General features: G+C 47.7%; 3 protein-coding genes and 2 long non-coding RNA genes across 5 annotated transcripts; 3 read left to right on the forward strand and 2 right to left on the reverse strand.

Moving 5' to 3' along the window:
* The first annotated feature begins 6,518 nt into the window (after positions 1-6,518).
* Positions 6,519-48,716, forward strand: RAP1B (RAP1B, member of RAS oncogene family). Its single transcript, XM_068160964.1, has 8 exons — positions 6,519-6,684; positions 30,386-30,470; positions 32,341-32,409; positions 37,506-37,562; positions 38,891-39,031; positions 42,403-42,546; positions 45,098-45,213; positions 47,256-48,716. The coding sequence occupies exons 2-7, from the start codon at positions 30,414-30,416 to the stop codon at positions 45,182-45,184; spliced, it is 555 nt and encodes a 184-aa protein (XP_068017065.1). The 5' UTR covers positions 6,519-6,684; positions 30,386-30,413; the 3' UTR covers positions 45,185-45,213; positions 47,256-48,716.
* A 945-nt stretch (positions 48,717-49,661) lies between these two features.
* On the reverse strand, positions 49,662-57,827 carry LOC137452502 (uncharacterized). Its single transcript, XR_010990098.1, has 3 exons — positions 57,428-57,827; positions 56,203-56,306; positions 49,662-49,879 (listed from the first exon to the last, which is right to left on the reverse strand). It is a non-coding gene; the product is annotated as an uncharacterized lncRNA (long non-coding RNA).
* Positions 57,828-58,087: 260 nt separating this feature from the next.
* NUP107 (nucleoporin 107) lies at positions 58,088-99,966 on the forward strand. Its single transcript, XM_068160962.1, has 28 exons — positions 58,088-58,152; positions 59,049-59,134; positions 60,566-60,655; positions 61,585-61,697; positions 65,145-65,280; positions 66,068-66,171; positions 71,004-71,131; positions 72,162-72,210; positions 73,922-73,993; positions 75,983-76,071; positions 78,251-78,329; positions 79,287-79,400; positions 81,059-81,149; positions 82,799-82,875; positions 84,044-84,103; positions 86,634-86,779; positions 86,884-86,932; positions 88,179-88,248; positions 89,233-89,351; positions 91,110-91,148; positions 92,051-92,201; positions 93,779-93,885; positions 93,972-94,074; positions 95,121-95,281; positions 95,648-95,773; positions 97,387-97,500; positions 98,289-98,456; positions 99,618-99,966. Exons 1-28 carry the CDS (start codon positions 58,145-58,147, stop codon positions 99,717-99,719), a joined length of 2,751 nt encoding a protein of 916 aa, XP_068017063.1. The 5' UTR covers positions 58,088-58,144; the 3' UTR covers positions 99,720-99,966.
* Positions 99,967-101,243: 1,277 nt separating this feature from the next.
* Positions 101,244-108,909, forward strand: SLC35E3 (solute carrier family 35 member E3). Its single transcript, XM_068160963.1, has 5 exons — positions 101,244-101,726; positions 101,884-101,994; positions 103,907-104,065; positions 105,353-105,435; positions 106,044-108,909. The coding sequence occupies exons 1-5, from the start codon at positions 101,337-101,339 to the stop codon at positions 106,228-106,230; spliced, it is 930 nt and encodes a 309-aa protein (XP_068017064.1). The 5' UTR covers positions 101,244-101,336; the 3' UTR covers positions 106,231-108,909.
* A 10-nt stretch (positions 108,910-108,919) lies between these two features.
* Positions 108,920-111,492, reverse strand: LOC137452501 (uncharacterized). The gene is made up of 3 exons (XR_010990097.1): positions 111,290-111,492; positions 109,140-109,229; positions 108,920-109,001 (listed from the first exon to the last, which is right to left on the reverse strand). It is a non-coding gene; the product is annotated as an uncharacterized lncRNA (long non-coding RNA).
* Positions 111,493-136,272: the final 24,780 nt, after the last annotated feature.

The following is a 136,272-nucleotide window of genomic DNA, read 5'->3' on the forward strand; positions in this document are numbered from 1 at the left end:
TCTTCCCAAGCTTAGAAAAAACAATGGCAAATTTTACCCAGCAAAGCAGTTACAGAATCTTAGGATCACAGGATTGTCAGGGTTGGAAGGGAACTCAAAGATCAGCCAGTTCCAACCCCCCTGCCATGGGCAGGGACACCTCACACTACAGCAGGTTGCCACATCCAGACTGGCCTTACAAAACCTCCGGGGATGAGGCTTCCACTACCTGCCTGGGCAACCTGTGCCAGTCTCTCACCACCCTCATGGGGAACAACTTCTTCCTTACATCCAATCTGAATCTACCCATTTCTAGTTTTGCTCCATTCCCCCAGTCCTATCACTCCCTGACACCCTAAAAAGTCCCTCCCCAGCTTTCTTGTAGTCCCCTTCAGATACTGGAAGGCCACAATTAGGTCTCCATGGAGCCTTCTCTTCTCCAGACTGAACAACCCCAACTCCTTCAGTCTGTCCTCACAGCAGAGCAGCTCCATCCCTCTGCTCATCCTTGTGGCCCTTCTCTGGACACATTCCAGGAGAAGTGACTGAGGATTTTCCTCAACAATGAGGTAAATATATGGAAAGTGGAAAAGACTTGGGGAAAGACTCTTGAAGAGTTAAGTTCTAGTCAAGGTTGTCATTAAACTCCTGTTTAAAGAACTTTGATTAGTAAGTGGCAATATAGCAAGAAGATGCAATGAGCAGAGGTGAAGATGCAGAGCTGCATAATGGCAGAAGTGAAAACAATGAACTAGTAGAATTGATAATTATCAGTGTAAAAGATGAGAGGCTCAAGCTGCAGCAGCAGAAACAAAGAGAAATTGAGTTTTCAGGGGAAGATACATCGCTGAAAGATCCCAATGAGCTACTCAGGCAGGCAGGTATTCCTGCTCTATGTGACTCAGTCCAAGTATGGAGAAATCATAGGATCACAGGATGTTAGGGGTTGGAAGAGACCTTCGAAGTTCATCAAGTCCAACCCCCTGTCAGAGCAGGAGCATAGAATCCAGCACAGGTCACACAGGAACACATCCAGACAGGGCTGGAAAAGTCTCCAGGGAAGAAGACTCCACAATCTCCCTGGGCAGCCTGTTCCAGTGCTCTGTGAATACCAAACAAAAATCATGCTGAGGGATACAGATTGATAAAGGTATCTCATGCATCCATGTCTCAAAAATCACAGACCTTTTTAAGTACTGGAGATGTTGCCTCCTTATTGCTCTCAGGATCCAAAGCACATTCTGATCTGCTAGAAGAACTGAGTCTCTGAGCTAAGAATTGACTCCTTTCAGTCCATTCAGCAGAAGAGACACGAACTTTGCTTCCCCTCTGACAGCAGAGTCTCCTGCTAGATTAACCAAATGACGTTCCTCCTCCCTTCAGGACAAATTTCTAGCAAAGTTCACAGCTAGCTGGCATGCAGCCAGCACAACATTCCCTGGCACCACTTGCCCATTACATTTCAGAGTGTGCTGGCAGAAGCCAGCTCGGCATTCTGTCCCGGAGATGCCTGCATTTCAGGAGTAATGAAACTGCAACACACACAGAGCCACATTCTTCGCTCCAACACCCATGCAGCGAAAACAATGCAGGCCAAGTGGGGAAAAAATCCTAAGGAGGTGACCAAAAGCTACCCTGTCAAGCTGGTATTAAAGTATCCTTTGGAAAAAAACTTCTTTTGTTTTCACCAAATGTTCTGTCAACTCCTCCCTGCCCCCTACTATTCCACAGGACTTTTTAATGAGATACTGGTTAGGCCACACCTTGAGTCCTGTGTCCAGTTCTGGGCTACTCAGTTTAGGAAAGATGTTGAGATGCTGGAAGGTGTCCAGAGAAGGGCAACAAAGCTGGGGAGGGGTTTGGAGCACAGCCCTGTGAGGAAAGGCTGGGGGTGTTTAGCCTGGAGAAGCGGAGGCTCAGGGGAGACCTTATTGCTCTCTACAACTCCCTGAAGGGAGGTTGTAGCCAGGTGGGGGTTGGTCTCTTCTCCCAGGCAACCATCACCAGAACAAGAGGACACAGTCTCAAGTTGTGGAGGGGGAGGATTAAGCTGGATGTGAGGAAGAAGTTCTTCCCAGAAAGAGAGATTGGCCTTTGGAATGTGCTGCCCAGGGAGGTGGTGGGGTCACCATCATTGGAGGTGTTTAGGAAGAGACTTGATGGGGTGCTTGGTGCCATGGTTTAGCTGATGAGATGGTGTTGGGTGATAGGTTGGACTGGATGATCTTGAAGGTCTTTTCCAACCTGGTTAATCCTATTCTTCTATTCTATTCTATTCTATTCTATTCTATTCTATTCTATTCTATTCTATTCTATTCTATTCTATTCTATTCTATTCTATTCTATTCTATTCTGTTCTGTTCTGTTCTGTTCTGCTCTGTTCTATTCTACCAGTATTTCTCTCCTCTTCTTCCATCAGAGAGGGTTCTTCTCTCTTCCCTTGTAGCTGTTCCTCACAACAGCCATGACATCATACAGCTCACTGTGTCAGCAATGAGCAGGCTGAATCAGCTCCAGCTAGACACTGGGCATTGAAAAAAAACCCAGACGTTTTTGAAGCACAGGCAGGCAACTGGTAAACTGAGAGACAGAAGTTACAGCCCAAAGGACAAGCTTTGGAAAAGTTTATTTGTCATTAAGGTTTATTTGTCGTTAATTTGTCATTACGGTTTATGGGCAGAAGCAGGTCTCTTCTGTTTGGGTTTTTTTCCCTTCAAGGAGCAGGCAGCTGGGTATTTCACCTCCTTCCTTTAAAAACTCCAGATGGGCACAGGCAGGCCCCCTAAGGAAAGCTGTGTTGGTCCTACAAAACACAACAGCGCTTTGGTCCTATCTGTACTCCTGGGTCTCTGGGGAGTTGCTCTGTCACAGGGGCACCTCCAAAGAATCGCAGAACATTAGATGTTGGAAGTTACCTCCAGAGATTTTCCAGTCCAACCCCCGTACCAAAGCAGGATCACCCAGGGTTGTCCACACAGGAATGCATCCAGGTGGGGTTGGAAAGTCTCCAGAGGAGACTCCACAACCTCTCTGGGCAGCCTGCTCCAGGGCTCCAGAACCCTCACTCTAAAGAAATTTCTCCTCATACTGAGCTGAACCCTTCTCTGTTCATGTTTGTCTCCATTGTTCCTTGGCTTATTGCCGTACACCACCCAAAAGAGCTTGGCCCCTCTACTTGACCCCCACCCCTCAGCTATTGATAGACATTGATCAGCTCCCCTCTCAGCCTTCTCTTCTCCAGACTAAACAGCCCTAACAGGCACATGTGGAATGCTTAGCAAGCTGAGCAGCATGAGCCCTGTGGACTACTGGGCAAGTATGCTTAGCAAGCACACCAATTTCTATTTGCCAGTCACACCAACATGAGTAAAGCTGGCTTAAGAATTGTGCTGAGGATTAGCTAGATGATTCATAGGAAAATCCAAACTTAAGGGCCCGATTTACATTCAAAGTGCGTGGCTGAGAGTGTTGGGGGAAAAGGGAACACTCCGTCTTCTGCTGAGAATGGATCCTAATTGCCTATTTCTTCCAGTCACAGTGATCAGTCTCCAAGTGAGTCTATATTAAGTAAACCATATGTCTCTATATGTGTGTACACACCCCTTTTAAAACACTTTTGAGTTGCAGAGTCCCTTGTACGAAACTCCAAACACCAAGATCTGCTCGTGGGAGTTCTACTCAGGCTCCCAAAGGCCCCTTCCTGTTTGTCTTGTATTGCAAAGAGCAGCATTTGCCCCACTGCCTACGAAACACAGGGCAATTACAGGCACACTGGAAAATAGTCTTACAGTAATGACACACATCTGCTCTCAGAACACTGCTTGTTAGCTGTTATTCATTTCGTTCACTCAAGCAAGTTGTGAGGTCACAGATGTGGCTATCTATTTGTTCTTCTCCTCTGCACAGTGAGGATTTCTGGCTGCTGGCAATATCTACTGATACAAAAGACTAAAGAAACAGATTTTTTTTTTCTATTCAGTGACTAAAATGGGTAGAAAACTGCTATAGAGCTAATGACTGCATGAGATGCCCTCATAACAAGTGCGAGGTTCTGCATCTGGGTTGGGGTAATCCCAGGCACCAATACAGGCTGGGCAGGGACTGGCTTGAGAGCAGCCCTGAAGAAAAGGACCTGGGGGTGCTGGAGGATGAGAAGCTCAACAGGAGCAAGCAGTGAGCACTTGCAGCCCAGAGAGCCAACCAGAGCCTGGGCTGCATCACAGGAAGCAGAGCCAGCAGGGTGAGGGAGGTGATTCTCCCCCTCTACTCAGCTCTGGTGAGACCACAGCTGGGAGCACTGTGTCCAGTTCTGGAGCCCCTAATACAGGAAGGATCTGGAGGTGCTGGAAGGTGTCCAGAGAAGGGCCATGAGGATGATCAGAGGGCTGGAGCTGCTCTGCTATGAGGACAGAGTGAGGGAGTTGGGGTTGTTCAGTCTGGAGAGGGGAAGCTCTGAGGAGACTTTATTGTGGTCTTCCAGTATCTGAAGGGGCCTGCAAGAAAGCTGGGGAGGGACTTTCTAGGCTGTCAGATAGTGATAGGACTGGGGGCAAATGGAGCAAAACTAGAAATGGGTAGACTCAAGAGTGGATGTTAGGAAGAAGTTGTTCCCCATGAGGGTGGTGAGAGACTGGCACAGGTTGCCCAGGGAGGTGGTGGAAGCCTCATCCCTGGAGGTTTCTAAGGCCAGGCTGGATGTGGCTGTGAGCAACCTGCTGTAGTGTGAGGTGTCCCTGGTCGTGGCAGGGGGGTTGGAACTGGCTGATCCTTGAGGTCCCTTCCAACCCTGATAATTCTATGATTCTATGATTTTTACTTGAGAGACTGCATTTTATCTATTTTGACATCTATCATTTATTTTTGCCCCATGTAGGACAGCCCACTGAGAAGGGACTGGTTTCTGTGTACTTGGATCTCTCCCGCCTGAACTCTCCTGCATTATCCGTCATTTACAGCATTCATTATCAAAGTACTGCACAAGGGTTTAAGCTGCAAAACACCAAGAGATTTGTCTGGACTTTGGAAGAGATTTTATGACATTTGGGATTACAGGCAGCACTCTGAAAGGAAAATATTTTTATTTCAAATGTGTCACTTTCTGGGTGCCTTGAATCTAGACGAAGCTTCTCGCACCCAGAGCAGTTCGTCTCACCGCTCATTCTTTCAACTCCATTTGCTCTGAGCTCCAGCATCTTCTGCACATCCATCCGAAGCTGTGTCCAAACATTTAGAGCAAGGAATTCTCCATCATGTAACTTAGGGAAATGTAGCTGCTGTTGCCTTCCCCCCCCCCCCCCCCCCCCCCCTTTTAATTCCCTTTTCTATCTGTGCTACAAACAGAAAGCCTGTGCTTCCTCCACACCCACTCTCCTTGCCAGAAGCCTCACTGCAACTTCCTGTCAGTTTTACACACTCTGCTGTGAACTTCCTCTGAACAGAAGTTTTATCTGAGCGCCCCACGTTAACTATTTGCTTACTAAGTGTTTCCTAGGGACGTAAGCACCCATTTATTTTTGACTTTTATCAGTTAAACCCTTTGCAACTGGAAAATATTAGCAACACTCCAGAGAAGGGAGGGGGAAGATACTACTTGCATTACTTAGGCCTGAAACTACAGAAGGTTAAGGAAAACTGTAATTATTTGCAGGCAATGGGCACCCTGCTTTGGATCAGCAGGGCTAATGATAGGCTGTTGACTCTGGAAGGTGTAATAACCCACATAAAAACAGTAGCACGTTGCACTCCTAAAACACCCTTCATCAATGGGTCTCAAAGCTCCTCTAGAAGAGAAAGGAATGCTGCCAAGGGATTTACGTTTCCAGTTCTTGATGGTCTAAGTTAACTTAAAGCAGCTACAATGTCTTGGACCCACCCATCATAAGCGATAACAAACTCGTGGCTCCTACTCGGGGCTTACAAAGAGAACTTGAGGGGAGAGGGGGCTGTGCTATCCCGACGCAGACGTTGCTACGGTGCATGAGGCATCTTCAAAGGCATCTGACAGGGCTGGAGACAGGGGGACAGATCGCTGGCCTGGTAACGCCAAGCAGCCTTGCGCTCGGGGCTCCAGCTGTAACACACTTTACCAGCCACTCAAACACCACACTCTCTGCTGCTCCATCCCTCAGCTAAAAATCTCCAAAAGCCAGAGGGGTCCTACACGGCCGCCCGGCCACCCTCGCTGCTACCGCGGGCGCTGGCGGCAGGCCGGAGGCAGCCCAGGGGAGGCCGCAGAACCGCACTCGCTGCAAGCCGGACCGGCCCAGCAGGGGTTCCCAGCCAGGGCAAGGCCGCCCAAGCAGCGACCATCCCTTCCTAGCCGCCCTCCCCCCGGCCTGGGTGTGCATGCCCGCGGCTGGCGAGGCAGTACCCCTACCCCGCCGGAGCCACCGCGCCCCGGCGGCTCCACCACGACCATCACCGCCAGCCCGGTTCGCGGGGCGGGGGCCGGGGGGGGTGGGGAAGCGTGGGGGGAGGGGCGGCCGCGCGGCGCCTCGCGCCTGCGCACGGGGAGAGGGGCGGCGAGGTCACCCCTCCCCTCCGCGCCGCCCCCGCCGCGCCAGAGCGAGGCTGGGCGTGCGGCGTCACGGCGACGGCCCCAAGCCGCGCCCCGGTACAGGCAGCGAGAGGGAACGGAGCGGGCGACGGGCGGAGCGCAGCGGGCTCGGCCGGCGAGGCGGCGGCGGGGAGCGGAGGCGCTGTCCGGTAGGTCGCGGTGAGGAACGTGGGCCGGGCCGCTGGGCTGGTGGCGGGGTGGGGGAGCGGCGTGTCTGGTACAGGTGGCGCGGCGGGGCGGGGACGGGGCCGGTGGGGGGCGGTGGAGGGGAAGGGGGGGGTGAGTGGCGGTGGGGAGCGGCGCGCCGTGCCGTGAGGGAAGGGGCGCGAGCCTGAAACATGGCGGAGGAGGAACTGGGAGCCGCCGCCTCGTCCGGCCTCGGGCACAGGGGGACACGGCGGGGGGGGGACGCGGCGGGGGTTGGGGGCGGGGGGGGGGGGGGGGGAGAAGGAAGAGCGGGGCGGTGAGGGCCAGCCGCTGCCAGCCGGGCCGAGCGCTCGGCCCTGCCCTGTGCCGCCAGCCCCCTCCCGCCGGTCCCCGGAGCAGAAGTTGGAGCGGAAGCGGAAAGTTGTAACCCCGCGGCTCGGGGCCGCGACGTGGGGCCCGGCTGGGTGTGGGGAGGGGCGGGTGACGCCCGGCTCGGCCCCGCCGCGGGCGGGGAAGGGGACGGTCCCCGGCTGCCGTCGTCGTTGTCAGCGGGAAGTCCGAGCTGGAGCCCCACCTAGTCCGGTCGTCGGGAAGAAGCTGCGCGCTCTTTCCGGCCGGTGTGTGGGGGCGAGGCGGGGGGGGAACAGGCCGGGTGCGGCCAGCCGGGCAGCCCGCCCAGCCCGCCGCCGGTCCTTGTGCCTGGGGTAGCCACGGCGCGGGATAAACAGGCAGCGGCGTGGCCGGCGAGCTCCCCTCTTGCTTATCGCAAAATGAAAAGGAAAAGAGGATGTCAGGGATGTTCGTCTCGTCTGAACACCCCACCGCCCGTGTCAAAGCAAATGGAAAAATTTGACTGACACTTCCTGCGCCAAACGCGGCCAGTAAGCCTGAGATGCATCCTACCCTCCCGAGCGTGTTCGTGAAGAAGCAGGGGAAGGAAAGAGAAGTTTACAGAGGGGAAAATAAAGCCAAATAGAAGTGTTTTCACTCTGGCCTTGGATTAATAAAAAAAAAAAAAGAAAAAAGATAATAAGCCAAGGTTTCCTGCAAAAAAACATGAGTGTGCTTTTACTCCCCTTTCTGCCTTAAAGGCATGGGTTGTGCTATTCAGGGTGACAGCAACAACAAAACCCCCAACAAAATTAAAGTGCTTTTCAGTTGCAGGGCACGATAATAAGGTGGTAGAGTTCCAAGAGAGAGTATTTCAGAGATGTCCAACTTAAAAATTACCCGGGTCTTGTGCGTGTGTGCTCTTGCATTTAAATGTTTTGATTAATGTAATTTGTCATTTTCCTCCTGTAATAGCTAGATCTTAACCCAGCGTGAAGTATGTGGACAGTGTATGACAAAGACTTCTCAGTGCTCCTTCACAGTGAAATAGACATTGAAATTGCTGGTACCAAAACAAAAAACCAGAAGACACAAAGTACTCTCCATAAATTACAATTAAAAGGCTAAGAAGCGATCAGATTGTCTTAGGTAACAATGTAACCATTCAAACCCCGAATTTATTTCCCTTTGGAAAAGAATATCTTTTCTCATGTATGGAAAACTTGAAAAACTCATCAGATAATCATCTCTTGGATGACTTGCCTCTGTGTTAAAATCACAGGCTTTTGAAGAAAGGAACAGCCACCAAATTTGCTGTAGTCAAGTGTTTTCCCTTTATTCGTCGCATCGTTTTTGTCTTGTCAAAGTCAGTCCTGTAGACTTCACTCTAGCTAAAAATACTCGAGTTCAGTGGAGGTTACCTTGGCTCTTCACATCAAAGGCTTTGCAAATAAACTTTGGAACTGATTAGATGCAATGTTTTATTCCTCGGTACCTGCATGTTCTCAGGGATGGTTCTTGCATGAACTACTTCAAGTTCAATTTGAATCTGTAGCATGAAGCTTTATGATTAGCTAAATGACTTTGAGTTTTGAGTTGCACTAGGTGATAGAAATGTCATGCATCTCTTTTTTTCAGCAAAGCTGATCTTACTTGGAGCACCTGTCTTGTCTGCCTGGGGGGGAAATAATCTGCAAAACAGAGTTAAAAGACTATAAGCACAAAACCAGAACTTGGATATGAGCAAAAAAAACACCCCATCCCAATAGTCTTTTTACTGTCTTTACCTATGTTTCTGGCATCTAGTACTGCACACAGACAGCAGATAAGTTTTCTGAGTGGAATTAAAATTGTGCATTTTTGTTCCAGAGCTCTGCTGTAGGACAGTTTGTCAAAAATAAATCTGAAGTGAGCCGTGACAGTTCCCTTTGTGCTGTGCCAGTTTTGCAGAGTAAAACCGACTGGCTTTTTAATTGAGAGCCTTTCTGGAACAGAGGCAAACAGATGGGAATCTAGGTGAGGGCCTGCAAAAGGAGAGAGAGAAATTACTTGTATGGCTGAGGAAGGAAGTCTGCTGAAGACTGCAGTGTGGCTTGTGATCTAACAGTTAGTAAATGTGACTGGGAACTAAAATAAACAGTTGTCCACCTATCATCTGGGATGTGGGAGGTGAAAGTGTCACAGAAGTGCTTGAGTGCTTGCTGCTGTAGTGCCAATCCTGTCATCTGCAGAGCTCCAGTAGCTGCTTGGATTTGGGTCTGGAGTGGTGCTCTTAAGAGTATCTTATAGATAAAACCAGGCACTTTGTCCTTGGGTGTGTGCTAATAGAGTAGGCAGGTCCTTAGTGAATTGGCCCATCTGAGTAACACTTAGGTGACTCTCAGGTATCTAACTGACATCTGCAAGTTGCTGTGAGTTTAATTAAATTGCTGTCTTGATAACCAGATCACCAAACATATCCTGTGCAGCAGAAGTTTGTGTTTAGTTTGTGGCTGGGACTCTTGCCACTCTTCTCTCTCAGAACAAATAGGCTGAAGTGCACCAGGTAATGTCAGTGTACTGAATCCCTTCTGAGTTGGGGCAGGCTTCTGCTGTGTTCTGTTGCATCTAGGTCAGGTAGAGGGATATTTTAGACAGCCTCTGTGTTCAGAGAGATTAAAGGAGTATCTACAGTGATTGCACCTTCATATTCCAAGACAGACTTTGTTTCCCTGCTTAGACATGGTTAAGATGGTCACTTTCTGTTCTTCTTGCATAAAGCAGGGGAGAAGGAAGGGGTTTTGTCTTTTCCTTATTCGAGTGCTGTTAGCAGGGAGCCTGTCTTCTAAGTTGTTCAGCAGTTGACTGCAGGTATCTTTAGTATCTCCCTTAAAGCATCTCATGTATCACTTTCTCCTTAGGTCCTGTCAACTATGGGAAAACTGAGTGAGACAGGCATAGTGTAGAGGCAAGTTGCCCACAGCTTGCCTGTAGTAGGCAAGCATTATTTGGAGAAAGTCAAAGACCTCCTTTGCTGGTACAAACTGTTTCTTCATGGAGCAGTTGAATGAGACTGCTTTCCAATGCCATGGTAGAGTCTGACCTGACCCTCTCATCTCTCAAGCTTTAGAATGCCCAAAGAAACACTGGACACCTAGAAGTGAAAAGATTTTTTTAGCTATTGTGTGTTCCTCTTTTTATGTGTGCTGTTGAGAGCTACTGACGTGCTGCATGTTTCTCTCCTCTAGCAGGAAGAAAAGGAAGGGAGGCTGTCAATACTGTAGTGGCTGAAATCTGCCTGTTAGGCAACTTTTGAAATATAGAATGATTTAGGGGCCCTCTAGCTATTCAGAACCAAAAGCAATATTCTACTACTGAAGCCATAGAGTGAAAGTGACTATACTACTCTATAGGAAGGTCTGTAGAAGCTGAGGGAACGTCTAAGATCTGAACCAGGAAGAAGAGGAGGCGTTTGACAGTATCTTGTACACTGTTGCACTCAGCCTCCTGGTTAGTCATCTGAGGACTTGATGTTACTTGAAGTAAATTCCTGCTATGCAACCATGAAAAGAGACTGCCAATTACAGTACATATGGTTAGTTCATTTCTGACCAAGGGAGGAAGGCCAGACCATAGTGCAGGAGTGGGACAGTCTGGCCCTTCTAATGGGCATCCTGTGTCAGAGAAGCAGCATCTCGGGTTTCTTTCCAGCCTGAGATTCTCTTCATGCAGCCCCTGGTTTCTCAGATCACTTCATATCATTCCTGCAGCTGTTGTAACACAGGAAGGTGTCCTAAATCTGAACGACTTGACCAGGTCTTCTGCAAAAGGGATATTATGTGTGTGCCACTGTTACTCACTCATGAAATAATTTTCAGTATAACTCTAATCATAGAGCTGTGAGAAGTTTTGTATTGTTGAATTTCTGGACAGTACTGAAGCCCTGTAACAGGAGAACAGTTAATCTTCATAACCGGAGACAAAGCAAGCATCTGTAGTTGTAATTCTTGTCTTTGCAAAAAGAAACCGTGGTGAATGTGCTCCTTCCTTGCAACAAAATGTGTGGATACTCAGGTGAATGTTACTCCTAACTTGCTTTCATTGTGCCAGTTATCATTATAAGTATTGATTTCAGTAGGTAATCTGGATTAAAGGAAAGTAATTGGTTCAACAATGCTTCCTTTATTGTGGCTTGCTTCCTAACTTTGTGAAACCAGATGGTGGAAGATTTTTACTTAAATGAATTTTGTGTTCATGGCCCAAATAATGTACATTGGCTATCCAGCTCTTCAGTTGATCTAAAATAACTTGTGGGTACAGATAGTCCCTGCAACCCTCTCTTCTTTTTATTTGTCTCTGTATTGGTTGTTGTGGGTTGACATTGCCCCCCCCCCCCCCCCCCCCGCCATGTAAATTTCAGAACCATTTTTAAAGACATAGCCTAAAACCACCACAGTTGTCTTAGTTTTTGAAGTCTTGTCCTGTTTTTCCCCCTGCTCAGAATCTCTGGTTCTGTGACCTAATCAGTTGTGCCTTCACTCTTCATGTTTGCAGAGAAGCACTCTTCATATGCTAGGGAGAAACAAAAAGCTAACTCCACATCTGTGTTAAAGATGACCTGCAGATATACACAAGTTACTTGTGTGGAGATCAAGAGGGGAGGTACAAGAATTGGAAGGTGTTCTGAGGTGCAGCACTTGAGCACTGCTGAAATCAGTGTTTTCAGTGGCTGGAGGGCCAGACCTGCCTCTGAAGGGTTTTTTCTAAAGGTTTCATGTGTGGTCAGTATTTTTTTGTTTGAGATGAAGCTGGTAGGCTGAACGGTGCTTGGCCCCCATCAGAACCCTGACAATACGATAGTTAAACTGTGCAATTCTCCAGGCCTCACTATCATAGTATCAGTCAGGGTTGGAAGGGACCACAAGGATCAGCTAGTTCCAACCCCCCTGCCATGGGCAGGGACACCCCACACTACATCAGCCTGGCCAGAGCCTCAGCCAGCCTGGGCTTAAACACCTCCAGGGACAGGGCCTCAACCACCTCCCTGGACAACCCATTCCAGGGCTTCACCACTCTCATGGGGAAGAATGTCCTCTTCACATCTAGCCTTGCTTGCAGTTAATCTTAGAATCAGCAAGGTTGGAAAAGACCTCAAATATCATCAAGTCCAACCTGTTCTGGAACATCTCATTTGATACTTCCCCCAAAAGCAATTCCTTAGAAGGTTAGTGGAGAGCTGCAGTGTGTTTTGGTTTTCCTGCATATGGAGAAAGGGAAACTGGAACGAGGAATGGAAGCAATCTCTTAAGTGGAAGTTACCCAAGAACCTTACTCTCTGCAATACAGTATTTAAGACTAATTTGTTTGTTTATAATGTGACATTTATGGTTGAGACTGAGCCATGCATGGCTGTGTGTCCAGACTTCTGTGGTTAGTTAAGTGTGGGAGCAAGCCAACAACCTAACTGTGCCGGAACCTCTTTTATTAGTCTTGCAGATACGCAGCGCTTAAAGTGAATTGTTAGACAGCCTAAGATGCAGTCAGCAACCCTCCTCAGCTATTTCATTGCAGAGCTCTTTCATTTTGTACATCTGAAAGCTTGATGGACAAAATGACCCATAAGCACAGCCTGCTTTGCTTCATGTGATTGCTTTCTGCATGCAGTATTGCTGGAGGATTTTCTTGGTTTTGGGAAAACATGTAAACTAATACAGCATGCACAGTCTTATCTTTCACACTTCTGGAGTTGTATTTATGCAGTTAGTAGGTGTAAGAATCTCTTGTGTCTTTCTGTGACCTTTCTGACTTGTTTAAATGGAGAATTGATGGGCAGTAGGCATTCTGTGAGCGTGGTGGTATTGTTTCCATTCAGTCAGGGGATGATCCTTTTGTTACTTAACGTCCGTTGGTGCGAGTGCACAGAAAATGCTGTTTGCTTTCGTAGGCTTTCTGATGAGTGGCATCAGAAAGGAGTTCCTGGCAAATGTGAATTTACCTTCAGAACTCTTGCACATACTATACCACAACACAGATAGTTTTATCTCAGCAGTATTAAATGTATACAAGTATACAATTCGAGATGCCTTGGTCTTGTGTTCTCTGTGGGCTGGGAAATGCTGTGTTAAAAATCCAACTTTCTCTTGACATCAGGTACTTGAGAATACTTCTAGAAGCTGATGGCAAATTGTCAGCTCAGCACCTGGTGGAAAGAAAGAGACTGTAGTAGTCCTGTAGCACCAAGTAGCACTGGAAGAGGCAAGAAGAGTTAACTGTCTTGCTGGAGAATTGCCCATTTCTCTGTCTTTCTCTTTTTGCTTACTGACACAGTAGATAAGGTGAGATGTCATCAAAGAGAGGCACTGTTACTTGATACAGATCATCCTGGGCGTGGAGGCCAATAGGTCTGTGATACTATGAGATAAACAGGCATTTGTAACTTCCACTTAACTGGGTGCTTGGTCTTCAAATATTCTTACTTTTGGTATGCCATTTCTTGCCTTTGTTTTATATATACCAGAGAGAAACAAGCATTTCCCACTGATACAGAATCACAGAATGTTAGAGGTTGGAAGGGACCTCCAGAGATCACTGAGTCCAAACCCCCTGCCAAAAGCACGATTGTCCAGGGTAGTCCACACAGGAATGCATCCAGGTGGGGTTGGAAAGGCTCCAGAGAAGGAGACTCCACAGCCTCTCTGGGCAGCCTGCTCCAGGGCTCTGCCACCCTCGTTGGGAAGGAGTTCCTCCTCATGTTGAGCTGAAACCTTCTCTGTTCAAGTTTCTCTCCCTTCTTCCCTGGCTTATTGCTGTGCACTGCCCAAAGGTGCTTGGCCCCCTCCACTTGACCCCCACCCCTCAGTTATTGATAGACATTGATCAGATCCCCTCTCAGCCTTCTCTTCTCCGGACTCAACAGCCCCAGTGGTCTCAGTCTCTCTTCACAGGGGAGATGCTCAAGTCCCCTAAGCATCTTTGTGGCTCTCCCTTGGACTCTCTCCAGCAGGTCTCTGTCTCTTGAACTGGAAGCCCAACAGCGGACACAGTATTGCAGGTGTGGTCTCTGCTGGGGCAGAGTACCTCTTGCTGCTTATTATATGTTTTGAGTTTGTTATTACCTTTTCACCTCTCTTTATATTTGAGCAAATGTGTTTAAATTATCCTCTGGGGTTTTTTTTTCTGATCTCCCTCAACCTTTCATTTCAGGAAATACCCCAAGCTAAACTGATGTTTAGCCAGAGATCTCACATAGAGAACTAAAGTGTGGTAACTGAGGGGGAAAAAAGTATTGTACAGTGAAGTGCTTTAGGCCACTGTATGTGCTGCTGTTTGGCATCTTTTTGATCTGAGTGTTGCTTTTCATCAAACTCATAAGAGTAATCTAAGGAGGAAAGTGCTGCATCTGTGTGAGTAGGAATGAGACTGAGAAAATAATCTTTCTTGTGAAGCCTGGAGTGAAAAAGATCAATAGGTTGTACGGTTTTATTCTTCAAGAACAAAGAAACGAAGAAGTCCTCATGCTGCCTCTTCCTTTTCTTCTAGAAATCTGGGTCCTGTCTAGCCAGGAAGCTGTTGATGAGGCAACATTAAGGGCATGCTAGTTTGGACTTAATTTAACTACAGTGGCCAGTATCTTGAGCAAGGTGCAGTCTTGCTCACTGAATGTACATCCTGCTTATAGCCAGAGGCAAGATCTTAAGACACAGTTTGCAAGTACTTCCTCTTTCCAAAGACAGCTACATCCACTTGAAAACACTTGTATTTTCAGGTAATGGAGTTCTCCCATTATGTAATTTTATTGTGGACTACTTTTTGAATTAAATTCAGTGATGTACATTCCATGGAGAAAAGCTGAATGCTCTGAATCTGCTGCAATAGTGGAAGTGAGAGTAAGGAACCATTCACAGCCTCACCTGCAGAGAGTGGAAGCAATAGATAGCAACTTTAAAAGAGCCATGTGCAGAGTAAAGTGGGAGCACTCTAAGCCATGTGGAAATACAGGACTGTGGTTTCATAAAGGATAAACTTGTTTCTCTGCAACAGTCAGGGGGGACTGAGAAGTCATGCTCTCCCTCTGGCTTTTCTCAAAAGTAGAGATTTGATTTTTTTTTTTTCCCCCCATATATTTAACTTGTTGGAAGTGAAACTCTTCTTCATTAAAAGGCTTAGGATGTAGTAGTAACACTTCCTCAGGTACTTTGATGATTGTCATAGTCTCAATAATGTGCCATTTCCTATTTGGAAAGGTCTTCTCATCCAGATCTTCTGAGCCAGTTCTAAATTTCAGTGTGTTGTCTGCTACCTTCTCAAAGTGATTGTTTGATTTGACATATGGCAAAGTAAGTCTTAATGTGCAAGTTTCTCCAGGAAATGGCAAGCTTTGGAGATGCAGAGGAACTGCTAAGTATGGTCTAACCAAGAACTAGGGTGATCATAAGAAGATTCAAATGGACTCTCGTGGAGGAGACTAGCTTAACTGTCATTCATTTGATAACTGAAGATCTAGTCCCTGTAAGAAAAAAAATGGTGTGGGGATGAGTGTAATTCAAATCCATTGGGTTAAAAGTACTCAGCTTTTTGTGTAGGTGTCATTGTGAGCTCAGGTTTGCAAGTGTGAGTTGCTGACCTTTGGGTTCCTGCTCAAAACTGTCACATTTCTCCCTTGCTTCGAACTTCCTGACCTATTAATCAAGACCTGGGGCTGTCTGAAGATGCCTTAGTTGCTCACAATGCAGGTGCAGAGTTACTGTAGGTCACCACTTAGCATGTTAAGATAAGCCAGCATTCACAGTATCACCAAGGTTGGAAGAGACCTCAAAGACGAGTCCAACCTGTCACCACAGACCTCGTGACTAGACCATGGCACCAAGTGCCACATCCAATCCCCTCTTGAACACCCACAGGGATGGTGACTCCACCACCTCCCTGGGCAGCACATTCCAATGGCTAACAACTCTCTCAGTGAAGAACTTTCTCCTCACCTCGAGCCTAAACTTCCCCTGGCACAGCTTGAGATTGTGTCCCCTTGTTCTGGTGCTGGTTGCTAGAGAGAAGAGACCAACCCCTTCCTGGCTACAAGTACCTTTCAGGTAGTTGTAGAGAGCAATGAGGTCACCCCTGAGCCTCTTCTTCTCCAGGCTAAGCAACCCCAGCTCCCTCAGCCTCTCCTCACAGGGCTGTGCTCCAGACCGCTCCCCAGCCTCGTTGCCCTTCTCTGGACACATTCAAGTGTCTCAATGTCCTTCCTATACTGAGGGGCCCATTTTAGTTGGGGTTTGGGGTTTTTTTGTGTTCTTGGTTGGGTTTTGGTGGTTGTTGGGGTTTGTTTGGGGTTTTTTATTCATTTTTTTCCTGTTTGGTTGGGTTTGGGTTTTTTGTTGTTTTGGGCTTTTTTTGGTAGTGGTTGGGGTTTAGGTTTATTTTGGGGTTCTTTTTGGTGGAGAAGGTTGGTTGTTGATTGGGGGGGGTATTATCCTTGTCTGAAGTGACAGTTTAGCAGTTGCCTCGTAAATAACCAAGTTGTGTGTGCATCTGCATAAAGGCAGGAGTGTGGAGGTCAGCTTCTACAGCTGTCATCTTCTAGTCAAGGTATGTTGGTGAGTTGGCTGTTCTTCAGTTGCTACCATCCCTATGCTCAAGATGCTGCTGCCTTTCAGCCAGGAGCAGAACAGGACGCTCTGCTGAAGTTTCAGCAACTTCAGTTAAGCATTTCAGACGTTTTACAGCCCTGCCTTTTTCAGTGGATTCAGCTAATAAACTGTGAAAGGGAGCAGTTAAGGTTGCACCTCCGTTATTGCAGCGGTAGCAAAACCGGGTGGCAGAAGATGGTTGTTACTGCTGGGTGTTTGTCTGTGCTTTATTTCAGCTTACCCTTAGAACAGATGTCTCAGGCCTTAACAAAAGGACTGTTTGTGAAATTAGGCATAATTTGGGTGACTCCCAGAGATGTTTGCTGCTCACGTTTGAGCACCATGTTTCTATTAGGGAAGTATTGATTGCAAGGTCAAAACAGGCGTGAGTTACAATTACTGGGGACTTTGCTGGTGTGGTTCATCTATCATGGAAGAACTAATTTTATTCCTCTTAATGAATGGTAGTAGCTAGTGTTTCCAGTTTGCATAGAATCAGTGTCCTTTCAACAGACAGAACTTCTGATCTTAATTAAAATGACATATGGGACTCGGTAACAATGCTTTCATCCTACCAGCCTGGTTTGTAAGAGAATTGCTGTAAATCACACTGTGGAAGGATAATTTGTATACAAAGGGCTTACACTAGCCTGTCTTAAATGACTAGTAACAAAAAAGATCATATAATGATGAAGGAAATCTCTCTCTCTGTGACTTGAAGATACAGAATACAGAATTAAGCTGGTTGGAAAAGACCTTTGAGATCATTGAGTCCAACCTATCACCCAACACCATCTAATCAACTAACCCATGGCACTAAGTGCCTCATCCAGTCTCATTTTAAGCAATTCCAGGTGATGGTGACTCCACCACCTCCCTGGGCAGCACATTCCAATGGCAAATCACTCCTTCTGTGAAGAATTTCTTCCTCACATCCAGCCTAAACCTGAAACCAAACTTTTAATAACGAAGGCAGTGCAAGTAATGATGCTGTGTGTGCAGGCTCTGGCATTGCCAGGGGTGTATATGGGGTGTGGGGAAAAATAGACAGGGGGGGCAAAAATTCAGATAGTATTGGGGTTGCAGTTGAACTGAGCCCTGCCTTCTGTCTGTGGAAGGAAACCTGATACAAGGCTTCACTGGTTCAGCAGCCAGCGTCACAATCAGAGCAGAGCTAAGATTGCCAGTTGAGCAGATATCACGTGGAATTTGAAGCTAGGTCTTGTTTCTGCAACAGAAATTAAGCTGCCTTTCTCCAGCCAGCTGGCACCCTTATTCTTGAAGTAACTTTCAAACTGTACATGAGTGCATTTTGCCTCTGAAAATTCCTGTGCTGTAACTGCAGTCCTGCTGATTCTAACCTTTTTTGTAGCTTGAATGATATTTACTCCAACAATTATGGGGGCAAACAAATGCTGCTATCTGCTTTTTATCAGAAGGAATGCATATCAGGTAAATTATGTTGGGTATACCATGATGTGGCTGTCTGTTGACTGGTTGAAATTTAGAGGTAAATAACTCTCTGTGATGACTGTAGAGCCAAATTCACAGCAGTAAATTGCTGCCTCAGTTCTACAAACTTGCTGAACATTCAGCACATGTGTAGCAAGATGTCTTAATGTGGTAGTTAGGCATTTTCCCCCTCTATTCCACTCTGGTGAGACCTCATCTTGAGTCCAGGTGTGGAGCCCCTACTACAGGAAGAATCTGGAGGTGCTGGAAAGTGTCCAGAGAAGGGCCACGATGATGATCAATGGGCTGGAGCTGCTCTCCTGTGAGGATAGGCTGAGAGAGTTGGAGTGGTTCAGTCTGGAGAGAAGGCCCCGAGGAGACCTGATTGTGGCCTTCCAGTATCTGAAGGGGGCTACAAGAAAGCTGGAGAGGGACTTCTTAGGGTGTCAGATAGTGATAAGACTGGGGGGAATGGATCCAAGCTGGAGGAAGGTAGATTCAGATTGGATGTTAGGAAGAAGTTCTTACCCATGAGGGTGCTGAGACACAGGTTGCCCAGGGAGGTGGTGGAAGCCTCATCCCTGGAGGTTTTTGCAGCCAGGCTGGATGTGGCTGTGGGCAACCTTGATCTAGTGTGAGGTGTCCCTGGCCATGGCAGGGGGGTTGGAACTGGCTGATCCTTGAGGTCCCTTCCAGCCTTGACTATTCTCTGATTCTCTGAGTTTAATATACTTGTAATATTTCTAAAAATCAGAGTGGCTTGCTTTTGTATTAATTATCTGCCTGGATTTTTTTTTTACAAGCATAAAAAAACCAAATCATTTGTAGTTCAGTTTGTTCAGGAATTCTGAGGTGATAGTTTTTGCTGGAAGTCTGCTGCACAAGCAAATTTCACGGGAGACAGTGGCTAACTTACAGAAACAGGCAGAAAAGACAAACCTATGGCAAACAGTCATCAGAAGAACAACTGATACATGCTGCAAGCCCAATTTAGGCTTGAATATAAGCTTAGGTTTTGTAAAGGACTCCAAATCTGAATTGACACATTGGAGTTTTTGCACATAGTTGAAACTTGAACTCAGTAAGTGTTAAAAGCACAGCAGTTTTTAGGAGCTTATGAAAGTTCATTACATCACTGCTTTGAAACGACTTCTTACACTTCCTATGGAACAACTGCAAGTTGCACATGCTTGTTAGCTTCTCACATTGGAAGGCTTTCATCTTGAGGTATCAGTGGCTTTAATCAGGCCAGTTTTCATCCTTAGAACATGCATTAAGTTTGTTCAGGAAAACAAACCCGGGGTTTATTCAGTTACATTAATTATAGAAAGCAGCCATAGAACCACAGAGCATTAGAGGTTGGAAGGGACCTCCAGAGATCACTGAGTCCAACCTTCCTGCCAAAAGCAGGATCACCCAGAGTAGTCCACAAAGGAATGTATCCAGGCAGGTTTTGAAAGTCTCCAGACAAGGAGAATTCCACAACCTCTCTGGGCAGCCTGTTCCAATGCTCTGTCACCCTCACTGTAAAGAAGTTTCTCCTCACATTGAGGTGAAACCTTCCATGTTCAAGTTTGTCTCCCTTGTTCCCTGGCTTATTGCTGTGCACCACCCAAAAGAGCTTGGCCCCCTCCACTTGACCCTCAGCTATTGATAGACATTGATCAGCTGCCCTCTCAGCCTTCTTTTCTCCAGACTCAACAGCTTCACAGTTCTCAGTCTCTCTTCATAGGGGAAATGCTCAAGTTCCCTAATCTTACAAGTAAGCTCATGTTAGCTGCTCTGTGGAAGTCATGCCTGCATGCAATGTTAATTGAGGTAGTTCCCTTCAGTGAAAGGAAGGAAACTTGCTGAAGCTGTCTCTGTGGGTAAGTGTCCCCGTGGGCAGTTGAAGGAGCACCTTAAACCTTGGTGCCGTGTTAGTGCTGCAGTAACTTGTTTTCAGGCCTCTGCCTTTTTCTGAAGTGGCTAGTATAATTCCATGTCGCTGGATAAGCTCAATCACCCAAACAGCTTTTTGAAAATCCTCTGAAGATTCTCTGGCATCAGTTAAAGTATTTGAACAAAAATGAAGAGGTATTTATATCTAAGCCCAGAAGAAATACCTGTCCAGTTGACAGAATCCTTGTTTGGCAGGACAAGCTATCACAACCAGGTGAAAACTAGAAACACAAACTGCTCCTAGCCTTGTTTGCCAAACAGTTGACTTGCTTCCAAAGAGCCTACATTAGTAATGAAATAGGCTCTGCTTCCAGGAGTCTTGAGTAGAAAAGCTTTTAATTAGATCCAATCAGTCTTCTCCTGTGTCTTCAGAATCAATTTCTGAATCATGTTCTCTACATGTAAGTGTGGAAGTCAGCTCTAGAGTGTTTTAGGGTGGGTGGGTGGGTTGGCTGGGTTTTTAATAAGATATGCCACTTACCCTTTTTGAGTAACCCTGGAGTTGCTTAATTCCTAAAAGCATCTAAAAGTTGGTGAAAATTAACAGCTCTCCTCTTTGGCTTAGGTTGTCAAGGTGCTGCTCATGCATTGAAATTATTCTGAAAGCAAAACAGAAGAAAAGCCCCAAACACACCCAAAAACCCCCCACCCCAAACCCACAAACAAAAACCTCACCCCCCAAAAACCTAAAGCTTGGATTTGAAGGGTAGGAATTTAGGAGTTCCCCCTTACATGCAAGCAGTTGGGAAATACTAGGAGCAGGACACATCCTCTCTTCTCTAACTGCTTCCCTGAAGAAGGGGTTCTAAACCAAGAGACTCAGTGGAGTGTGGCTGGAACAGAACCTTAGAAAGGTTCAGGTTTGGCCATCTGAGACTTCTTTTCTACCCTGAGTGGGAAACATCTTACCTGGAAAGACTTAATCCTTTGGCCTTGCTTGGTTCTGTGACTGCAGTGCAGCTATTTTTCTGAATGCCTGACCACTGTCATCTTGTTCATCTGAGTGCCACTGTCCCCTCTCTGGGCAGCAGTTATTTTTTTGCTTCACTTGTGTTTTTCCCCCCTCTACTGCTAATTGTAAGCAGGAGAAGCAGTCAGGTAGTTTGCTTTATCTGTTATTCTAATGTCTGAAGCTGTATTTGATGATTATTTTTCCCCCCATGCAAACAGTTGAGATGAACTTGGAGTGCTACTCCCAAGGTGGTTTTAACAAAGCATCTCTTTCAGAGAGATAAATGTGCTGGGGCAGAAGGATTATGAACATTTTAGTGCATACACTGCAGCATCACAATACAACCAGAATGCCAGGGCCTGAGCAAGAATCATGGTGTCTGTAAAGTGCTGAATAATCACAATCCCTTCTGAAAGTGATAGTCCCTCCCAGAAGTGTGATCTGTTTAATTCCATACCTGAACAACTAGTTCACATAGCAAGTCTCAGGGGTATCTTCAAGTAATGACTGCATTTAGCTCATGTCTTTGGCCTGGGGCTGAGCTCTACTTACAGCTTCATTTGGTTTAATATCACTGGGAACATTTGGATGATTTGGTTTCTCATTCCTCAGACAATGTAACAAAGTTTAATCAGAAACCAAAATTTGAAGCTGAAAGAGCTGAAACAGAACTAAGTTCTACCCAACAACACCTCCACCAAACCACTTTCCTGTCAAGCTCAGTTACCAATGGCATTTGAACCAGAACAAGAGGACACAGTCTCAAGCTGCGCCAGGGGAAGTTTCAGCTGGAGGTGAGGAAGAAATTAGTCCCAGAAAGATTGGCCATTGGAATGTGCTGCCCAGGGAGGTGGCGGAGTCCCCATCACTGGAGGTGTTTAAAAGGAGCCTGGATGAGGCACTTGGTGCCATGGTTTAGTTGATGAGATGGTGTTGGGTGATAGGTTGGACTGGATGATCTCTGAGGTCTTTTCCAACCTGGTTAATTCTGTATTCTGAAACTTTCCTGACTTTTTCATTGTTTCATTCATTCATTCCAGCTTTTTAGGAAAGCTTTACAAGCAGAGAGTGTGGTTTCTTCATTCAACACTGAAGTTGCGTTTCTTATTCCTCAGCTTTCTTGGCGTTATCACTTTGGTTGTCTTTCTCTGGAGATGTGCTTCAAGACATAGATGAAGGCTGGGTGTCAGGAAGGAAGGGACAGGCTCTGCTTACTTGTGCCCTGGGATAGCACAAGGGGCAATGGATAGAAACTGCAGCACAGGAGATTCCACCTCAACATGAGGAAGAACTTCTTTACTGTAAGGGTCACAGAGCACTGGAACTGGCTGCCCAGAGAGGTTGTGGAGTCTCCTGTGCAACCTGTACTAGATTCTGTGTCCCTGCTCTGGCAGGGGGGTTGGACTGGAAGACCTCCAGAGGTCCCTTCCAACCCCTCTCAGCCTTTGAGCCTGTGAAATTGTTCAAGAAAATGTCTAGGAAGCATTTTCCTTGGTTTATCCTGTAAGGGCAGAAGTGGAAGGCAAGTTCCATATTCACAGCCCTTGACAGATGTGCAGTATTTAAAACACTTCAATTGCAGTGACTCGTCCTGGTTACACAATTTTTTTTTTTCTTCTGCTCAAGCAGGTTTATTCAAAGATCTGCTCATCCTTCAGAGAGAATCCTCATTGGGAAAAGTGTCCAGGTGCATGTGAAGCTCTTGCTTCTCTAGTTTATCAAGTGCTTTAAGAAGTGTGTCACGAATCATAGAATTGTTAGGGTTGGAAGGGACCTCAGGGATCATCTAGTTCCAACCCCCCTGCCATGGTGAAGAAGTGGAATCAAACAGTCACATTAATGCACTAATGCATTGATGTGTGTGTGTGTGTGTGTGTGTTAGGAACAGTAATATAAACAGAACAGCAAGAGAGGCTGGGCAGCTGTGGTGGGTTTAGGACTCTTACATTTCAGGAAGTATGTTGCTGAAACTTCAGTTACTGAAGTGCTCCTGGCAGCTCATGGAAGCAGCCTGAAAGCGAGTTCTCTGCTTCTGAGAGATTGTGTACTTAGGGAGAGCATTAGCATCTAACATATATGAAAGTGTTTCTTGAAGAAGCATAGCTTCCCTTGATTTTTCTATTTCTAGCTAAATCTTGCATTAAAGATCTTCAGAGTTCAGTTATGTCAAATATCTCTGCATATAAATACTTGGCTCAGCTGTTCAAAGCCAGTCCCTGCTCCAATTAAGAGGAATTCTGCAGGCTTCCTATCTTATTCTTTCCCACCTGTATAAAAGACCACAGCTGACAGTATTTTCCTGCCTGAAGAGGGAGGAGCAGAACAATGAAAAAGCAAAGGAAGTTGTCACTGCCCTTGTTCCTTGTAGGTCTGCCACTTTAAATGTAGCCAGCCTTCAAAGCAACATTTCTCTTAAAATAGCCTCCACTAAATAAGGAAACCCAGCTGCTTACATGGTTTGTTTTGTAAGAATAAGTTTAAACTTAGTTGTATTTAGATGTTGGGTGATTCAGTAGGTACTTCTTAACAACTGCCCAGTAAATCTGGGAGGGGTGGGGGGAGGATTTTCCTTATCTGTTGCTCAGTTACCATAGGCTCTTCATTTCTGCTGTGCCCCTTTTGAGTGTTGTACAGCCCTGAGGTTGGATGACTTGGGGAGTACAGACAGGAGGAGTTGGTGCACTTCATTCTAGAAATGCTGGCCCTGTTGGGGTGTAGCTGTGGAATGCTGAGTTGTAGACAAGGAAGCACACAAACCTGTCTCTTTATTTGGATGACTGAGGTGGTGTGATCTAATGATCCTTTTTAACTCCCTCCCAGTTGATGCAAGTGCTTTCTCGTAGTGCTAGTTAGCACAGCCTGCGAGAAATGTTGTGTTTTGGGGGGTTTTGGGGTGCTGTATCAAGGTCTGTCTTGACTGTACAAATGGTTTCATAATTATATATTCTTCCAGCAGTCTTCCAGCAACAGCTTCTCAGGGGCAGAAGGGGATGAAAATGTGAAGTGCAAGGCCAGACTTTCACAGGATCACAGAATTATTGAGGCTGGCATAGACCTCTGAGATAATCAAGTCCGGCCTGTGGCCTACCACCACCACACTGACTGGACCATGTCACTAGTAGAGATGCTGTGTGCACTAAGTCTAGTACCTGGTTTTGAGTGGCTAGATGAGTGCTTTTATTCTTTTTCAGGCAGAAAAGGAAATCCATTAGGAGTTTGAGCTTCCACCTCGGGTTTTATGGCTTGCATCTCTTTCAGCAGTTGAACTCCTTACTTTAATGTCTTGCTTGAGGCTGAATGGCTTCTGCTGTTTCGGCACTGGATGGAGCTGAATACAATATTAGTTCCAGGGAGGAATGTTGTGTCAGTCTGAAAAGTAATGTAAGAGCATGACTGAAGTTTAAGACTCAACCCGTCTGTACAACATGCAATATGAGCAAATGAGCCTGAGCTGGAGGAGAGTCAGGTCAAGCTAGTTGGGAATCACTGGAAAGTCAAGTTCAGTCAGATCAGAGCCCTACCTCAGTCTGTGCTGCCAACATGCATTCTGGTCAGGGAAGAGATGTGTTAGGCTTTTATTACACCAAATAGCATGGCAGACTGCAGTGTCCTGAAGCAGCTCCTAGCTTCGTGGAGGTCATGGGTTGACTTCAATCTGCTGCTGATACTCAGTACAGTGCTGCTGTCATGCCAGCTTCAAAATGGAAGTGCTGGCTGGAGCTAAGTATTATGGGGATTGGAGTTTAGAGTGTAAGATGAGAGGGTTTCCTGTTCCAGTTGCTGCTTTTGGGTTTGGGGTGTTTGTGACTTTTCTGCTGGGTGGGCTGTGGGTTGGGGGGTGGGGGAAGGTCGCTGGCTTCTGCTGCTGCTTCTGCGTTTTTGCTGTGCTTTCTGCAAACAGGATAAGCTGATTGTGCATCTTACCATCTCTTTGAGCTGTCTTTATCTCAACCCAGAACATTTTTGTTTTCTTTTGGGGTTTTGTTTTAGGTTTCATTTGTTTTATGTGTTCCTTTCTCTCCCATCTGTGTGGAGGGGATGTTTCTGAGAGCAGGCTGTGTTAACCCAGGGCCAGGGACTGGTGGCTTCTCTGCTGAGAAGGAGGTAAAGACATGTAACCAGGAAAGTTTTCTTGGGAAAGGTCTTAGGAATTTTTTTCTTTCCTGTTAGAAAACAGTAAGAGGAAGGTGAAGTGACATCATCAGGACTGCTGCTCAAAGCCAGTGAGGTGGTACATCTTAAGTGGAAGCAGAGGATAGATGGTGTTTCTGCTGCATGCTCTTGAGAGATGCCCAAGTTAGCTTTTTTAAAGTATTTTGGAGACATAGAATTGTCAGGGTTGGAAGGGACCTCAAGGATCCTCCAGTTCCAACCCCCCTGCTGTGAGCAGGGACACTTCACACTAGAAAAAGGCTGCTCAGAGCCACATCCAGCCTGGCCTTCAAAACCTCCAGGGATGAGGCTTCCACCACCTCCATGGGCATCCTGTACCAGTGTCTCACCACTGTCAGGGGGAACAACTTCTTTGTAATGTCTAATCCAAATATCTCCTCCTCTAGCTTGGATCCATTCCCCCCAGTCCTGTCACTCCCTGACACCCTCAAAAGTCCCTCCCCAGCTTTCTGTAGCCCCCTTCAGATACTCAAAGGCCACAATAAGGTCTCCTCAGAGCCTTCTCCTCTTCAGACCGAGTAACTCCAACTCTCTCAGCCTGTCCTCACAGGAGAGGAGCTCCAGCCCTCTGCTCATCCTCGTGGCCCTTCTCTTGGTCTGTGTTTCCAAGATGCCATGATCACACTACCTGATGACTGACCAACACAGAGATTCCCAAGCTACCTCTATGCTGTATAGGCATGGGTATATAAAAAAGGTTACTGGGTGGTTTTGGTGAGTTAAGAAGTAACTGTGGTAATGACAAGTTGTTGTGGAGAAAGAGGAAGTCTCCCTGTGTCATTAGTATTCACATGGCTTGTTTCCCAAGCTTGGAGGGGAGGACAGAGAAACATTTGAGTGTGTTGCAGTCTGGCTCTGTCACATCTTCAAATGCCTTCAAAAAGCTTTTTACTTAGGTGCTTTAGAGATTAAGTATCGTGGCTAACCAAGCTGTAATTGTGTGTTTACATACATGCTTTACTTATGTACCACCACTTAAAGCAGTGAAATTGGCTGCAGAGTGTTGTACAGTAGTGGGTTATATAGAACTGAACTTCCAGTGCTGGATCTGAAAGAAGCTTTGGCTTGCATTAAATACCTGAATCCCTCTTTGACAGCCAAAATGGAATTCACAGTCTCTTAGTAAAACCAAGTTGTTAGCTTGGTTCCAAATCCTGCAGGATTTGGGGTTTTCTTCAAGGAAGTACAGAACATTCAGTAAGAGCGAGCCCCAAATCACTCAAAGCACGGAGCAAACCAGATATTGGGTACATGCTGCTGAAGTTCTGTTGCTTCTGAATTTCTGTCAGCCTTCATTATTGACATTTCCTTACTTACTTGCTAACTTCAGACTGAAGCATTCAGCTTAAACTGTTCTTACAAATTGCTGCAGTTCACCCAGATTACTGCACTCGAATTTCCCCTACACCCACTGCCTTTCTGTCATTTTAGTGACACCTTGCCAAAAATAAAGGCATAACTGAATGTTTGTTTTAAAGAAGTGACAGGTAATGTAGTTGCAGGCTTAACTTGTCGTGGGTTTGAAAGGTGTGTTTCAGTGCAGCTAAGACACAATCCTCTCTTCCTGTTCTTTGTGGAAAGGGTGGACAGCACAGAGGATTGTGGAGCTAGCCAAACATTTACGGTGGTGCCAAACAGATGCAGCTTGAGGTGTGAGTGGTGGTGGTGGTCCATGCTGCAAAACAAATCTGTGTAGGGAAGGAAACCTAATTCCTTAATTCAGGAGTGAAAACATCTTCTATTAAGTATGAAAATCACTGAAGCTTCTCAGGATGTACCGGTCACAGAAGTCTGCAGAGAGCTCCTTTGCTGGACATAAGGTTGTTTCATGATGGCTTGGCTCTTGCCATCCTTATGCTCATGGAAGGTGCAAGGAGCAGTTTAGATAAGCTGAAAGATTGTTAGGTGTTTGCAAGAAGAAAATCAAACAGGAACTAGCCTCTTGCTTGCTCAGTCTTTTGACCGTGGTGAATTATACAGAATACAGAATTAACCAAATTGAAAAAGACCTTTGAGATCATCAAGTCCAACCTATCCCCTAACACCATCTCATCAACTAAACCATGGCACTGAGTGCCTCATCCAGGCTCTTTTTAAACCAGCTCCAGGGATGGTGACTCCACCACCTCCCTGGGCAGTACATTCCAATGGCCAATCTCTCTTCCTGGGAAGAATTTCTTCCTAACATCCAGCCTAAACCTCCCCTGGTGCAGCTTGAGACTGTGTCCTCTTGTTCTGGTGCTGGTTGCCTGGCAGAAGAGACCAACCCCCACCTGGCTACAACCTCCCTTCAGGGAGTTGTAGAGAGCAATAAGGTAATAAGGTCTCTCCTGAGCCTCTGCTACTCCTGGCTAAACACCCCCAGCCCCCTCAGCTGCTCCTCATAGGCAATCTCTGATGGCAAAGTTGGACACTGCCACAGAGGTGTTCTGATATTTGTGTAAATCACCTGAGCATTTTGTGCTAAACACCAAACAGATGGTGTGATTCCAGATGTGCTGTGAGATTGCTGCTGTTGAGAAGGGTCTGTCTTTCTTTACTCTGACTGTCTTACCTTCTACAAGCACCTGTGTTGGTTTCCCTGCACATCCCCTCTCCTGCAGGCTCCAAGTTATTTGCCAGTTGGGGAGGGTTTTGTCTTTCTGCAGTAGCAGAGAAAGGGAGTGAATGGGTGACTTGATAAGAGCTGGAGCTCCTACAGAAAACTTACTGAGACCTTCCTCCCAGGGCAGAAGTAGTAGTCCTGTTAGCTCTGTTGATAGAAGGACTACAAGATACTGGGGGGGGGGGGGAGCAGCATGACCCAAAGACATGTCCAAAAATCTGTGGCCCTTGTTTTTGTGGGCCACTTGTCAACACAGACAAGCAAGCAGGTCTGCAGGCTGTAGGCAGCCCCACTAGCTAGTGTTGAACAGGGAGTCTCAAAAGAGTATTTTCAGTTGCCTCCAGTTATTTATGAAACTACAGCTGTGGTTAGGTAGCTAAACATAATCAACTTTTAGACTTCAGAAGGGATGGGTTTGAACACAGGCTTCTGGGATCCTGCTGGCCTCTTTGGAAGATGGCTTGGTGGGAAGAGGTTGGTTTAGTCTTCTTACACAAGTTTGTCTCTTTTGTTTAGCATTGAAGTGTTTCAGAATGAGCAAATGCATGCTATCTCCTCTTGGATAAGGAGTTTCCTATCAGCAGTAACTGTTAGCTTTACTGCAGCAGGTTTTATTCAGTATTTCTTCCTGTGAGAACAGTAATGAGGGAGAGGAAATGCTGCATCTGGTGGTTTGCAGCCCTTTATTGTAGCTGGATTAAGAGCTGATAGCTTAAAAATGGCCACTGTATTAAAAATTAACCAAGGCCTTTTATCAAGCACTGCTTGGTGAACTGAATTACAGTGCCATGGTTGTACTTATTGTGTACAGATCAAACTCTGGGGCTGTAGCTGCAAACTTTGGATGTTATTTCAAGTAAATGACACTAAAGAGATGCTGTTGCCTGAAGGTTCACATTTGTGTTGGGTTGGTTGGGGTTTTTTTGTGTGTTGGCATGCTGATGCTTTTAGCTCTTCAGATGTCTCCAGTCTCCTCTGATGTATGTCAGCCCATATAAACAAAGTCATTTACATGTTTGTGTGTCTGTACAGATAGGAATTTGCAAAAACTTGTGTGATGTGAAAGGAGGTTGGGTATGGATGAGGAGAGGATGGAGGAGCTGTGAAATTCAAGAGACGTGGCTTATCATTATTACATCAGTGCCATAAGTAACAACCATTAGCAGCTGTTCAGCCAATAATCTGTTGAGTACTGTGAAAGCAGTGAGTGTAAAACTGCAAGCTCTTCAGGCATCTCTGTGGCTTTGGGGAATACTTCTTGTGGTCTGATTTTGCAAAATGTGTTGTGCAAGCAACTTCTGAGTGAAGGAAAGATGGTAAGAAACCTGGGAACTACCTTAATGTTATGAACTTGTTTGCACAATTAAGAGGTTTTTGTGTGTTTCTGGAAAACATTGTGAGATGGAACTGTACTCAGCACTGGTTAGGCCACACCTTGAGTACTGTGTCCAGTACTGGGCTCCTCAGTTTAAGAAGGACATTGAGACACTTGAAGGTGTCCAGAGAAGGGCAGCAAGGCTGAGGAGGGGTCTGGAGCACAGCCTTGTGAGGAGAGACTGAGGGAGCTGGGGTTGCTTAGCCTGGAGAGGAGGAGGCTCAGGGGAAACCTCATTGCTGTCTACAACTACCAGAAGGGAGGTTGTAGCCAGGTGGGGATTGTTCTCTTCTCCCAGGCCACCAGCACCAGAACAAGAGGGACACAGTCTCAAGCTGTGCCAGGGGAAGTTTAGGCTGGAAGTGAGGAGAAAATTCTTCCCAGGAAGAAAGATTGGCCATTGGAATGTGCTGCCCAGGGAGGTGGTGGAGTCCCTGTCCCTGGAGGTGTTCAGAAAAGGCTTGGATGTGGCACTTGGTGCCATGGTTTAGTGGTCAGGAGGTGTTAGGTATTAGGTAATAGGTTGGACTTGGGGATCTCTCAGGACTTTTCCAACCTTACTGATTCTATGAAACGCACCTGACTGGATGGTATGCTGCAATCCAAGTAATTGGCCTATCAACTGGAGTCAATTTCTTGAAGGTCTCTTCTGACCTGGTTTATTCTATTCCATGCCTGACTCTTCCTTGAAGTAAATGAGAGATTAGTCCATCCAGAGGCCTCTGAGGAAGTGCTATGTACACATGGGTGTGAGCAGTTTTTCCAGATACTGGTGCATGTTGTTTGAAACACCTCTGATGTTTTGGCAGAGAATCTTACCCTATCCTTGCCTTTTCTCTGGCTTCCTGCTTCCCAGGATGTAAAAATCCATTTAAAACCACTTTCCAAGTCAATGCTGTCCAGTTCTGTAGTTGAGATTAGAGAACACATGAGTAATGGGTCTTCATTATGTGTTAAAATCCTGGTAAGAAGACAACCTGGGTGCACTTCATTTGTGCTAGATGAAAATTGTTGCATTGTTCAGCAGTTACTGTGTCTTGAATAAACATCCAGCTTTCCCCTAGCCTGTAATAATTGAAGTGACATCCTGCTTCTGTTATGCCTGGTTATAGGGGTGTACCTCCTGCATTTATCAGTTCAAATCAATATTTAAGTGCTCATGGCTTGGTTTATATATCTGTATATGTACAATCTTAGGGTGGCTGTAGAAATGCTGAAATAGTTGTCCTGTTGATCAATAATGTGGTCAATAATTTATTGTGTGTTTCAGGTATTGAGGGTGATTTATCTCTTGCATCATGCGTGAATACAAGCTAGTGGTCCTTGGTTCTGGAGGTGTTGGAAAGTCTGCTCTGGTAAGTAATTAGTGAGGCAGTTGAGTGCATTTTCTTTGGCTTCTCACATGTTGTTTCTCTAGTACACTGCTTACTAACCCATGTTTCTTTCATGTGCACAAATAAACAGAGGTAATGACTGCTGAGGGTTCCTGCCTCGAGCAGGTCTGTGCTGTGCTTTGGGTGAACCCACCTCGTTCATCGGCGCACTCTCACTTGCTGCTGGTTCTGTAGGGGATTGGCTGATGGTGGTTGGTCAAGTCTTTGCCTGTCTTACACAGTGAAGTGCATAGCCACAGCATTGTGCAAGGCCTCTGTCTTCACAGAATGTTAAGGGCCAGAAGGGACCTCAAAAAAGCATGTAGTCCAACCCCCCTGCCAGAGCAGGATCACCTAGAGCAGATCACACAGGAACACATCCAGGTGGGTCTTGGATATCTCTAGAGAAGAAGGCTCCACAGCCCCCTGGGCAGTCTGGTCCAATGTTTTCACCCTCACAGTGCAAAAAATTTTTCCTCATGTTTACGTGGAACTTCCTTCACCCCTAGGTCTGTGAGTAATGAAAGCTGCTTCACAATAACTTGGTCTGCCTGTGTCTGGCCTTGGTAACTTCTATCTCTAGAAATGTCTTCAGAGTGCAGTTTGCTGAATGTTTGACAGCAGTCTCTAAAGCACTCTTTCTTTTAATGCAAGTAGAGATTTGCATGTTCTCTAGGAAATACAACATGTTTTCTCCATCCCTTCTCCAAGCAGCTGTACAGGTAGAGAATTAGAAGCCATTGTTTGCAAATGTTCATGCATGTCAGTGAAATGGTTACAGAAGAGTTTAGCCTGGCCTAGACTGGCACTGGAAAAGTTCACAGAGTATGATGTTCTCAGCCCACCTAAGAACTTTACAACTTTTGGTTTATATTGTGCAGTTTATAATAAAGTAAGGTTTGGAGGTCCACTCTGGCAGCTAAGAAATAGTCTCCTACAAAGTGGTTCCTAAAGCCAAACTTAAATGACAGACAGTGTTAGATTGTGAAAGAACTTTATTCCGTCACTTCTGAATTCTTTATCTTAGTGCAGCATTTCTGGACTTGAACCTGTCTGCTCTGACTTGGCCTCTAAGTCTTGAAGTTCCATCTGACTTGTGCTAAAAACATCCCCCATGTGCTAGGTAGACAGGAATATCTTACTGAGTCTAGCTAAACCTAGTGAATGCTGCTGGTTAGGGTTTTTTAAACTTCAATTCCTGTGCTGGCAGATCACAGGATGTTAGGGGTTGGAAGGGACCTCTGGAGAGCTTCCAGTCCAACCCCACTGCCAGAGCAGGACCATAGAATCCAGCACAGGTCACACAGGAACACATCCAGACAGGGCTGGAAAGGCTCCAGAGGAGACTCCACAACCTCTCTGTGCAGCCTGTTCCAGTGCTCTGTCACCCTTACAGTGAAGAAGTTTCTCAGTTCCTCCTCATGTTGAGGTGGAGCCTCCTGTGCTGGAGTTTCCATCCGTTGCCCCTTGTCCTAAGTAGCAGAAGACACAGTAGTTCTAAATGCAAGCATAAAACCCACATAGCTGTATAGTGTCCTCTTCAGCTAAAAGGCTAATGATGCTTCCAAGAGTTAGACAAACCTTAAGTCAATGCATGCTTTAATTCTTGTGGTCTAAGCAAGAGTGGGTAAAGGAAGATGTGGAGCATTGCTTCATCTAACAGCACTTGCTCACATACACCTAACTGCTTGTTCTCTCTTCTAATTTATTATGTCAGTCACTTAATTTGCCTTCCACAATGTAATGGATAACTGAGTCTACACCTAGAAGAGCCACTTCTCTGCAGTGGCTACCAGGTGTGGCTATGCAAGAAGAGTCTTACAAGAGCTTGGTTTTTTTTGTTGTGTTGCAGACTGTGCAATTTGTTCAAGGAATCTTTGTTGAGAAATACGACCCTACGATAGAAGACTCCTACAGAAAGGTAAATGCAAAAGACCTCTCTGGTGTCATAGAGACTTAATGATAATAAAAACCAGCTTGGAAGAGACCTTCAAGATCATCGTGTCCAGCCCATCAACCAATCCAACCCACCCAAACAGCTAACCCATGGCACCAAGCACCCCATCAAGTCTCCTCCTGAACACCTCCAGTGATGGTGACTCCACCACCTCCCCAGGCAGCCCATTCCAATGGGCAATCACTCTCTCTGTATAGAACTTCTTACTAACATCCAACCTAAACCTCCCCTGGCGCAGCCTGAGACTGTGTCCTCTTGTTCTGGTGCTGGCTGCCTGGGAGAAGAGACCTACCTCTGCTTGTCTACAACCTCCCTTCAGGTAGTTGTAGAGAGCAATAAGGTCACCCCTGAGTCTCCTCCTCTCCAGGCTAAGCAACCCCAGCTCCCTCAGCCTCTCCTCACAGGGCTGTGCTCCAAACCCCTCACCAACTTCCTTGCCCTTCTCTGGACTCCTTCCAGCAATTCAACCTCCTTCCTAAACTGAGGGGCCCAGAACTGGACACAGGACTCAAGCTGTGGCCTAACCAGTGCAGTGTACAGGGGCAGAATGACCTCCCTGCTCCTGCTGGCCACACTGTTCCTGATGCAGGCCAGGATGCCATTGCCTGCCTGGGCACAGTGCAGGCTCATGTTCAGCCTACCATCAACCAGTACCCCCAGGTCCCTCTCTACCTGGCTGCTCTCAGCCACTCTGACCCCAGCCTGTAGCACTGCCTGGGGTTGTTGTGGCCAATGTGCAGAACCTGGCACTTGGATGTGTTCAATCTCCTGCCCTTGGCCTCTGCCCATCTGTCCAGCCTGTCGAGGTCCCTCTGCAGAGCCTCTCTACCCTCCAGCAGATCAACTCCTGCCCCCAGCTTGGTGTCATCAGCAAATTTACTGATGATGGACTCAATGCCCTCATCCAGATCATCAGTAAAGATGTTAAAGAGCACAGGGCCCAGCACTGATCCTTGGGGCACACCACTGGTGCCTGGCTGCCAGCTGGCTGTGGCACCATTCACCACCACTCTCTGGGCTCAGCCCTCCAGCCAGTTCCTAACCCAATGCAGTGTGCTCCCATCCAAGCCATGAGCTGACAGTGCAGGTTGTCAGTTGTTTGAGTCATTGCTTGAAAAAGGAGATGCCTGGGGAGGCTACAAAATGCCAGGTGACTTCAGTTAGTCTAACTTAATTTTCAATCTGAAAGGACTAATTCAAGCCCAGCTGTTTGATGTTTAAGCATAATACCTTAGTAGCTAGTCAGTCAAGAGTGGTAATTTCATTGTCAGGATTGGGAATTTAGTTTCTTAATTATGATAATAATGTTTCTTACTGGTTTGTGTGTGGTTGCACCAGCAGGTGGATTTGCAGATGTATGTTGGAGGTTCTAGGATAATCTGCTAAGAACAACTTCCTGCTCTCCTTTAGAGCGCTGGAGGCATCATACTGTATTCCTCGCAGCTTAACTGATAGCTCGATTCCACTTCCATTAGATGGGCTATTGTTTTATTAATAAGTTAACACAAACCCATCATCAGTGAACAAACACAGTGGCCTGTTAGTTTCTCTCTTCCCATCACCAGCATGACAAGCTGAAAGGTCTGATTCTGTTTGCATCATCTTGAATCTCCATATTGCTCACTCTTCAGTTTCAGCTGAGACTGATTAATATTCCAGGCTAAGATCGTGTACATCTGGACTGCTCTGAAAAGAGTTAACCATTTGGTGAAGCAGATCAGTTTTCAGCTGTGTCAGTTTCTTCTCTGAATTACTTTTCAGATGCATTGATCCTCTGACGTGTTTCACCTTGTAGCCACAAGTGCCAGGGTCTGTACAGGGGAAGCAAGATGCAAAAACCCTAGCTGTGAATGGGCAAAAAGTGCAGGCCCTCCTCTCTCAGCACTGGACTAGATATATAATGGAATAAAGAGGCTGTATCAACAGCTGGTGCAGCTTCCAGCCACCAGAATCTCTTCTGAACAGAGGAAGAATTAGTGAGAGCAAAATGATAATTTCACACTTGTTTTCCTCGACCTCATGGAAATCTGTCTGCTGGAAAAAGCCCACTCTGTGTTAAGCAGGGGCTTCCAGCCAAAGCTACAACTCTTACTAAACAGACAACAACAACAAACCCTGTATGGCTGCTTACTCTCTTCTGCATTAGAGAAGCAGGAATTTCAGACCCTATCCCAGTATTTGGTGCAGGCCTTTGCTGGGTCAGGCCAAATATGTGATGAAAACGATATTCATGAGCTGTGTTAAAGTGAAATGTTTCCTTTCTTACGGATTTACATTCTTCAGGTCACACTAGGCTCAGGATGTTTGCTGGCTGAGTTTTTCCAAAGGCTGTTTCCATGGAGCCTGAAAAAGTATAGCCATCTTAAGAGAGTCTGGCCTATGCTAATTGTCTTTGTATTTTTATCTAGCATAGATCTTAAAATGTTCCTTTGGGGTTTGGTCCTGAAAGGACAAGGTATGAATACATCTCTGTGTTATTTATCTCTGTACTACAGTGTGGCCAACAGGAGGCCCTGTACTCAGCACTGGTTAGGCCACACCTTGAGTCCTGTGTCCAGTTCTGGGCTCCTCAGTTCAGGAAAGATGTTGAGATGCTGGAACGTGTCCAGAGAAGGGCAATGAGGCTGGGGAGGAGTCTGGAGCACAGCCCTGTGAGGAGAGGCTGAGGGAGCTGGGGTTGCTTAGCCTGAAGAAGAGGAGGCTCAGGGGAGACCTTCTTGCTCTCTACAACTATCTGAAAGGAGGTTGTAGCCAGGTGGGGGTTGGTCTCTTCTCCCAGGCAACCAGCACCAGAACAAGAGGACACAGTCTCAAGCTGTGCCAGGGGAAGTTTAGGCTGGAGGTGAGGAGGAAGTTCTTGCCAGCAAGAGAGATTGGCCATTGGAATGTGCTACCCAGGGAGGTGATGGAGTCACCATCACTGGGGGTGTTCAGAAAAGGCTTGGATGTGGCACTTGGAGCCATGGTTTAGTTGTCAGGAGGTGTTAGGTATTAGGGAATAGGTTGGACTTGATGATCTCTGAGGTCTTTTCCAAGCTGGTTGATTCTATGATTCTATATTTGTATGAATGCATCTCTGTATTACTCTCTTTCAAATCAGACAGCTTGTTGAAGTCTGGCTTAAGTCTGGACAACACTTGATGCAGTTGTTTCCTTCCCCTTGCTGGTAGTTGCAGTTCCAACTTGTCTCTTGGTTTGTGTGAGTTCAAAAATGTATAGTTTTGGTAGCTGCAATTCTACACCATGAATGTTAAATCTAGTTTTACAGTGATTGAAGTTGAGAGGATGTGGAACTAAATAATAGAGCATGAAGTCTTGCAACTTGATGCCTTATTTTCCTCCCCAAATATTTCTTCATAAAGAGAATAGAAGTTGCTTCATTAGATGAATAACAGCATATTAAAGTAGTGGTTATTGAAGGAATCTCCATCCCTAGGGGACATGGGAAATACTCCTCTCCCCCACCCTGCAAGCTCACATCTAGTTACAAATGAAAAGCTCAAAAGTTAAAACTACTGGTAGTGTTGTGTCAGGACTAGTTCTGAGTGCCCATCTGCCAACTAGGAACTTTAAATGCAGGTGCAATCAAGGGAAGTGTACCAATAGCTTGAAAGAAAGGGGAAAAAAACCCCAAATCAGTAATAAAAATACCAAAAAACCCAAAACAGGATCACAAGATGTCAGAGGTTGGAAGGGACACAAAGAGATCATCAAGTCCAACCCACCTGCCAGAGCAGGACCGTACAATCTAGCTCAGGTCACAGAGGAACACATCCAGACAGGGCTGGAAAGGCTCCGGAGAAAGAGACTCCACAACCTCTCTGGGCAGCCTGCTCCAGTGCTCTGGGACCCTCACAGTGAAGAAGTTCCCCCTTGTGCTGAGGTGGAGCCTCCTGTGCTGCAGCTTACATCCATTGCTCCTTGTCCTATCACAGGGCACAAGTGAGCAGAGCCTGTCCCCTCCCTCCTGACTCCCAGCCCTCAGATATTGATAAGCATTTATTAAATCCCCTCTAAGTCTTCTCTTCTCCACACTAAACAGCCCCAGGTCTCTCAGCCTCTCCTCACCAGGCAGTGCTCCAGTCCCCTAATCATCCTCACAGCCCTCTGCTGGACCCTCTCCAGCAGATCCCTGTCCCTCTTGAACTGGGGAGCCCAGAACTGAGTGCGGTACTCAAGATGAGGTCTCAGCAGGTCAGAGTAGAGGGGGAGAAGAACCTCCCTGCATCTGTTGGACACAGTCTTCTCAATGCCCCCCAGGATCCCATTGGCCTTCTTGGCCACCAGGGCACATTGCTGTCCCATGGATAATTTGTTATCCACCAGCACTCCCAGGTCCTTCTCCACAGGGCTGCTCTGCAGCAGATCACCTCCCAGCCTCTGCTGCTGCAGTTTATTCCTCCTCAGATGGTAGGCCTCTGCATTTGTCCTCTCCAGTCTGTCCAAGTCTTGCTGGAAAACAAATAAGAAATCCCCCACAGGAGAAGAACTCTGAAATAGGAAGCCTGATCAGTTTCTGCATCAAAACCTATTTTGCTTTTGCATGTTTTTCTAAGGTCAGTTTCCTAACTGGTGTCACTGAAGCCTTGCTTTGGAGACACTATTCATAGGGCTTTCCTTGGTTTATTGTTTGCTGTGTACTATTTATTCCCTTGTTTGCTCTTGAATCAGCATTAGTATGCCAGCCCAGCTGTCTAGCTTTCACCTATACTTCCACTCTCTGACTGATCCCTAGTTGGGTGAGTTGCTGATCACCATTATTACAAATTTAGCAGCCTCTTTTTTCTTTCAGTAATCAAAAATCCCTAATCACTTTGCAGAGTGGTACTTGGCTGCTGCTGCTGCTGCAAATGGCACCAGGGCTCTTTGAAAGGCTTCCTCCTGCTGTTTTCAAAGTGGATATCCACATAAACTTCTTAAGCCATTATGTTGCTTGATGCATTATGAATTTGCTTATTAAAATCACATCATTCCTGGTGCCTTTTGGGGGGGGGGGGGGGAGGGGAGAGTTGCAAGAGAGGAAAAATTCTAACCACATCTCTTTTGTGTTTTCTTGACAGCAAGTTGAAGTAGATGCTCAACAGTGTATGCTTGAAATCTTAGATACTGCAGGAACGGTATGTAAACCCCTACAAGACTGCTGTACCTTGTTAAAACCATCACAGGCTGCAGGGAGGTAAAACACTGACATGTTTCCTGCCTCATCCTCTCAAAGGGTTATTTGGGTCAGTTCACTGGGATTTAGAGGATGTTCTTTAACCTGCTAGCATTTAAACAAAACTTGGGAGTGTTGCAGCAGAAAATGCAGTGGGAATTCCCTGTGAGCTCTCGTTCTGTCATAGGGGAAACACAAGCAGGGCACACTTTGAAGAGCTTCTGCTACTGGCTTAAGTTTGTGTTGCCCAGAGGGAAAATTAAGCCTAATAGCTCCTCAGGTTTGGTTTCTGTTACTGTAGAGAATACATGCTTTCTTCTCCTCTGCTTTTCCTTTTGTGTGGGAGATGTACTCTGACATTGGGATAAAAATAGCATTGCTTTAGTCAGCTTATGGGAACTTGAAGCCCAGGGTTATGCTGACCCTTTGCATACTGATCACGTTTTTCCTCTGACTGAAACCAGTCATTTCCCTCAATGAATGTAAGCTCCAGACCCTTTGGGTGTAACGTGTTCCCTGAAGGCTAACAGTGATCTGCTCCAATAATAACTTACTTCAACTCCCTATTAAAGCAGTGTAAAACTATAGGACAAATGGAGTGGCCATTCTCTCAACAGCAATTGCACTTTCCTCGTCTGACATGCAGCATGAGACTTGGTGAGTGATTGGTCAGGCACGAGACAGGCAAGGCACCAATGTGAGAGAGGCAGATGCTGTTCCACAGTTTTCAAACAGAGAGCATAACGTAGTGCACCAGCCAGTCTTCACATGCAACACCATAGTTGTCACCTAAGTCTAGGAGATGTGACAAGTCTGCTGAGTGTCTCCATTCTCTAGTCAATCTCCTTGAAAGTTAGAGTAGAGTTTAACATGGGAGGGTGCCAAGAGGCTGGAAAGGGATGTATTTACTTCACGGTGCATTTTGAAGACCAAACAGGAGATGGAAAAAAGCTGGTAAGGAGAGATGTGGGAGGAATGTGACTGCTGTAATCTGCAGATTACCTTCTACTCTACCTCTTCTCTCTAGTTTTTGTGACTTTTTTCCCAGGGTACAGCCCTTGGCAATACCTAGATGTTGCTTACCAAGGCCAGATAATGTTGCAAACTTCAGATTTCCTCACAAGCTTTCCACTTGACTAAAATGCACGTAGTGAAACAGCAAAACAACTGGTCAGCTTGAGGGAGGAGGCACCAATAAGTATGTGTGATCTGGAGACTGAGATCTGGCTGTTTGGGCAAGGAAAGCACAGATTGTGACATCTGTATCTGTGTTTCTTTTTTCATTTACAGGAACAGTTTACAGCAATGAGAGACCTATACATGAAGAATGGACAAGGTTTTGCATTAGTATACTCCATCACAGCACAGTCCACATTTAATGATTTACAGGACCTAAGAGAACAGATTCTTCGAGTCAAAGACACTGATGATGTAAGAATCTCCATAAATGCTTCATACTGTAGTTGTCATTACAGGTACTGTCCTGTGTACACTGTCATCAGGTAGCTTCCAGCCTTGTAAGTGACAACCAGCAGATGCATAGTGCAGAAGTGTAACTCTTAAGGCAAGCTAGAGAAACGGGGACTTGTTGTGTAGCATGGAGATAACTGTCTTTTTAATCTCTTCCTTTCATACACTCTGTTTGAAACTGGACATAACCTGATTCAGTAGTGCTGCAGAAAACATCTCTAAAGCAACTCTATCCTGACCTCAATTACCATCGGTGACAGTTTCAAACCCCTTGTGGGCTTTTTCTTTTCCTCTTTGATATGCCTCTGTTCTTAGTACTTTTAATAGCACAAAGTTCTGGTGGAAGGCAGTCCTGCAAGTTTTGAACTTGCATGTTGTGTAGCTTTTATATCTTGTGTGTATTCCTACAAGTGAATTTGGTCATTCTGTTTCCACACAATTTTCCATGGGTGCCTCTTAGCCTCACTTTTTAGCTTCCATAATGCTCAAACATCCCAGTTTGTAATTGAGTAAAACCCCTGAACTTAGTACATTTGTAGGAAGTGACTGTCCCACACCACATCCTGGTCTCCAAACTGGTGACACATGGCTTTGATGGGTGACCACTAGATGGATAAGGAACTGGCTTGATGGCTGCACCCAAAGAGTGGCTGTCCATGGCTCCATGTCCCAGTGGAGGCCAGGGACAAGCAGAGTCCCTCAGGGATCAGTCCTGGGACCTGTCTTGTTCAACATCTTTGTGGGTGCCATGGACAGTGGCATTGAGTGCACCCTCAGCAAGTTTGCTGATGACACCAAGCTGTGTGGTGCAGCAGACAGCTGGAGGAAGGGAGGCCATCCAGAGGGACCTGGACAGGCTGGAGAGGTGGGCACAAGCCAACCTCATGAAGTTCAATAAGAGCAAGGGCAGGGTCCTGCAGCTGGGTGGAGGCAATCCCAGGCACAAATGCAGGCTGGGCAGTAACTGGCTGGAAAGCAGCCCTGAGGAGAGAGACTTGGAGGTGCTGGTGGACAAGAAGCTCGACATGAGCTCTCAGTGTGCACTTGCAGCCCGCAAAGCCAATCAGATCCTGGGCTGCATCAGGAGAAGTGTGGCCAGCAGGGCAAGGGAGGTGATTCTCCCCCTCTGCTCAGCTCTGCTGAGACCCCACCTGGAGTACTGCGTCCAGTTCTGGAGCCCCTATTACAAGAGGGATGTGGAGGTGCTGGAAGGTGTCCAGACAAGGGCCACAGGGATGATCAGAGGGCTGGAGCACCTCTCCTATGAGGACAGACTGAGGGAGTTGGGGCTGTTCAGTCTGCAGAAGAGAAGGCTCTGAGGTGACCTCATTGTGGCCTTCCAGTATCTGAAGGGGGCTACAAGAAGGCTGGGGAGGGACTGCTCAGGATCTCAGGGAGTGATAGGACTAGGGGGGATGGAATGAAGCTGGAGGTGGGGAGATTCAGGCTGGAGGGGAGGAGGAAGTTCTTCCCCATGAGAGTGGTGAAGCCCTGGAATGGGTTGTCCAGGGAGGTGGTCGAGGCCCCATCCCTGGAGGTGTTTAAGCCCAGGCTGGCTGAGGCTCTGGCCAGGCTGATCTAGTGTGGGGTGTCCCTGCCCATGGCAGGGGGGTTGGAACTAGATGATCCTTGTGGTCCCTTCCAACCCTGACTGATACTGTGATACTACTATGACTAGATGATCTTCAGAGGTCCCCTCTTCAAAGCCCTACCATTCAGTGATCAAATTAATTTTGTACACAAAAATCAAAGCATGTGGTATTTAAAACATTAGTCTACATAGTATATTTATGCTGACTAGCAGTTCCTTGGGATTGTATTGTTGTGGGTTTTGGAATCCTGGAATGGTCTGGTTTGGAAGGAACCTCTCAAGGTCATCCAGTCCAACCCTCTCTGCAGTCAGCAGGGACATCCCCAACTAGATCTGGTTGCCCAGAGCCCTGTCCAGCCTCACCTTGAATATCTCCAGGGATGGGGCCCCAACCACCTCCTTGGGCAACCTGTTCCAGTGTTCCACCACCCTCATGGTAAAGTTGTTCCTAACACCCAACTCTCCCCTCAGTCTTGAAAGCCATTCTGTAGTATCAGGAGAAAGATAATGAGCTTCAAGTTGCAACTTCAGTTCTCACCAAGATTTAAATAAAGCTTTTCCTATGCTGAAGCTTAGGTCTGACTTGCTTTCTCACTAGGGTGAAATGAAATGGTCAAAATACTGGAATAGCTTTTTCAACACTTTCAACACTCTTCTCCAAGCTACAGAGCCCTCAGCTCCCTCAGGCTCTCCTCATAAGGAAGATGTTCCAGTCCCTTCATCGGTTTTTGTGGCTCTGTGCTGGCCTCTTTCAAGCACTTCCCTGAGGTCCTTCTTGAACTGAGTGGCCCAGAACTGGACACAGTATTCCAGATGCAGCCTCACCAGGGCAGAGTAGGGAGGGAGGAGAACCTCTCTTGACCTACTAACCACAGCCCTTCTAATCCACCCCAGAATGGCCTTGCCTTCATGGCCACAAGAGCACATTGCTGGCTCGTGGGCAACCTTCCATGCAGAAGGACCCCCAGGTCCTTTTCCCCTTCTCTGCTCTCCAGCAGGTCAGTCCCCAACCTATACTGCTCCATGGGGTTGTTCTTTCCCAGGTGCAAGATTCTACCCCTGTCCATCTCAGCCTAAGTCTGGCTGAATGGCAGCACAACCCTCCTGTGTCAGCCACTCCACCCAGCCTGGTGTCATCACATCCAGGTCATTGCTGAATGTATTGAACAGTGCTGGTGGCAGTACTGACCCCTGAGGGACTCCACTAGACACAGGCCTCTGACTAGACTGTCCCACTGACCACAACTCTCTGACTTCTTTCCTTCAACCAGTTCTCAATCCACCTCACTACCTGATCACCCAGACCACACTGCCTCAGTTTAGCTGCAAGGATGCTGTGGGAGACAGTGTCAGATGCTTTACTGAAATCAAGATAATGCTACCCAGCACAGGATTTCTGAATGTGTAAGAATCTTGTAGTGTGTTCTTCAGAAGACTTCTTGATGCCTTAAATATCTAAAAATGAAATCTCATCAGGTCATGGAGAGGTGAAATGTGCTCAACTGGCAGCATACTGAATCCTCAACCCATTCCCCACACTGCCCTGCCAAGCAGCAGGGAGAAAATGCATTCACACAGACTTGAAGGTGGAAGTATCACACGACTGTCAAGTTTCAGTTTGTCAGAGCTTGATTGCTCTAGAAGTGAGGACCCTGTAAGGATTTAGGTAGAGCTTTAGGTGTGCATGACATTCTTCCTTCTCAGAATGTTCATGATGTCTTTGCTGGTCTTTGGTTTTTAGGTGCCTATGATTCTGGTTGGCAATAAGTGTGACTTGGAAGATGAAAGAGTTGTGGGAAAGGAACAAGGTCAGAACCTAGCAAGGCAATGGAATAACTGTGCATTCTTAGAGTCTTCTGCAAAATCAAAGATAAATGTTAATGAGGTAAGGCTCTTTCTCCTCTGGGAGGGGAGGGGCAGCAGAGGGAGAAGGATGGGACACTGCTCTGGAACCCAAACACCTACAGTTCGTACTGTAAAAGTCATCGTCTGATGGGGAAACTGCATTTGAAACTGCTGCACAGATGGCTTAAGGGCACAGCCAAGGAGGGAAGTGAGCACAGATTTCCAAGTGCTTTGCCCCCTGCTTTTGGGATAAAGACTCTTTCCCCTCTTGAAGTAAAAATCAATTATTTCTACACAAAAAAAAAAGAAAGGGGGGGGTGGGGTTGGGCTTGATGAGCTCTTGAGGTCCCTTTCAGCCTCTAATGTACTGTGATACTGTGACTAAAATTCACTATAATGGACTAAACTGCACCCTGCTAGTGAGAACTTGAGATGTTTATATCAAGGGATGCATTCAGCTTTGGCTTGGGACTTTGCTCACACTACATTGAGTATCATCAGTTCTCAAGTCCTATTCATCTGAATTTGGGATAAACATTTAGAGCGTGTCAAGGAAGAACCAACAATTATGAATAAAATTCACTATAATGGACTAAACTGTACCCTGCTGTTGGGAAAATTGGAGGTGTTTAAGGGCTGCATTTAGCTTTGGCTTAGGTCTTCCCTCACACAATATTGAGTATAGTCAGTTGTCAAGTCCTTTTCATCTGAATTTGGGATAAATGTTACATTTCCTCGTTGCTGTGATCCCTGCCAACTTGAGAATGTATTGCTGCACTGCTTTAAAAAAAATAGCTTTGAGAGTGAGGTCCTTAAAATTCTTTGATCTAAGTTGGTATTAAATAATTTGGGATAGTAAGAACAGAATCTTGTAAGGGTTTTGTCAGAATGAGCACCTTTGGGACAAAAGGTGAGGGGGTGCAAAAGCTTTAGCAGCTGTGCTGGAGTTTACATGTCTGGAGCAGCTTGGGGTTTATGATCAACCCTACTGTTCATTGTGTCTTCTGGAAAACATTGGTGACAGCATCCAGGCAAGTTGGAAGGCCCTCCTAGCAAGACTTGCGTGTTACCCCAAGAGTGTGGTGGTTTTAAATAGAGCTGACACCAAAAATAAGGAATATGTGTTTAATCACTTGGGAATTTATGGAAACCAATCAGTTTGTCTTAGATACAAATGAAGCAGCTTAACTATCTAAAAGGCATATGTTTCATAAGCTAGGACTTGCTTCCATCAAATGCCCCAAGCCCTTGTTGGAGCGTTTGCTGCTTTGCAGACAATGCTTAGGTGACACAGAGATGACTGGAACAATGTCAGTTAGGAACTAAGCAGATGCTGTTTAATTGTATGTAGACTTGTCTTAAATTAGCCTTTCAACACATTCATGTTCTAATTGGGATTCAGGGAGGCTCCATGTGAGAGGCACTCTCAGACAGGAGTTATTTTCTAGGAAATGTTACACTTACCTCCTAGAGAGGCTTCTGAATTAATTCTCTAGACTCCAGTGTCTTTCATGTATCTGAAAAGGCCTGATCTCCTTCAAGTGCAGGAGACCACTGGTGACTGAGCAGTGTGCTTCAGTCACCATGAAAATGTGGACTTAAAACTTCCTGGAACTGTTCTTGAAAATAATAACCTTGGAGTGATTTGAGCTCAGAAGGCAGCTGTGGCCTCTTTCTTGACCTCAGTGCTAAATTGCAAAGTAATAGCATCTAGCAGTTGATCACTCTGGCATATAAGTGTTCAGATCAATTTGACCTTTGATGTCTATCAATATCTGAGGGGTGGGTGTCAAGTGGAGGGGGCCAAGTTCTCTTGGGTGGTGCACAGGAATAAGACAAGGGGCAATGGAGACAAACAATGAGGCCTCCTCATTGATAAACCAAGCCAAAAGGTGTGCTAAAAGGAACCAAGCAAGCTGCAGAGGGTACAGCAAAAATGAGAGAGAGGAGTAATGTGGGGCTGTTGAGTCTGGAGAAGAGAAGGCTGAGAGGGGAGCTGATCAATGTCTATCAATAGCTGAGGGGTGGCTATCAAGTGGAGGGGGCCAAACTCTTCTGGGTGGTGCACAGCAATAAGCCAAGGACCAATGGAGACAACCTTGAACAGAGAAGGGTTCATTTCAACATGAGGAGAAACTTCTTTACAGTGAGGGTACCAGAGCCCTGGAGCAGGCTGCCCAGAGAGGTTGTGGAGTCTCCTTCTCTGGAGCCTTTCCAACCCCACCTGGATGCATTCCTGACTTCCCTGGGTGATCCTGCTCTGGCAGGGGGGTTGAACTGGATGATCTCTGAAGGTCCCTTCCAACTTCTAATGTTCTGTGATTCTGTGACCCAGAGACCACGTAGCTGCAATGTATAGATGCCTTTCCAGTCTGCTTCCTTCAAGGTGGAAAACCCTTGGCAGGCAGTTACCTGAACCAGGAAAACCCCCGGCATTAAGCACACAGTCTGTCTGGCTTTGCGATCACTCAGTGTTTGCAGGGGCTCTTGAGCCACCTGAGTAGCTGACGTGGGCAGATGCAAGGCTTGAGGCTGTGCAGGAAGCTTGGTGTTCCCAGTAACCAATGGACTCATTTTTCTTCTGCCCTCAGATCTTTTACGACCTTGTGCGACAAATTAACAGAAAAACCCCGGTGCCTGGGAAAGCACGCAAAAAGTCTTCGTGTCAGCTACTTTAATACACAGCTGTACTGTAGCTCTGAGCCAGGTGAGCCTTTGCACATTTTCTCTCTCTTGTGGCTGGGGAGTGGGTTGAAATTTCCCCCCCAGCCCAGCAAATGAAAGCTATATTTGCAACCAAAACTACAATCTGCAGTGGAATGCAATGAATACTTACAAAGCACAAGCCCTGTGAGGAGAGGCTGAGGGAGCTGGGGTTGCTTAGCCTGGAGAAGAGGAGGCTCAGGGGAGACCTTCTTGCTGTCTACAACTACCTGAAGGGAGGTTGTAGACAGGTGGGGGTTGGTCTCTTCTGCCAGGCAACCAGCACCAGAACAAGAGGACACAGTCTCAAGCTGTGCCAGGGGAAACTGAGGCTCAAAGTGAGGAGAAAACTATTCCCAGAAAGAAGAATTGGCCATTGGAATGTGCTGCCTGGGGAGGTGGTAGAGTCACCATCCCTGAAGGTGTGCAAAAAAGGCTTGGATGTGGCACTTGGAGCCATGGTTTAGTTGTCAGGAGGTGTTAGGTATTAGGGAATAGGCTGGACTTGATGATCTCTGAGGTCTTTCCCAACCTGGTTGATTCTATGAAAATCTACAGGATTTACAATATTTATAGCTATATACAATTAACAAACAACATGAGAACCCCTCAGGTCAAGAAGACCAGGGAAACTATCTCTCTGCCTCCCCATCCCCTCCCCAAAAGGGAGAAAGGAGCAGAGAGAAAGTATCTGTTAGACTGCACCAAAACAATGCAGCCAAGGTCAAGCAGAGGCAGGGTCAGTATCCTCTCCAGAGCAACAAAGCGACGAGAAGAGAATAGAAGCCCCCAGCATGTTTGGGTACATCCGGCCTTATGGCAGATACCTCTCCAATGAAATTGCTTAGAATTATCTTTGCTTTTCCTTTTCTACACCCAGTAGTGATTTGTTTACATTCTTCTACTGTTCTGCTCGAAATCTATAACAAAATCTTTAAAAGGCACAGCCTAAACCTCCCACAGGCTGTTAAAAGCAAACAAAGCAATGATGACCAAAAGGTCTGAACCACTGTGGTGCAGGACAGCATGGAGAGTCTTTGATGATGTTATCATAGAGATGTGGAGGGTCTCTTTTGCCATTCCAGCCAGGACAACAAATCTGTGTGAGATTCCCTGCTCACGCTGCTATCAAATTGTTTTTCAGGCTTTAAGGGGTTGGTAGAGCTCAAACTGAAAATGTTCCTTCTGATGCTTCAAAACTTTACCTTCTGGAAACAGTTTCCTTTTTAAAAGGCTGACAGAATATACTGCAAGAGCTCTGGTATCTGCCTGAGGAGGAAAGGCTGAGAGACATGGGCTGGTTAGTCTGGAGAGGAGAAGACTGAGAGGGGATCTGATCGATGTCTATCAATAGCTGAGGGCTGGGGGTCAGGAAGGAAGGGACAGGGACAGCCTCTGCTCACTGTGCCCTGGGATAGCACAAGGGGCAACGGATGGAAACTCCAGCACAGGAGGTTCCACCTCAACATGAGGAGGAACTTCTTGACTGTGAGGGTCCCAGAGCACTGGAAGAGGCTGCCCAGAGAGGTTGTGGAGTCTCCTTCTCTGGAGCCTTTCCAGCCCTGTCTGGATGTGTTCCTGTGTGACCTGTGCTGGATTCTATGCTCCTGCTCTGGCAGGGACGTTGGACTGGGGGCTGGTCTCTTCTCCCAGGCAAGCAGCACCAGAACTAGAGGACACAGTCTCAGGCTGCACCAGGGAAGGTTTAGACTGGATGTTAGGAAGAAATTCTTCACAGAGAGAGTGATTGCCCATTGGAATGGGCTGCCTGGGGCGGTGGTGGAATCACCATCATTGGAGGTGTTAAGGAGACTTGATAGGTTGCTTGGTGCTTGATTAGGTGGTGTTGGATGATAGGTTGGATGCGATGATCTTGAAGGTCTCTTCCAACCTGGTCTGGTCTATCCTGTTCTATCTCCAGAGGTCCCTTCCAACCCCTAACGTCCTGTGAGCCTGTCAACTTCACTAGTTTCTGGTTGAGTTGTTGTAACTGAAGAGCAATGGCAAGCAGTTGTTGCTAATCTTAACCTCCTTCTGTTGTTCCAGGTCTGAAGAACTGTTGCCCAATTCAACAGTGCCAGCATTCCAACTTTATTAAACCTACCAACATCTTAAATGGACTTTCCTGTGGTGGTACCCTTTAAGAAATGGATGAAAGCTACTACATCAGTTTGCACATTCTAATCACTTTCCAGTGTCATGAGAGATTTTTACTTATAAATATTCTAAGTGTATGCAACTGGTAAAACCAGAGCCTACATCCAGTATTACTGATTAAGAGACATTGCTCATCCACCAATGTTGTACCTGTATGAAAACTGTGTACTGTATTACTTCACCAATCCCCACTTTCTATTGGAGAGTACAATAATGTAGAAATCCCTAGCAAAACAACAAAAAAAGAGAGGCAAAAAAACCCCAACCAACCAAGCACCACTATTTTAGCATAATAAAAAGAAAGTCCAAAGAGCTCCTATATAGACTACTCCAGATAACTTTGCTTCATGGGTATTTGTAGCTTATTGTAACTTTTTTAAAGAGATACAGGATCCTCCTCCTCCTCCTCCTCCTCCTGGTCTTGTACAAAAGCGCTTTGATTAACACAACAGCTCTTTAGGTTTTGTTAATGTGTAGGAGACAAAACACCCAAAACCCCAACCAACCAACCAACCTGTGGAGACAGTTGATCTTAAGTCTTGAAAGAGTCCTTTCAGCCTGAAAAAAAACAAAACCAACACCAAACCAACACCACCCAAACCCACCTCTGCCTAAAAGACAGACATGGCCTTGAAATATCTCTTGGGAAGGAAATGTCCAGACTTTTCAAACCTCTTTCTCCTCCGTTTCCTTTGCCTTGTTTACACAGGGAACAATGTTTATAGTCGTGTGTACAGTGGGGGTCTACAACAAGAAGTGTATATTTTAAAAAGAAACAAAAAACCAATTTTTTTAATGATTTGACAATTTTTTTGTAAATCATTTTCCTCCCCCCATCCCCACCCCACCCCCCCGCCCCGGGGCTTCTGCAGCTGTAGATTCTCACTGTGAATTCCACTCCCTTGCTTGCTCCTGCATTAAGTGTATTTGCAATACCAAATATACCGGTTTAGTACTTCTTTGCCTGTTTAGTGGTTGTTTTACATGTGTAACGTTTTTGGTTGAGGTGTTTAAAATGGTGGAAGAGTACTGTGGATGTGAATGTGGGAAGTACCTTTTTAACTCATGTGTAATTGGTCACGGGGCCTGAGTTGCAGTAATTAACTCCTTTGCTGGTTTTATTTAACAATGCCTTGTTGCTTTGTATGCATTAACGTTTGGGTGTAAAGATTGTGTGTAATATCCAACAGGGGAGCCACAGTATTTAAAATTGACCAACCTAATGTTACAACTGCTTTTGAGGTGGCCAAATGTAAACTAAAAAGCCTTAATTAAAAGTGGTGCAATTTTGTATGACTTAGCATCAGTAGTTCAATAAATTTGGATTGCCATGCAAGGGCTTGCATTACAGTTACATACTACTTGGATGTTTTGTGTTTTGGTAGTGCTAGTAAATACTGGGTTTTTAAACCTTGCACAGTGCAGATTCATGCATTTTTAGGATGAAAAGGACCCATCCTGACTTTGTTTTCTGGCAAATCCATGCCAGAGGTATTTCTTCTGCTCGAGGGTGATCGGAGGGCTGAAGCACCTCTCCTATGAGGACAGATTGAGGATGATTAGAGGACTGGAGCTCCTCTCCTATGAGGACAGACTGAGGGAGTTGGGGCTGTTCAGTCTGGAGAAGAGGTCTCCTGGGAGCCTTCTAACTGTGGCCTTCCAGTATCTGAAGGGGGCTACAAGAAAGCTGGGGAGGGACTTTTGAGGGTGTCAGGGAGTGATAGGACTGGAGAGAATCAGACCACGGTAGAGGAGGGGAGATTGAGATTGGATGTAAGGAAGAAGTTGTTCCCCATGAGGGTGGTGAGAGACTGGCACAGGTTGCCCAGGGAGGTGGGGGAAGCCTCATCCCTGGAGGTTTTTGCAGCCAGGCTGGATGTGGCTGTGAGCAACCTGCTGTAGTGTGAGGTGTCCCTGCCCATGGCAGGGGGGTTGGAACTGGATGCTCCTTGAGATCCCTTCCAACCCTGACAATTCTATGACTCTATCCCGTGTGCTGGGGTGGATGAATCTCTGACTGATTGAAATTCCACCTTAGAGTTTTGGAGTTGGTATTTTCCAAGTTGTACCTTAAGGGAGAAACTAACAGGAAAAAAACCAAGCAAACCAACAAAAGCTGTCTCCTCAAAAGTTAGACTGTCAGTGGCTGTTTGGGGAATTTGCAAATACATTGCCTGCTAATTTCCTTCTTTCCAGGAAGAATTCCTTGCTAAAATTGACTTAGTGTAGCTTAAAAAAAAAAAAAAATCCCTTGGGAGAAAATCAGTTTTTTCTGCATGATTAAAGCCTATTTGAAGGAAATTTGCAGGAGAGCATTCTTGCAGTACTGAGTGGAGAGATTTATTTGGAGGCTCTAAATATCTGTTAACAGCGTTGGACTGCAGAGTGGAATGCGTGGACTGTGGATGATTTCCCCATCTTGGCTGTGCTGCTGAAAATTGATGTCACACCCAAATTCTTGGTGCCTCCTGTTTCTCTGGCACAAAATTATCAGGGCTGCTTCTAATCCCTTCCTGCAAATTCAATCAGATTAGGTTAGATAACACCAGTAAACGTTGAGATTAGGTTATGTTGCCCAAAGTGAATTAAGGAGCCCAGCTGATCTCTCCTGCTGGTCATGTCATCAGTCATCACCATTGCTTGATAGAGGTAATACATTCTCTCATTCTGCAGTCAGATACAGACTGAAACTCCTTTTCATTTATCACTGGAAACCAAAATGTGTGGTGGTTGATCCCCATAAATACTTTTTTTGGCATCCTGATTGGTCCCCAGAGAGGCTGAGTCTAAGCTCTAGGATTTTTTTCACTAGCTACCTTCCTCCTGGATGAGCTAGTCAGTGTTTTTCTTCCCTTCATTTTCAACCTCCACTTATTCAGGCCTTCTAATACTTTTATGTCCCAGTTGTCCTTTTGTTGGCCATCTGTTTAACGTGTTTCTTTTGCAGGCAGCTGTACAGATGCCATTTTGTGGGAGGGAGAGGAAATTCTTTGATAGCATCAGAGAGGGGACCCTGGTCTCGGTGTCCAGCTGAAGCGTACTGCTTACAGGGAAGATCAGGCTTTGTCCTGAAAGCTCTCTGCTGCAGCATTCTTGGCTGCTCTGTGGAACAGTAAATGCACAGCTACTCGCCATTAGAGGCAGTCAGTTTGATCAGGCCCCAGGGAAGTGAAATCTTCAGGAACTCTAGGCTTTAGCACCTAAAGATTGTGCTAAAAAAAGTGAAATGCACTCTCCCCCCAGCCACCTACAGTTAGAATTTCAGGCAGGTTTGTAAAGCCAAGGCATCAAAACCCAGGAAACACCTAAAGCCCAGCGTTTTTCTCCTTGAAAACTTAGGCAAGCTTCAAGGCAGCAGTGCCCTGGTTGTTAAAGGGAAGATGCTGAAGAAGTGGTGGGCGTGATGCTAAAGGAAAAGCACGGGGAAGAGTTTTCTTCACGTCTTAAGTAACTGCAGCGTAAGAAGCTGTGCCTGCTGAGGAAGTGAACCCCCAGTTCCCCACAGGAACTGGAACTATGTAAGCAGTTACCAGTTCTAGAAAAGAATCCTCTCTGCTGAAATGCTTGGAAGGAACTTTTCCCTTGTCTTCAGGAGTAACTTAACTGCTCTGTGTGTACCAACGCTTTCAGACGTTCCCGTTGAGCCACTTGCACAGCAGCTGTAGGACACGTCTCCTAAAGCTTTGGATGAAAACGTGCACCATGCCTACCTTTGAGCAACTAATGCAGTAATCTTCCCAGTGCTTAGTGTTACTGCACAGCTATTGCTGCTTGTGAAGTTAGCTTACTCTTCCCAGTGCACACACAAAGGTGGTGACTGCTTGATTTCTACCCTGACCTGAAGTTGGTATGTGCCAGTATTGAAATGTCTGAGCCCTGAGGAGTGTTTATGTCCTGAAGTATAGAAGTATTTAATGGAATTGCACTCTGCCTAGGAGGGCTCTTTCCTCCCAGTAAGACTTTCAGTTAATAACCTTGTTCCTAATGCCCTTTTTCATTCTCAAATGATCCTGTAAAACAAATGTCTACTTGCCTGACTTTAAAAGAGTATTCTGAGGTATCGCAGGATGCTTTCAGATGTCCAAATGACAACAAACTGTGAGCTCAAACTACTTCTGCTCTTCTGCAGGAGGGAACATAACTTCTGGGAGGGGAGAACCCAACTATTGTACAGTGAGTTTGTTTCATATAATCCATACTGATAACTGCAATGCTGGACGTGGGAGGAGTTTGGAATTTGGATTAAACTGCATTCTTCTCCTGGTGTAAATAGATTTCCTGTTTCCTCACGCCAAAGATGAGGATTTGCTTCTTTCACAGTGCTGCAAACAAATTATGGACGAATCAAACTTGATGCTTGTCTTCTTTCCCCAAGGTTTTCTATTAGCCAGTTAGGGGAATAACTTGGAATGGCTAAACCTCACCACAGTAATGTGCTAGTTCCAGATAGACTTCAGCTTAGACATCAATAATAGAAAGCTGTTTCTAGGTGTGAATGCTGAAAAATAGTCTTTATACAGCAGGCTGTAGCCTGTAATTGTACTATGAAGTGCATCCACTTGAGGCTGTTTGTCCAGTTTTAAACTGCTGCCCCAACAGCATTAGGCTGTCCTTTGATTTACAGCTTTTTATGTTGCCTGCATGTGGGGGAGGAGAATAAAAGCAAAGGAAAAGGTTGCTCACATAGGTGACAGAGTGCAGTTGTTGGTAGTTCTGTAGCATCAGAGCAGCAGAGCTCTTCCTCAGATGTGCTGCTGCTTTCTGTGTCTCGAGCACCTTATGCTTTGCTTGTGAAGGTTTACCAACAACACAAAGATTCTTAAAACCTAATTCGGCTTCTCTGGAGTGATCCTTACTTGTGTCACAAACTTCACATTCCTGGGCTGCAACTATGAGGAAAGTTGGTTCAGAGTCTTGATTTTGCTCGTGGGGGGTGCAGTGTCTGGGCTTCAAATAACAGATGAAGGTGGACTTTCCCTTGGGATTTTTCCTTTAGTTTTTTCTTCCTTTTATTCCCTCCTTTTATTCATCCTTTTTTATGTTTGGGTTTTTTTTTTTCTCCTTTTTTCCAATTTTTTCCCTCCTTCTTTCAATTTTTCCCTCCTTTGTTGTTGTTTTTCCTTTTTTCCTACTTTTTTCCCTCTTCTCCCCCCCCCCCCCTTTTTTTTTCCTCCTTTTCTTGTTTTTCCTTTTTTCCCCCTCCTTTTTTGGGTTTTTTTCCCATTTTCTCCTCCTTTTTTATTTTGTTTTTTCCTTTTTTCCACCTTTTTGGGTTTTTTTCCTCTTTTTTCCTCCTTTTTTGGTGGTTTTCCCTTTTTTCCTCCTTTTTTGGGGTGGTTTTCCCTTTTTTCCTCCTTTTTTTGTTACTTTTTTTTTCTCCTTTTTTTCCTCCTTTTTTGGTGTTTTTTTCCCTTTTTTAACCTCCTTTTTTGTTTTGTTTTACCTCTTTTTTAACCTCCTTTTTGTTCTTTTCCCCCTTTTTGGGGTTCCCACCCTTTTTTTAAATCTCTTTGGTTTTTTTTTTTCCCCTTTTTTAACCTCCTTTTTGTTGTGTTTTTTTTTCCTTTTTTTAACCTCCTTTTGGTGTGTCTCCCCCCCCCCCTTTTAACCTCCTTTTTTTGTTTTTTTCCCCCCTTTTTTAACCACCTCCTTGGTTTTTTTCCCTTTTTTTAATCTCCTTTTGTTTTTTTTCCTTTTTTAATCTCCTTTTTTTGGTTTTTTTCCCTTTTTTTCCTCCTGTTTGGGTTTTTTTTCCTTTTTTTCCCTCCTGTTTGGGTTTCCCCCCCCTTTCTTTCCCTCCTTTTTTGGGTTTTCCCTTTTTCTCCTCCTTTTTGGTTTTTTTTCCCTCTTTTTTCCCTCCTTTTTTGGTTATTTCCCCCCCTTTTTTCCCTCCTTTTTTGGGTTTTTTCCCCCTTTTTTCCCTCCTTTTTTGTTCCCCCCCCCCCCCCCTTTTTTCCCCTCCTTTTTTGGGCTTTTCCCCCTTTTTTCCCCTCCTTTTTGTTTTTTCCCCCTTATGTTTTTTCCCTGCATTGTTTTTTTGTTTGGGGTTTATTCCTGTTGTGTTGCTTTGGTTTTTCCTCCCCTCTTTTTTTTTCCCCTTGGTGTGTCAGGGTGTTGTGGTTTTAGGTTTGGGATGGTTGGGGGTTTTTTACTATTCTCCAAACCAGTTTAATTTTGGAATATTTGAATCAGCAAGCAGCAGCTGACTTCCTTTTCTTCAATGAGCTGTTCTCTACTGAACATCCAGGAATGTCTTTGTAATTTCCACTGTACTTAACTTCAGCCTCAAGCAATATTAGCTCTGCTGAACAGCAAGCTTCAACAGCTTCACCATTTTAAGAAGCTTCACTGCCACCAAGGTTTAATTCTTTCCTTTTTTTTCCTTCTCTGAGGTTTTTGCTGGGGTGAACTACTCCATTCAAAAGGCATTGTCATCTCTAAGGAATACCTGTAATGTCTTTTGGCTACCAAAAGGAGGGAGGGAGCCTCTCTGCAATCTTGAATAGTGAGTGAACAAGTTCCTCCTTCTATTGGTATGCTTTACCTTTTCATGCTGTGTGGCATTTTTACCTTATAATTCAAACTCTAGCAGGGAAGAGTCAATAACTTCATTCCCCTACTCCAAAAATCTCTGTGAAATCCCAGCTCTCCTAACCTGGGTGTACTGCTTGTAACATGCCCAGGAACAACAATAGACCCTTGGCACTGCTGTCCAGATTTTCAGACAAATAAAATGAGTTACAAATTTGTCTCTTTCTCTTCTCTTTTTAACAAAAAAAGAAAAAGGGGGGGGGGGGGGGGGGGGGGAGGGAGGGTTAGCTGAGCATCCTCACCAGGAGCAGGCATGGGAATCTCCTGGTTTAGGGTAACGCTGCAGCAAGCACTCCACAGGCAGCAGCAAGCATTCCCTTGAGTGTCAGCACGGGGGTTTTAATACTAAGCAGCTGCAGAAGCACTTCAGGGCAATTCTTGAGATTGGCTTAAAAAAAGAAGTTTCTTGATCACGGACTTGGAAGGGACCTCAATGATCATCTGGTTCCAACCCCACCCCAACATGGGCAGGGACACCTCACACTACAGCAGGTTGCTCACAGCCACAGCCAGCCTGGCCTTCAAAACCTCCAGGGATGAGGCTGCCACCACCTCCCTGGGCAACCTGTGCCAGTCTCTCACCACCCTCATGGGGAACAACTTCTTCCTCACAGCCAATCTCAATCTACCCACTTCTAGTTTTGCTCCATTTTCCCCAGTGCTCCCCAGCTTTCTTGTGGCCCCTTCAGATATTGGAAGGCCAGTCCTTGGAGCATTCTCCAAACTGGATGACACCAACTCTCTCAGCCTGTCCTCACAGGAGAGATGCTGCAGCCCTCTCAGTCATCCTTGTGGCCCTTCTCTGCACATGAACCAAGTGAAAAATTCCACACTTGCAGGAATGTGTTTCACCTAAGAAAAGATGAGCTAAAGCATGAGCTTTCCTCCTTGCTGTACAAAAAGGCCAGGTCTAAGTAGAGCTTCCACGACTTTCTTTGTAGTGAATGTGGTGGTGCTGCTGTCACACATAGCCCAAGAACTTTGCTGTGCTCTTCCTTTTGATAGTTCTGAACTTAAGACACTAATTTTGTATGTGCAGGTGCCAGGAGGATTAAGGGACTGGAGCATGTGCCCTATCAGGAGAGACTGAGAGCCCAGGGACTTGAGAGTCTGGAGAAGAGAAAACTGAGAGAGGATTTAATCAATGTTTATAGATATCTGAGGGCTGGGAGTCAGGAGGGAGGGGACAGGCTCTGCTCACTTGCACTCTGTGATAGGACAAGGGGCAATGGATGTAAACTCCAGCACAGGAGGTTCCACCTCAACATGAGGAGGAACTTCTTTACTTTGAGGGTTGCAGAGCCCTGGAACAGGCTCTGGAGTCTCCTTCTCTGGAGACTTTCCAGACCCATCTGGATGTGTTCCTGTGTGACCTGTGCTGGATTCTATGCTCCTGCTCCGGCAGGGGGGTTGGACTTGATGATCTTCGGAGGTCCCTTCCAACCCCTAACCTGTGATCATGTATGCAGCTTAGCAATCCAGTAGAGCAATGGATTTGAATTGATTTGTGGTTTGTCTATATTGAAACATTTAGTAAAGCAGCATTGGGGTTTGGAGTTAGTTGACTTGTTTGATCTGCTATATCCTGACCTTAGTACACCCTGTAAACCCTGCCAACTTCACAGCCAGCTAGCAGGGAGCAGAGGAATCCCAGGCATTGGTGACAGCCAGGGCATGTTTCTGTGACAGTCGTGCTGGCTGCTGAGTTGTTATCACTTGTCCTGCCTGTAAGCAGGGAGTGTTACTATCCCTTGTGACACTCTGACATCCTGGCTGCAGTGAGGATCAATGCTGATGCCAATAGGTGGAATTTTTCATTTTTACTTACAAATTGAATTTCTGAGTCCTTCATATCACTGAAAAATACCTGCACTCCCTCCTTCTTTTTGGAAGTGGAAGATGCTTTCAGAGGTGGGTTTTCTTTTCCCCATGTCGTCCCCCCCCCACACACACACACAATTCCCCTCTCCTTAGCATCCCACTTCATACTTACCCAGTCAAAAATTACGGCCCTGAAAACACATCTCCAGGTTTTTGCCTTGTTCCCCCACCTTGCCCCCTTACTGCTGACAATATGAAACTTCTAAAGTGCATCCCCAGCCTGCACCTCAAGAGCTGTACATACTAAGACAAGCCCTTTCAAGGGCCCCAGCTCTTTTATATTCTCTTACAGGCTTCTTGTTCTGGGTTTTATTCATGCATGCATGTGCCCTCTTGATAACATCTTCTTTTGCTGTGTTCTTACCTGTCATTGCTTTGCATGATCTTGAGGCAGCAGGCAAAGGAAGCATTTCCTCTGTTGTAGTTCCATCATTTGCTTACACTCCTCTGCTCTGAGAAACATCCCACCTGAGAGTGCAAGAGTGAAACAAAACACTCATGTGAGCATCACTCTGCATTTCCCCGCTGCCCCAGAGGGGCAATAATGCTACTACACCTTTGGGAGGATGTGTTGACAGGTAAATGCTGCTAAATAAATAGATGTGAACTAGGATATAGCAGTTCCTTTAACACTCTTTTAGTTGAGGGCTGTTACTTTCACTTGTGCTTTTATGATAGTCTACAAGAGATGATAACTTCTGGGTTTGTTTTGGTTTGTTTAGATCCATAGTTACATTTCCTGAGTTGATTACTCTCAAAAGGTCTTTTGCTTGTTTATATTCTTGCACACCCAGTCTGCATCAGGCTTCTCAGTGGCCTTCATGTGAAGGCTTCTGAGGTTATGCTCTCTGGCAGTTTCAATGAGACGCCAAGCTTGGGTGCCAATGTATTTTATCTACATAGAATCATAAGGGTTGGAAGGGACCTCAAGGATCAGCCAGTTCCAACCCCCCTGCCATGGGCAGGGACACCTCACACTACAGCAGGTTGCTCACAGCCACATCCAGCCTGGCTGCAAACACCTCCAGGGATGAGGCTTCCACCACCTCCCTGGGCAACCTGTGCCAGTCTCTCACCACCCTCATGGTGGAGAACTTCTTAACTTCCTAAGCAAGCTATGGGTCTTCAGATGATACCTTGCAGTTACATTGCCTCCTGTGGCTATTTTCAGACATGTTCCTCTACATGAGGAATTTAAATGCCTGATTTGATCTAAATATCCCTTTGTAGCTGTAGCCTCAAATACATACTTGCAGGGGATTTAGGACTAGGGGTAATGGAGCAAAATTAGAAGTGGGTAGATTCAGACTGGATGCTAGGAAGTTCTTCCCCACGAGGATGGTGAGACACTGGCACTGGTTTGTAAAGCGGTGAAAATAAACTCCAGCTCAGTGTCTATTTAGTCCTCTGTGCAATGTCACAATCTAGATGGCAGTGGGTGTTGAGTTGCTTTAATGTGTCCAGAGAAGAGCAATGAGGCTGGGGAGGGGTCTGGAGCACAGCCCTGTGAGGAGAGGCTGAGGGAGCTGGGGTTGCTTAGCCTGGAGAAGAGGAGGCTCAGGGGAGACCTTAGTGCCGTTTAGGACTACCTGAAGGGAGGTTGTAGCCAGGTGGGGGTTGGTCTCTTCCAGACACCCAGCACCAGAACAAGAGGACACAGTCTCAAGCTGTGCCAGGGGAAGTTTAGGCTGGAGGCGAGGAGAAAGTTCATCTCAGAGAGCTTGGCCATTGGGATGTGCTGCCCAGGGAGGTGGTGGAGTCACCATCCCTGGAGGCGTTTTCTCTTGAGACTGGATGAGGCACTTGGTGCCATGGTTTAGTTGCTCAGATGGTGTTGGGTGATAGGTTGGACTCGATGATCCCGAAGGTCTTTTCCAACCTGGTTAATTCCGTATTCTGTAACTAGGAAGCTTCTAAACTACGAAGCTATTCTAAGCCTTATCCCGTAACGCGGGATCCCGCTGCCCAGGGGACTGACAGAGGCCATCAGCCAGCGGCAGCTGCGGCCCGAGCACAGCGGGGCAGGGCCGGCCCTGTGTGCCCGGCGGCCTCATAGAGAGGCCTCGGCTGCCCTCAGCCCTGCGCGGCCCCTCCCGCCCCGGCCTGCCCCGGGGCCCGCCTGCAGGCAGCACCCGGCGCGCGGGCCGTCCCCACACAGCCCAGGGCGGTGCCCACCCCTGCGCATGCGCGGCGCGGGCGCCCCGCCTGCCGCGGCCGGAAGTTGGCTTTCTCCTTCCGGGTGGCTCAGCCGGCTCCAGCGGAGGCGGGAACGCTTGAGCCCCGGCCGTGCTGGGCCGGAGGCCGCCATGGACAGGTGGGAGGCGCGGCGAGGGGGAGCGGGGGGCGGGCGGGTGGTTCGGGGAGGGTGTGAGGCTCCCGTGGGTGCGATCTGATGTGTGGCACATCCCCGAGAAGCGGCCGCGGGGGAGCGGCGTGCTGACAGTGTGGGAAACAGCAGGGCTGGAGCAATGTCTGAGGGCTACGGAAGGCTTTTCTGTTGTCCGAGAGGACTACATCTGTTGGATTTCTTCTGGGATGTGTTTATAGAGTTGTTGGTTGCCCAGGAATAGTTGAGCCAGGCCTTTGCGGGGTGCTCTGCAGACAAGCCTGCTTAGGCGGTCCCAGCTGCGGCCTTCGCAGTCCACCTGTGCCTTCTCCTTTGCACGTTTAGTAATTGTTAGCCATTTTTTCCCTAGTAATTTGTAGTGATTTTGTGTATCTGAAGGAAAAAAGCCCGCTGTGAAATGATGTCATTTTTTCAATTTAATTTTTTAGTTAAAAACTTCTTTTTATGCTGCTGTGTCTTTAAATAAGAAAGTGTCTGTTGTGATGTTGGAGTAACAGAGCGTGGGCTTTCAGGCAAATGCATTCTCTTGAGCTGTTGAGAACAGAGTCATGGAATAATTTGGGTTGGAAGGGACCTCCAAAGGCCAGCTAGTCCAGTCCCCCTGATCCATTGGATCAGGTTGCCCAGAGCCCCATCAGCCCTGACCTTGCATATCTCCGGGGATGGGACCTCAACTATCTCCCTGGGCAGCCTGCCAGACTAGGGCTCTGTTGAGGAACTGGCCAGCAGTACTAGAACTGGAGATGACTCATCCCTTGTTTAAGGTATTAGTTGTGCATTTACTTGGAGCAGGAAAAACAAAGTCTCTGTTCATCTGCTTGGGTTTGCTTTGCTTACTTGGTGCCTGTGTTGCTGTTCCCTAGAAATGGTTTCACAGACTTGTCATCCCCCTGTGATGCAGACGTGGCCAGACCTGCACGGAAGCCAAGCTCTCAGAAAAAAGTTTCCAGTATCCTTTTTTCTTTCAAGACTTTATCATCTTTAATGATGTTATCATAGAGATGTTGAGGGTCTCTTTTGCCATTCCAGCCAGGACAACAAATCTGTGTGAGATTCCCTGCTCACGCTGCTATCAAATTGTTTTTCAGGCTTTAAGGGGTTGGTAGAGCTCAAACTGAAAATGTTCCTTCTGATGCTTCAAAACTTTACCTTCTGGAAACAGTTTCCTTTTTAAAAGGCTGACAGAATATACTGCAAGAGCTCTGGTATCTGCCTGAGGAGGAAAGGCTGAGAGACATGGGCTGGTTAGTCTGGAGAGGAGATGACTGAGAGGGGATCTGATCGATGTCTATCAATAGCTGAGGGCTGGGGGTCAGGAAGGAAGGGACAGGGACAGGCTCTGCTCACTTGTGCCCTGGGATAGCACAAGGGGCAATGGATGGAAACTCCAGCACAGGAGGTTCCACCTCAACGTGAGGAGGAACTTCTTGACTGTGAGGGTCCCAGAGCACTGGAAGAGGCTGCCCAGAGAGGTTGTGGAGTCTCCTTCTCTGGAGCCTTTGCAGCCCTGTCTGGATGTGTTCCTGTGTGACCTGTGCTGGATTCTATGCTCCTGCTCTGGCAGGGACGTTGGACTGGAAGATCTTTGGAGGTCCCTTCCAACCCCTAACATCCTGTGATCTCTCCAGCTGTAGCTTGCTGTGTTCAGAAGATGCATTTATTTATCACGACTTTGATTTTGAGCATGCCAAAAACTGTTTTCAAACGTACTGTGAGATACACTGTAACATTTTATACTGTACTACTCAGGTGTGTTTTATACCCCTTTAAAGTGCAGATCACAGGATGTTAGGGTTTGGAAGGGATCTCTGCAGATCTTCCAGTCCAACCTCCTGCCAGAGCAGGAGCACAGAATCCAGCACAGGTCACACAGGAACACATCCAGACAGGACTGGAAAGGCTCCAGAGAAGGAGACTCCACAACCTCTCTGGGCAGCCTGCTCCAGGGCTCTGTCACCCTTGCAGTCAAGAAGGTTTTGTCATGCTGAGATGGAACCTCCTGTGCTGGAGTTTATATCCATTGCCCCAATCAAACTTTGGCTGTTGGTCTCTGATATTGTCCCCTTTTGTAGTGTATTTTTGTGCATTAAGGAGAAGAAAAGTTCCAACCCAAAACTGTAGATTGCACTATCTAAAGACTGGCAGGGAGGGATATGAATGAGGGATTGAAAGTGGGATTTCTGTGCTTTACTTGCAGTATCCCTTTAACTCTCCAGCCTGGTGAATGAGACTTCCTGCTTGACTTTTAAAGACAAAACGTGTGTAACCTTTGAATCATTTGAGCTACAGCAAAATGTTTTTCCTTTCTAAGTATTCACAGCCACTTGAAATAGAGCCAAAATTGTGGTCAGAAGAATGTTTCTTAACTTCACTTCATCAGTTCTTGCATCCCTGGATGACACATTTGGAAACATGACACCCAGAGGCCAGCTGCTGTCCCGCACTCCTGGTTCGCTGCTTCGTCAGCCAGGTAAGGCTCCTTTCTTCCTAAGACTTTACATGATTAGATTTCATCATTAGTAAGAATTCATAAGGATAAAGGCAGGGATGCACCACAGTGGGCCCTGTGGAAGGCTGCATGGTGATTAGGGAACTGGAGTGTCAGGTGAGAGGGGAGGCTGAGAAGGGCTGGGATTGTTTAGCCTGGGAAAGAAGGCTTATGTGGCTCTTAGAACAGAAGTGGATCTTTAGTGGATCTTCAAATAGAAGTGGATAGATTCAGATTGGATGTTAGGAAGAAGCTCTTCCCCATGAGGGTGGTGAGAGACTGGCACAGGTTGCCCAGGGAGGTGGTGGAAGCCTCATCCCTGGAGGTTTTGAAGGCTAGGCTGGATGTGGCTGTGAGCAACCTGCTGTAGTGTGAGGTGTCCCTGCCCATGGCAGGGGGGTTTGGAACTGGCTGATCCTTGAGGTTCCTTCCAACCCTGACAATTCTATGGTCTTGTCAATGTCCATAAATACCTGATGGGAGGGAGTGAAAAGACAGCCAGGGTCTACTTGGTAGTACCCAGTGAAAAAACAAGAGGCAGTAGGCACAACATTACAGACAGGGAATTCTGTTTAAATGTAAGAAAAAAGGTTTTTTACTGTGTGGGTGATTAAACACTTGAACTCACTGCCCAGGTGTTCTGTGGAGTCTCTGTCCTTAGAGCTACCCAAAGCTGTGTGGACAAGGTCCTGAACAACCTTTCCTGGTTGACAGTGTTTTGGAGGGGGTAGGGGTAGAGCAGGAAGAAGCAAGTTACTTTTCCATTGGGTTGGTTTGTCTCTTTCTTGTCTGATGGAGCAGGATTTCATCAATACTTCAATCTCCATTGTCAGATTTCCATTGGAGCTCCTTGCTAGAGAGCAGTGGCCCTTAAATACTTCTTTTCAGTAGAGTCTCTCTCTCTCTTTCAGGTACTGCACTAACTCGAAGCTCCATGAAGCCATCAGATATGTCTGCCATCCTGGGAGCAGGAGGAAAATCTGGGATTCTCCCCAATTCTGGACTTTTCAGCAATATGTCAATGGTAAGATGCTGTTGTTAAAGCACCTTCTTCCTCTTCTGTTCCTATGAGACTTACCAGAAACTCCATGCTTACAGTGTTCCAATGCTCTTTGCACTAAGGATGAACTCTGGGTGGTAGAAGCTTGCTAGTACCACTGTTGCTGCTTGCTACCAGTAGTATTTAATCAGTGTTGTTCTTTGGGATGATGCATGAAGAATACAGAATTAACCAGGCTGGAAAAGACCTTTCAGACCATCCAGTCCAACCTATCACCCAGCACTGTCTCATCAACTAAACCATGGCACCAAGTGCCTCATCCAGACTCTTTTTAAACACTTCCAGTGATGGTGACTCCACCACCTCCCTGGGCAGCAGAAAATAATAGAAGGTTTTAAGGACCTGCTAAGTCCACCATGTGAGTTAAGCCAACCCTTGTCTCATCAGCTTGTGAATGCAAGAATCCTGACTTTGTTTGGTTTCAGATTCTTCAAAGGCAATTGCTCTACCTCAGCAAGTTAAACCTTCAGACTTCTTATTTTAGCACTCTCCAGCATTAGGCTTCACTTGGATGTTTGGACTTCAAAGCACTTCTGATGACTTTTCAGATGACATTAATGATCTTCTGCTGTAATGTCTTTGGGAAAACACTGATTAGAAAAGCTATCAGCTGGGACATCTGAAGTGTTTTATCTCTGTTTATTTTTAAATTAGCTCAAAACAATTGTCTTCTTCTATGTGCATTTTAACTCCTTCTCCATTCTAGTTGTTTCTCTAGTTTGTTACAGCCAGTTTGTTTTTTTTCCTTTGAATTAGCAACTTCTGGGGCCTGGTTGATCAACAGCTCTTGGAATCATAGAATTGCAGAATCAACCAGGCTGGAAAAGACCTCAGAGATCATCAGGTCTAACCTATTCCCTAATACCTAACACCTCCTGACAACTAAACCATGGCTCCAAGTGCCACATCCAAGCCTTTTTTGAACACCTCCAGGGATGGGGACTCCACCACCTCCCTGGGCAGCACATTCCAATGGCCAAGCTCTCTGTCTGGGAAGAACTTTCTCCTCACTTAGAGCCCAAGCTTCCCCTACACAGCTTGAGACTGTGTCCTCTTGTTCTTTGTTGGGTCACCAGGCTCCAAGATGCCTCATTTTCAGTAGTGCCTGCTACAGGAGGGTGGTTGTGAAACTACCTATCTACAGGAGCCAAGACAGAGAGAGATGGGTAGCTAGGTGGATAGATAGCTAGGTGGGTAGGTAGCTAGGTAGGTGGGTAGGTCAATAGGTAGATAGATAATATTGCACAGCCTTATAACTGTTCCTTGCAACTCAGCCACTTGACCTAACAGATCACCAACCCATGCACACCTCCCTCAGGAGAGCTATGGGCTCCTGCTGGGTCTCTCTGCACTTCCTGAGGTGTCTGCCTCAGTCTAGCATTAAGCCACAGATCTGACCATTGCTGCTCTTGAACATTTCTTGTTGACTTGAAGCAATGGCTTAAAGAGATCAGACAAGATGAATGCTGTGGGTAGAAACTGGTCCATAAAAGGAAGAGTGACAGGGGATCTTACAAATGCATGTCTAAATGGTGGAGGTCATGAGGATGGGGCTGGGTTAGGGTTAGGGGCTGGGCTCTTCTCAGTGATGGTCAGTGATAGGACAAGGAGCACCAGGCACAAACAAGAGCAGAGAAGGTTTCACTTGAACTTAAGGAGAAGCTCCATTACTTTGAGGGTGACAGAGCACTGGAACAGGCTGCCCAGAGTGTGGAGTTTCCTCCTCTGGAGACTTTCTAAACCTGCCTGGGCACGTTCCTGTGCAGCCTGATCAGGAGGAACCTGTGTTAGCAGAGGGGTTGGACTAGCTGATCTTCAGAGGTCCCTTCCAACCCCTACCATTCTCTGATTCTATGTCCACAGTTTTCTGTTACACTTAGGAGAGTGCTACAGCAATGTCATCTGCTTCCCTGTTTGTACTTGTTTGGGGGGGACTGTTTGAAGAGTCTGGGTAAAAAGAATCAACTAGTGGCACATCTTTAGGTCTTGGTGTAGCATTGATTGTTGCTGAGAAAACAATTGCTGTCATGGAGACAGGGCAGTACACATAGAGTCTATCTTCTCTCTGGCCATTTTGCTGCTCTGATGGTCAGATATGTTCTCAAGTAGCTGCTCTGAAATACCCCCCACCCAGTACAGGTGTGTCTTTATTTCCCCCTGCAGTATCCTGGTATTTGCTAGCATTTGAAACCATGCATTGCTTCCTTCAGTTGAATGGTTTGGAGCAATTCACCAAGAGCACTGAAAGACTGCTCAATGGTTCTGATTCCACCTTGAGCTACTTTGCTTAACTTTCTGCAGGGGCTTTACAACCCAGGCAGTGTTACTCCTTTTCTTTTTGGTTTGAAAGACAAAGTATTAAGTAAACATTCATAGAATCACAGAATTGTTTTGTTGGGAAAGACCTCCAAGATCATTGAGTCCAACCATGGCCATGGACCCATGTCCTGAAGTGCCATGTCCATGTATTTCTAGGACACTTCCAGGGATGGTGACTCCACCACCTCCCTGGGCAGCCTGTTCCAATGCCTGACCACACTTTTTGTCAAGAAATCCTTCCTAATATCCAACTTAAACCTCCCCTGGCACAATTTCAGGCCATTTCCTCTGGTTCTGCCACCTGATAATAAGGAGAAGAGACCACCATGGGTTGTCCAGGGAGGTGGTTGGGGCGCCGTCCCTGGAGGTGTTTAAGCCCAGGTTGGCTGAGGCTCTGGCCAGGCTGATCTAGTGTGGGGTGTCCCTGCCCATGGCAGGGGGGTTGGAACTAGCTGATCCTTGTGGTGCCTTCCAACCCTGACTGACACTGTGACACGCTATGAACACCCACCTCACTCCAACCTCCCTCCAGGAAGTTGTAGGGAACCAGTAGGTGCCCCCTCAGCCTCCTTTTGTCCAGACTAAACAACCCCAGGTGATGGCATATAAAACTTTAAGTGTTTGCTTTGTTTGAAGGTGAAAGGCCCTGTGTGTTTTTCAACAGGTTTTAAACTTTTATTGGATTTGTTTCTATTGTTAGTTATCTCCTAAAATAAAAATCACAGGATCAGAGGATGTTAGGGGTTGGAAGGGACCTCTGGAGATCCTTGAGTCCAACCCCCCTGCCAGAGCAGGAGCATAGAATCCAGCACAGGTCACACAGGAACACATCCAGACAGGGCTGGAAAGGCTCCAGTTGACCATTGCTTTTTCTTTTTTGTCCCTCCAGACTAAAATTTCTCTTTTAGGAACTGTTTCTTAAAGGCATAGCTGTACCTGATCTAAAGGCAATGATTTCACTGCTAGTTTTTCTGGGTTTTTTTTAGGACTGCTCTGTTTATACACAAAAGGGAAAAAGATACCCTTGGAGGTAGGTCTCCCCTAGTCTGAGATGGCTATTCATTTTCCTTTTTGTTCTTGTTATGCTTTTAGCTGGATGAAAGTAACTGGACAATGGCATTCTCACCTCAGCAGACAGGAATGTTTGGGAATCTAGACACTTCCAACATGACAGAAGATGTCACCATGAGTGCTGTGCTGCTGCGTGAGGATGATCCTGGGGAAGCTGGTGAGACAGGCTGAAGTGTGGTGACCAGACTTTCTGTTAGTGATAGTTAAATATAGATAGGTATAGATATGTTCTTCTGGGGGGTTGGTTGGTTTTGTTGTTTGATGTTGGGGAGTTTTTTGTGGGTGTTACTTTGCTGATACTTATTTGGCAAAACCAAGCTGCTTCATAGAACCACAGAATTGTCAGGGCTGGAAGGGACCTCAAGGATCAGCCAGCTCCACCCCCCCCCCTGCCATGGCCAGGGACACCTCACACTACAGCAGGTTGCTCACAGCCACATCCAGCCTGGCTGCAAACACCTCCAGGGATGAGGCTTCCACCACCTCCCTGGGCAACCTCTGCCAGTCTCTCACCACCCTCATGGGGAAGAACTTCTTCCTCACATCCAATCTCAATCTACCCACTTGTAGTTTTGCTCCATTCCCCCTAGTCCTATCTCTACCTGGCACCCTCAAAAGTCCCTTCCCAGCTTTCTTGTAGCCCCCTGCAGATACTGGAAGGCTACAAGAAGGTCTCCTTGGAACCTTCTCTTCTCCAGACTGAACAGCCCCAACCCTCTCAGTGTGCCTCCATAGCAGAGCAGCTCCAGCCCTCTGCTCATCCTCGTGGCCCTTCTTTGAATGCCTTCCAGATATAAGCAGTTCATATCATCAGTGTTCTCCTTTAGATTTTTGGAAGATGAGATACTTTGTCATCAGAAGGATTCCTCTTCTGTGGTCAGCTGGCCTTTTTTTACCAAGCTATGCCTGACTAATATGTCTGTTTCTTCTTAAATCTCTTCTAGCTACTATGAGCATGTACTCAGATTTCCTGCATTCCTTCCTGAAGCATACATCAACTACCATTTTTGATCTTGTGGATGAGTATGAAGGTATTTGTAACAGTCAGGTAAGTCATTTCCTTGGCTTTTTACTTACTCTGTATTCCCTCCTGAAAGTAATGCTGCTATTTTACTTCAAGCTGAGAAGTCACAGGGCTGAACATAGATACTTTAATTCTTCCAGCTGGTTGCAGCCTCTGAGTCACTGAACACCAGACTGAGTGGCATCTTTTTCCTCATACACTGCTTTGGCACAGGACTGCCCATTGTCTAGCTTGCAGAAGGCTAAACATGTCATCTGGCTGCTGTTTCACTGCAAGTGTCAAGTGACAACAAACATGAGCAGATGTAGAGATGTTGTTGGTGTTGTTAATGATAATAAGATGGATTAAAATGGACTTAGTTTTCTCTGCTCTAAGTAAATAAAACCATTGTCTTAAGGGTTTACTGCTGCATGACTAACAAGCTGGCAGTAGAGAGCTCAATATTAGAGTTAAGGTTTTAGACACAGGGTTGGTCTTTTTTGTTTGGCTGTTGACTGACAGCTCAGAATCAGCAGGGACTGACAATTTGAAAGGAAGAGTGTGAGGGCTCCCTGCCGGTGGCAGGGGGATTGGGACTAGATGACCCTTGAGTTCCCTTCCAACCCTATCCATTCTATGATACTTCTATCAATAAGATCATGAGAGAGGTGGGCAGATCATTTTTAGTAGGAGACTTCATACCTGTGTCTGTGTTAAGAGAATGGTTCTGTGGTAGAGGGTTGCCAGCTCTGTTTTGTGCAGGTTTATTGTTGGGGCTGAGTTGGAGAAAGCTGAGCTCTTCAATGAGGCATGTACCACAGTTGTGCTCCCAAGTGGGAAGCAGACAAAAGAAGGAAAAGAAATGTGAACTTGGTTATTGTGTGAGGTGGTGGAATTTCTGAGCTCAAATGGAAAAGGCTGTCTCTTCCCTTCCTTCTGCTTGAGACTGTGGCTCCCATCTCCAAGGTCATGGAATGTGGAGTGGTTGTTTTAAGCCATGGGGAATGTGGGGAACTGACTCTGTGTTGCTAAGGACTCTACAAAACTAGAGTGAAGGATGCCCCTCCAAACATTGGCTCTAATGTTGCTGGCAGGGCTTGGACCTGGGGTAGGGCACAGCACATCTCTCCTTAAGATGTACCCTGAAATCCTGTCCCCAGTGGCTCCTAACAACCCTGAACTCTTCTCATTTTCTGGGAGGTAATAGAAGATAACAAAAGATTGTGCGCCTCCCTTGCACCACGGGGCTGCATCTCCTCCCTTGCACCACAGGGGCTGCATCTCCTCCCTTGCACCACAGGGGCTGCATCTCCTCCCTTGCACCACAGGGGCTGCATCTCCTCCCTTGCACCACAGGGGCTGCATCTCCTCCCTTGCACCACAGGGGCTGCATCTCCTCCCTTGCACCACAGGGGCTGCATCTCCTCCCTTGCACCACAGGGGCTGCATCTCCTCCCTTGCACCACAGGGCTGCATCTCCTCCCTTGCACCACAGGGCTGCATCTCCTCCCTTGCACCACAGGGCTGCATCTCCTCCCAGGCACCACAGGGCTGCATCTCCTCCCGGGCACCACAGGGCTGCATCTCCTCCCGGGCACCACAGGGGCTGCATCTCCTCCCTTGCACCACAGGGCTGCATCTCCTCCCTTGCACCACAGGGCTGCATCTCCTCCCTTGCACCACGGGGCTGCATCTCCTCCCTTGCACCACGGGGCTGCATCTCCTCCCTTGCACCACAGGGCTGCATCTCCTCCCTTGCACCACGGGGCTGCATCTCCTCCCTTGCACCACGGGGCTGCATCTCCTCCCGGGCACCACAGGGCTGCATCTCCTCCCGGGCACCACAGGGGCTGCATCTCCTCCCGGGCACCACAGGGCTGCATCTCCTCCCTTGCACCCACAGGAGCTGCATCTCCTCCCTTGCACCACAGGGGCTGCATCTCCTCCCTTGCACCACAGGGCTGCATCTCCTCCCTTGCACCCACAGGAGCTGCATCTCCTCCCTTGCACCACAGGGGCTGCATCTCCTCCCTTGCACCACAGGGGCTGCATCTCCTCCCTTGCACCACAGGGGTTGCATCTCCTCCCTTGCACCACAGGGCTGCATCTCCTCCCTTGCACCCACAGGAGCTGCATCTCCTCCCTTGCACCACAGGGGCTGCATCTCCTCCCTTGCACCACAGGGCTGCATCTCCTCCCTTGCACCCACAGGAGCTGCATCTCCTCCCTTGCACCACAGGGGCTGCATCTCCTCCCTTGCACCACAGGGGCTGCATCTCCTCCCTTGCACCACAGGGGCTGCATCTCCTCCCTTGCACCACAGGGGCTGCATCTCCTCCCTTGCACCACAGGGCTGCATCTCCTCCCTTGCACCACGGGGCTGCATCTCCTCCCTTGCACCACAGGGGCTGCATCTCCTCCCTTGCACCACAGGGGCTGCATCTCCTCCCTTGCACCACAGGGGCTGCATCTCCTCCCTTGCACCACAGGGGCTGCATCTCCTCCCTTGCACCACAGGGGCTGCATCTCCTCCCTTGCACCACAGGGGCTGCATCTCCTCCCTTGCACCACAGGGCTGCATCTCCTCCCTTGCACCACAGGGCTGCATCTCCTCCCTTGCACCACAGGGCTGCATCTCCTCCCTTGCACCACAGGGCTGCATCTCCTCCCAGGCACCACAGGGCTGCATCTCCTCCCGGGCACCACAGGGCTGCATCTCCTCCCTTGCACCACAGGGCTGCATCTCCTCCCTTGCACCACAGGGCTGCATCTCCTCCCTTGCACCACGGGGCTGCATCTCCTCCCTTGCACCACAGGGCTGCATCTCCTCCCTTGCACCACGGGGCTGCATCTCCTCCCTTGCACCACGGGGCTGCATCTCCTCCCTTGCACCACGGGGCTGCATCTCCTCCCTTGCACCACAGGGGCTGCATCTCCTCCCTTGCACCACAGGGGCTGCATCTCCTCCCTTGCACCACAGGGGCTGCATCTCCTCCCTTGCATCACAGGGGCTGCATCTCCTCCCGGGCACCACAGGGGCTGCATCTCCTCCCGGGCACCACAGGGCTGCATCTCCTCCCTTGCACCCACAGGAGCTGCATCTCCTCCCTTGCACCACAGGGGCTGCATCTCCTCCCTTGCACCACAGGGGCTGCATCTCCTCCCTTGCACCACAGGGGTTGCATCTCCTCCCTTGCACCACAGGGCTGCATCTCCTCCCTTGCACCCACAGGAGCTGCATCTCCTCCCTTGCACCACAGGGGCTGCATCTCCTCCCTTGCACCACAGGGGCTGCATCTCCTCCCTTGCACCACAGGGGTTGCATCTCCTCCCTTGCACCACAGGGCTGCATCTCCTCCCTTGCACCCACAGGAGCTGCATCTCCTCCCTTGCACCACAGGGGCTGCATCTCCTCCCTTGCACCACAGGGCTGCATCTCCTCCCTTGCACCCACAGGAGCTGCATCTCCTCCCTTGCACCACAGGGGCTGCATCTCCTCCCTTGCACCACAGGGGCTGCATCTCCTCCCTTGCACCACAGGGCTGCATCTCCTCCCGGGCACCACAGGGGCTGCATCTCCTCCCTTGCACCACAGGGCTGCATCTCCTCCCTTGCACCACAGGGGCACATCTCCTTGTCTTCTCCAAATCTGTTGTTCACCTCCCACTTGAAAACTGATTAATGTTTTGATGCCTAACAAATGGGGTACTGCTTGGCGCTCTTCTCAGAAGCAGTAGGAGCTCTGGAACAAGCTACTGATGGACAAGACTTCATTGTCTTGTGCTTTCTTCATAATAAATATGGGGTGGGGGGAAATACAGAACTTCCTTTTGGTAGTACTATAAATGGTGATAACCAACAACTTTTGAGGGTCCTCGTTTAATGAAGCTGGGAAAGGAAAGGTACCTTGCAGACACTGATAAATGCTGTCACAGATACCAGTAGGACTGACTTAATGTTTGATATGGAGGTGCATGGAAAAGAAGTTGAGGATTTTGGTGCTTTGGTTGTGGTTTGGTGTTGGGTGGGGGGGGTTGGGGTTTGGTTTGGTTGGGGTTTTGGTTTGGTTGGGGCTGTTGTGGGGTTGTTTGTTGGGTGTGTTTTTTTTTTGTTGGTTTCTTGTTGATTTTTTGTTTGGGTTCTGTGGGGTTTTGTTGGGTTTTATTGGGGTTTTGGGGGGGAAGTGGGGTTTTTTGGATGGGTTTTGTTTGGTTTTGGGGTTGTTTGGTGTTTTTTGTGGGTTTTAGGGGGTTGTTTTTTTTCTGTTGTGTTTTTCTGTTGGGGCTTTTGTTGATTTTTGGGGAGGGTTGTTTTTTTCAGGGGGGGTTGTTGAGGTTTTTCTGGTTGGGTTTTTGTTGTTTTAGGTTTTGGGGGGGTTGGTTGGATTTTTTTTGTTGGGCTTGTTTTGGCTTTTGTTTGGTTTTGTTTTGGGGTTTTTTGTTGGGTTTTTCTTGGGGGGGGTCTGTTGGCTTTTTTTTGTTGGGGTTTTTTGGGGGGGGGGGGGTTGGTTTTGTTTGTGTTTTTTATGTTGTGTTTGTGGTTTTTAAACTTATTTTTATTTGGGTGTATTATTATTATTATTATTTTCCACCACCCCCCAGTGGTTGCTTTCTCTCCCTCCAAGTCTTTCAGTGCTTTTTAATTGATCAGTGTAAGCTGCTTATACCCTGAGGTTGTACAGTGTGCTTTGAAACAAATCTGTTCCCTTAGTGCATGACCTCTGGGCTGTGTTCATAATTAACTCTTAGTAATAATTAAGGGAATTGGTGCAGAATTATCATCTCTTGGTTGTTCAAAGCATTCAAGGTAATGAAAATGCTGGGACACAGGGTGTAATGTCAGGCAACATTAAGTGTGTGTGAATGGATTGCTTGCAGGTGAATATCTTAGGGAAGATAGTCTATCGTGCAACTCCTGGGCAGCAAAAGTTCTCCAAGACTGCCAGTGTCCTGTGGCTTCTCAAGCAGGAGATGGTAACCTGGAGACTCTTGTCCTCACTTTACAGGTAATGCCTTTGAAAAGTACTTGTACAATCCCAAGCACCAATACAGGCTGGGCAGGAACTGGTTAGAGAGCAGGCCTGAGGAAAAGGACCTAGGGGTGCTGGGGAATGAGAAGCTCAACATGAGCCAAAAGTGTGCACTTCCAGCCCAGAGAACCAATCACAACCTGGGCTGCAGCAAGAGAAGCAGAGCCAGCAGGGCCAGGGAGGTGATTCTTCCCCTCTACTCCACTCTCGTGAGACCCCACCTGGAGCACTGTGTCCAGTTCTGGAGTCTTTGTTACAGAAAGGATCTGGAGGTGCTGGAAGGTGTCCAGAGAAGGGCCATGAGGCTGATCGGAGGGCTGAAGCTCCTCTCCTATGAGGACAGACTGAAGGAGTTGGGGTTGTTCAGTCTGGAGAGGGGAAGGCTCTGAGGAGGCCTAATTGTGGCCTTCCAGTGTCTGAAGAGAGCTGCAAGAAAGCTTTCTCCTCACCTCCAGCCTAAACCTCCCCTGGCACAGCTTGGACCGTGTCCTCTTGTTCTGGTGCTGTTGCCTGGGAGAAGAGACCAACCCCCACCTGGCTACAACCTCCCTTCAGGGAGTTGTAGAGAGTAATAAGGTCTCCCCTGAGCCTCCTCCAGGCTAAGCAACCCCAGCCTCATCTTGAGTATGCCCAGGGAAGGAGCCTCAACCACCTCCCTGGGCAACCTGTTCCAGTGTTCCACCACCCTCATGGTGCAGAACTTGTTCCTGACATCCAATCTCAATCAGCTCTTCTCTAGTTTGAAGCCATTGTCCCTTGTCCTATCACCACAGGCCTTTGCAAACAGTCTCTCTCCATCCTTCTTGTAGACCCCCTTCAGTCTGTTTATTCTCTTTGTACTGAAATGGAAGTTGCAGAGGGCCCTGTTCTTACTCTTACCTTGGCTACTGGTAGTGGTTTTAAGAAGGAACATTTGCCTAGAGGGCATTTTAAGCACCTTCACTGATGCATTCTGCTGAATTTCCTTAGCTTTTTGATCACTAACATTTTGCACTTCTATTTCCAGGGACAGAATACAGACTGCCCTGGAAGATGAAAATGCATTTGATGTCACAGTAAGCTTGGACTTTCTGGGTTTGGGTTGGTTTTAAACACTATAGTCAGTTAAATGCAAACTAAGTGCCTGCAGTACTGAGATTGTAAAAATGAACTGCAGCCCCCTCAACAGTCAAAGCTGAAAGGATGTAAACAAAACATGAGGCTTCCTGGATGTTTATCACAGCAAATGCTGTATTTATATGTAGTGCAAAGTGAATTGAAATGTTTAGTTCCAAGGAGAAAATGGGAGTGTAAAGCATATTATAAACTGTACTTTGTTTTGTTCCCTTAAGTATTCCACAGACACTTGAAAGATCCACTGGAAACAATTAGCTGCTTTTAAGAGTTGCTTCAGTAGCTGTAATGTTTCCATAGATCAGAGAGAATTTGGCTTTACCTAAGAGAACCTTTGGTCTCAAGCTGTCTAGCCTGTGCAGTCCTGAGTCCAATTTACCTCAAGAGAAATCCAAGTTTTGCAGCCTTCTTGTTTCAGCTGTAGCCCTCTTGTCTGTATCAATACAGTGATTCTCAGCCTGTGCTGCCAGAATATGCTCAGGAAGACAAAACAATAAGTAATGAGACTCTGCCTTTGTCCAATTTATGATCAGAGTTGCTTTTTTTAAACAGTCATAAAATACCTTCTTCTGGGAGTCCTGCTGCTAAGATGTCACTGTTCATTTGAGTACTGTTGTGCCAAAAAACAACCTCCTCCTGCCTGTGTTGTATAGGAAAATGGATCTTCTCTTGTTGTTGCAAGTCTAATGAGAGCTAAACCAATGCAGGTCTAGGGAGATTCTTCTCCCCCTCTGTTCTGCCCTGCCGAGACCACTCCTGCAACCCTGTGTCCCAGTTCTGGGCTCCCCAGTTCAAGAGAGACAGAGACCTGCTGGAGAGAGTCCAAGGGAGAGCCAGTAGGATAGTTAGGGGGCTTGAGCATCTCCCCTGTGAAGAGAGACTGAGAGCCCTGGGGCTATTGAGTCTGGAGAAGAGAAGGTTGAGAGGGGATCTGATCAATGTCTATCAATAGCTGAGGGGTGGGTGACAAGTGGAGGGGGCCAAGCTCTTTTGGGTCGTGCACAGCAGTAAGCCAAGGAGCAATGGAGACAAACTTAAACTTAGGTTTCACTGCAACACAAGGAGAAACTTCTTCACACTGAGGGTGCCAGAGCCCTGGAGCAGGCTGCCCAGAGAGGTTGTGGAATCTCCTTCACTGGAGACTTTCCAAACCCCCCTGGATGCATTCCTGTGTGGACTCCCCTGGGTGATCCTGCTCTGGCAGGGGGGTTGGACTGGATGATCTTTGGAGGTCCCTTCCAACCTCTAACACTCTGTGATTGAAGGATCAGGGTTCTGGGCTTGGATTTTTTGGGGGAGGTTTGATTTGTTTTTTTTCACTCATCCATGTTAAGTGTCCCTCTCCTCTTGGGAAATGTCATCTTTGTTCTGTATGCAGTAACTAAATGGGATTTTGGATAATATGAGTGGAATCAGTGGATCTCCTATGTAGAATCTTCTTGTGGTCAGCTTTGGTGTAGCTGGAGATAAAAGTTCTCCCAGTACAGCAAATACACAGTGTCATCCTTCTGTAAAACAAAAAGGGGTGGGGGAGAGTTTAGCATGCTGAACTTGGAGACAGTTTATGAGTTAGTGTATGTTCAGTTGGGTGTTTGTGGTTTTGTTGGCAACTTGTCTTTTCCATGAAGTAATAATCAGCTTTCTCTTAACCAGGTCTTAAGTGCCAGTGAAAAAACACACGTAGACAACTTGTTTCAGAAGGACTCACTTGTTCGACAAAGCCAGGTAGGAGTTCAAGAGGGGAGAAATGGAAGTAGAGAGATCAGGAAACACAAATATTTCTGATGCTGCTGGAGGGACTGCAGCACTGCCTGGTGAGGAGAGGCTGAAAGCCCTGGGGCTGTTTAGTCTGGAGAAGACTGAGAGGGGATCTGATCAATGTCTATCAATAGCTGGGGGTCAGGAAGGAAGAGACAGGGACAGCCTTTGCTCACTCAACTGGGATAGGACAAGGGGCAGTGGATGGAAACTGTAGCACAGGAGGTTCCACCTCAACATGAGGAAGAACTTCTTGACTGTAAGGGTGACAGAGCACTGGAACAAGCTGCTCAGAGAGGTTGTGGAGTCTCCTTCCAGCCCTGTCTGAATGTGTTCCTGTGTGACCTGTGCTGGATTCTATGCTCCTGCTCTGGCATGGTGGGGGGTGGGGGCTGTTGGACTTGATGATATTTGAGGTCTTTTCCAACTGTATTGATTCTGATTCTATTGAGGCCATGGTTTAGTAGTCATGAGGTGTTGGGTGACAGGTTGGACTCAATGATCTTTGAGGTCTTTTCCAACATTATTGGTTCCATGATTCTATCTGCAGAGATCCCTTCCAACCCTAAATATCCTGTGATCCTGTAATGCTAATGCTCTGTGCACTTCTAAAACCTGTTTCTCATACTTTTCTTCGTTATTCTTTGTTTTTTTGCATTCACTCTTTCTATGCATAAAAATAATGCAGTTGAGTTTCTGAAAGTCAAAAAAGTTTCTCAGGCTAGCTTGGAGAGGATGGAAGGCTGAAAGCTGTTCACTTTGGAGCACCTGTTACTGATGATGGTCACTAATAAGCTATTAAGTAGAACTGTATTAACTGCAGCATCTCATGGGAAATAGGGATCAAGAGCCTGAACAACATTCACACTGGATATTTAAAATGAAAGTGGAATAGTTGATAGTAGGCTGAACATGAGCCTGCAGTGTGCCCAGGTGGCCAAGAAGGTCAATGGCATCCTGGCCTGCATCAGGAACAGTGTGGCCAGCAGGAGCAGGGAGGTCATTCTGCCCTGTGCTCAGCACTGGTTAGGCCACACCTTGAGTCCTGTGTCCAGTTCTGGCCTCCTAAGTTTAGGAAAGATGTTGAGCTGCTGGAAGCTGTCCAGAGAAGGGCAACAAAGCTGGGGAGGGGGCTGGAGCACAGCCCTGTGAGGAGAGGCTGGGGGAGCTGGGGTTGCTTAGCCTGGAGGAGGCTCAGGGGAGACCTTCTTGCTCTCTCCAACTACCTGAAGGGAGGTTGTAGCCAGGTGGGGGTTGGTCTCTTCTCCCAGGCAACCAGCACCAGAACAAGAGAACACAGTCTCAGGCTGTGCCAGGGGAGGTTTAGGCTGGAGGTGGGGAGAAAGCTCTTCACGGAATGAGTAATTGGCCATTGGAATGTGCTGCCCAGGGAGGTGGTGGAGTCACCATCACTGGAGGTGTTTAAGAGGAGACTGGATGAGGCACTTGGTTCCATGGTTTAATTGTTTAGACTTGGACTTGGTTGGACTCGATGATCTCGAAGGTCTTTTCCAACCTGGTTAATTCCTATTCCTTTCTATTCTATTCACTCAATTCTATTCTATTCTTAAGGATGTGTGATGCCTTTGGTTACCATGTAGCTAATGAGTAGATGATGATGATGATGATAATAATAATAATATAAAAAAACCAGGTTGGAAGAGACCTTCAAGATCATCGTGTCCAACCCATCAACCAATCCAACACCACCTAATCAACTAACCCATGGCACCAAGCACCCCAGCAAGTCTCCTGAACACCTCCAGTGATGGTGACTCCACCACCTCCCCAGGCAGCCCATTCCAATGGGCAATCACTCTCTCTGTGTAGAACTTCTTCCTAACATCCAACCTAAACCTCCTCTGGGACAGCCTGAGATCCAGAAATGAGAGCAAGAGAGATAAAATACGTTTTGTTCCATGTGTGTTTATAAAATGCAATTTGGTTTTGTTCCAGCTGGTGGTAGATTGGTTGGAGAGCATTGCTAAGGATGAAATTGGTGACTTCTCTGACAATATTGAATTTTATGCCAAATCTGTGTACTGGTGAGTACAGACTTTCTTTGAAGACACTTGATTGGGAGCACATATCCACCGTTCACAGGCACAAGCAGAATCACTCTAAAGAAGTGGATTTTGAAATGTTGCTCAGTACAATCACCTCTTTTCTTTAAATTCTTATATAGAACCATAGAATTGTCAAGGTTGGAAGGCAGCTCAAGGCTCACCCAGTTCCAACCCCCCTGCCATGGGCAGGGACACCTCACACTACAGCAGGTTGCCCACAGCCATGTCCAGCCTGGCCATCAGGACTTTCAGGGATGAGGCTTCCACCACCTCCCTGGGCAACCTGTGCCAGTCTCTCACCACCCTCATGGGGAAGAACTTCTTCCTGAAGTCTAATCTAAATCTCCAAATCTCCCCTCCTCTAGCTTGGATCAATTGCCCCTAATTCTGTCACTACCTGACACCCTGAAAAGTCCCTCCCCAGCTTTCTTGTAGCCCCCTTCAGATCAAGATTTCATTTTTGGAGGAAAGGATGCAAGGAAGAGAAACCACCCAACAGCTTACTTAATCTTAACTTGGATGCAGATTGGATGCTTCATAATGAGGCACAATAACAGAGAGTCACCTGCTGATCAGTCTGTTTACTCTTCACACAACCATTTTTCCTATGTGATTCTCAGGTGGTCACTTCTTTGTCTGGCTTTCATTTTGCCTCTTTAAGCTTGTGTTGTCTCTTTTGGCATTGACTCTTCACCAGAAGCTGTTACTATCATCTTCATGACCAGTGGTGGGGTTTACAGCAGAGAAGACCAAAGGCTACCTGTCACACTGGAAGTCTAGGACAAACCTCCTTTTCATGGCCAGTGAATACAGGCTGTTAGAATCAGATTTTCATCCTAAAGTAAATTTCTATGCTAGACTGAGTTTATAGTGAGAGCTAACAGGGAAATTTTGCTCATGCATAAACCCATGAAATACACAAACAATTGGAATATTGGATCCCAGATACCTGAATCCAAAGAGTGGTGGTCAGTGGAGTTCAAGCCACCTGGAAGCCAGTCACCAGTGGTGTTCCCCAGGGCTCAGTGTTGGGGCCTGTTCTGTTTAACATCTTTATTGATGACCTTGATGAAGACACAGAGTGTGTCAGCAGTAAGTTCCCAGATGACACCAAGTGAGGTGGCAGTGTTGATCTGCACCAGGGTATGAAGGCTCTACAGAGGGGCTTGGGTAGATTGGATCCATGGCCAACATTAACAGGAGGAGCTTCAACAAGGCCAGGTGCCAGGTCCTGCCCCTGGGTCACAGCAACCCCAAGCAATGCTAAAGCCTTGAGGCAGTGTGGCTGGAAAGCTGCTGGCAGAAAGGGACCTGGGGGTGCTAATGGACAAGCAGCTGAACAGGAGCCAGCAGTGTGCCCAGGTGGCCAAGAAAGTCAAAGGCATCCTGGCTGGGATCAGCAGTGCTGTGTCCAGCAGGAGCAGGGAGGGCATTGTCCCCTGGGACTCAGCTCTGGGGAGGCCACACCTTGAGTATTGTGTTCACTTTTGGGCACCTCAATCCAAGAGATGTGGAGGTGCTGGAGCCAGGGCAGAGGAGGGCAAGGAAGCTGGGAAGGGCCTGGAGAAGAAATCTGATGAAGAGCAACTGAAGGAGCTGGGGATGGTTAGTGTGAAACAGAGGAGGCTGAGGGAAGACCTCCTGGCTCTCTACAGCTACCTGAAAGGAGGTTGTGGAGAGGTTGGTGCTGGTCCCTCGGGTCATTAGTGACAGAACAAGAGGGAATGGCCTCAAGCTGCCACTGGGGAGGTTCAGACTGGACATTGGGAAACCTTTATTCAGGGCAAGAGTGGTCAGGCATTGGAATGTGCTGCCCAGGGAGGTGGTGGAGTCCCCAAGCCTGGCTGTGTTTGCAGGTGGTTTGGCTGTGGTGCTTGGGGATATGGTTTGTAGGGTTGTGGGTTGGACCCGGTGATCCTGAGGGTCTTTTCCAACCCGAGTGCCACTGTGATTCTGGTATTTAACTTGTCAAACACTCCACTTTCACAACAGTAACGCAGTCCATTGATTAAACCAACCCAACCGAGTGTGTCTTGTCTCTAACCACGTTCCATGTAACTATAAAGATCTTCAATATTTGTGTCTTATGAAAAGATAGTTGCTTGAAAAACAACCAAAAACCCTCCCATTTCTCTGCAAACCATTTCCCTGCCCTCAGGGAGAACACACTGCATATCCTGAAGCAGCGACAGCTGAACACGTACATGGGCAGTTCTCGAGCTCTGGTAACAGAGTTGGTAAGTAGTACTTAAGCAGACGGTTGGGTTTCAGAATGCTTTGGAGAGAGCAGATGTGCTGTTTTCACAGCCTTCCACTGAGTTTTAGATAGCTGTACTGTCCAAAAGTTATTGCATTACCTAAGGAATTGTGAGGCACGGCACCACTGGAGTTCTTTTTGGGGTGGGTGTCACTTCCATACCCCCATCACAAGGGGTGGAAGTGACATCCATACCCCCACACCCATGTGGTGAAGGAAATGGCTTTGTTAGTATTTTTTATGTCTGAAGGAAACTGCTGTTCCTAATCAGAGAGAGATTATAATGTCTTTGTTAGTACTTTTTCTGTCTGAAGCAAACTCATGTTCCTAACCAGAAAAGCTTACAAAACTCATTGGAAGTCTTTGCAGATAAGGGTTTGCTGTCTTCACACAGTAATTAGTACAATGAAACCAAGCCCTGATGGGATTCTGTGAGAACTGCTATAGTGTCATTTAATAGGAGGGAAGTTAAGGAAAGAAAGGACTGTCCAGTAGGAGGGAATGAACAGTCATAGAAGATGAATTCAATCTGAGAGGGATCCAAGGTATTTATTGGCTTGAGAGCATGTTTGGATTAAATAGAAGCGAGTACAGTTGTTCTGAGAAGCCTTCTCAAAAAGTGGAGGTAGAGAGACAGAAGGAGAAAGGATCTTTGAAGGTGAAGAGAGCTGAAAGATGAGAAGTTTGGGGCAAAAACCAAAGTGGTGAAGTAAATAAATTGCAGTGACTCCTTCTAATAAGAACAATGGCAGAAGAGGAATGAAAGAAATGAAGTATCATGCTAGGTATTAGATGGTTTGTACAGATTGTTAAGCCAACATGAAACAGTGACTCCAAATTATAAAGCAGGCCAGGAAATCATCACAAGAGATGTGTAGGCATTGGGTGGGTGGGTGGATGGATGGATGGATAGATGGGTGGAGACTTTTCCTTGCAGGATCCAGATGCTCCTATAAGACAGAAGCTGCCACTTGATGATTTGGACCAAGAAGATGATGTGAGGTTATTGAAGTATCTCTTCACTCTCATCAGAGCAGGAATGACAGATGAGGTGAGCTGCAGACAGTTGTCCTATCTTCTTGGCTAACTACTGTAACTGATTTAAATCCTGCTATTAGAGCTAATGAAAAGCTGCTTACTGAAATGTCTGTTTGAATTTGGCTTACAGTGATTTAACTTTCAATTTATTACCAGTACTGACAGTAATGAACTACTAAATTAGTATGCTAACAAAATTTTGCCTTTAGTCAACAAATTCTGGGTGTGGAATAGACATTATGGGGAGGGGAAAAATGCATCTTTGGGGGTTTTTTTGGTGGTGTTTAAAGGCCTGAGCTAGAAACCAATTCTTTTGTATTAGGCACTATGCATATATAATGACATCTGAGTAATGGGGGTGGGGGGAAAAGAGACTTAGACTTAGGAATATGAATCACAGAATGTTAGGGGCTAGAAGGGATCCTGAAAGCTCATCCAGTCCAACCCCCCTGCCAGAGCAGGAGCACCTAGAGCAGATCACACAGGAACACATCCAGGCTGGTTTTGATTATCTCTGGAGAGGGAGACTCCACAACCCCCCTGGGCAGCCTCTTCCAGGGCTCTGTCACCCTCACAGGGAAAACATTTCCCTCCTGTTTCCATGGAACTTCCTCTGCCTCAGCTTCCACCACTGCCCCTTGGGCTGGCATTGGGCATCACCCTGACTCCAGCCTCTTGGCACTCACTTTGAAGGAAACCTATTTGTGTTAGTGCATAGACTGTTGAGTGTTGTTATGGGAAAGGTGGGATTGCTATTTTTAGAAGTATATGAGGGGCTTGGAAGGCCAAGTCAGCTGGAAAATCCACTATTAGATGAAAGATACAGACATGCTGGAGCTTGTCCAGGGAAGGGCCACAAGGATGATCAGAGCGCTGGAGCTCTTCTCCTATGAGGACAGACTGAGAGAGTTGGGGTTATTCCGTCTGGAGAAGAGAAGGCTTCAAGGACACTTTATTGTGGCCTTCCAGTATCTGAAGGGGGCTACAAGAAAGCTGGGGAGGAACTTTTGAGGGTGTCAGGTAGAGATAGGACTGGGGGGAATGGATACAAGCTAGAGCAGGGTAGATTGAGATTGGATGTGAGGAAGAAGTTGTTCCCCATGAGGGTGGTGAGAGCCTGGCACAGGTTGCCCAGGGAGGTGGTGGCAGCTTCATCCCTGGAGGTTTTGAAGGCCAGGCTGGATGTGGCTGTGAGCAACCTGCTGTAGTGTGAGGTGTCCCTGCCCATGGCAGGCAGTTTGGAACTGGCTGAGCCTTGAGGTCCCTTCCAACCCTGACAATTCTGTGATTCTGAGAAAAAGCAGATGACTTTCTTGAAGAGATGGATTATACATCCAAACTACAAGACAACACTTCAACTATACTTACCAGAAGCATGCATGACAGCTAGTTAAGATGAGACTGTAGCATATTTCTGACATTGCTACAAATGCTGACTGGAAAACTAAGATGTTTGGGGGGGGGGGGGGGGCGGGGAATCACTACCGATGGTATTTTACTTCCTTAGAAATCTTTTGGTTGCTTTGAGTTGAAGATTCTTTGTGCCTAATTTTTTGCACATTAGACTCTCTGCAAGAATTCACTATTTTAGTGCTGTTCAAATTTTCAAAGGTGAAGCTGGGGGTTTTCCCACTTTGGAGTCTGTTGCTGAGACAATCCATTGTTTTTCAGGCACAGCGCTTGTGCAAGCGATGTGGTCAGGCCTGGAGGGCTGCAACTCTGGAAGGATGGAAATTGTACCATGATCCTAACAGAAGTGGAGGTATCTACTTGGGTGGTTATTCTGGTTGCTAATCAACCAAGCCAGCCCCACCAAAAAATTGTTGTGGTTTGGATTTGCTACCCAGAAAACTGGAAATCACAGAATCAACCAGGTTGGAAAATACCTCAGAGATCATCAAGTCCAACCTATTACCTAATAGCTAACACCTCCTGACAACTAAACCACGGCTCCAAGTGCCACATCCAAGCCTTTTTTGAACACCTCCAGGGATGGTGATTCCACCACCTCCCTGGGCAGCACATTCCAATGGCAAATTACTCTTTATGTGAAGAGCTTTCTCCCTACCTCCAGCCTAAACCTCCCCTGGCACAGCTTGAGACTGTGTCCTCTTGTTCTGGTGCTGCTTGCCTGGGAGAAGAGACCAGCCCCCACCTGGCTACAACCTCCCTTCAGGGAGTTGTAGACAGCAAGAAGGTCTCCCCTGAGCCTCCTCTTCTGCAGGCTAAGCAACCCCAGCTCCCTCAGCCTCTCCTCACAGGGCTGTGCTCCAGACCCCTCCCCAGCTTTGTTGCCCTTCTCTGGGCACGTTCAAGTGTCTCAATGTCCTTCTTAAATTGAGAAGCACAAAACCGGGCACAGGAGTCAAGGTGTGGCCTAACCAGTGCTGAGCACAGGGAACAATGACCTCCCTGCTCCTGCTGGCCACACTCTTCCTGATCCAGGCCAGGATGCCATTGGCCTTCTTGGCCACCTGGGCACACTGCTGGCTTGTGTTCAGCTGGCTATCAACCACTACCCCCCAGGTCCCTTTCTGCCTGGCTGCTCTCCAGCCACTCTGTCCCCAGCCTTTACAAAAGGAGACTACATATAAAAGTATGAAAGGCAATAAACATATACAAAACTTACTTACACACATTTACAGTTCAACAACAGCACAAATACCCCCTTGGAGAATAATTCAGTTCCCTTCCCCACCCCTCTGCACACAAAGCCCAGAGGGCTGTACACAGCCAGCCTCGGTTATCTGGTGGAGTCACCATCATTGGAGGTGTTCAGGAGGAGACTTGATGGGGTGCTTGGTGCCATGGGTTAGTTGTTTAGGTGGGTTGGATTGGTTGATGGGTTGGACACGATGATCTTGAAGGTCTCTTCCAGCCTGGTTTATTCTATGTATTCTATCTATCCCTCCCCTGTACCTCACAAGCCAAAACAGAAGACAGTCAGCCAGCATGCAGGGTCAGAAGGCAGAGTTAGAGCATCCAGAAGGTAAAGCAGGAGGTAGCCCACAGAGAGAGAAGCAAATTTGTGCTGCAAAATAGAAGATATTCAGCAGTCCAATGGAGTGAGATAAACTTACTTTGCATTGTTCTGTGTCCAGCCTCTAAAGGCTGTCCATCCCTGGACTCAAATTCTTTGGAAAGCCTTATTTAAAAGTTCATTGCCCTAAACTGTGACACTGCTTCAAAGTGCATTTGACAGGGGTAGAAATAAGCTAAGCTTTCAAAATGCTGTAACTTCAAGATAAGCATTTACCAAACTTACCCTGTAGTCCAGTTGAAAGCATCAAACCATTATGGGATGAGTTCCAAAGGGGTCAGCTCTGGGTTGCTAACAGAAAATAGGCTTTTTGCTGTTACTGATGTCTCTCCTTTTTGAACTGCTTTGTTTTAATTGTCCTCTGTGTGTAGGCAACGAGCTGCAGCCTGTTCAAGGGAATCCATACAGGTGCATCTGGAAGATATGTTGCTGGCGTATGGCCGAAGAGGTAAGAGAATGCTGCTCTGCTTGGGATTTCATAGAATAGAATCAGTCAGGGTTGGAAGGGACCACAAGGATCATCTAGTTCCAACCCCCCTCCAACACCCCACACTAGATCAGCCTGGCCAGAGCCTTGTCCAGCCTGGTCTTAAACACCTCCAGGGACAGGGCCTCAACCACCTCCCTGGACAACCCATTCCAGGGCTTCACCACTCTCACGGGGAAGAACTTCCTCCTCCCCTCCAGCCTGAATCTCCCCACCTCCAGCTTCATTCCATTCCCCCTAGTCCTATCACTACCTGAGATCCTGAGCAGTCCCTCCCCAGTCTTCTTGTAGCCCCCTTCAGATACTGGAAGGCCACAATGAGGTCACCTGGGAGCCTTCTCTTCTCCAGACTGAACAGCCCCAACTCCCTCAGTCTGTCCTCATAGGAGAGGTGCTCCAGCCCTCTGCTCATCCTTGTGGCCCTTCTCTGGACACCTTCCAGCACCTCCAGACCCCTCCCTTTCACTCCACAGCTACCCACAGTGAGCTGGGCCCTCCTGGCAAGGAGCTGAGGAAGGGTGGGTGCAGGGAAATCCCAACACCTCCTTGGTGGCTTGAGCTGACACAAAGGTGTTTTACCCCAAAGGTGTAAAAGAAAAACACACTGTTTACAAGTGTGTGTATATATATATACATATATAAATACAAAAGATGTTCAGGGGAAAAGGGAATGGCTTGAAGTGCCACATCCAATCCTTGTTAGAACCCCTTCAGGGATGGTGACTCCACCACCTCCCTGGGCAGCACTTGTACTGGTGCTGCTTGCCTGGGAAATGTCTGACTCTCTTATTTTTTTGGTTGAAAGTGAGACTGCTGACAGTGAGACTGCTGACACCAACTCTGACTCTCTGCTTGCCTTAATTGCATGGAAAAGGAAAAATGTTGCTTGCTTTCCAGGTCATTTATAAAATTTTCAGGGAAGCTGCAAGAGGATGCCAAGTGGAGGGCAAGTCACTTGCAGTTCTAATTTTGGCTCCTGATGTGTCCTGTGATTTTCCATCTTGGAAGCTGTTAGGTGGAACATTTTGTAATGGATTTAGCCTCTAATAGAATGTAAAGTGACTGGAAAATGTGCATGGAATTAAACATTTATTGGTTGGTTTGCTGTTTTTTCTTCTGCTTATTTTAGGAGCAGTTTAACAGATATGAGAGAGCAATCTATGCAGCACTGAGTGGAAACCTCAAACAGGTATGTTAAGCCTTCTTCCTCATGAAGGAATACTGCTGTTTCTAATTAGTGTACTTTTGAAGGTCTAGAAGGCAGGACAGTGGCAAACATTTACTGCTTTAGTAGACAGGTTCACAGGCTCACAGGATGTTAGGGGCTGGAAGGGACCTCTGGAGATCTTCCAGTCAAACCCCACTGCCACAGCAGGACCGTAGAGTCCAGCACAGGTCACACAGGAACACATCCAGACAGGGCTGGAAAGGCTCCAGAGAGGGAGACTCCACAACCTCTCTGGGCAGCCTGCTCCAGGGCTCTGGCACCCTTAAAGAAATTCTTCCTCATGTTGAAGTGGAACTTCCTGTCCTGTAGTTGACATCCATTGCCTCTTGTCCTATCCCAGGGCACAAGTGAGCAGAGGCTGTCCCTGTCTCTTCCTTCCTGACCCCCAGCCCTCAGATATTGATAGACATTGATCAGATCCCCTCTCTCTTCTCCTCTCCAGACTAAACATCCCCAGGGCTCTCAGCCTTATTCCTGCTGAGAATCAGTACAGACAGTTGTAGTGTTGTTGGTTGAGTTCTTTTCTAGTTTAGCATTATTTAAGAGCTTACATAGTCACTTTCCTGCTCAGGTAGAGTCATTTTACAGACAAGTTGGTGTATCCTAAGATGATTCTGTACCCAAATTTCACTATCCATAGGTTTTACACTCTGTATGGTGCTGTCATCTTTAAGTAGTTCTCTCTTGGTATTAGCTTTAATGCTCCAGATGTTTTTGTGCTCGCCCACTCCTACCTGGTGAAGTTTGAACTTTATTTTTTATTCAAGAACAATGAGGAGCACTGCAGACCATCACAAAAATTTCCTTGCTGTTAGAGTAATCAGTGGTAAGCTGCTACTGGAGGAGCTTCATTTCCCACCCTGCCATCTTGCTATGATGTAGTAGCAATAACAGATCATTCTGAAAATCCAAGACAGGGGAGTAGGGAATCTTTTCAACCTTTATCAAATGAAATGTGAACAAAAAAGTTCTTCCACAGGAACTCAGGCATTGTAAAGTGACAGATTTATGCTTATGGCAGAGCAAAAAGGCATTTAATGAAAGTAAATTTCAGTGGCTGCAGTGAAGTTCAGTAACTTCCATTTCTGTTTCTTTTTCGTTACTGTAAGAGAGAAGTGTTTCATGAAGTGCAGTGTTTTCCCTGGCACTGGGCCCAGGGTTTCACTGCTGAAGGAGCCTGGCAAGATGGAGGGGAAGAACTGGATATAAAACTCATTATATCACTCCAGCAGTGGTGCTCCCTTCCTCCCACCCTAACTACTGCACTGAGAGCCTGGCAAGATGGAGGGAAGAACTGAGGAAGTTTTACCCAGAGAGAGTGATTGCCCATTGGAATGGGCTACCTGGGGAGGTGGTGGAGTCACCATCATTGGAGGTGTTCAGGAGGAGACTTGATGGGGTGCTTGGTGCCATGGGTTAGTTGGTTGGGTGGTGTTGGATGATAGGTTGGATGTGATGATCTTTGAAGGTCTCTTCCAACCTGGTCTGGTCTGGTCTATTCTATTCCTATTCTATTCTATTCTACCACCACAGCAGTGGTACTCCCTCCTACTCCTCCTACTCTCACTGCTGCACTGAGAACCTGGCAAGATGGAGGGAAGAAAAGGATACAAAATTCATTTTATCACCACAGCAGTGGTAATCTCTTCCTCCTACCCTAACTACTGCACTGAGACTTGTGCAAACATGACCTAAACCAGTAAGGCAGAGTGATCCTGCTGAGAAATGATCAGGTAGACCAGTGGATAGTCTTAGACTAGACTAGAATAGAATAGAATTAACCAGGTTGAAAGAGACCTTTGAGATCATTGAGTCCAACCTATCACCCAACACCATCTCATCAACTAAACCATGGCACCAAGCACCCATCAAGTCTCTTCCTAAACACCTCCAGGGACAGTGACTCCACCACCTCCCTGGGCAGCACATTCCAATGGCCAATCTCCCTTTCTATGAAGAATTTCTTCCTAACATCCAGCCCAAACCTCCCCTGGCACAGCTTGAGACTGTGTCCTCTTGTTCTGGTGCTGGTTGCCTGGGAGAAGAGACCAACCCCGACCTGGCTACAACCTCCCTTCAGGTAGCTGTAGAGAGCAAGAAGGTCTCCCCTGAGCCTCCTCTTCTCCAGGCTAAGCAACCCCAGCTCCCTCAGCCTCTCCTCATCGGGCTTGTGCTCCAACCTTTATCTTTCTGAAGTGGTACAGAAGGTAGGGAATGGTGTCAGAGTGGTGCTGCCTCTGGGAGGAGGATCAGACAATTTCTGTTGCCTACCTTGGGTATGAAATGATGAGGGAGCTAGACCATTATGCAGTGGACAGACATTTTGTATCCTCCTTTGCTGAAGTAAAGGCTGCTGTTCCAGAGGGTTATTAGTCTCCTTTGGTGCCTGGAAATCTGATCCTAAATTTGATAGTTGCTGTGTTCAGGTTCTGATAGTTGACCGGTCATTTCTTGATCATTTTTGCTCTGTGTTTGTTTGTTTAATCTGTAGCTTCTTCCAGTCTGTGACACCTGGGAAGACACAGTTTGGGCATATTTCAGGGTGATGGTGGACACTCTGGTTGAGCAGGAAATCCGAACCTCAGTGGTGACTGCAGAGGAGATGGAAGAGCTCCCTAGGGATTATTTAGAAACAAAGTAAGTTTTAAGCACAATTACTCTCCCAGCCTGAACAAAGGATCCTGTATGATGTGTCTGGAATATTCAAGGTAATATTTTTTTGCCTCTTCTCTCCTTTGAAGCTGGACTTCAGAAAAAGTTTTTGAAGAACTTCAGGCAACAGACAAAAAGGTAGATGTGACCTCGAGTGTTTGGCCTCACAGTCTGCTGGTTTTAACTACTCACTGCTTCTGCTCTTACTACACTGTTTTGAGGAAGTGCTCAAATGTGCACAGTGACTGAGGTATTTAGGTTTTCCACCTCTGTAATGTGTAATTTCTGGATTCAAATAGACTTTTCTGCATGGTGCCATCTTGTAATGATGAAAAAGACACAGGTTTGGTCATGTCCCCTGTCTGCCAGACTGGCTGGGCGTCCTGAGCAACCAGCTGACTGTCAGGTGTTGTCATCCTCATGGCCCTTCTCTGGACACCTTCCAGCACCTTCAGATCCTTCCTGTAATTGAGGCTCCAGAACTGGACACAGTGCTCCAGGTGTGGTCTCACCAGAGCAGAGTAGAGGGGGAGAATCACCTCCCTGGCCCTGCTGGCTATGCTTCTCTTGCTGCAACCCAGGATCTGATTGGTTTTCTGGGCTGCAAGTGCTCACTGCTGGCTCCTGTTGAGCTTCTCATCCACCAGCACCCCCAGGTCCTTTTCTTCAGGGCTGCTCTCAAGCAGGCAGCTTCAACAGGCTCTGTTTCTTTGTTACTTTTAACACTCAGGTCACTTCATTTCACTCAAGATGAAATATCTACCTTGTATATTAATTTAGTAAAGATTCCATTGAAATTACACTTCCTTGTATTTGATGGAATAGACACAGAGCACTTCATCATATTGCTAAGACAAAAACATGTTGAAAGGCAGCTTCCAGATTGCTGAAGTCAGCCACATATTTACTCATCTGCTTTTGCTTTCCTCATGCAATCACTGAATTGTAATTCAGGCATTAAACCCCCTCCTGGAAAAGAGATTAAAATCTCTCCTCAAGTGAATTTTGCAGGCAGGCCTTTCCTTTAAGGAGTTGTACAGGTTGATGCTTCTCCTCCTGTGACTTTGTAGAATCTGTTCTCTGCAACATCCTTATTTATTCTTCTCTTGGGAGCAAGAAGCCCTTAGCCTTGGATCTCTTTCAGGAGAGTATTAACCCCACAGATCTATATGCTGATTCTTTCTTTCAGTTTGTCAATATCCTTGTAGTTTGGCACTGAGACAGCAAGTGCCTTTTCCCCTGCTTTTTATGCAGAGTACCCTTTGAAACAGGGTGGATTTTTTTCCCCCCTCAGGATCCTTTGCTTTATTTATAAGACTGCTTTCTTTAGACATTATGCTGTAAGGTTTTATTCAAAGCTTGAACTTTCTTTTTCTCTCCCCAGAGGGTGATAGAGGAGAACCAAGAACACTACCATGTGATTCAGAAATTCATTATCCTGGGAGATGTGGATGGTGAGTTTTCCTTTAAGTGATTTGTAAATGTCAACTGACTATTTCAGGTGACCTTTCCAGAAACTTTTATGTGAATGGATTTTAAGAGCACACAATAGGTGAATTCCACCCAGAAGCTAAGCTGCTTCTTTAATCAAGAGCTGCAGGGGCTTCCTGGGGTTTGACATAGAGGGTAGCTGTCAAAGAAGACAGGAAATGTAAATGTGCCAGCAGTAGTCCCACATAGATTCTAGAACTGTCTCTCAGAAATGGCAAAATACATGCAGCAGATTCATGAATTCATAGATTCACAGAATGGCTTGGCTTGGAAGGGACCTTGAAGATCATCCAGTTCCAACTTCTCTGCTATGGGCAGGGACACCTTCCACCAACCCAGGTTGCTCCAAGCCTCATCCAGCCTGGCCTTGAACACCTCCAGGGAAGGGGCATCCACAACTACCCTGGGCAACCTGTTCCAGTGTCTCAACACTCTCACTCTGAAGAATTTCTTCCTAATCTCCAGTCTAAATCTACCCTCCTCAAGCTTAAAGCCACTCCTTTTTTTCCTATCACTATAAGCCCAAGTAGAAAGTCCATTCCTGGCTTGCTTGTAGGCCCCCTTCAGGCCCTGGAAAGCTGCTCTAAGGTCTCCCCAGAGCCTTCTTTTCTCCAGGCTGAACAGCCCCAACTCTCATAGCCTGTCCCCATAGGAGATAGGCTTCAGCCCTCTGATCATTGTTGTGGCACTTCTCTGCACCCACTCCAGCTGTTCAATGTCCTTCATAAGCTTGGAGCACCAGAGCTGGCCACTGCTCTTACTGCTTCTGCTTCTTACCAGAAGCAAACCAGCTGAATCTTTCCCGAACTACTGCAGCTCTGTTGTGTTGGCCTTTGGAGGTTAAATTGCTCTTGCTGAACCAATGCATGGGCTTGAAGCATTTCTTAGGCGTTTGGGTTTTTTTCACCATGATACTGTTAATACTAATGTTCCCCTGGTGGCTGTAGGTTTGATGGAAGAATTCAGCAGGTGGCTTTCCAAAGACAGAAGTGTGCTCCCAGGACACCTCCTTCGCTTCATGACGCATCTCATTCTCTTTTTCCGGACTCTGGGCCTACAGACCAAGGTGAGCTCACTGGTGTGCTTGAGAAGAGCCTGGAAGAGGCACTCAGTGCCATGGTGGAGTTGATGAGCTGGTGTTGGGTGATAGGTTGGACTGGATGGTCTCTGAGGTCTTTTCCAACCTGGTTAATTCTGTATTTGCTTTGTTGTCATAGCAATGCTTAGTCTTTGAAGTAGAATCATAGAAATAAACCTTTCTTCTACATTTTTCAGCCAGTACAATCATAGAACCAATAAGGTTGGAAAAGACCTCAGAGATCATCCAGTCCAACCTGTTACCCAACACCTCATGACTAACTAAACCATGGCTTCAAGTGCCATGAACACCTCCAGGGATGGTGACTCCACCACCTCCCTGGGCAGCACATTCCAATGGCCAATCTCTCTTTCTATGAAGAACTTTCTCCTCACCTCGAGCCTACAATTCCCCTGGCACAGCTTGAGACTGTGTCCTCCTGTTGCTGGTTGCCTGGGAGAAGAGACCAACCCCCACCTGGCTACATCCTCCCTTCAGGGAGTTGTAGGCAGCAATAAGGTCTCCCCTGAGCCTCCTCTTCTCCAGGCTAAGCAACCCCAGCTCCCTCAGCCTCTCCTCACAGGGCTGTGCTCCAGACCCCTCCCCAGCCTCACTGCCCTTCTCTGGACACCTTCAAGTGCCTCAATATCCTTCTTAAATTGAGGGCCCCAGCATTGGGCGCAGAACTCAAGGTGTGGCCTAAACAGTGCTGAGTACAGGGCAGAATGACTTCCCTGCTCCTGCTGGCCACATTCTTCCTAATGCAGGCCAGGATGCCCTTGGCCTTCTTGGCCACCTGGGCACACTGCAGGCTCATATTCAGCTGCTGTCACCCAGTACCCCCAGGTCCTTTTCTGCCTGGCTGCTCCCCAGCCACTCTGTCCCCAGCCTGTAGCACTGCCTGGGTTTGTTGTGGCCAAAGTGCAGCACTCAGCACTTGGACTTGTTAAATGCCATCATGTTGGACTCTGCCCATCTGTCCAGCCTGTCAAGGTCCCTCTGCAGAGCCCTCCTACCCTCTAACAGATCAACTCCTGCTCCAAACTTGGTGTCATCTGCAAATTTACTCAATCAGCCCTGAGCAGATCTCAGAGGGAAGGTTTGTGAAGTGTTTATAAGATTCCTGATTTGATGTTTGAGTACAGTTCCCATAGGTTTATGCTAAGATGAAGATCTCTTAATTTTACTTACATACATGAAACTAAAATGATCATTTTTCCCAGTCTGGAGTCTCAGCTAAAGCAGTCTCAGGTGCTTGGAGTACACCTTGGTGGTTTGGTATAGGCTATTACAGGTGAACCAGGTTAAGCTCTGTCTGTAGGAATGTGAACATTTGCTATAACACAACAGTGCATGGAGCACCCTGCAGAAGTCATCTGTTCCCCTGGCATTGTATTTATTGATCAGAAAAACTGGTGAAGTGGAAAGATTTCAAAAACAATTCTAGAAGTGACTTTCCAGTTAGACCAAAAACTATGTTACCCAGTGGCTGGAAAAGAGAATCCATGGAGAACTAAGTCTTTATTCCAGAAGACATGAATCACTCTCCTAGAGAAACAGTTCTGTTTGACTGTCTGGATTACTGAAGCAGGGATGAGCAGATAACCTTTTATCTGTGTGATAGCAGTAGGCTGCAGAGGTGGTGGTGGTGGCTTTTCAGTGGGGTGGGTTTGTCTTTTGTGGTTGTGGATTTTCATTGGCCACATTGTCTGATTTAAAACTGGATTTACATCTCTTTGCATTAAGGAGGAGGTTTCTGTTGAAGTCCTCAAGACCTACATTCAGGTAAGCTTTCAAAACAACTGTTAGCTTTTTTCCTAATGCAATTTAAACCTCAAGGAGCCTTGAGAATACAGGATGGAAAAGAGCTATGATACAGTCATTGCTCTTCTCAAGGGGTACATGGAAGCTTGCCTGACAGAGTTTCTGTCAGCAGTGCTTAAATGACCATTTTATTGATCCTTGTTTGGAAGTTGAGAAGGGGAATATCCCTCTATCAGAACAAAACAACCAGAAATTTGTTGCACATTCATCACAGAGTCACAGAAACATTCAGGTTGGAAAAGAGCCTCAGGGTCACCAAGGCCAACCCAGAACCCTACTCTACAAGGCTCACCCCTAAACCACAGCACCAAGCACCACAGCCAAACCACCTGCAAACACAGCCAGCCTTGGGGACTCCACCACCTCCCTGGACAGCACATTCCAAGCCCTGACCACTCTTGCCCTGAAAAAAGCTTTCCTAATGTCCAGTCTGAACCTCCCCAGGGGCAGCTTGAGGCCATTCCCTCTTCTTCTGTCACTAATGACCTGGGAGCAGAGACCAGCACCAACCTCTCCACAACCTCCTTGCAGGGAGCTGTAGAGAGCCAGGAGGTCTCCCTTCAGCCTCCTCTGTTTCACACTAACCATCCCCAGCTCCTTCAGTTGCTCTTCATCAGATTTCTTCTCCAGGCCCTTCCCAGCTTCCTTGCCCTCCTCTGCCCTGGCTCCAGCACCTCCACATCTCTCTTGTATTGAGGTGCCCAACACTGAAGGCAGTACTCGAGGTGTTGTGTTTTCACACTGCAGTGTTCACCCAGAGGAATGTGTATGTTACTGTGGTAGTTTTAGGCTATGCCTTTAATGCTGGGGGTGGAATTTCAACCCATCACAGTTTTTCTAAACCTTTGCTCCTTCCTCTGCAGAGGCTGATCTCTGAGAAGCACACAGACTTGATAGCTTTTTATGTTAGCCACCTGCCCCCAGAGCTGGCTGTTGCTCAGTATGCTTTGTTCCTGGAAGATGTCACTGAAAGTGAGCAACGCCACCACTGCCTTGAGTTAGCAAAAGATGCAGGTGAGAGGTGCTGGTACTCCAGATACATCAATATCTTGGGTTCTTTTGTCTTTCAGTAGCTTTTCATGACAGATCTAGCTTTGAAAATTGATGCTCTTTCCTTCCTGTGTCTTCATTTTGTTCAATTGAATGTAATTTACTGATCACTCCTCGAGTAGGTTTTGCTTTAAATAACCTGGAGTTGTCATTCCTTTTCTGAATTAAGCTAAGTATCACTTTTACCTCTGGGTTATGTCCAAACACATCAAAAAGTAAATGCCTGATGCCTGTCTCAAATATATGCTTGAAGCTTAACATCAGAGGATGACAGGATGTTAGGGGTTGGAAGGGATCTCTGGAGATCATTTGAGTCCAAACCCCCTGCCAGAGCAGGACCTTAGAATCCAGCACAGGTCACACAGGAACACATCCAGACAGAGCTGGAAAGGCTCCAGAGAAGGAGACTCCACAACCTCTCTGGGCAGCCTGCTCCGGTGCTCTGTCACCCTTACAGTAAAGAAGTTCTTCCTCATGTTGAGGTGGCACCTCCTGTGCTGGAGTTGACATCCATTGCCCCTTTCCTATCCCAGGGCACAAGTGAGCAGAGCCTGTCCCTTCCTTCCTGACCCCCAGCCCTCAGCTATTGATAGACATTGATTAGATCCCCTCTCAGGCTTCTCCTCTCCAGACTCAACAGCCCCAGGGCTCTCAGCCTCTCCTCCCCAGGGAGTGCTGCAGTCCCTTCAGCATCCTTGCAGCCCTCGAGCCCTCGCTTGGATTCTCTCCAGCAGATCCCTGTCCCTCTTGGACCGGGGAGCCCAGAACTGGATGCAATGCAGGTGGGGACTCACTAGGCAGAGTAGCGGGGGAGGAGAACCTCCCTGGATCTGCTGGACACACTTTTAATGCACCACAGGATCCCATTTATCTTCTTGGCCACCAGGGCACATTGCTGTCCCATGCAGAACTTGTTGTCCACCAGCACTCCCAGGTCCTTATCCTTGGGGCTGCTCTCCAGCAGATCACCTCCTGTCCTGCTGCAGTTTATTCTTCCTTCCCAGGTGCAGGACTCTGCACTTACCCTGGTTGACCCTCGTCAGGTTCCTCTCTGCCCAGCTCTCAGTCTGTCCAGATCTCACTGAATGGCTGCACAGCCTTCAGGTGTCTCAGCCAAGCCTCCCAGTTTGGTATCATGAGCAAACTTGCTGAGCAGATGAGCAGGCTCTGTCTGTCCTCTCATCAGTGTCATTGATGAAGATGTTGAACAGGACCATACTGGGTACATTCAGAGTCCTGTCAGGATTGGAGTCAGTGGTCTGTATGCTGTATTTATATGCTGCTCTGCAGCACAGACTGAAAGACTTTCTGCTTGTCTCACTCTTTTTCCCATAGCCTCTGTTACCTCAAAGGGCATTCTTCTAAAGCACCTGTGATGAAATTATGTATCCCAAAAGCTTATGATTTAGTCTGACAATGTGAGTGGAGATGGATAATAATTGGTAGCAGAAAAGAGTAAGATCAGCAGCTGGAGGCTGGAATTGCTTTAGTGGCAAGTGTGGATTTCATGGTCACTCTCACAGAGCTCTTCCTTCGCCCAGGTCTGGATGTTGCCACCATAACAAAAACCGTTGTCGAAAACATCCGCAAGAAGGATGCTGGGGAATTCAGTCACCATGACCAGATGTTAGATACAGGCACAACAGAGGTGAGTGTGCTTCTGAGGGCAGATCTTCCACTTCTCAGTTGGCTACCAGAGCCTTTTTTTCAACTACAGAACCTTGGTGCTTGCAGGTGGATCGCCTGAAAATAGACGTGATCGACTGGCTCGTGTATGATCCTGCACAGAGGGCAGAGGCCCTGAAGCAGAGCAATGCAATCATGAGGAAGTTCTTAGGTACTCAATTTCACAACTGTTGCAGACTTTGTAAATGTCAGCTTTGTTCTCATGGGCTCTTGCCACTACCTGTGATACAGTTTTGCATCCAGGCTGTTCAAAAGCAGGTAGAGGTTGCCTGGGGCCTCATCGAGCCTCGCCATGAATATCTTCAGGGAAGGGGCCTCAGCCACCTCCCTGGGCAACCTGTTCCAGTGTTCCACCACCCTCATGGTGAAGAACTTCTTCCTGATATCCTAATACTGAGTGTGTATGAGGTTTAACAAGGCCAAGGTCAGGGTCCTACACTTTGGCCAAAATAACCCCGTGCAGCACTACAGACCCCATACAGCCACTCCAGAGTGGCTGGAGAGCAGCCTGGCAGAGAGGGACCTGGCAGTGCTGGCTGACAACAGCTGAACATGAGCCAGCAGTGTGCCCAGGGGGCACAGAAGGCCAATGGCATCTTGGCTTGGATCAGGAATAGTGTGGCCAACAGGGCTAGGGATGGAAATCTGCCCTGTGCTGGGCACTGGTGAGGCCTCACCTGGAGCACTGTGTGCAGCTCTGGGCCCTCCCTGCAAGAGAGATCTTGAGGTGCTGGAGCAGGTCCAGAGGAGAGCAACCAGCCTGGGGAAGGGACTGGAGGGAAAGTGATGAGGAGAGGCTGAGGGAGCTGGGGGTGTTCAGCCTGGGGAAGAGGAGGCTCAGGGGGGACCTTATCACTCTCTACAAGTACCTGAAGGGAAGTTGTAGTCAGGTGGGGGTCAGGCTCTTGTGCCAGGCAGCTTGTGACAAGAGGAGAGGGCATGGCCTGAAGCTGTGCCAGGGGAGGTTTAGGTTGGATGTTAGGAAGCACTTCCTGATGGAAAGGGGAATGAGAGACTGGGACGGGCTGCCCAGGGAGGTGGTGGAGTCACCATCCCTGGAGGTGTTTAAGGCCAGATTGGATGTGGCACTCAGTGCCATTGTCTGGCCAGTATGGTGGTGTTAGGTCACAGGCTGGGCTTGGTGAGCTCAGAGGTCTGTTCCAGCCTCCATAATTCTGTGATTCTGTATCCTCCTAGCATCCAAGAAACATGAAGCTGCAAAGGATGTGTTTGTGAAGATTCCCCAAGACTCTATAGCAGAAATCTATAACCAGTGGGAAGAACAGGGAATGGACACTCCCCTGCCAGCCGAGGACGACAACGCCATACGGGAGCACCTGTGCATTCGGGCGTATCTGGTGAGTGCAGGGATGCTGCATTCCAGGGCATGGCTTAGAAATAATGGTGGTGAAACTTTGAGCTTTGTCCATTTGATTTCATTCCTGATTTCCTGGATGCACTGCAACTCAGCATTTCATTTGATTTGCCCTTGGAATGGGCTGCCCAAGGAGGTGGTGGAGTCGCCATGCCTGGAGACCGTCAAGAAGAGACTGGATGAGGCACGTAGTGCTGTGGTCTGGTTGATTGGATAGGGCTGGGTGATAGGTTGGACTGGATGATCTTGGAGGTCTCTTCCAATCTGGTTGATTCTATGATTCTGTGATAATCACAGTCTTGTACTTTAAGTCCACAAAGCCCAACCACACTTTCTGATACTATTCCAGGAAGCCCACGAAAGCTTTAATGAGTGGTTTAAGCACATGAACTCGGCTCCACAGAAGCCTTCTTTGTTGCCACAAGCAAGTTTCACTGAAAAAGTAGCTCATGAACATAAAGAAAAGAAGTTTGAGGTAAGGAAAAGTTCAAAGTTATTTGCTAAAACCATTTCTATTCCTTGCTTAGGAGGCAGTCTTAGCTGAATGAAACTGAGTAGAAGGTTGCTGATTTGTGTTGTTGAAGAACTCTCTCAACATAAAAATAGAATTATTTATAAGAGAGTGTGAGACAGTAGAATAGTAATGGCACAGTGAATTCTTAGGTACTTTCCTTATGTGACTCAGCCTCACATAGAATATTGTAGCACGTGCTTTATGAGAAAGGGCTGAGAGCCCTGGGGCTGTTTAGTCTGGAGATGAGAAGACTGAAAGGGGATCTGATCAGTGAGCCACCAGTGAGCACTTGCAGCCCAGAAAATCAATCACATCCTGAGCGGCATCAAGAGAAGCAGAGCCAGCAGGGCCAGGGAGGTGATTCTCCCCCTCTGCTCCACTCTGGTGAGACCCCACCTGGAGTACTGCATCCAGTTCTAGAGCCTCTATTGCAGGAAGGATCTGGAGGTGCTGGTAGGTGTCCAGAGAAGGGCCACGAGGATGAGCAGAGGGCTGGAGCTGGGGAGGGACTTTTGAGGGTGTCAGGGAGTGATAGGACTGGGGGGAATGGAGCAGAACTAGAAGTGGGGAGATTCAGACTGGATGTTAAGAAGAAGTTGTTCCCCATGAGGGTGGTGAGAGACTGGCACAGGTTGCCCAGGGAGGTGGTGGAAGCCTCATCCCTGGAGGTTTTTTCAGCCAGGCTGGATGTGGCTGTGAGCAACCTGCTGTAGTGTGAGGTGTCCCTGCAGGGGGTTGGAACTGGATGATCCTTAAGTTCCTTTCCAACCCTGACAATTCTGTGATTCTATTGATAATGTCTATCAATATCTGAGGGCTAGGAAGGAAGAGATAGGGACAGCCTCTTCTCACTTGTGCCCTGGGGTAGGACAAGGGGCAATGGATATAAACTACAGCACAGGAGGTTCCACCTCAACATGAGGAAGAACTTCTTCACTGTGAGTGTGACAGAGCACTGGAACAGGCTGCCCAGAGAGGTTGTGGAATCTTCTTCCCTGGAGACTTTCCAGCCCCATCTGGATGTGTTCCTGTGTGACCTGTGCTGGATTCTATGGTCCTGCTCTGGCAGGGGACTTGGACTCAATGATCTCGAGAGGTCCCTTCCAACTTCTAAGCTCCTGTGATAAGAGTGAATAGTGTGTTGATTGTCATTAATCTGGAACTGATTCTGCTATTAACTCTTCCTTACTCTTGTGTTTGTCACATTTTCTTTTCTAGAAGATGCTGCTGTTTTGTTTTGCCCCAAGTGCTTTTGGCATGTCTGGCCAGTATGAACATATGTATTCAGTTCTTGGGGTTGGTTTTTTTTTCACAAGCATGGCAGAATAAGTTCTTTAAAATTAGCTTCCCCTAGTAGCTTTGCTTATGAACAACCTGTCTGACTCTGCCCAGGGAGTTGAAGCAAGGATATAAATAGCTGTTAGCAGCAGGCTTTTAAGTTTTAGCTGCTGGCTGAAGATTGTAATTTGAATGGGAGCTGCACTGGCTGTTGCATGCTAGGTGATGAGTCTGTGTTAAAATAGCCTTGGAAGTTCTCCTGTTCTGCAGCAGTTGATTTTCTGTTTCTTTGCCAGATGGATTATGGTATTTGGAAAGGCCTCTTGGATGCTCTTACAGCTGACGTGAAGGAGAAGATGTACAACGTGTTGCTGTTTGTTGATGGAGGATGGATGGTTGATGTTAGAGAGGTAAAAATCACAGAACCACAGAGTCAGCCAGGGTGGAAGAGACCTCCAGGATCACCAAGTCCAACCGATCACCCAGCCCTAACTAATCAACTAAACCATAGCTCTAAGTGCCTCATCCAGGCTCTTTTTAAACACCTCCAGTGATGGTGACTCCACCACCTCCCTGGGCAGCAAATTCCAATGGCCAATCTCTCTGTCTGGGAAGAACTTCCTCACATCCAACCTAAACCTCCCCTGGCACAGCTTGAGACTCTGCCCTCTTGTTCTGGTGCTGGGTGCCTGGGAGAAGAGACCAACCCCCACCTGGCTACAATCTCCCTTCAGGTAGCTGTAGAGAGCAATAAGGTCTCCCCTGAGCCTCCTCTTCTGCAGGCTAAGCAACCCCAGCTCCCTCAGCCTCTCCTCACAGGGCTGTGCTCCAGACCCCTCCCCAGCTTTGTTGCCCTTCTTTGGACACCTTCCAGCAGCTCAACATCTTTCTTAAACTGAGGAGCCCAGAACTGGACACAGGACTCAAGGTGTGGCCTAACCAGTGCTGAGTAGAGGGCAGAATGAATCTTTAGATCACAGCACAGGCTGTATCTGTATCATCTTTGGTTTGATGTTCTTCTGTGTAATCCACTCTGGCCTCCTGTGATCAGTTACAGACTGCTGCCCTTTCAGTTACTTCTAACTCCATCCAGCCTAGGCTGGTGCTTGCTTCTGGTGCTGCTACCGACATGGCTATGCAGAGCTGCCATGTAAAGGTGGCTGTTCCTGATGCTAATGTGTGGTTTTGCTGTGGTTAGGATGCTGAGGATGACCCGGAGCGGGCACACCAGATGACGCTGCTGCGGAAGCTGTGCCTGCCCATGATGTGCTTCCTGCTGCACACTGTGCTGCACAGCACCGGCCAGTACCAGGAGTGCCTGCGCCTGGCGGACATGGTGGCGTCTGAGCGACACAAGCTGTACACGGTGAGACACTGAGCTCCAGGCAGCTGGCCTGTCCTTTACAAGCTCAGGGGGGTGACTGCAGAAAAACCTTCTCAAGAGAGAGAGCCACAATCATATGTTCCTGAACGTGTTCAGTCACATTCTCTCTTCACATTCACTGCAGGAGTTTCAAAGAATTGTTTGGGTTGGAAGGGACCTCAAGGATCATCTCCCCTCCTCTAGCTTGTATCCATTCCCCCCAGTCCTATCACTCCCTGACACCCTCAAAAGTCCCTCCCCAGCTTTCTTGTAGCCCCCTTCAGATACTGGAAGGCCACATTTAGGTCTCCTCAGAGTCTTCTCTTCTCCAGGCTGAACAACTCCAACTCCCTCAGTCTGCCCTCATAGGAGAGCAGCTCCAGCCCTCTGCTTATCGTCCTGGCCCTTCTCTGGACTGAGAGGAATCAGAGAATTGACTTTGAAAGACTGGAGATGATGCCAGTATTCTGACAAGCAGCTTTTCTGAGTAGTGCAGCTACTGATTTGTGGATGTGGGCTATTGAATTGAACTAAGTTTAACAGTTGGATGTTCACAAAGATCATTTGCAAGTTAAATCAGCCTGTGATTCCAAGCTGAACTGTAAAATGATCAGTCATTTCTTTTTCAATTTCCATTATACTTCAGAACATTGCATAAGCAGGTTTGGTTTTGGAGCACTTTCTTTACCTAACCTTTGCCTCCAAAAGCCTGAAAAACACACCTCCCCAAATAAAATCTATTATATAACAGAAAACCCAAGCAAAAAGGCAACCCAACCAAACCCCAACCACCCACCCAGCCCCAGCCCAACCACCAACCAAACCCCAACCAACCAAAACCCAACCCATAAGGTTCCTCCCTCCCCCAAAGAGAAAAATAAAGCAAAGCAGATCCCCAAAGATTAGAAACCTAAGACTAAGTCTGTGACACATTTGCCTGAATTGGCTTTAAGATCTCTGCCAGCAAGAACGGGAAACCTGAGCTTGGCTGTTCACCAATAACCTCTAGCAGTTAGGAGATGGAGCCGGGATGCTGGCACTGGTTTAAGTTGCCCTAGTTAAGTTTCTCTAGTTAATTAGTCACCATTTGCTTTGATAGCACTGCTTTGCCTGCCAATAAATACAGCTTCTTGATGGTGTTTGGTTGGTTTTTTCCATTCTTAGGTATTTTCAAAGGAAGAACTCCGAAAGCTTCTACAGAAGCTGAGGGAATCTTCTCTGATGCTTCTGGACCAGGATCTTGATCCTTTGGGGTATGAGACTTAGTGATAAGTTGTGGCAAGTATCTAGATGAAATCTATCAGTGTGGACATTGTGGTTGCAAGAAAGAACAAAGCCAAACTGTGCTGATGTGGGCTTTTTGTTGGTGGGGGAAAACCACCTGAATGCTGAGCTTTCACTTTCACTTTGGAAAACTCTGACCAACTTCAGAGGAGATATTTGTTATACAACCTTTTCCATGCCTATTTTTTTTTGGGGGGGGGTTTGTTTTCTAATAAAAGTGCTTCAAAACCAGAAACTGTTTGTTCATTCTAATCTAAAATGTCATTATGGAAGTGTAGGGTCATTGTATGACCCTCCTTAATCTCTTTGCTGCATGCTGAAGAGCTGCCAGTAGGCTGTGCAGGGTTGTTTGCTGTTTTTTTCTTGTTGGGGGGGGATTGTTTTTTTCACCCCTCCTCCTTTGGAGAAGAGAAAGTGTTTGGGCCCTGGACACTTTCTGCACTAGAAAGATGGTTTGAGGAGAATTAACTCCACCTCAAACCTAATGCACTGCTGTGGTAAGGCTTTTATTGACTTCATTATCAATGACTGTTAGTTATTTAAATTGGAGAGTAAGATCTCTTTGTGAAGCAGATTTTTGTACAGTCATTGCCTATGAGAGGGGCATGTGCAAGAGGAAAAACCTCTTGTGGTGTCTGTCCCACTTCCTCCTAGAGGAGTCTGTAAGTTGATTTACCTCCTTGTTTCTGTTCAGAGGGCATCTGAACAGCAGGGGAGATCTGACACACTCAGCACAAGACCGTGCAAGGTTACAGTGAAGTGAGGTTGCAGGAGAGTGGGTATGGAAAGCCGGCACCGGGAACATCAAAGGGACAGTGAAATTGAATGGCTACTGCCAGCCCTTCGGGGCTGGTTTCCGGGCTTAGGCTGTTCTCACCGATATAGTCACTATGTAACCCTGGAGGAAAATGTAATCCTGACCCTACCGGGCAGCTCTCAAGCTTGGCGTTTTCTAATTTACTTAGAAAGCTTGCTGCGGCTCTGGGGGCCTGTGTAAGCACATGCTTAGCTGCCTTGCCCTTCAGTGAAGGGTGCAGAGGACACAGCGCTAGTGGAATGAGTGCTGCAGTCACTGTCTTCTGGCGTTCGACAAAGACCGTAATTTGTGTGCACATTTTTATGTGTGTATGTGTGTTCACAGAAATCCCCCCTCCGCTCGCCAAGCAGTAGCTGTACCTGGGCGGGTGGCTTTCTGCCCACCCCCGGCCTGTGGGCCAGCTGCCCGGCAGGGCTGTAGTGCCTGCGTGGGTTCCCTCGGGGGGGCAGAGGGAGGCCCTGCACCTTCGCGGCCGCAGGGCGCGTTCCCGGCGCCGCCTTCTCCCTGTGCCCCCTGCGCTGCCGTACGCGAGAGCAGGGGCGGCCGCGGCGCTCGGCTTCGGGCGGTCCCTCCCGGGGGCGGGCAGAGTCGCCGGGCGCCGCAGCTCCGCCCGCGGGGCTGTGCCGGGCCGGGCGGGGCCACCGGAAGGCGCGCGCCCACGTGTCCCGGCGGGGGCGGGCGCGGAGGAGGCGGCGGCGGTAGCCCGGCCGGTGCGCTGGCGGCCGGCGGGCAGCCTGTGCCGCTGCTGTCCCTGCCACTGCTGCCCGGCCGTGCCGGCCGCCATGGGCTGGATGCCGACGCAGGGTCGGCTGGCGGCGGGGCTGCTGGTGAACCTGGCCGCCTCCATCTGCATCGTCTTCCTGAACAAGTGGCTGTACGTGCGGCTGGGCTTCCCCAACCTCAGCCTCACCCTGGTGCACTTCGCCATCACCTGGCTCGGCCTTTACCTGTGCCAAGCGCTCGGCGCCTTCTCCCCTAAGAGCCTGCAGCCCTCCCAGGTGCTGCCCTTGGCCCTCAGCTTCTGCGGCTTCGTCGTCTTCACCAACCTGTCCCTGCAGAGCAACACCATCGGTACCTACCAGCTAGCTAAGGCTATGACCACGCCGGTCATCGTGGTCATCCAGAGCCTGGCGTACGGAAAGACCTTCCCTCTCCGCATCAAACTTACTCTGGTGAGGAAGCGGCGGGGCTGAGGGGAGCGCGAAGGGACGAGCCTTATAAGGGCGGTGGGGGTCCGGGGACCGGGGGGAGTGTAGAATCTTCCACCCGCCAGCCCTGAGACAGTCCTGAGGGCAACGGCCATCCTAAAACTCGGGTCCACCTCCGCAGGTCCCCATCACGTTGGGCGTTTTCCTTAACTCCTACTACGACGTGAAGTTCAGCATCCTCGGGATAGTGTTCGCCACCCTGGGCGTCTTGGTGACCTCCCTCTACCAAGTGGTGGGTACTGGGGGGCGGGAGCGTTACGGTGGTTCAAGCTGCTGTCCTGGGCATAGGTCGCCCTTAAAGAGCACCCTGCCTTCCAGCAAACCCTCCCTACTCTGTTGTTTTTCATATAATAATTAAAAATTGTTCATAATCCACCCCAGCCCTGGTGAATTGTTTCAGGAATTCATCATCCTTGCTGCTAAAATCGGGGTGTTGCCTCTACCCTAGTCATGAGCCTGGTTTCAAGGGGTGAATGCTTTATCAGTAACCCTCTCTGTTTCTAGAGAGCTCAGATTTTCTCCTTGCTGAAGCAAGTGCCTTGCATTGGAGCCTCTCCCTGGAAAGGACATTTCCCAGGCCTTCAGTTAACCCCATAGTTTGTCCTTGAGCCATTTACATTTTATAAGCATCCTTCTTCAGTTTCCACTATGTCTAAGGTGGTTTTTATAGAGGGTGCATTAATCCACAGCATAACCTTCCTGGCTCATTGTGGTTGGGAAAACAGCCACCACCAAGGACTGCCTCAGCCCTTTCTGCTGCAATCTTGCACTAAAAGCTCCTGAGCAGTTCGTTTTTGACCATGGTGCCAAAGCCTCCCAAATGAAGACTTCCCTGTCGTACTGATGTGGTAGTCCTCATCGATTCGGTCATTAATGTCATTGTAACAGGTGTTGTGTGCCTCCAAAAGCAGGGAGGCTCTGTGACCTGTGCAAGGTGATAAATAATGATCTCCTGTCCTGTTTTGGGGCAGAAGGAAGAGGGAGATGCTGCATGAAAACGTGGAAGTGCTGATGTGTGTACTGGAGAAAGGATAGTGCCTGGGTGTATTTTTTCAAGCAGCTTAGCAAGGTTATGTGCTGTAATCCATATCACCAATTAATGTGGTTGATGAAGTATTAAATGTGCAGTCTAAAGCTGCATCTCCTTGGCTGTTCTATCTATCTTCATAAGCATAGGTAACTAGGATGCTACACTGGAAATCTTAAGCTGCAGTCAGTATAGTCAATACTGAAACGCAATCTAGTAAATACAGAATCAGTTGGCAAAGGAAAGCCAAACAGTTCCTGGTTCTGTGAGCTTGTGTGTGGAGCAAAATGAGAAGAGCAAAAGCAGAGCTCTCTTTAGGCCAAGGTGCTCACTTCCATCATAGACAGGATCTGGAATATGGAGAATAAAAGGGAGCTGGCATTTTCCTCCCAGGTCTGCTACCTTTGTTCTTCCTTGAGTGTAAAGCTTTACCCCCAGGCTATGGGGAAAGGAAGGTTTATGACCTTAAGTTTTTGCCACTGCCCCTACATATGACTTTCTCCTCCCATGGCTTGCATGCTCACAAAAGACAAACAGTTTGGTGAAGGTAGAAGATGATGCTCAAGAATCTGTTTATCACAGAATCAAAGAATCACAGAACGTTAGGGATTGGAAGGGACCTCAAAAGCTCATCAAGACCAAGCCCCCCTGCCAGAGCAGATCACACAGGAACATAACCAGGTGGGGTCTGAATATCTCCAGAGAGGGAGACTCCCCTACCCCTCTGGGCAGCCTGCTCCAGTGTTCTGTCACCCTTTCACTGAAAAAAATCTCTCCTCATGCTTCCATGGAACTTCCTATGCCTCCATTTCTACCCATTGCCTCTTGTACTGTCATTGGGCATCCCCCAGCAGAGCCTGGCTCCAGCCTCTTGGCACTTGATCAACATGAATGAGGTCACCTCTCAGTCTCTTCTCCAAGCTAAAGAGCCTCAGCTCCCTCAGTCTCTCCTCATAAGGAAGATGTCCCACTCCCTTCATCATTTTTGTGGCTCAGGTTATGCAGTGTTGTCCATGTGTTTGTAGCCATTTTGCTTTTGCTCAGAACTTCAGCTTATGGTTTGGGTTGGGGTTTTTTTCCTTGCTCCTGTTTAACAGCTTTTCTCTCTTGGTTTTAGTGGGTGGGAGCTAAGCAGCACGAGTTACAGGTAAACTCCATGCAGTTGCTGTACTACCAGGCACCAATGTCTTCAGCTATGTTGTTGTTCATCATACCCTTCTTTGAGCCAGTCTTTGGAGAAGGAGGAATCTTTGGTCCCTGGACACTTTCTGCTGTGGTAAGGCTCTTACTGACTTTAAATAAATAGTAATCATTCATGTTACATTTGGCAGTAGGATCTGCATCTTTGTGAGCAGATTTTTGTGCACTCACTGCCCATGATGAGATGAGAGGGGCATGTGCAAGAGGGAAAACTTCTTGTGCTCTCTGCCCCACTTCCTGCCAGTTGATTGACTTCCTTATTCTTGCTCCTGTTCAGAGGGCATCTGAACAGCAGGGAAAATCTGGCAAAGTCCAGAAGCTTCCCCTAGTGTATGAAATGAAAAGTGTGTGAGTGCTCTTGTTCCAGCTCTCACTGTCTGCTCAGAAAAGAGATCAGCTTGCTCACTTTTGACACTCTCAGTTCCCAGCCTGGGGAAAGATGCCAGCATTGGTCACTCTCTAGAATTGCTAGTTAATGGTCACCAAGGTTAGAATTTCTCTCTTTATCCTTCTGTCCAAAAGAGAGCCAGGAGTATCTTCTTGGCACTGCTGCTTGTGCTGCTCAGCCATGGGTCATTTCTTGGAGCAAAAGTCAGATATTTTCCCACAGTAGTTTTTGTCATGACCTTTGTCTGAAAGGTAAAGAATATAACCTCTGTGTGTGTGAGCAGCCAGGTTTTCCAAGTCACTGAACAACCATGTCTGTTCCCTGAAAGGATCACAGGATGTTAGGGGCTGGAAGGGACCTCCAAAGATCCTCCAGTCCAACCCCCCTGCCAGAGCAGGAGCACAGAATCCAGGACAGGTCACACAGGAACACATCCAGATGGGGCTGGAAAGGCTCCAGAGAAGGAGACTCCACAACCTCTCTGGGCAGCCTGCTCCAGGGCTCTGGGACCCTCACAGTGAAGAAGTTCCTCCTCATGTTGAGGTGGAACCTCCTGTGCTGGAGTTTACATCCATTGCCCCTTGTCCTGTGCCAGGGCACAAGTGAGAAGAGGCTGTTATTTCCTTCCTGGTCCCCAGCCCTCAGATACTGATAGACATTGATCAGATCCCTTGTCAGTCTTCTCTCCAGACTAACCAGCCCCAGGGCTCTCAGCCTCTCATAAGGCACATGGTTCTATCAATCTATTTATGGACATCATAGCATGAGCTCCTTATGCACATCCCCTGTGCCTGCACTGACTTGAGGCTGTTTCTATTTTTGTTCTCCATATGTTTGGTTTTGGGTTTTTTGGGGTTTTTTTTGCCTGATACTTAACTTTTCCTTTGCTTTCCAAATGCAAAATAATAACCTGGAATGTATCTACCAATGGCCCAAAGCTTGGGAGATGATTGATTTGTGTCCATTAATTCACAGATCATGGTACTGCTGTCTGGAATCATAGCCTTTATGGTGAACTTGTCCATTTACTGGATCATTGGGAATACATCACCTGTCACGTATCCTTGGCTGTTTCTCCTCTTTTCCAGTGAGTTATCTTAGCATTCGTTTGGCCTGACTTGCTAGGGGAAAGTTGGTTGGTAGCCTGCCTGCTTTATCATAAGTGATGAAGCTGGAAAAGCCTTTTCATGTTTAAGTGTCTCTTGTTTCTTTGGCTGGGATTTGTACAGATTGTGGTGGTTAACTCGGTGACCTGGCCTTCATACCTACAAAGAAGGTTAACCCACACTTTGGCTACCTTAAGGAAGTGTTGGATTGTCAGTCAGTTTATGGCATTCTGTGGGTGAAAGGTTTTAGGTGGAGGTTAACTCTCATAGCTGCAGAGAGGCAGGAAAGTTGCATCGGTAGAACTCAGTGTGACACAGAATGTTAGAGGGTGGAAGGGACCTCCAGAGATCATCCAGTCCAAGCCCCCCTGCCAAAAGCAGGATCACCCAGGGTAGACCACACAGGAATGCATCCAGGTGGGGTTGGAAAGTCTCCAGAGAAGGAGACTCCACACATACAACTTGCACACTTTGAATGTTATTAATGAAGCTCTCAAGTCAGTCTTTCTACAAAAAAAATAATACTGGTAACTTGCTATGATCCTTAACAGATGCCCCAGGTATAACATGTTTGGACATTTCAAGTTCTGCATCACCCTGCTGGGAGGGTGCCTCTTGTTTAAGGATCCTCTGTCTTTTAATCAAGGCCTTGGGATTCTGTGCACGTTGTTGGGCATCTTAGCTTACACCCACTTCAAGCTCAGTGAGCAGGAAAGCAACAAGAGCAAATTGGTTCAGCGCCCCTAAAGCTGCTGGAGATTAACAGTGTTGTGAAGGGAAAACCAAGTGTTTATATGCATTGATTCTGGGATGCACCTATTGGCCTCACTCATTCGGATCTATACTCCTGGTTTAATTGCCAAGATCATCGTTGTGTAACTAAACCAAACAGACTGAAGTCTGTGCAGTCCTTGGGGGGTTGCCACCTCAGCCCCTCCTGGCATTTCCATTGCATTGAAATGGTAACTCACAAGAGAAGAAGGCACACTTCAAATCACCCTGGAAATTGGACTGCAGGAATTAGATTATTTGGGTTTTTTGCATACCAAATGAGATCCTGATGGCTACAGTTAGAGAGGAAGAAAAGGAATCCTCTCTGTCATCATTGCCCTTGTGAAGAGTCTTGGAGGCACTTCTCCATGCAGATGTCCTGCTGTGTAGTGATGCCTCCTCCTTTTGGTCTGATTTGTTCAGTGCTTTAAGGGCCACCAAGCTCCATCCTGTTTCTCACATATGTTGGCTGACGAGAGGAGTAGATAAAATGACAGGTGGAGAGGGACTAGAGCAGTTATTGGAAACCCTGAAGCCACAGGCCAGGCTACAGAAGAGTAGGAACTCAGATCATCAGTTTTTCTTACATTTTTGGGTTGGTCCATCAGGGCATTAATGAAGTCATTCATGTTCTAGAAGCTTCTGTTACTGCTATGCCAGAGCCAAGGGTTTTACAGGAGCTCTTGGAAGTAATCATGAGCCTAATAAAATCTCTGATTTTGTGGTAATAAGCAAATATTTTGCAGCCTTTGCATGCAGACATCCATGCTAAAAATGTTTCTGGAGCAATCTGTGTGAAGGTCACCATCTGTAATGGACGTGAAGGTTGCCTGGTTCCCCCTCCTGCCTTCAGCCTCACCTCCCTCCCTCCTGCCCCTTCTTCCAGGAGTTACCTTCAGAGGGGTCTGCTGGGGCTGTCTGGGCAGTGCTGGGCAGGCAGCATTTCCTCAGCAGCCAGTCTCTGGAAATACATCAGTGACTGAAGAGTGTGAGGCTGGCCCTGCTTCTGCTCTAATTCAGGAATGCTTGGAGCATTATTTTGTGCCAGTATCAAGCACTGATTTTTTTTTTTTTGACAATGTGGAAGGAGGAAGCTGAGTGCTGTTCTGCTTTAAAAAAAACAGAGAAAAAAATATCTGCTTTCAGGAAATCTGGTGAGAACATATGCTCACTGGATTGGCAGGGTTAGAATTTATTTGCAGTATCTTAATCCTTACAGTTAGGGGTTCAGTTTTATCTTCATCTACCTCTAGCAGATCCCAAGAGGGGAATTATGTGAACGAACCCAGGTATGTCGTACAACCACCAACAGAAGTGGCATTTAGTTCCTCTTCCTTTTGACCAATCTGGGCAGCAAGCCTTTGTGCAGGGCACAATGCAGTTCTTCTCAAGCTTGTACATTATTTATTCTGTCAGAGAGTTCTTCCCTTCAGAAAAGCTCTTTCTCTGTGTCACCTGAAGTTTACACTGCAACGCTCTACATCGTTTCAGAGTCAGAAACGCCTGAACAATTTTACATCTTTACCAACTGTGTCTTAGACATTGGGCTGGTCCAAGGAGATAATTGGGTGGCTTTTGTATACTTATATATATATATATAAAAACAATTCTGCATAATGACTTTAAAAATACAGCCTGGACTACTGGAAATTCAGACAGCCAATCTCTGGATGCATATCCTTTGGTACCTGCACTTTGAAAGCCCTTTGTGTTAATTTGTGCTGTGCACAAGTTCTGCTGAAACGTTGGTAGCCCACAAAAGACTCTCACAGTTAGAAAACAAGGGAATTACAGCAATATTTGGGATGAGACAGTGTGTAGAAAGTGGTAGGATGAACCAAACAACCCTGTCTGAAAGTGCAGAAAGACTAAAGTGTCAGGATGAACAAACCAAGTGGAAAAGGACTGAAGTGGTTGGATGACCAAACCAGCCATGTCAGACTGAAGTGGTAGAATGAACCAACCACCCATGTCTGAAAGTGGAAAAAGACTGAAGTGATAGAATGAACAAACCAGCCATGTCTGAAAGTGCAGAAAGACTGAAGTGGTAGAATGAACCAAAAGAACATGTCTGAAAGTGGAAAAAGACTTAAGTGGTAGAATTGACCCAAACAACCATGTCTGAAAATGGAAAAGGACTAAGCTGGTAGGATGAACAAACCAACCATGTTTGAAAGTGTAAAGACTAAAGTGGTAGGATGACCAAAACAACCCTGTCTGAAAGTGCAGAAAGCCTTGAGTGGTAGAATTGAACCAAACAACCGTGACTGAAAATGGAAAAGGACTAAAGTGGTTGGATGAACAAACCAACCACGTCTGAAAGTGGAAAAATACTCCTTCAGGAGAGGGGCAAATCTGCAAGAGCAAGTAGAGAGCATCAGTAAAACAGTCCTGCTCTAGACACAGCCTGTTGCTGGAATGTGCAAGTGGTGGAGGTCACTAAAGTGATGATGTGATCTGTTTCATGTGTTCCAAGAGCTGTCCTTTTGAGATTTACCTGTTGTACTGAACCAATAAAAGTATCTTGAGCTTTTTGTGCCACGGGTCAAAAGATGAAACCCAGGAGGCTTGTAGAAGGGTGGGACAACCAGCTCTTTGTATGTATTATCTCCTTGGGTACCATGTGTAGGGTGGGAATAAATTTTTACTCACTGGGTTGGCATCTGCTTGTTGCTGTGGAGAACAGTTGTCTCTTTCTCATCTTCTGCTTGAACTGCCAACACTTGGAGGGGGGAGGTCTAGAGGTGCTAAGACCAAACAGTGCCACTTGAATTGCTTCCATCTAAATGTTTGCGTGTTTCAGGGCTGAACTCCTGATACAAATGAGGGAACTTTCTAAATCCTGAGGTAACAATTGGAGCTTTATAAAAATTACTGATCCTTACCTGGTGTGAAATTTGCTCAGGCTAGTTTTCAGTGCTCACTTCAGCATGTTTTCCTGCTCATTCTGTGGAGTTCTTTCACTTTTGGCTTTCCTGAAAGAGACAACAGAGGGTTGGTATCTTTAACATGATGCAGTCTCTGTGCTGTCACAGTTGGAGCCACACTGCACAAACCCTGCTGTTTGCTTTCTGCTCTTCATTTTACTTCACAGTCCACATACTTTTTTTTTTTTCAATCATCTTTGAGTCCTAGGTCTTAAAACATTGCCTAATGTTTCCTTTGAAGTGCTTCCTAAAGTTCACTTGATTTCTCTGACTGTGAAGACAGAGAAGCAGAAAATAAAAGCACAGTCAGCCCTGCATCCTCACTATATTTAGGCTATCACATCAAGCACAGAGGCAGAACAACTGTGGGGGCCATAATGCTTTTTTAAAACAAGACAAATATCAAGACTGAAGTATGCTTAGATGGATTCTGTAAGTTAATGACCATTGAGGGAGCCCAAGAAGTCTCAGAATGAACATGACTAAGCCATGGTAACAAGATGGTCCTTGGTCCTGTTCTGCCATTGAGTGGTTTGCTGCTTTTAGGAACATCCTTTTCTTTTCAAAGCTGCCATTGATATGGTTCCAGTGGAAAAGAAACTAGCATAGGTACCAGGGGGGCATTTGAAAATGAGAGCAGATCCAGGTTATTCTGGTTAAAATATGAGTGACTGGCAGTAAGTTATCTTTGCCAGCCTTGTCTCTGAAAACACTACAGACCAACATATAGAAGGTTTCTTCATTTTTCCCAAAGCAATAGGAATTATTCCTTAGGAGATACTCAGTTCAAAGCTTTGTCTTACCTTTACCTTTAATAACCCACTGCCTGGTTTTCACAGAATCACAGAATGTTAGGGGCTGGAAGGGACCTTGAAAGCTCATCCAGCCCAACCCCCCCTGCCAGAGCAGGAGCACCTAGAGCAGATCACACAGGAACACATCCAGGTGGGTTTTGAATATCTCCAGGGAGGGAGACTCCACAAACCCCCTGGCAGCCTCTTCCAATGCTCTGTCACCCTTACAAGGAAATTCTTCCTCCTGTTTCCATGGAACTTCCTCTGCCTCAGCTTCCACCACTGCCCCTTGTGCTGTCATTGGGCACCTCCCAGCAGAGCCTGGCTCCAGCCTCTTGGCACTCACCCTGCACATCTTTGTAAACATGAATGAGGTCACCTCTCAGGCTCCTCTCCAAGCTACAGAGCTCTCAGCTCCCTCAGTCTCTCCTCATAAGGAGGATCTTCCACTCCATGATTTGTGTGGCTCTGTGCTCAACTCTATCAACCACTTCCCTGATGTTCTTCTTGAACTGAGGGCCCAGAACTGGACACAATACTCCAGATGCAGCCTCAGCAGGCAGTTTTGTAAAGCTTGCTAAGTTCTTGCAGGCTCTGTGGGCACTGTGCCAGAGGAGTTTTCCTGCTGGTGGAGGATCAGCTGCTCTCTCAGGCTTGAGGTTGGAGAGTGGTTTGCTGCTGTTACAGGTATGAAAAAGAGGTTTGTGTACCTTCAAGACAGAGCTGCAATTCAGCAGGAATGTGTCCCCTCTGTCTCATGTAGTGGCATGATTGATGGCCCAAGGCTAAAGGAACTTTAGAGCCTTGTTTGGGATGGCCATAGTTTTTATTCAACTTTTTTTTTAACTACCTAGTGGTGTAGTCACTGTTGGTTAAGTTTTAAGGTTAAAAAAATGTCATTTTGGTAACAGGAGCTTCAGAAGAGTCTCTTACAACATTTTGGAGTACAGCTACTGCCTAACCCATGTCTAGTTGGTCACATCTGCAGAATCTATCAAGAAGTAATGGATTTTGTAACTGGATTTGTGTATTTAGGCAGTTGGACTGCTGGGGATGGGGCTTGTTCTTGGGCAATGCTGTGCAACTGAACCCTAGCATGCTCTTAACCTGTTGAGAAACATCAAGCCTGAAATTCACCAGCGTGCTTAGCAAAGAAGAAGAGGACTCAGCCTGATGGGTGAGAGAGCTTTAGCTGGCTTTTCACAACAAGCATGAAGAATTCAGAGAAGAGCCCAGACAAATCACCTGGCTTAATGCAGTTTTCTTCTCTGCAGATGCCTCTTTTGCTCCATAGTTACATAGTTGTTTTCTTACCTGGATGTTAAAAGCAGCAGAGTTTGGATTGCAGACTGAACAGGTGAAGGAATTCACTCTTCAGACTGTACAGGTGCAGCTCTTTCTGTTTGTTTCTCCACAATCAGGCAGATGCACAGAAGTTTTCTGCTCACAGTCTCAGCCAAGAGAAGCAGAGCCAGCAGGTCGAGGGTGGTGATTCTCTCCCTTTACTCCACTCTGGTGAGACCCCACCTGGAGCACTGTGTCCAGTTCTGGAGCCTCTATTACAAGATCTGGAGGTAGTGGAACATGTCCAGAGGATGAGCAGAGGGCTGGAGCTGCTCTGGTGTGGAGACACTGAGAGAGTTGGGGTTGTGCAGTCTGGAGAAGAGAAGGCTTTGAGGAGACCTAATTGTGGCCTTCCAGTACAAGAAAGCTGGGGAGGGATGTTGGGAGGGATGTTTTAGGGTGTCAGGTAGTGATAGGACTAGGGGGAATGGATCCAAGCTAGAGCAGGGTAGATTCAGATTGGATGTTAGGAAGAAGCTCTTCCTCATGAGGGTGGTGAGACACTGGCACAGGTTCCCAGGGAGGTGGTGGAAGCCTCATCCCTGGAGGTTTTGAAGGTCAGGCTGGATGTGGCTCTGGGCAACCTGCTGTAGTGTGAGGTGTCCCTGCTGATGGCAGGGGGGTTGGAACTGGATGATCCTTGAGCTCCCTTCCAACCCTCAAAGTTCTGTGATTGTATGCTTCTATTTGATGGCTCAATTGCTGCAGAGATGATTGAGATGTCAGCCACAGAACATCAAGTGAAAAACTGATCAAATCTTGGGTGATGAAAACTCCTAAAAGACAGAGCCATCCTGCCAGAAAGACCTGTGCCAAGTGGGGAGAGGTGCAGGTTTCTCTCCAGGCAGGTATTGCAAAGAATGCAAGAGCTGACCAGTATTCACTATTGCTATGCTGCAGTAGATAGCAAAGTTAAATTGACTCAATAATATTAAAAATAATAATAATAATATAAATGCCATTAAAAAATAAAAGCAAGCTGTGTTCCCAGAGTCTGAAATCTGTGCCAGACTCAGCCCACAGCGATGATTAACCTTCCTGAGAGAAGGGAGGTATTGTTCCGCCTCCCCTTCGCCCAGGGATGCAGGGCTGAGTGAAGGAGGGTTTGTGGTCCTGGAAGCTGGGCTGCTTTTTTCTTTGCAGCTGTATCAGTTGGGCCAATGAAAACATAACACCTCTCCCTGGGGAGCTTGGCTTGCTCAAGTTGCTGCTTTCATCTCGCTGACTTTAGGTCATGCCTCTATCTTGTGGCCTCTATCAAAAATAGTGTGGCCAGCAGGAGCAGGGAAATCATTCTGCCCTGGACTCACCACTGGTTAGGCCACACCTTGAGTCCTGTGTCCAGTTCTGGGCTCCTCAGTTTAAGAAGGACATTGAGACACTTGAAGGTGTCCAGAGAAGGGCAACAAGGCTGGGGAGGGGTCTGGAGCACAGCCCTGTGAGGAGAGGCTGAGGGAGCTGGGGTTGCTTAGCCTGGAGAAGAGGAGGCTCAGGGGAGACCTTCTTGCTCTCTCCAACTGCCTGAAGGGAGGCTGTAGCCAGGTGGGGGTTGGTCTCTTCTCCCAGGCAACCAGCAACAGGAGGACACAGTCTCAAGCTGTGCCAGGAGAATTTTAGGCTCAAGGTGAGGAGAAAGTTCTTCCCAGCAGGAGAGATTTGCCATTGGAATGTGCTGCCTAGGGAGATGGTGGAGGCCCCATCCCTGGAGGTGTTCAAAAAAGGCTTGGATGTGGCCCTTGGAGCCATGGTTTAGTTGTCAGGAGGTGTTAGGTATTAGCTAACAGGTTGGACTTGATGATCTCTGAGGTCTTTTCCAACCTTACTGATTCTATGATTCTTCCAGGAGCCAAAAGATCTAATGGGCCTCAGGGAGCAGAATGTGCTCCTTCATCTCTGGCGTGGGTTGAAGTTCCACCCCCCCCCCCCCCCCAGCTCATTTGAGAGAACTGAAATAAAATTAAAATAAAAAAATAAAATTAATTATTTTTTTTTTAACTTGCCAGAGTTAGCTCAGTCTGGGATTGAAGCAAATGAAGCTCTATTTACAAGCAGACTACACCCTGGAGACATGAATTGCAATGAATATGTACCAAATATACAATACATGTGCTATACATATATATATTTTATATATATATATATATATATATATATATTTACAATTTATTAACAACACAGAAACTCCTTGGACCACCCCCCCCCCGGACAGATCCAGAGGATCTGTTCTCCTCCTCTACCACTCTCTCCCTCTTTCCTGTTACCTCACATAGTAGTCAAAACAGAGCTACCCTGGCAAGGCCACGAGAGAGGGAGAGGAAAGTTATAGACTCACAGAATAGTTAGGGCTGGAAGGCAGCTCCAGGGTCAGCCAGTTCCAACCCCCCTGCCATGGGCAGGGACACCTCACACTACAGCAGGTTGCTCACAGCCACATCCAGCCTGGACTTAAAAACCTCCAACAGATGAGGCTTCCCTGGGCAACCTGTGCCAGTATCTCACCAGCCTCATGGGGAAGAACTTCTTCCTAACACCCAGTCTGAATCTCCCCATTTCTAGTTGTTTTCCATTCCCCCTAATCCTGTCACTCCCTGACAGCCTATAAAGTCCCTCACCAGCTGCAGGCAGAAACAAGAGCAGAAGAAAAGGGAGAGAACTGTTTATGCCTCTACCCTCTATCCCCATTAGCAAGCCAATAAATTATAGAGACCTTAGCAGTATTTTTTCTTTGGTATCCAATGGTAATTCAGTCAGGGACTAGGCTAAAGCTCCCCCTTCAAACTCTCATGTCAGGGCAGTGTCCAGTCAGCCCTGCTGCAGGGAATCCAGCCCAAAGGGGCAGAGTTGTACAGAGGTACAAGAAGAAGGAAAGAAAGGGGAAATGGGATCCTGTGCATTGTTTCAGTTGTGAGGCAGTTGCTAATCTTTCCCAAGTTTAGCCCTTGTCAGTTTCCCTTTAGCAAGCCCCCAAGCACTCTCCCTTTCCTCTACCAGCCTGCCCTTTCAGTAGAAAGTAGAATTATGCAATGTTGTAGGGAATTCTGGAATTCAGACAGGAATTGTATTTGCTGCTCACATAAATATTAACCTCAGTGTTGGGGTTTGGTGTTTTTTTCACCTAGAGACCCTTGACTGCCTTCCAATCCAGGAAACCAGTAAGTGCTTAAAATACAGGAGTCAGGTTAACCTGAATCAGGGATCACAGGATGTTAGGGGTTGGAAGGGACCTCTGCAGATCGTCAAGCCCACTCCCCCCCTGCCAGAGCAGGACCATAGAATCCAGCAGAGGTCACACAGGAACACATCCAGATGGGGCTGGAAAGGCTCCAAAGCAGGAGACAACCTCTCTGGGCAGCCTGTTCCAGGGCTCTGTCACCCTTACAGTAAAGAAGTTCCTCCTCATACTGGGGGTGGAACTCCCTGTGGTATAGTCTTACATCCATTGCCCCTTGTCCTACCACAGGGCACAAGTGAGCAGAGCCTGTCCCTGTCCCTTCTTTCCTGACACTCAGCCCTCAGCTATTGATAGACATTGATCAGATCCCCTCTCAGTCTCCTCTCCAGACTAAACAGCCCCAGGGCTCTCAGCCTTTCCTCATCAGGCAGTGCTGCAGTCCCTTCAGCATCCTTGTAGCCCTCCCTTGGACTGTCTCCAGAGATGCAACAAGGAAGGCCAAGGCTCTCTTGGAACCTCTTTGGCTAAGGAGGTGAAAGAAAACAAGAAAGGCTTCTCCCCATGGACACAGCTTGGGTACTTGCTTCTGAGCTGCCCCCTGTTAGGCAGAACAGCCAGGACTGCTTCAGACAAGAAATTGATGCAGGTGGGCACCTTTCAGTGCTGGGACAAGGGAGAAGAGTGACATCACATGGCAGGCCTGAGGTAAGTAGGGGGAGGGGGAGGCACCTCTGTCAGTTGTCCAGATGTAATGTCCACATGTCCAGTGGAATCCCAGGGTACATCAAGAAAATTGTGGCCAGTAGGGCTAGGGAGGTTCTGCTCTGCCCTGCTGAGACCACAGCTGCAATCCTGTGTCCAGTTCTGGGCTCCCCAGTTCAAGAGGGACAGAGACCTGCTGGAGAGAGTCCAAGGGAGAGCCAGGAGGATGCTTAGGGGACTTCAGCATCTCCCCTGGGAAGAGAGACTGAGAGCCCTGGGGCTGTTGAGTCTGGAGAAGAGAAGGCTAAAGGGGATCTGATCAATGTCTATCAATGGCTGGGTGGCAAGTGGAGGGGGCCAAGCTCTCTTCAGTGGTGCACAGGAAAAGGCCAAGAACCAATGGAGACAACCTTGAACAGAGAAGGTTTCAGCTCAACATGAGGAAAAACTTTACAGTGAGGGTGCCAGAGCCCTGGAGCAGGCTGCCCAGAGAGGTTGTGGAGTCTCCTCTGGAGAATTTCAAACCCCACCTGGGTGCATTCCTGTGTGGACTCCCCTGGGTGCTGCTGCTCTGGCAGGGTGGTTGGACTTGGATGATGTCTGGAAGTCCCTTCCAACCTCTAACATTCTGTGATTCTGTGATGTCCAGCCTCAGGCTTTGAAGGGGAAGGTTTCCCACAGCAATGAAGTGGTGAGAAACCCTGTTTTGATGTACAGCTCCTAACCCCTCAGCCAGAAGCCCTCAAAGAGCTCCTAAAGCACTCCACAGCACCTTTATGTGTGGATAAGTGGTCTTGAAGTCTTTGGAAGACTCGCAGGCTCTGAGCCTCAGTGGCTAGTTGCCTGCCTCTACAGCCTCCTGTCAACTAGCAGCTTTCCATTCATCTTGTCCCCTGTGTAACAGGAAGATCTTTGGCAGGTTCATATGTGGGGACTGTTTTTCACTGTGCTCTATTTAGCTGAACCAGTCTGTGCTACATCAGCTGTTTCTGCTGCTGTGAAGACAGCTTTTACCCATTTGAGAGCCTATAATAATTCAGGCAAATCAGAACTCACTGGGATGCTATTTTTAAAGGCAGGATAATTTGCTGATGGGTTACTTGTTCCCAAGCAAGCCAGGATTGAAATATTTTATAGTTAAGTATTCTCCTTATTGACTAACAGGATTTAACATTTTGGGGGCTAGGACTGACTGAAATGAAACAGACTTCTGGAAAGGCCTTTCTGCAACAGTGGCTTGACAGGATTTGGATGTAGCAGAAGCAGCAGCCAGAGACATTGGGCTCAAAGGAGGCATTGTTTGCACTGACCACTGGAACCAAAACCTCGTGCAAAAGGGGAGCTGATATGCATATAGAAAGCACAGGGGAAATAAACAGCATCAAGTTTCCCTGGGTTTGCTGCAGTCACATTTTTGGTCTTGTGTAAAACTCCAGAAGCACAGAATGTTAGGGGTTGGAAGGCACCTCAAAAGCTCTTCCAGTCCAACCCCCCTGCCAGAGCAGGAGCACCTAGAGCAGATTACACAGCAACACATCCAGGCAGGGCTTGAATCTCTCCAGAAAGGGAGACTCCACAACCCCCCTGGGCAGCCTCTTCCAGTGTTCCATCACCCTCACAGGGAAAACATTTTCCTCCTGTTTCCATGGCACTTCCTCTGCCTCAGCTTCCACCACTGCCCCTTGTGCTGGCATTGGGCATCCCCCAGCAGAGCCTGGCTCCAGCCTCTGGGCACTCACCCTACACATCTTGATCAACAGCAATGAGGTCACCTCTCAGGCTCCTCCTCTCCAAGCTACAGAGCCCTCAGCTCCCTCAGGCTCTCCTCATAAGGAAGATGTTCCACTCCCTTCATCATTTGTGTGGCTCTGTGCTGGACTCTCCCAAGCAGTTCCCTGAGATCCTTCTTGATCTGAGGGGCCCAGAACTGGACACAATATTCCAGATGTGGCCTCAGCAGGGCAGAGTAGAGGGGGGAAGAGAACCTCTTTGACCTACTAACCACAGCCCTTCTAATACAAAATAACTGTATGGTTACATGGACTGAAGGAACATTTAATGCTTATTCCATGTGTGCACGCTGACAATCATGGGAGACAGTGCTGCTCCCCGGCTACTTGAAACTTCTCCTCTTCTAGAGACAATGGCTCTTTCCCATCTGTCACAGCAAAGAGGAATGTGTGCTCATGTCATGGTCTCTCTTATTTGAGTAAGAGTTTAACCTGCCAGAATGTGAACTGAACCCACTGAGACGTGGGCAATAATCCCTCTGACCTACTGTGTTGCTGAGAAAGTGCCAGCAGTAGAGGGAAGTGACTGCTTGAGCTGGAGCAACTTTATTTGCCAGAGCTGCTTGACCAAAGGCTGTAAAAACAAGAGCAAATCATTCCTGCTAGTAGGCAAAGAGCCATCAAGACCAGAACTTTGGAACTGTGTAGGGAGAAAAGCTTTGAAAGCTGAATCAGTGTGCTGAGGCCAATGGGATGAGGTTCAACAAGGTCAATACAGGGTCCTGCCCCTTGGCCACTATGACCCCATGCAAGCTGCAGGCTGGGGAATGAGTGGCTGGAGAGCAGCCTGGCAGAGAGGGACCTGGCAGTGCTGGCTGACAACAGCAGAACATGAGCCAGCAGTGTGCCCAGGGGGCACAGAAGGCCAATGGCATCTTGGCTTGGATCAGGAACAGTGTGGCCAGCAGGGCTAGGGATGGAATTCTGCCCTGTGCTGGGCACTGGGGAGGCCTCACCTGGAGCACTGTGTGCAGCTCTGGGCCCTCCCTGCAAGAGAGATCTTGAGGTGCTGGAGCAGGTCCAGAGGAGAGCAACCAGCCTGGGGAAGGGACTGGAGGGGAAGTGCTGAGGAGAGGCTGAGGGAGCTGGGGGTGTTCAGCCTGGAGGAGAGGAGGCTCAGGGGGGACCTTATCACTCTCTACAAGTACCTGAAGGGAAGCTGTAGTCAGGTGGGGGTCAGGCTCTTGTGCCAGGCAGCTTGTGACAAGAGGAGAGGGCATGGCCTGAAGCTGTGCCACGGGAGGTTTAGGTTGGATGTCAGGAAGCACTTCCTGATGGAAAGGGGAATGAGAGACTGGGATGGGCTGCCCAGGGAGGTGGTGGAGTTGCTGTCCCTGGAGGTGGTTAAGACAAGACTGGATGTGGCACTGGGTGGCATGGTTTAGCTGATGTGGTGGTGTTAGGTCACAGGCTGGGCTTGGTGATCTCAGAGGTATTTTCCAGAGGTATTTCTGTGATTCTGATAGAAAGACTAGCCACAAGAGGAAAGAGGGTCTCATTTCTCAGTTTTTTATCAAGAAGTTGCCAGATTAAAATGTGTGTATGTGCTGTCACAAAGGAAATCCCCTCAGTGGCTTGCCCAAGGGGAGTGCAAAACACACAGCTGAGACTTGCCCTCTCCAGCTGTCAAGATGTATATTTCCACCCAAGCTTTGAAAGGAGAGAGCAGGTTCAGTCTGAACAGAGCAAATGAGCTGTAAAAGAGAATGGCCTGCAAAGTGCCATCAGAAGTGTCTTTAGCAGTTCAGTACAATCAACCCAACTCATCCTGCAAAGAGAGCTTTCAGCTCCTTTGCAACAGAGAAAAGCTGGCTGGGGCTAGCTAACTATCAGTAACTCTTCTCCCTTAGTCACACCTGAGAGAAACTCCTAGGAATTTGGACCCGGTTCTATCGCAGGAGATACTGCAGGGCCTTATCAGCCCAGGCCACTGATAGCTCAGGTAATCAGGCAGAGCATTCAGGGTGTGGCTAGGCGATAAGGGAAGGAGCACCGAATGGCTGCTGGCCTTCAGAAGGAATGCTCTCCCCATTTCCACCTCCGATTCTCTGCTCCCAGCTGTGCGTTCCTGCTGCTTTTCTTGTGACAGCCTCATGTGCTAATGCAAAGGCATGATAAAGCAAGCTGACAAATCAAAGTAAACATCCTCTGTTGGAGCAGCTGAATCTGCTGCCAAAGGAGCCAGAGGCACTTCAAAGGAACACTTGGCTGGGAATGCACAGCTCCTGGCATTGTTTAAGTAGGGCATTAGATGGGCTCAGGACATTCTTTCAGTGAGAGATTTGCTGGGCAGCAGTGAGACATCTGATGGGCTCAGCTGCATCACCTAACCATGCAAGGTGGCAGAGTCAATCCAACACTGCTTCCAGAATGTCCTCCTGACGCCCCAGTCATGATGCAGCAGTATCTTCCAGCCCCACAATGCTGCATTTGGGATTTTCCCCACTTCCAGCCTTTATTGTGCTCAAGGTGTTCTACCATGCTGGCCCTCTGGCCTTGGCTCGTATCTGAACACCATGGTGTTAAGATTAGTAAGATGGGTCCTAAGTCAAAGCCTCAGTACCTGCTTGTCTCTCCAGGTACACAGGGAAGGGCAGGAGACACTGCCAAGAAAAAAATGCACAGACTCAAAGCTACCACAGCTAAAAAGATTGGGTTTAAATGACAGAGCTGAGCTAAACTAAGATGTTAAGATGCACCCTGAGCTGAATGCCAAAAAGCCCAGGCATTTGCTTTCTCTGGGGGCAAGAGATAACTGAGCTATCACCACCTCAGTCGAACCAAACAAGGCACAGAGCTGCGTTTTCCACGGCTTGCTCCTAAGCAGCCAGAGCTTAGTTTGTGTCCTGCTGTTGCAGTGACATCAAGGGGTTTGTACAAGCTTCCTCGCTTCCCTCTTTGCAGGCTGTGGATGGAAAAATCCTTTTCCTCCACCAGATGGCACAATCACCAACAAAACAGCATGGTCTGAGGCTGAAGGCTTGCAAGCAGTAGGCTGTCAAGCCAGCTAATGAAGCCAGGGGAAGTGTCTAAAAAAGCAGCATTCGTCCTTCCAAAATTCATGTACCGTTGGGATTAATATTCCCTCTCTCTCTTTCTCCAATCCTTGCCTTCATCATGTGAAGATGTGTGGCCAGCACATCCAGAGAGGTGAATCTGCCACTTTGCTCTAGTGAGACCTCACCTGGAATACTGAGTCCAACTCTGGAGCCCTCAATACAGGAAGGACATGGACCTGATGGAGAGGGTCCAGAGGAGGATCACGAAAATGCTCAGGGGGTTGGAGCAGCTCTGCTATAAGGACAGGCTGAGGGAGCTGGGGGTGTTCAGCCTGGAGAAGAGAAGGCTCCAGGGAGACCTAATAGCAGTTTTCCAGTACCTGAAGGGAGCTACCAGAAGGATGGAGAGAGACTGTTTGCAAAGGCCTGCAGGAACAGGACAAGGGGCAATGGCTTCAGACTAGAGATTCAGATTGGATTTTAGGAACAAGTTGTTTAGCATGAGGGTGGTGGAACACTGGAACAGGTTCCCCAGGGAGGTGGCTGGGGCCCTGTCCATGGAGGTATTCAAAGTGAAGCTCAACAGGTCTCTAGGCTGATCTAGCTGAGGATGTCCCTGCTAACTGCGGAGGGGGTTGCACTGGATGACCTTCAGAGGTCCATTCATAGTATCATAGTATCATAGAATCAGTCAGGGTTGGAAGGGACCACAAGGATCATCTAGTTCCAACCCCCCTGCCATGGGCAGGGACACCCCACACTAGATCAGCCTGGCCAGAGCCTCAGCCAGCCTGGGCTTAAACACCTCCAGGGACAGGGCCTCAACCACCTCCCTGGACAACCCATTCCAGGGCTTCACCACTCTCATGGGGAAGAACTTCCTCCTCCCCTCCAGCCTGAATCTCCCCACCTCCAGCTTCATTCCATTCCCCCTAGTCCTATCACTCCCTGAGATCCTGAGAAGTCCTTCCCCAGCCTTCCTGTAGCCCCCTTCAGATACTGGAAGGCCACAATGAGGTCACCTCAGAGCCTTCTCTTCTCCAGACTGAACAGCCCCAACTCCTTCAGTCTGTCCTCATAGCAGAGCAGCTCCAGCCCTCTGCTCATCCTTGGGGCCCTTCTCTGGACACCTTCCAGCACCTCCACATCCCTCTTGTCATAGGGGCTCCAGAACTGGAGGCAGTACTCCAGGTGGGGTCTCACCAGAGCTGAGCAGAGGGGGAGAATCACCTCCCTTGCCCTGCTGGCCACACTTCTCCTGATGCAGCCCAGGATCTGATTGGCTTTGCGGGCTGCAAGTGCACACTGAGAGCTCCTGTTGAGCTTCTCCTCCCCCAGCACCCCCAAGTCTCTCTCCTCAGGGCTGCTTTCCAGCCAGTCCCTGCCCAGCCTGGATTTGTGCCTGGGATTGCCTCCACCCAGCTGCAGGACCCTGCACTTGGTCTTATTGAACTTCATGAGGTTGGCCTGTGCCCACCTCTCCAGCCTGTCCAGGTCCCTCTGGATGGCCTCCCTTCCCTCCAGCTGTCTGCTGCACCACACAGCTTGGTGTCATCAGCAAACCTGCTGAGGGTGCACTCAATGCCACTGTCCATGGCACCCACAAAGATGTTGAACAAGCCTGGTCCCAGGACTGATCCCTGAGAGACTCCACATGATTCTATGATCATAAAGAGTGTGGATGCTATCCTGATCTGTCCAGCTGACTCAGAGGTTTCAATTTACATGGCAGCAGGGGTGGGGACTCCTCTTCCTTTTCCTGTTTCTTATTTAGTTTAAAAATAACCAAGCTATTCTGGTAACCAAACCAAATCACAGACAAGAACAACCTGCCTTGTTCAAGTTTCTCTAGTGCAGCTGGGGCCATCAGAGTCCTCCTCAGGCTAAAACATGCCCCATACTGGAAGCCATGGAATCATAGAATGGGTTGGGAGACAACTTAAAGATGACCTGGTTCCAACCCCCCTGCCATGGTCAGGACCCACCAGTACTAGGTGGCTTTCAGGTGGAACCTAGGAAGAACTAAAACTCTACAATAAAAGAACAGAGTGTGAAATATCTGGATATTAAAAGACCTTTTTAAAATTAATTAACCCTCTTGGTATGTGCTGCTTTAGCCTGTGGCTTAGACAGGAGCACTCTGAGCTGGGTTAGGAACTGGCTGGAGGCTGAGCCCAGAGAGTGCTGGTGAATGGTGCCACAGCCAGCTGGCAGCCAGGCACCAGTGGTGTGCCCCAGGGATCAGTGCTGGGCCCCATCCTGTTCAATATCTTTACTGATGATCTGGATGAGGGCATTGAGTCCAACACCAGTACATTTGCTTATGATACCAAGCTGGGGGCAGGAGTTGATCTGCTGGAGGTTAGAGAGGCTCTGCAGAGGGACCTCAACAGGCTGGACAGATGGGCAGAGTCCAAGAGCAGGAGATTGAACACATCCAAGTGCCAGGTTCTACACATCAGCCACAACAACTCCATGCAGTGCTACAGGCTGGGGACAGAGTGGCTGAGAGCAGCCAGGCAGAGAGGGACCTGGGGGTGCTGGTTGACAGCAGCTGAACATGAGCCAGCAGTGTGCCCAGGGAGCCAAGAAGGCAAATGGCATCCTGGCCTGCATCAGGAACAGTGTGGCCAGCAGGAGCAGGGAGGTCATTCTGCCCTATACTCAGCACTGGTTAGGCCACACCTTGACTCCTGTGTCCAGTTCTGGGCTACTCAGTTTAAGAAAGATGTTGAGATGCTGGAAGGTGTCCAGAGAAGGGCAACAAAGCTGGGGAGGGGTCTGGAGCACAGCCCTGTGAGGAGAGGCTGAGGGAGCTGGGGTTGCTTAGCCTGGAGAAGAGGAGGCTCAGGGGAGACCTTCTTGCTCCCTACAACTCCCTGAAGGGAGGTGATAGCCAGGAAGGGGTTGGTCTCTTCTCCCAGGCAAGCAGCACCAGAACAGGAGGACACAGTCTCAAGCTGCGCCAGGGGAAGTTTCGGCTCGAGGTGAGGAGAAAGTTCTTCACCAAGCGAGTCATTCGTCATTGGGATGTGCTGCCCAGGGAGGTGGTGGAGTCCCCATCCCTGGAGGTGTTCAAGAGGGGATTGGATGTGGCACTTGATGCCATGGTCTGGTCATGGGGTCTGTGGTAACAGGTTGGACTTGATGATCTTTGAGTTTCTTCCAATCTTGGTGATAACTGTGATACCATCACTGGAAGTGTTTCAAAAGAGCCTGGCTGAGGCCCTTGGTGCCATGGTTTAGTTGCTGAGATGGTGTTGGGTGATAGTTTGGACTGGATGATCTCTGAGGTCTTTTCCAACCTGGTTAGTTCTATTCTATTCTAAATTCTCCAAATATTTTCACATGTACTTACCAGAAGTTAGGGCAGGGAAGTGTATTTGCAGAAGAGTTTGCAAGCTCTGGGTATGAAACTAGTACATATATGAACTCTACTCTGGGAGTACATGTATTAAAGAGTACCTATATTAAATCTACTATGGGAGCACAAATATCACAGAGTACAGATATTAAAGAGAATATACATTAAATCTACTATGGAAATATGAACAAAATCTGAAAAGCAGCACTGACATGGAGGGGAGAAGAAGACAAAGAATATGCTGCTCCCAGGAGACAAACAATGTAAGGGGCAAAGTGGAGAAATTCAGAGGTGACTATAAAAAGGGAGCTCATGGCACCTCAATTGTCTGGCACCTCAGTTCCAGAGTGCCAAACCGCACTTTCTTGGCATTTCTCACTGCAGCTCTAAGAGTGGAAAGCATGTCTGAGAGCTCTTTCCTTGATTCACTGGGAAAACATGTATGAAGGCTTTCCCCTGGGATTCTGTGACTCATGCTCCAGGGCCTCAGCACCCAGCTTGGCATAAGCAGATTAATCATCAAGACTGTTGCAGCAGAACTGCACCTCACAGGCTCACAGGATGTTAGGGGCTGGAAGGGACCTCGAGAGATCTTTGAGTCCAATCCCCCTGCCAGAGGAGGATCCAGCACAGGTCACACAGGAGCACATCCAGACAGGGCTGGAAAGCCTCCAGAGACTCCACAGTCTCTCTGAGCAGCCTGCTCCAGTGCTCTGTCACCCTTACAGTGAAGAAGTTCTTCCTCATGCTGAGATGGAACCTCCTGTGCTGGAGTTTCATCCATTGCCCCTTGTCCTATCCCAAGGCACAAGTGAGCAGAAGCTGTCCCTGTCCCTTCCTTCCTGACCCCCAGCCCTCAGGTATTTACAGGCATTGGTTAGATCCCCTCTCAGTCCCCTCCTCTCCAGGCTAAACAGCCCCAGGGCTCTCAATCCCTGTGGGTCACAGAAGTTCTTCCCAGGGACACGCAGCTATCTTCTTAACTAGCTCAATTCCCTAAAGTTGTCCAGGCCTTTGGAGGGGCCTGGGTGCCTGTGCTTAAGTCCTTGCACCTGCTCTTACAGAATCACAGAAATACTCAGCTTGGAAAAGAGCCTCAGGGTCACCAAGGCAACCCAGAACCCTACTCTGCAAGGCTCACCCCTAAACCACAGCCCCAAGCACCACAGCCAAACCACCTGCAAACACAGCCAGGCTTGGGGACTCCACCACCTCCCTGGGCAGCACATTCCAAGCCCTCACCACTCTTGCCCTGAAAAAAGGTTTCCTAATGTCCAGTCTGAACCTCCCCAGGGACAGCTTGAGGCCATTCCCTTTTGTTCTGTCACTAATGACCTGGGAGCAGAGACCAGCACCAACCTCTCCACAACCTCCTTGCAGGTAGCTGTAGAGAGCCAGGAGGTCTCCCCTCTCCCCTTACAGCTCTTCCACAGAATGTTTTTCTCTGTGTAGACTGTCATTGAAGGGCAAATCATTTTTGCAGTGATCTTGAGATATCCAAGATCTCTAGGGACATTTCTCTGTTCTGTTATAGCAGAGAAAGATTTCTTGCTTTGCTCTACCTTGACAGTAGTAGCAGATTAACTCTGGGAGAGAGGCTTAGTCCCTACTTTCCCAGCCCTTTCTTACTAGGCATCTGAATAGGAAAAACAAAACCTGAGCTGTTAGGTGAACTGTGAGTAGCTGCAGAATGGGAAATGAACACAGTTGATGCACAGATAGAGCCCAAGTGGTGAAGCTAAGTAGCTGCCTTCCATGGCTTTGGTAGCCTGAGAGCAAGGGACAAACCCTGAGGATCAGTGGAAGGAACAGATCAAACAAGATCATTAAGTACATCAGTGAACAAACAGCTTTTATCCCAGCTTTAACATTTGTTACCATGATTATGTCATGTTGATAAGGTACCTTGACAATCCTTGTCAGCTTATTTCCAATGGAGAACCAAATGATTATCTTCTTTGTGGAGATGGCAGTGCAGAGGAGCTATGCTTGTGGCCTTGGAGGAAATAAATCACACCATCTGCCATAAATAGAATCATAGAATCACAGAATTGTCAGGGTTGGAAGGGACCTCAAGGATCAGCCAGTTCCAACCCCCCTGCCATGGGCAGGGACACCTCACACTACAGCAGGTTGCTCACAGCCACATCCAGCCTGGCCTTAAAAAACAAATATGAGGGATGCAAGCTCTGAGATATACCAGAAATGTAAACCCTCCAACTACTGCTAGAAGAAAGCTGAGAAAAGATCCCTCAAGACCAATGGCATCCTGGCCTGCATCAGGAACAGTGTGGCCAGCAGGAGCAGGGAGGTCATTCTGCCCTGTGCTCAGCACTGGTTAGGCCACACCTTGAGTCCTGTGTCCAGTTCTGAGCTCCTCAATTTAAGAAAGATGTTGATCTGCTGGAAGGTGTCCAGAGAAGGGCAACAAAGCTGGGGAGGGGTCTGGAGCACAGCCCTGTGAGGAGAGGCTGAGGGAGCTGGGGTTGCTTAGCCTGGAAGCTCAGGGGAGACTTTCTTGCTGTCTACAACTCCCTGAAGGGAGGTTGTAGCCAGGTGGGGATTGGTCTCTTCTGCCAGGCAAGCAGCACCAGAACAAGAGGACACAGTCTCAAGCTGCACCAGGGGATGTTTAGGCTGGATGTGAGGAAGAAATTCTTCCCAGAGAGCTTGGCCATTGGAATGTGCTGCCCAGGGAGGTGGTGGAGTCCCCATCACTGGAAGTGTTTCAAAAGAGCCTGGCTGAGGCACTTGGTGCCATGGTTTAGTTGATGAGATGGTGTTGGGTGATAGGTTTGACTGGATGATCTCAAAGGTCTTTTCCAGCCTGGTTAATTCTATGTTCTGTAAGATGAAAATATAATGTGTGGTGGACTACGAGCACATCACAGCCAGGCTTTGTGGATGCTAGGGCACTTAAACAACCTCTGTATACATCAGATGTAAATCTGTCTCTTCAGATCTTGTGTTTTTAGATCAGAACACAAACAGACCACTGTAAACATAGTCAATAATTAAAAGAGAGAGAGAGAGAGAGAAGAACTTTCCTGCATATTTGCTATGCTGTACAAACATCAAAGTTCACCAGACCACATGCTTCAAGATGATTGCCCCTCCAGGACAGCCTTTTTTCTGTGGCAAGCTCAGTGTGCTTGAGATGCAAAGTGCTGTCTCACAGACTCCTCTGCCAGCTAGGTAAAAGGAAAACTTGTGGTACAAGCCTGTAGCTGCCTGGGATTCACTGGATTTATTTTCTACTCTGACAGTTTGTCCTTCTTGTACATACAGCCACAAAAGCTGCCTTTTTCCTTCACTTTCTCTCCCATGAAAGGGGTTTTCAGTCAGACCAAATACAACTAACCATCATTTCATAGAATCATAGAATTGGAAGGGTTGGAAGGGACCTCAAGGATCATCCAGTTCCAACCCCCCTGCCATGGGCAGGGACACCTCACACTACAGCAGGTTGCTCACAGCCACATCCAGCCTGGCTGCAAACACCTCCAGGCAGGAGGCTTCCACCACCTCCCTGGGCAACCTGTGCCAGTCTCTCACCACCCTCATGGGGAACAGCTTCTTCCTAACATCCAATCTGAATATACTCATTTCTAGATTTGCTCCATCCCCCCCAGTCCTAATCCTCCCTGACACCCTCAAAAGTCCCTCCCCAGCTTTCTTGGAGCCCCCTTCAGATCCTGGAAGGCCACAATGAGGTCTCCTCAGAGCCTTCTCTTCTCCAGATTGAACAACCCCAACTCTCTCAGCCTGTCCTCATAGGAGAGGAGCTCTAGCCCTCTGATCAATCTTGTGGCCCTTCTCTGGACACATTTCCAAGTAGAAAGGTGAGAAGATTGAATAACCACTGTCTGGACAGGGAGTTGCACAGTGATTTGGGTTGGGCTTTTCAAAAGAAAGCAATGCAGTGCATAAAAGCTCACTATTAGGAGCCCATGGATTCAGTCCTCTTCTTGAGTTGGGTCTCAGGTGGAACTGGGGTTGATGTTTGTAACATTCAGTCATTTGATAGCAGCAGAAAGGTGGCTTTGTAATTCATCAGCAAAATCAACTGCAGTAGCCAGAGGAGAGTGCTGAGGCTTCTCTCAGGAACAGCTAGCTCATGCTGCATCAGGTAAAATCATCTGCATCAGGTAAAATCATAGCCCAGTCAAAAATCATCTGCATCAGGTAAAATCACAGCCCAGTCAAAAAGGCTGCATCGACCACAAGCAGACCACAAGCAGGTCCACAAGGGAGGCTGTTACAGAGACTTTGTGGTTGAAAATAAAGGATAAATCCCTTCCATAACAGGCAGCTAGAAAGCAAGGATGGAAACATGCAGGGGGAGATGCAGACCAACGGGTTAGCATGGCTGGGACAGTTCTGGGAGGCAGAGGATCAGATGGCTAGAATGGGTCTGAGTGAGGAAGCTGCTTGTGTAATAAGATGCCCTGCTGGGGGTTGTTGTTAGTAACAAACAGCTCAACTAACTGCCAGACAGTTCAAATCAGTTTTTGATCTTCCCTTCCTGACTTTAATAGCACTTCAGGCTGCAGTGCATGGCTTCCCAAAGAGACTGGATATGGACTGCATGCTATGTTTGCTCTCAGACTGCCCCAGATCTAGTTTGTCCCTGAATACATTGCAAAGTGTTTCCTCAAGGGCTTCTAAAAGACATGTCAGTCTCCCACATGAGTCCCATGAGCTTGTGCACAGCCCACACGCCCTTCTGGGCCACTCCCTTGAACAGAAACGTGTTTTGTGCTAGACTGAATAGAACATTTGAATGACAAATGAACGCTGCCTTAACAGAACAATCCCAAACTGAACTGGAGCCATCCTGGCTCCCTTGAGCAAGGCAGATGGCCATTAATGACCTGAGGCTTTCTCTGATTTAATCCCATGCAATCAAGTACTCCCTCAAAAGGAGAGATCCATGGATTGTTTCATCTTCACAGCTACAGATTAGTAAAGCAGGAAACGGCCATAACCTGGCCACATACTTCACCCATGCTCAACAAAAGCAGGAGAACACAAACACATTTCTTCACCAGTGATGTTCCTAACCCAAACTACGGAGAGCAAAGAGAGCCTTTTCCTGAGATTTTTTTCCCTTTTGGTTCTTCAGATTGCTCCATGAACTCCAAAAGCAAGGGCTAAAGAGAGAACTAGAAGGTAAAAAACAAACCAACCACACAAACAAACCAAACCCCACCTCCCTAGCCTTTCATTTCATGTCAGACATCGAGCATCTCTAAGCAGAAATGCAAACCAGTTGGTTTACGCTCTCCCTTCAGAAGGCACACACTATTGTCTTGCAAAATGTTGCTTGTGGCTCATTTTGCTGCTAGCAAATGGGAATCACATGTGGGCAGAGAGGCTACCAGCGTCTCCCAGATGCAGGCAGGAATGTGCACACCCACTAAACAAAAGCAGAAGAGCTGCTGTCTTCTGATGTGGGATTGCTCCAGCCCCAGGTGGCTTTGAAGCAGCTAGTAGTTAATGCTTGCAAGAGCAGAGTGCGCTTCAACAACGCGCTTGGGGGGGGGGGGGGGGGAGAGCAGCCAGAAAAACATTTGCCAGCCCACCTGAAGCAATGTTATGTTTTAAAACATAAACAAGGTGGAATCTGGGGTTAGGGAAATGCAGCAATCTGCTGAAGATCTCCTATCTTCACAGCTCGTGGGTGGGTGTCAAGAGGAGGGGGGCAAGCTCTCTTCAGTGCTGTGCCATAATAACAATGGAGACAAACTGGAACAGAGAAAGGTTTCAGCTCAACATGAGGAGAAACTTCTTTGCAGTGAGGGTGCCAGAGCCCTGGAGCAGGCTGCCCAGAGAGGTTGTGGAGTCTCCCTCTCTGGAGCCTTTCCAACCCCACCTGGATGCATTCCTGTGTGGACTCCCCTGGGTGATGCTGCTCTGGCAGGGGGGTTGGACTGGATGAGCTCTGGAGGTCCCTTCCCACCTCTCATGTTCTGTGATTCTATGATGCTACCCAAAGCACCCACAAAATACTTCAGGTAGTTGACCCAGGGTGCATCCACAGAACCCCTGTCACACCACCCAGTCCCAGGGCTGCTGGGGTTGCTGGGAAGGGCAGTGCAGTCCTGGGCAGCTCAAAGACATAGTTCCTGTGCACAAGAAAAACTCGAGTTTAACAGCAAAGTACAGATCAGTGTTCCCTGTCAAACAGCTGCATTGCAGCAGTGGTCTTTGGGTTCCCACTGCTGCTCAAGTCTTGCTTGATTCCTGTTTGTCACTACTATCTGTTCAATTCTGTCCCCAGGAAGACTGTATCCCTTTTTCATTCAGCAGAATTTTTGCATCATTTATAGTAAGCTCTTTCTGGTGGAAGTCACAGAATCACAGAATGCCAGGGGCTGGAAGGGACCTCGAAAGCTCATCCACTCCAAGCCCCCTGCCAGAGCAGGAGCACCTAGAGCAGATCACACAGCAACACATCCAGGTGGGGTTTGAATATCTCCAGAGAGGGTCTGTATCACAGAATCACAGAATTAACCAGTCCATCAAGTCCAACCTATCACCCAACACCATCTCATCAACTAAACCACGGCACTAAGTGCCTCAGCCAGTTCTGTTTTTAAATACTTCCAGGGATGGTGACTCCACCACCTCCCTGGGCAGCACATTCCAATGGCCAAGCTCTCTTTCTGGGAAGAATTTCTTCCTCACATCCAGCCTAAACCTCCCTGGCACAGCTTGAGACTGTGTCCTCCTGTTGCTGCTTGCCTGGGAGAAGAGACCAACCCCCACCTGGCTACAACCTCCCTTCAGGGAGTTGTAGAGAGCAATAAAGTCTCCCCTGAGCCTCCTCTTCTCCAGGCTGAGCAACCCCAGCTCCCTCAGCCTCTCCTCACACGGCTGTGCTCCAATCCCCTCCCCAGCCTTGCTGCCCTTCTCTGGACACTGTCAGACTGGGACTGGCCTTACTTTATCAAGTTTAAGTTCTCTGCACAGAATGTGCTATTACTGGCTGGCATGAGGATTTCTTATCAATGTGCTTTTTCTTACACAACAAAACAGGGACATCAAGAACACAACAACATTCTTTCTCTCGTGTTTGTACTGCAGTGTGCTGACCCACACTCTGGTATGTGGGGTCATGGCTGCAGCAGACAGGCCTGGCAGAACACAACATTCACCCACACATGCCCCAGCTGCCTTTTGCCATCCTTTTTCCTCTGATATTTTATCTCACAGGCTCACAGGATGTTAGGGGGTTGGAAGGGACCTCGAGAGATCTTCAATTCCAACCCCACTGCCAGAGCAGGAGCATAGAATCCAGCACAGGTCACACAGGAACACATCCAGACAGGGCTGGAAAGGCTCCAGAGGAGACTCCACAACCTCTCTGGGCAGCCTGCTCCAGGGCTCTGGGACCCTCAGAGTGACGAAGTTCTTCCTCATGCTGAGATGGAACCTCCTGTGCTGTAGTTTCCATCCATTGCCCTTTGTCCTGTCCTAGGGCACAAGTGAGCAGAGACCGTCCCTGCCTCTTCCTTCCTGACACCCAGCCCTCAGGTATTTATAGACAGGCTGCCCAGGGAGTTTGTGAAATCTTCCTCCCTGGAGTTATTCAAAACTCACCTGGATGTGTTCCTGTGTGATCTGCTGTAGGTGCTCCTGCTCTGTCAGGGGGGTTGGGCTGGAAGAGCTTTCGAGGTCCCTTCTAGCCCATCAAATTCTGTGATTCTGTGACATTGATCAGATCCCTCTCAGCCTTCTCTCCAGACTAAACAGCCCCAGGGCTCTCAGCCTCTTCTCATGCCGTGCTCCAGTCCCTTCAGCATCCTTGTAGCTCTTGTAGCCCTCCATTGGATGCTCTCAAGTAGATCCCTGTCCCTCTTGAACTGGGGAACCCAGAAATGGATGTAATATTCTATGTGGGGCCTCACTAGGCAGAGCAGAGGGGAAGGAGAACCTCCTAGTGCCTGCTAGTCTGTGGCACAAGGCTGATGCCAGCTTCATGTCACACTAACAGAGATGCAGTGTAAGGCTTCAGTAAGGATACAGCAGCACAATGGAAGGGGGTTTTGGTCTGGGATAGACACCACAGGAGGTTAACCTGTGTTATAGCCAAGAAGTGACAAATAGGTTGGAGATGGGCTGCATCAGGAGAAGTGGGGCTAGCAGGTTGAGGGAGGTGATCCTCCCCCTCTACTCAGCCCTGGTGAGACCCCACCTGGAGTATTGCCTCCAGTTCTGGAGCCCCTATTGCAAGAGGGATCTGGAGGTGCTGGAAGGTGTCCAGAGAAGGGCCACGAGAATGAGCAGAGGGCTGGAGCTGCTCTGCTATGAGGACAGACTGAAGGAGTTGGGGCTGTTCAGTCTGGAGAAGAGAAGGCTCTGAGGTGACCTCATTGTGGCCTTCCAGTATCTGAAGGGGGCCTACAGGAAGGCTGGGGAGGGACTGCTCAGGATCTCAGGGAGTGATAGGACTAGGGGGAATGGAATGAAGCTGGAGGTGGGGAGATTCAGGCTGGAGGGGAGGAGGAAGTTCTTCCCCATGAGAGTGGTGAAGCCCTGGAATGGGTTGTCCAGGGAGGTGGTTGGGGCCCCATCCCTGGAGGTGTTTAAGCCCAGGCTGGCTGAGGCTCTGGCCAGGCTGATGTAGTGTGGGGTGTCCCTGCCCATGGCAGGGGGGTTGGAACTAGATGATCCTTGTGGTCCCTCCCAACCCTGAATGATACTGTGATACTATGAGATCTGATAAACCCTGGACACCTATGCAATCAGCACTGGGGAACTTCAGACCTTTTCATGTATGTCCTAGGCGGCAGCCAGAGGGGGAACAAAAAGAGTTACAGTGGGAGCACTGGAGTTGGACTCCCCTGCAGCATAGCAACCTACCTTTCTTCTGGCATATATGTGCCTGCAGGTTAGACTAGATCCACTGCAGAAAATGGATCAATTCAGCTTGCCAGCATTCAGCAATGAAATGTCTATAGCAAGAATCTGAATTGATATCAAACAGGGTGTCTTCCCTCTGCTCCAGACACTTTCTCTAGCATTATAAATGAAACACACAGGTGGGGTCTTGCCCTTGCCATGTCTCCTTTTCTTTCCATGACCTTCAAATAGAAGGAAGTCAGCTCTCAGAACTACACAAGCTTATCACTTACCCTTCAAGTAAAACATTTGAATTATACTTGGCCTGAACTGGCAAGTAAAAGACTATAATTATGGTTGTTGATGGCACAAGGGTCCTGCAGCTGGGGCAGGGCAATCCCAGGCACTGATACAGGCTGGGCAGGGCCTGGCTTGAGAGCAGTCCTGAAGAAAAGGACCTGGGGGTGCCAGGGGATGAGAAGCTCAACAGGAGCCAGCAGTGAGCACTTGCAGCCCAGAAAGCCAACCAGAGCCTGGGCTGCAGCAAGAGAAGTGTGGCCAGCCCATTGAGGGAGGTGATTCTCCCCCTCTGCTCCACAATGGGGAGATCCCACCTGGAGTTCTGTGTCCAAGTACAAGAAGGACTTGAAGGTGCTGGAATATGTCCAGAGAAGGGCCATGAGGATCATCAGAGGGCTGGAGCTCCTCTCCTGTGAGGACAGACTGAGGGAGCTGGGGCTGTTCAGTCTGGAGAAGAGAAGGCTCCAAGAAGACCTAATTGTGGCCTTGCAGCATCTGAAAGGGGCCTACAAGAAAGCTGGGGAGAGGCTTTTTAGGGTGTCAGGGAGTGACAGGACTGGGGGGAATGGAGCAAAACTAGAAGTGGGGAGATGAAGATTGGATGTTAGGAAGAAGTTCTTCCTCATGAGGGTGGTGAGAGACTGGCACAGGTTGCCCAGGGAGGTGGTGGAAGCCTCATCCCTGGGGGTTTTGAAGGCCAGGCTGAATGTGGCTGTGAGCAACCTGACATAGTAGGAAGTGTCCCTGCCCATGGCAGGGGGGGTTGGAACTGGATGATCCTTAAGTTCCTTTCCAACCCTGACAATTGTGTGATAACATGCTGCATAATGACAAAATGGTGATAACAAGGGCAGAAGTGATGCAGCACTGCAGGTCAGAAAACATCCCCCTATCTCCTGGAGCAAGCATAGACAGCACATTTCACACACACAGAGCCTCCCTTTACTTGAGATTAGTCTGTCTGAGAAGAGAGATAAGATTGTCCCTGAACACTGATACAAATTCTAGACAGAAACTGCTTTTTCTTTATTTGTTCCCCTAATCCATAGCAGTTGATGAATCAGTAAGGGAAGTTCTTATTTAAATAATCTCAATTTAATCTCAACCTCATTGGTTACAAGATGTTTGTTGGTGGAGAAATGGAACAAAGAAAGTCATAGTTACCAGTTTAATTCCTGGACCATGGAAAATCCATTGCAAAGTTTAAGAGCACCTTGATCCCCACACAGCCTTGGTAAAATGACACAGCCCTTTAGACTACTCTTAATCATGACATAGTTTTGGGAGAACTCCATCAACACTCAGCTTCAGCTCAGCAAGATGCATTTTGTATAAGAATTAAATAGCTTTCATGCCACATGAAGACAAGGTTGAGCACCAGCACCACTGCTGTTCAGTGTTACACCAGCTGAATGCAGCCCCTCGGTTCTATCCTCTTGCATTTTTGTGCAGACACGGTTTTCCTGCAATGATCACAGAAGCACAGAAAACATCTGGTTGGAAGAGACCTCAAAGCTCATCCAGTCCAACCTTTGAGCCAGTTTAGAGTCAATCCTAAACCACGTCCCTTAGCGCCAGCTCCACAGGCTGCTTAAACACCTAAGCTAGTGAGGTAAAGGATCTGGAGGTGGTCAGGAGGAGACTTGATAGGGTGCTTGGTGCCATGGTTTAGTTGATTAGGTGGTGTTGGGTGATAGGTTGGACACGATGATCTTGAGGGTCTCTTCCAACTTGGTCTATTCTATTCTATCTCCGGAACTGGGGTACTGGTTAGAAATCACAGAGCATTAGAGGTTGGAAGGACCTTCCAGAGATCACCCAGTCCAACTCCCCTGCCAAAAGCAGCATCACCCAGGGGAGTCCACACAGGAATGCATCCAGGTGGGTTTGGAAAGTCTCCAGAGAAGGAGACTCCACAACCTCTCTGGGCAGCCTGCTCCAGGGCTCTGTCACCCTTACTGGAAAGAAGTTTCTCCTCATGTTGAAGTGAAACCTTCTCTGTTCAAGTTTGTCTCCATTGCTCCTTGGCTTATTGCTGTGCACCACCCAAAAGAGTTTGGCCCCCTCCACTTGACCCCCACCCCTCAGCTATTGATAGACATTGATCAGATCCCCTCTCAGCCTTCTCTTCTCCAGACTCAACAGCCCCAGAGATCTGACTTCACCAGTGTCAGGGCATTGCCTTTAAACCAGAATTCTGTTCCCCTTGAAGCCCCAGTGCTGACAGAAGGTGAGCACACTTGGCAAAATACTGGCAGCTGCTCAGCTGTCCCTCACTAGACCTTGAGCTTTATGCTCTAGAGGGGTAAAACAAGCTTGTCTTGAAATCTGTCAGAATACAACTACCTAGGTTTAAGGCATTTTACAAGGTGCCACAGTAGCTGAGAATCTACACTTAGCCAAGGGACAAGTCCAGGCAGTTATCCACTGCTTGTTTGGACAAGTTAGTTGTCATGGAAAATCAGCATTCTCCTCGCTCTGCACTAGTTTAGCTTTACACACTACCTGCAGCACTCATCTTCTCAATAAATCTGTCCCCTGTTCAGATGTCAGTACAAAATATCACCATAGGCAAAGAAAACAAACCCCTAAGAGTTAGAAAAGGGAGTAAGACTGAAGACTAACTAGTTCTAGTTAAGTGTAGCAATTACTAGAATCATAGAATCACAGAATGGTAGAGGTTGGGAGCTGGCAGGAATTCTCTCTGCTTCAATAGGAAAACATGAATATAGGACAACATAGAATCATAGAATGGTCCAGGCTGGAAGGGACCTCCAAAGGTCATCCAGTCCAACCTCCCTGCAGTCAGTAGGGACATCCCCAATTAGATCAGGTTGCCCAGGGCCTCATTGAGTCTTGCCTTGAATATCTCCAGGGATGGAGCCTCAACCACCTCCCTGGACAATCTGTTCCAGTGTTCCACCACCCTCATAGTGAAGAGCTTCTTCCTGATATCCAATCTCAATCTGCTCTGCTCAAGTCTGAAGCCACTGTCCCTCATCCTGTCCCTGCAGGCCTTTGCAAAGTCTCTCTCCATCCTTCCTGTAGCCCCCTTCAGGTACTGGCAGGCTGCTCTTAGGTCTCCCCAGAGCCTCCTCTTCTCCAGGCTGAGCACCCCCAGCTCCCTCAGCCTCTCCTGACAGCCTCCAGTTCGCTTGGGATGTTATCACCTAGTTTCCTCTCCTAAATATCGAGGGGGGGAAAAGCCCAACATAAAAGGCACAGGTGAGCACTGCACATCAGACTAGCACCCAAAGGCGTCAGTACCTGTGGTGTCCAGCACTTTCCTTAGCCTGTCCCTGGATTTGTGGGGGCTGTAACAACCTCAAAAACGAGTGACAGAACAAAGTGGTTTTTATCACTAACCTACAGCAGCTGGATTCAGAAGAGGACAAGGTTGCCATCAGAAGCTGTAAGGCTTGATGTTTTGGATTGTTTTGGAACCCGAGGTCCTGAGGGTCGACAGCGGTCGGGGGCCGCAGGGCCTCAGGCCACGCAGGCAGGGCCGCGCCTCAAGGCAGCTGCGAGCGCCTGAGGAAGCCAAGAGCTGCCTGCCACGGAGCAGCCCAGCGTCTGCAGGAACAGCCACGCGCTCGCAGGCTGCTGCTAACAAACCCTGCTCTCCCAGCTCTGTCTCCTCAGGGACTCACGTCCACAAACGACAGCACGGTCAGTTCACAACCCGACCCTTTTAGCGTAAACACAGTTGGGACGATGGCCGAGAGGAAGGGTGCTGCTGCGCAAAGAAAAAGCGGACGGCAAAGCGCTGCTCGAACCTC

Source organism: Melanerpes formicivorus, unplaced genomic scaffold (genome assembly GCF_026170545.1).
Source record: "Melanerpes formicivorus ecotype bairdi unplaced genomic scaffold, bMelFor1.0.p_v2 SCAF_54, whole genome shotgun sequence".
NCBI classification, from domain to species: Eukaryota; Metazoa; Chordata; class Aves; order Piciformes; family Picidae; genus Melanerpes; species Melanerpes formicivorus.

Excerpts from the sequence above, each read along its gene's own strand:
- RAP1B (XM_068160964.1), top strand. The coding sequence starts at position 30,414 with ATGCGTGAATACAAGCTAGTGGTCCTTGGTTCTGGAGGTGTTGGAAAG. Across the intron at positions 30,471-32,340 it reads GTGTTGGAAAGTCTGCTCTG|ACTGTGCAATTTGTTCAAGG; the intron begins GTAAGTAATTAG and ends GTTGTGTTGCAG. Across the intron at positions 32,410-37,505 it reads TAGAAGACTCCTACAGAAAG|CAAGTTGAAGTAGATGCTCA; the intron begins GTAAATGCAAAA and ends TTTTCTTGACAG.
- NUP107 (XM_068160962.1), top strand. Across the intron at positions 89,352-91,109 it reads CTCTGGGCCTACAGACCAAG|GAGGAGGTTTCTGTTGAAGT; the intron begins GTGAGCTCACTG and ends CTTTGCATTAAG. Across the intron at positions 95,774-97,386 it reads ATAAAGAAAAGAAGTTTGAG|ATGGATTATGGTATTTGGAA; the intron begins GTAAGGAAAAGT and ends TTTCTTTGCCAG.
- SLC35E3 (XM_068160963.1), top strand. The coding sequence starts at position 101,337 with ATGGGCTGGATGCCGACGCAGGGTCGGCTGGCGGCGGGGCTGCTGGTG. Across the intron at positions 101,995-103,906 it reads TGACCTCCCTCTACCAAGTG|TGGGTGGGAGCTAAGCAGCA; the intron begins GTGGGTACTGGG and ends TCTTGGTTTTAG. Across the intron at positions 105,436-106,043 it reads GGGAATACATCACCTGTCAC|GTATAACATGTTTGGACATT; the intron begins GTATCCTTGGCT and ends CAGATGCCCCAG.